We start from the raw sequence: 121,896 nt of genomic DNA on the forward strand, positions 1-121,896 counted from the left end.
CACAGGGCGGACTGGCAGCCTCCAGACAGCGGCACCCACCTCAGCAGGTGACTCCTCATACCTTGCTCTCCCTCATCAGGTCAGACAGGAATGGCGCCATTCCTCCGGTGGAGGGATCGCCTCCACCTGCCTCCCAGACCCTGGCACCCGGGACACACTCCTAGTAGGTGCCTTTCCTTTGCCCAAACCTCCGGGTTAGGTCTTTCCTGCTGCCCTCGCTCCCCATCCTTCCCTCGACCTGATGTCTCCTTAGCGCCATTCCTGCTGTCCCTGGCTCGGCCCAGGGCTTCCCCCACCCTTGAACTTGACCGACGTACACGGGTCTCACTTGCTTTGCTTCTAGTGATTGAGACCTCAGTAAGGGCCTTAGCAGCACTGATGGGGGACAAGGTGGGCAGAGCTTTAGATCAGCTGAGGAACTTGCTGTGGGAACGCCCCTCTTCCTGATCCTCGCCCCACTCTGACCCTTCAGATTCATTCGTGAACGATATCGAATAAGTTTTAAAAACTGCCACGCAGCCCTGGCCGGGTGGGTCAGTGGAGTGGAGCGTCATCCTGTGCACCAAAAAGTTGCGGGTTTAGTTCCTGGTCAGGGCACATACCTACTAGTAGGTTGCAGGTTCGATCCCAGGTCAGGTGAGTACAAGAGGAAACAGATCAATGTTTCTCTTCACATCGATGCTTCTCTCTCCCCACCCCCCTTCTCTAAAAACCAATACAAACATATTTTTTAAGAATATATTAAAAAACAACATGGGAGTCCTGAGCTACCGCAGTAAGGTCAGAAGATTTCATCAACTGAGAAGGAATATTGAAAAAGAGAGTTGGAGAATCAGACTTGAAAGTGTGTATGCCTGTCTGTACCTTCCTATTGCTGCCATAACACATTACCACAAACTAAGTGGCTTAGAACAATACAAAAATATAACCTTACAGTTCTGGAGGCCGGAAGTCTGAAACGGCTAAAATCAAGGTGCCAGCAGAGCTGTATTCCTCCGGGGGCTCCAGGAAAGCATCCATTCATTGCCTTTCCCAGCTTCTAAAGCCTGCGGCATTTCTTGGCTCATGGCCACCTCACGCTGACCTCTGCTTCCATCATCACAGCTCCCCCTGACTCTGAGCCCCCTGCCTCCCTCTCATAAGGACCCTTGTGATTACATTGGGCCCCTCTGGATAATCCGGGATAATCTCCCATCTCAGAATCCTTAATCCCATCTGCAAAGTTCTTTTTTGCTCCGTAAGGCAACAAATTCACAGCTCCCGGCGATGAGGATGCAAAGATCTTTAGACAGCTGTTATTCTGCCTACCGCCCTCAGAAATTATCTAGTGGATTTGAGTGTTCTGGGCCTTAACCAGGATCCCTTTCATCTGTACAGTTTTCAGAGTACTGACACAACTTTTTTTTTTTTTTCCTTCTTGCATTGATCCTGGGAAGTCAATGAAGGCGGAGGTGTTGAGGCCATTCTGTAAGGGAAGTAGATGAGATTGGGGGTGGAGGGAGCACCGTGCCTGGGTTACACAGGTAGATGGAGACTAGGGACCGGGGCTTTTAATTCAGCATCTTCCCACCTCATCCCTACCACCCCCAGTTCCAGGCCATGTGCCACTAGCACAATGTTCTCACTGGTGGAACGGGGCAATTCCTCAGGTCTCCCCACAATCCAGAGGAAGGAGCCTCCCAGGTGAGCCAGCTCCCTTGGCCTTGATTCTGCCCTCAGCAAGCAGCCTTCTCCTGACCAGGACAAGGAGGGAGGGAAGGAGGAAGGGACACAGGCAGAGAGCCTTCTTTTAATGGAGAGCCTGGGCACAGACCCCAGAACTCAGTATCCATCCATCTCGGCGTGACCTCAACAGCAGCCCAGGCAGATGGTCCCAGGGCCTGTCCTGAAACTCCTGTAACAGGAGGACACTCTGATTCTTTTTCTTTTTTAAATGTATTTTTATTGATTTCAGAAGGGAGAGGGAGAGAGAGATAGAAACATCAACGATGAGAACGAATCATTGATTGACTGCCTCCTGCACGCCCCATACTGGGGCTAGAGCCCGCAACCCAGGCATGTGCCCTGACCGGGAATCGAACTGTGACCTCCTGGTTCATAGTTCAATGCTCAACCACTGAGCCACGCTGGCTGGGCATGATTCTAAGGAAAGTCGTATAGCAAACCTCCCTCCCTGCCCCCCAGATATTGGAGGGCAGCTCCATGAGTCCACTGACCCTCCAGGCCTCTCTCCATCCCATCCGTTATTAATGATCCACGTGTACCAGCTACTATTCTAGGAACTGGGGTACAGCCGTGAGGCTGACAGGCAAGGCCCCTGCTCCCCCAGAACCTGTGCGTTCGTGGGGGGAAGACAGACCATACAGGAATATGGGCTAAAGACGCTAAGCATCACAAAGCAGGACAAGACAGACAGTAGAGGGTGATGGCCACTCTGTGAGATTTGCATTGTCCCAACTCTAAGGACAGGGAGATGGCCTAGGAAGCAGCAATGCTGAGATGCAAACCCACATTTTGCATCAAAGTCCCCTAGCTCCTAACCCCTACTCTATGTGACCCCCGGAAGGGAATGAGAGCAATTTCATCCTTGAGGCTGAAGTCCTGTCTTCCTGGAAACAGTGTCCAGCGGTGGCCTGACTCCAGGGCCAAGAAGAATGGAAGATTCCTGCTCCATGTTAGCTGAGCAAGTGTCTAGTAAAGAGGGTAATGGCGGGATGGGTTGTTTAACAGGGCCCAGCAGGTGTGGCTCAGTGGTTGAGCACCAACCTATGAACGAGGAGGTCCCGGTTTGATTCCCAGTCAGGGCACATGCTGGGGTTGTGGGCTCAATCTCCAGTGGTGGGGCATGCAGGAGGCAGCCCATCGATGATCCTCTCTCATCATTGATGTTTCTATCTCTCCCTCTCCCTTCCTCTCTGAAATCAATACAAATATCTATACGAATAAAAGGGTAATATGCTAATTAGACCAGATAGACCAAACGTCTTCTGGACGTCCTTCTGGACAAAGCCACGGTGGCAAGGGCTGAGGCAGAGTGGTTAGGGGCGATCAGGCAGGCAGGAAGATGAGTGGTTAGGAGCCAGTGGTCCTGGATTAGAGAGGGTGCAGGCCAGACTGAGGGCCCCCCCAACCCCCCCCCCATGCATGAATTTCATGCACCAGGCCTCTAGTATGTGTGTATATATATATATATATATATCTCCTCTTTTCCATGGCAGCCCCTGGGCTGGCAAGAGTCCCTCTACCCTTGCGCCCACTCCCTTATACGGACCCCTCAAGGCAGAGCTCCAGGCCTCGTGTTGGGCGCACCTGGACACCTACGAGCCTCCCGCACACTCCTCCCCTCCACCCCCCAACTCTGCGACCCCAAGCGTCTTTGTGCAGCAGCCCACCAACCTGCCCTCTGGCAGCAGGAGCACCACCTTACCGAAGGCTCAGCGGCCTCACAGAGGCAGCTCCCTCTTTACCCAGCCCGTGGTGGTGGTGGAGGGGGCGGGGGCTTCAGGACATTGAAGCAAGCCTGAAGGGCTCTCACGGGCGCAAACTGCGTCCAGGCCGGGTCCGGGTCCCGGGTCCACAGACTAATCTCCGCGGGAGGGAAATTCACAACATATTCTTCATTTTCATCTTTTAGGAGCAAGGTCAATGAGAAAGTAACACACACGTCTTTTTGCTGCCTTACCAGTGTTGTCTGAAATCGAGAGACGCTATTGAAATTAATGGCTGAAACAAGATAGTTTTTGTCTTCACTTCCTGGTATCATATCACACAGAATCTAAAATGGTCAGGACGACCAAATTCAAATCCAGAGTTGTGGTTTAAGCCCCCCTGCTTTGCATATTGTGTAAAATCAGAACGAGCTATCTAATGATCTGACACACAGCGTATCCACAGTGTGCTAAGTTCAAAGATTATTTTAATAAAAGGAATAAAAATAGGCCAAAAAAAAAGGGATGGTGGCTGAATTGAGGGGAATGAACTGGATGTGGAGAGTGAGCCAGGTGTGTGTGGGCGGCGTGGGGGGGGGTGGCCAGATGTAGGGCGTGGGATGCAGACGATAGGGGAGAGGGCCAGGTGTGCACGTGGAGGTGAGGCAGAAGTGACAGGATGAACTGGAGGAGGGAGACAGGTGTGAAGGGGATGAGCTAGCGGTGAGGGGTTTGAGAACAGGGGCTTCAGAGGGTGTCTGTCTCTGGAAAGGGAAGATGCAGCCAGTGCAGGAAACAGTCGGGGCTGGAGGAGGTTGCTCATTGCTGCCCAGCTGGGAGGAGACGGCTAAAGCTATGGGGGCTAAAGGATGCCTCCCCCTCCCCCGATCTTGAACTTGCGTCTTATCTCCTCTGGGCCTTGGCTCCTGCTGTGCCCTCCCCTGGAATGCCTGCCACCCTACCCGCCTGCTGAACTGTTTAGGGCCCACCTCAAATGCCCCTCCTCGAAGAAGGCTCCCCTAACGTCCACTCTGCCTTTTCCAGGTTGTGATTAACCACTAGGCCCTGAGCACACACATCAGAGTTATCTCTGGGCTAAACTTTGGGTTGGGGTGGCCACAAGGGACAGGCTTCCCTGCTGTATGGAGTTTACATTCTCAGAACAAGCCTGACAACAGCAATCACATAAACAAAATAATCCCAGAACGTGTTAAAGCTCGGGGATGGGGGAGGGGGAAGGGGAGGGGGCTGGGGGACGGGACGAATTGGGTGCAATTATAAAGTTGAGATAACAGAGGGGCTGTTTTAAATTGGGGGTCAAGAACTGAAAGCAGCAGTTATGTGAAGGCCCCTACGCTGGGGGGGGGGGGGGGGGAGGGGACATGGGCTGATTTGGGAAGCGGCGGAAGGCCAAAGTGGCTGCAGCGAGCGTGGGCGGAGGGAGGTCACCAGGTGCAACTGAATCCAAGGGGCGCCCTCCATGGGTTTGCGGCACGAGGGAAAGGAAGGATGCAGTCTTGGCTGAGCAAGGGCAGAGCGAAGCCGGAAGTCCGGGCAGTTGGGGAAGGGGCTGGCAGCCACAACACCCAGACGGGCTCCCCCAGCTCCCGGGGCCTCGCCCCACTCCGCCCCACCTCGCCCCACCTGGCTGGTGATGTCAGGACGCCACTTGTGACGTCACGGTCGGGCCCCGGGGGGTTCCACGCCGGGCCCGTGCAGAGGAGGAGCGGCCCGTGGCGGCACGTGAAGCTGATCCGATGAAACCGGTAGCTCCCAAGCCGTCTCCGCCCAAGTTGTTCGGTGCGTGCGCGCCCCCGCGCGGGGCGCTGGTTGCTATGGACGCGGCGGCGGCGGCGGCCGCTGGGCCGGCGCGCGCAGGGTCGAGGGGTCGAGGGGTCGCGGGGTCGCGGGGACTGCTGCTTGGTCACCATATCCAGGGTTCCCGCGGGGTAGGACCAAGCTCTCAGGCCGGCAGACACTATGAAGTCTCTAAAGAAGGAATCCCGCCACAGGATAACTCCAAACAAATTCTTGGAGGCTGCAGAGAGCTTGAAAGGTTGGCGCTGGCTGCCTTGGGCGCTCAGGAGCCCCGGCAGGGGCAGGGGTCCTTGGACGGGATTCACGACATGGGGCCTGGAGGATGGGGGTGGCAGCAGGATGGAGGTAAAGCTCTCTGGGGAATGGGGTACGAGGCCAGGCGTACTCCATACCTTAAGAGATGGTGAACAAGGCGGAGAACCCCTCCCGCCCCCAAGGGAGGGAGCACGGGGCCCTGGGGCTTTGAGGATGGGGAAATAGGAAGTGGGGGATCAATTGTTGGGGAGATGGCCTTGGGCAGGAAGGCATGGGAGACCCCTACCTGGAACCATATCTTAGGATGGGACGCAGAAGGGGAGATCTGGGTGGGGGGGAGGGGGAGAAGAAGAGCCAGGGAAGTTTAAGATGAGGAGAGACAGGACATGGGGTCCTTGGGGAAAGAAATTCAGGGAGGAATGCAAGAAACATGTGAAGTGGGCAAACAACCAACCTCAGTGGGATTCTCAGGGGGAAATGGCCGTGTCACCTAAAAGCCCTGCTGGAAAGCAACCAAGAAATGCTCACTTGGCTAGTTCTCTTTCCGACTACCTTTCCCCACTACCTGCGTGCTGGGTGACACCTGCCCGCTTGTTTAACCTGGAGACAGTCGCTAGACATGACAGCTTCCTGGCCTCTGCGGCTCCCCTCTGGGTGCCGGTGGGAGAGCCCCAGGGTGCCTGACAGCAGGCTGATCCCCAAGGACATGTTCCCATTTGCAACTCACCCTCCCTTCCATCTTTTTCTTTTTCTTCTTTTTTTTTTTTCGGTTTCCATTTATGGAGGGCCTGATGGGAGTGGGCACTGTGCTGGCCAACAAAGGTATAGGTATTAACTGTGTGGCCCCAGCCGTCAAGAAATGGATTCCAGTGGCCTCCCGGAGGAGTAACCAGGCACTAGAAATGCTGTAATACAGGCACCTGTAGGCATTACGGTGGCTTAGAGCACCTGACCCGGTCCTCGGGTGGTGGACATAGGAGGGAAGGTTTTTGGAAGAAGGTGACATTTCTGGCGAACCAAAAACAAAATAGAAAGGAGCACTTTACTTCTCCAGGTCTAGGGAGCAGCGTGAGCTGAGGCGCGGAACTGTGAACGTGCATGTACGGCCTTGGTGGCCGGGGCAGAGCCGGCCGGTGCGGAGGAGGGGAGGGAGCCAGAGGGGCCTGCGCAGGTGCGTCAGACCATGAAAGCCCACTGTGAGGAGAGGGGTCCGTCGGCTTGGAGTCAAACCAACAGGAGCTTAGCTGATTTTCAGTGGGACTTTCTTTAATGCTTCTTTATAGTACGAAAGCCCGATTTAGGCTGCATTTCGATGCTGTTTCACGATACGATCTTTTGTTGTTGCGTTAATCCTCACCCGAGGATATTTTTCCGTTGATTTTCAAAGAGAGTGGGGAGAGACAGAGAGAGAGACATTGATGTGAGGGAGACACATCAATTGGTTGCCTCCTGCAGGCGGCCTTGGCAGGAGCCCCGAGCAGGGCCAGGGAGGAGCCTGCAGCCAAGGCACTTGCCCTTGACAGGAATCGAACCCAAGACCCTTCAGTCCGAGGGCCAACACTCTATCCACTGAGCCAAGCTGGCTAAGGCGCGATGCACTTTTTTAGCAGTTAAGAGAGGAAGAGAGAAGACTAGCTGGTCTCCTTTCCCAAGGGCAGTCAAGGGCTTTTCTAGCTACCACTTACCTAGTCTCTGGAGATCTTATCAGATTTGAATAAATCAAGGAAAGATTTTTCACTGCATATTTTTAACGAGGGGAAGTTGAGTTTATTAGATAGCCTTTGGGTTAATAATATGCACCAGGATGAGGAGGGAGGGAATAAAGCCAAAGTGTTCAGTTCCTCTAAATATCTCAGGGGAAGCCTCTAACCACGGCCCCCTCCCCCCATTAGAATACAGCTAACCAAGTGTAACCTTGTAATCTTGTGGCTAGGTTACTCCAAGGTCTCTGAATTATAAGCAAAAAGCAGCAAATATTGTGACTGTAAACCTGTTTAGAGGTCCCAGCCCTTTCGACTTTCAGGTCTTGTTGCTAAGGCACAGGGGACTCTCCCAGGTCCCCCTCTCCCATCAAGTAAAGCTCTGCTCCGGTAGGGACGGCCTCTCCCTGGGTTCCCCAGCACAACCCTGAGGTCAGAATTCCCTGAAGACTGTCATCAATACAAAAAAATAACATCATTTAGATAAAACAAGGAGCAGAAAGATGGAGACCCGGTTTCTCCTCCCTCTGCAGCTAGCCTCTCTCCCTGCCCACGCCTTCCCTACCCCACCTGAGCACCCTGCTTCCGGCTGCCTGGTCTAGCCCCAGCAGAGGTATCACCTGACTGCCCCACTCCAGGGGGCTGACGTCAGGATCAGCTGTGTGACTCAGCAGGAGCCCCACTCAGCTTGGGTTTCCAGACCAGAGAAGAGGAAACAGCGAGACCTCTAGTCTACACCGTCAGTCGTGAGACGCACTTGGACCCTTCAGCATCTTCCTGCAGGCCCTAAAGTGACTGCAGTGGGGTTGTCCTTCCTCTCCGGTCTCCCCAACTTGCCTCTGCCCCGAGAGTCCCTCTGGCTTACCCTCACCGGATGAATCACTCTGAAATGCTGCTTTCATGTCATTCTCCCTGCTGCCGAGAGAGGATGAGCAGCTGCTTCTGCTTTGCTTTACAAAAGCCGCCATGGCCTGGTGTCCCCGGTCTCACTCCCACCTCCTCCACCAGCCTCGGTGTCACCACGCCTCACAAATGCCATACTCCGCCCCGCCTCCACCTTGGCTCCAACTGTGACCCCACCTGGAACACCTCCGTCTGCTGCTCCACCTGCAAAGCCTTCCTGTCCTTCAAGGCCGAACTTAGCCTGTGAAGCTCCCTCTGACCCCTGCGGCTGCTCTCCCGAACCTCTGGCTAGAGCCCTAAACTGCATGAGCCACATCCATCTGTTCCCGCTTTGACATGGAACCAAACCCATTATCATCTGTGCCACTAATTTTAGGCCCTTATGCTATGATTTGTGTGTGCGAGTGTCTGGTGTCTTTTTCAGTTTCTCAGCAGAAGGGACCATATTTTAACCTTTTTTTTAAACCATCTTCTCCATACTGCATAGCACCTCCTAGAAGGTACTTGGTAAATATTTTCCAGGGTGAGTGAAAGTTTAAAATGTACGTATGACTTGCAACATTTTGTATAACTAGAACACACCATTTCCTGACCGTATATTAAGAGAACCTTCTCAGATAAGCCTCTGACCAGAGTTCCACTATTCCAGAAATCTGTTTTTTTAAATTCTTTATTGTTTAAAGTATTACACAAGTCTCCTTTTCCCCCCCATTGACCTCTCCTCGGCTGCCCCCACCCCCCATATTTCAGAAATCTTCAACAATGGTGACGTTTTATACATTCAAACACAATCATTAGGCACCCCCCAGTAACAAGCACAGAGATGGAGATGTTTAATCCCCTGGGAAGGCATAGAACCAGCCAAGGTGATGGGCAGAGGAAGCAGATGTCCTGGAAAAGAGAAGTAACACCATAACATTTATAAAAGCAGACCCTCCGTTGGTACCAATTCTCTCTTGGGCTGCCACAAACTTTGGTGACTGTATAGGTTTTGTAAATCAAAACCCAAGGCGGCACCCCCACACGTGGCAGTGGGTGGGACCAGAGCCACGCGGTTTAGCTGCCGATGCTGCCGAGTTTCCGCCGACCCCATGGCCGAGGAGATGGACTCGGGCCCGTGGGCAGAGCTGAGAGTTATGTTTGGAATGATTCTGGCTTAGGTTTTCTTGTATGTGTGCTGCTTTGTCACCAATTATGCGGGCATTTCCTAAAAAAAGAGACTCTGACTTTGGTAACCAAAACGCTGACTTTGATGTTGTAGCGAGATTGTCTTTTAAAAAACGGCGAGTGCTGGGAGAAGCAGCGGACAAAACCCGGTTCTGTTTTCAGGTCCCTGAGGTCGGGACTCGGGTTTTCTTTTGATTATTTTCTGAAGGCCTTACCGCAAACCATTCTAGACCAGAGGGCAGCAGACAGGAGGACCCAGCCAGAGAAACGAGATGCATGTGACATGTTAGCCCACCTCTGTGGGAGGAAGGCAGGGAGCGCGTCCTCTTTGGAGAAGGACTGGCTTCTGGCATGAGTTCTCCATGCCGGGCTCCGGCCTGGCCCCTGAGAGAAAGAGGCTCAGATCTCTCCAGCTCCATGAGCCACTGTCATCATCAACCGCTTCGTGATTGCAGTAGACCCCTAAGTAACCTCGTCCTCGGTTTTGCACCCCCTAATCCAGCAATTCTCAAAAACCTGTGGGTCGCGACCCCTTTGGGGGTTGAACGACCCTTTCACAGGGGTCGCCTAAGACCATCGGAAAACACATATATAATTACATATTGTTTTTGTGATTCATCACTATGCTTTCATTATGTTCAATTTGTAACAATGAAAATACATCCTGCATATCAGATATTTACATGACGATTCTTAACAGTAGCAACATTACAGTGATGAAGTAGCAATGAAAACAATTTTATGGTTGGGGGTCACCACCACATGAGGAACTGTATTAAAGGGTCGCGGCCTTAGGGAGGTTGAGAACCACTGCCCTAATCCATTCCTTGCTACGTCATGACCCCCCGGGCGAGGTCCTTTACACGGCTCACTAAGCACTTGGTGATATGGCTCCTATGTCCCTCTCTGGGCATGCCTTCCTCCCTCCCACCTCGCTACCCTCCAGCGATTTTAAAAACATGCTTTGCGTTCCAGGGGTGCTCCATTCTCTCTTGCCTCTAGGCCTCTTCCTGCTAGTTCCTGTAGACTGCCTGGTCCCCAAACCCTTCCCCTGGTCTATGTTCTCATCATCCTCCATTTCTCCATTTAAACGTCACCTCATTAGGAAGCCCTCCTTGACTACCCCCAGAATTGGGTGGGGACCCCCGGCTGCTCCCATAGTTTCAGCCTGACAGCCTTGTCTTCATGGGTATGTACTCTTTGAAGCCTTATATTCCCAGAGCCTGGTACATAGAAAATACTTAAACAGTGTGTATTAAATGGTCAGCCATGGATGTTCTGTTCCCCCCAGAGCATCGGTGTTTGAACCAATGCCTTAAAGAAGGCTGATGCCGCCTTCACCGGTTTGGCCCAGTGGATAGAGCATCGGCCTGTGGACTGAAGGGTCCTGGGTTTGATTCCGGTCAAGGGCACATACCTCGGTTGCAGGCTCCTCCCCGGCCCAGGTCCTGGTCAGGGCTCGTGTAGGAGGCAACTAATCGATGTGTTTCTCTCACATCAGTATTTCTCTCTGTCTTTCCCTCTCTCTTCCACTCTCTCTCTCTCAAAATCAATAGAAAAATATCCTTGGGTGAGGATTAAAAAAAGAAAGCTAATGCCTTCACCCATGAGAATGGATCAGTGCTTGCAGTGGAGGAGGCTGAGACAGCATCTAGCCCAGGTGTCCCAAACCACTGTGCATCTGAGCCACCTACAGAATTTTATAAAACCAGCTCCCCAGGCCCTGGCTCCATGCAGGAGCCAGGAAGCTGTAGTTGTAAAATTCACCTGAAGATTCGGAGGAAGACATTGGACTAATATTTGGGAACCACTGATTTAGAGTCCAGCTTCCTCTTTTTACAGAAAGGAAGACTCGAGGTCAAGAGAGGTTAAGTGAGGTACCCAAGGTTGTCCAGCTTATAAGTAGCACAGCCTGGGGGGGGGGGGCGGGGGGGGGGGCGGGTGAGGACATCTTTTGATGTCAATTCCAGCTAAGAAGCCTCAGTCAGTGAGGCAGGCCAAGGGCCATGGGTAGGGGAGCCTTTGAGAAAGAACTCCCACTGCCCCAGGCAAGTGCAGCCCAGTGTCCCTGGCAGCCTCTGCTGCCTGTAGCCAGCTCTGCCTCCCCGCTTTGGGGCCTAATATAGTAGTACTAGAGGCCCAGTGCATGAAATTCGTGCACTTGGGTGGGGTGTCCCTCAGCTCGGCCTGTGCCCTCTCGCAGTCTAGGAGCCCTTGGGGGATGTCCGACTAATGGCTTAGTCCCGCTCCCTGTGAGTCCAGCTCAGGGCTTCTGGCTGAGTGGTGCTCCCGCTGTGGGAGCGCACTGACCACCAGGGGGCAGCTCCTGCATTGAGCATCAGCCCCCTGGTGGTCAGTGCGCATCATAGCGACCGGTCATTCCGCCATTCAGTCGATTTGCACATTAGCCTTTTATTAGAGGATATCTATCTAGAAGCATTTGTAACCTCCTGTTTCTCTTCAGAAAAGAAGCAGCGGGCAAAGATCCCTGAACAGTCCACACCCCCCATTCAGGAAGAACCTGAGCCTGTTAGCAATGTCCTACAAGGAGATGACATTCTGGCCTTGGCCATTAAGACGGAAAACTTGAAGAAGGTAAGGATGCAATCCAGGGAGCCCTTCCTGCAAGAGCTTTTCTCTCCCAGCCTGTGTGTTCTAGAACATTAACCATGTCCACCCTCTCCACCGCCTCCCTCCTCATAGGGCAGGTCTGATTCCATGGAAAAATCCACTGGACCCATGCTTTTTCCACTTCTGCAGCTAAAGGAATGTACTGTGTTTATCTGAGCATTCCTGAGAATATAGAACCGCAGGGGAACGAGAGAATGAGGTGTCTTGCTCCCCGCGGAGCCAAGAGCCATCATCCCCATTTCACAGACGGGAAAATGAGTTTAAGGAGCAAAGTCACAAATGCGGGTAAACCTGCTACTCCCTGACCCCAGGCTTTACCTGAAATAATCGGGCACTTCTCACCTGAACTGTCTGGAGCAGCGGTTCTCAACCTGTGGGTCGCGACCCCTTTGGGGGTCGAATGACCCTTTCACAGGGGTCGCCTAAGACCATCGGAAAACACATATATAATTACATATTGTTTTTGTGATTCATCACTGTGCTTTCATTATGTTCAATTTGTGAGGCGAACGTGATAACCACTACACTACGGAAACCGCTATTATGTTCAATTTGTAACAATGAAAATACATCCTGCATATCAGATATTTACATGACGATTCATAACAGTAGCAACATTATAGTGATGAAGTAGCAACGAAAATAATTTTATGGTTGGGGGTCACCACAACATGAGGAACTGTATTAAGGGTTGCGGCATTAGGAAGGTTGAGAACCACTGGTCTGGAGGCAGAAAATGTTTTTGGGGTTTTTTAAATCCTAACCAGAGGATATGTTTATGTATGTATGTATGTATGTATGTATATATGTATGTATTTTAGAGAGAGAAGAAGGGGGAGAGAGAGAGAGATACATCAATCGGTTGCTTCTCCTACATGCCCTAATGGGGATCAAACCTGAAACCTAGGTATGTGCCCTGACCTGGAATCGAACCCACAACCTTTAGGTGTACGGGCCAATGCTCAACCAACTGAGCCACCCAGCCAGGGCATAAAATGTTATTTCCCCCCCTTGAAGACATTATTAAGTCTCTTGTCTGTTGCAGAGGCGTTTTCCTCGACAGAGCATATGGACAGAGCGGGAGAAACAGATTTGTCCGCCTTCAGGAATTCCACAAAGGCTGCGGACAGAGGCGACGGGGTGTGTTTCCTCCTCCCGATCTCAAGTGGAATTCTCCTCTGTTTTGTTTCTTTATAGCAACACATTCCTCGCTTTATTGAAACAGCAGATAAATCTGACATTACCCAGAAATTTCTCATCCGTAAAGTCAAACCCAAGGATCCTGGGAGGAAGGTCTGCCACTTTGTAGCACACCCTGCCGCTCCAGATGCCACCACGAAGCCCCTGGACTACTCCGGTATGTCCGCCCCGGCCCCGTCGCCGCCGGTCTCTGAATTCGTGGGTCAGCCTTGAAAGAAAGCGGGGGCGGGAGGGGGGGTCTCCGTCAGAAAGTGGCCCCCGGGAATCATTTACATCCGCTCCCTGCAGCTTGTCTTTCCCCTCCTCTCCCCTCTCCCCAGGCCCCCGTGAGAGTTTCTATAGCGGCAACCAGATCCTGCCCCACCACATCCTGGGGAGTCTCCACGACTTCAGGAGAATTGCAGTTGCTCAAGGGAACATGGAGGTTCGTTTGTACAGAGCTGCCTGGACGGGACAAGTCACCGAATCCATTCCAGTCTCACACCTGGCAGAGCCAGGCAGGCCTGGGGTTAAAAAGACAGTCTAGTGCCTGGGCCCCGGAGTCTGAAGTGATAAGGGACCCCCCACCCCCACCCCCGAGCTTCAGCCCAAGTCAGAAAGTCACTCTAAGGACACAGAGGTGCCGTGGGGAACCCAGAGGCAATGGCGCGCCTGGCTTGGTTAGACTGAACCCAGAAAGGCATCAGGGTTCCGGGCCTGTGCTCCCTGACCGCCTTCTGCTCCCCTGTGCACCGGCTCCGTTTTCCCTTCTCCAAACACTGGCCTGTGCTCCTCCGTCCCCAGCTCCGGGGCCACACAAAGGGCCTGTGTGTGTCTGACTTTCCCAGCATGCGGTGCTGCTCGCTGTCTCGGCTCCTTCGCTTCCCTGGTTCCCAACTAAGAATCTCATTGGCCAGGGGCTAGCCTGGGGTCATCTAAAAAGGACTCAGTCACCCTGCAGGGGCGGGGGTCCATGAGCATCCGTGGGAAGACAGACACACGGAAAGCTTTGGGACACAGCCTCAGCACGAGGTCCCCATTCTGGGGGGGGAGGAGACTGGCAGCCATTTCCAAGGCCCCCCCCCCCCCCCCCCCGGTTCTGGGACCTGTTTTCTGTCACTCCCAACCTTTGGCTCCTGAAGAGGCGGGATCCTCAGCAGAGTGGGGCGGACAGCAGGGATGTAGGCCTAGAGAGGTCTCGGCTCAGCCCCAGCGCAGCGCCTCTCACCACCCTCCACGCGCACCCTGTGCTTTTCAGCTGGCTGAGCTGATCCACACCCCACCCTGCCTGATGACCCTCGACCCAGCTGCAGAAGAGCCGAAGCAGGAAGCCCCCAAAGAGGAGAAGCCACCTCCCTGGGCCCCACCTCCCCAGCACAACTTTATGAAAAACTGGCAGCGCAACCTGGCCCTGTGGAAGAGGCAGCAGGAGGCCCTCAGCAGTGAGCAGAGAGGATGGGCGCCCGCCGGGCCCACCCGGCACCCAGGCCCTGCTGCCCGGCGTCTTCTCTCCCTGCGCCCGTCCAGTGACGGCCTCGGGCTGAGCGTGTGGTGCCTGCCGTTCACTCACTCCCCAGTGTCTCTCCCTTGGCGGGTCCTGGGATCAGTCAGGGATGGGGCTGGCCGGTGCTGAGTGCTGGGCCCCTGTTTGCTGCGATTCGGTGGAGGGGCTGCATTCTCGGCTCTTCTCTCTAGGACTCCTGAAGAAACCTGTCGGCGAGCTGCTGATGCACATCGGGGAGACCTACAGACAGATCCAGGAGGAGCGGGCGGTCATTGACCGAATCTTGCCCACGCAGCATGATGGGAAGGTAAGGACGGTGCTCCCGCGTGCCCCGTGAGGAGGGGGTCTGGACGCGGATGGCTGCCTTGGCGTGCACAGCGGGGAAACGTAACAAATCTATCCACTGCAAAGCAGCGTTAAGCCCTCAGGGCCTTTAGTAAAATGACATTATTGGTCCTATTATTGGGCGTTCAGGGACCAGTCAGTTACCTAATCCAGCCTGTGGTGGTGAATGTGAGGAGCAAGACAGCACAGGCCCTGAGTTCTTAAAACTGTCTTAGTGTTCCCTCTCGAAGGCCGAGACCCCAGCTTCTGGACCATCCAGGGTCCCCTGTTGTGTCTGGTGTGCGAGTGCAGTGGCCGCGCCACCCACGCTGTCTGGGGCCAGGAAAAGGCTATCGAAGGGCGTCCTGAGAACAAGAAAGCACTTGCTTCTCCTGCTCTCCCGGCTGCAGCGAGCCCCCAGAGCGAGCGTCTGTCGTCCGCGGTGCCCCGTCTCCCGGGCCCCCCAGCAGCCCCTCGCCAAGGTGTCCAGGTGACCTGACTTTGTCTGCCCATCCTTGCCAGTGCTCTGAGGAGTCCAGTGGGTTCTGGAGTCGACTGGAATACTTGGGGGATGAAATGAGGGGTCTGGTCATAACGAAGACAAAAAGTCAGCGCGGCCTCCTGGAGCCCATCACTCGCATCAGGAAGCCGTACTCCATCCAGAAGGAGATGGGTGAGGAGCGGGGCACCTGGGGGGGCAGGGAGGGAGGCAGACAGTGTGGCCCTGGTATGGCACCGACCAGGGATCAAGTCCCCTAACCCTCCGGAGGTCCAGTCCCCACTTCATTTAGACAGTGATAGATGGAAGAGGGGGCGGAAGGGAGTGAGATGGAGGCTCTAGGGCTGTGCGGCAGCCTGGCAGGCGTGAACCACGGTGGCCGCTGAGCACATGGAATGAGATGTAAGTGTAAACTATGTACTGATTCATACGAGAAATGCCTGTATATATAAAAGCCTAAGCAACCGAATGACAGAACAACTGGTCAACAGGTCGCTATGATGCACACTGACCACCAGGGGCAGACACTCAACACAGGAGCTTCCCCCCCCCCCCCCCCCCCCCCGTGGTCAGTGCTCTCCCACAGCCAACCTTTCACGGCCCCTCCCCCTCCCCTGGCCGGCCGGCCCCATGGCCCTGATCGGGTCAGCTGGCCAACCTCCTGCAGCCCCTCCCCCAAGCCAGACAACCTCCCGTGGCCCCGATTGGCCCTGATCACTGGCCAGGCCAAGGAACCCCACCCATGCACGAATTCATGCACTGGGCTAGTCTTATTAATAATTTTAATACGGATTACATGTTGAAATGATAATATTTTTGATGCATTGGGTTAAATGGAAATGAATTCCCCCTGTTTCTGTCTATCTTTTCCAACCATCTAGGCCAGTGGTCGGCAGACTGCGGCTCGTGAGCCACATGCGGCTCTTTGGCCCCTTGAGTATGGCTCTTCCACAAAATACCACGTGCGGGCGCACACGTACAGTGCGATTGAAACTTCGTGGCCCATGAGCAGAAGTCGGTATTTTGTGGAAGAGCCACACTCAAGGGGCCAAAGAGCCGCATGTGGCTCGCAAGCTGCAGTTTGCTGACCACCGATCTAGGCAATTTTAAATTACGTGCCTCTCATTTGTGGCTTGCGTGCTGTGTCTATTGGGTAGCGCTGCATTAAGGGCTGCCAGGGTTCAGAGCAAGCTGTTTGGCCTCTCTGGCCCCCCCGTGTCCACATCTGTGAAACACTGGCGAGGTTGTGAGAGGGTGAAATGAAGCATGGTGTTTATTAAGAGTTTCTGGCCCGCTGCTAAGCACTCAGTAAAAGTAGCTGCTGCTGTTTTTATGCGTTATCATCCGAAGATGTGCTGGTTTGGGAGCTCATTTTGCAGGAGTCCTGTGTAGGGTGGCCAAGGTGTAGGAATGGGGCAGGAGGACTGGAGCCCCGCTGCGCAGGGAAGCCATATCTCCCCGCGCCCCCCCCCCCCCCCCCGCCCAAACCCGCCTCACCCCCATCTCCTAGAAATGGTGCTGGGAAGGGTGTGTTCAGAGTTCTTGAGACTGAGGGGAAGGGGCCACGGCAGCGGCCTGCACTGAGGGTCCTCGGACCCTGCGGCAGGATTGCTGGCCCGGAAGGACGCGCGGTACCGCTACACCTGGGACCGGAGTCTGTTCCTCATCTACCGCCGCAAGGAGCTGCAGCGCATCATGGCGAAGCTAGGCTTCAGCCAGCAGGTTGGTCCTGTCTCCGGGCCCTGTCCGAGGCCCCTGAGCGGGGCACCTGTCTTCAGTCAGCTCATCTTTCCTTTCTTGGTCTCTCTGAGGATATTGATGGCCTGGAGGTGGTGGGCAGAGGGCAGCCTTTCTCAACGGTTACAGTGAAAGACTTTTTAGTGTTTGAAAAGAGCCAGAGAAGTTCCTCTGGAGACCTAAGGAATGCGTGAGTCGGCCTGGGCCCTGGGGAGAGAGTTTGGGGAGCGGGGCTCCTCTCCGATGCTGCCGCTCCCCGCTCTAGCCCATTCCAGCACCTGTGCTCGCTTCCCCGTGGCCATCTGCTCCCTCCTAGCAACCAGCTCCTAAGGGGGATTTCCCAGACATTCCTTCGCTGGTAAGGGGGCGCACCTGCGGTTCCGTGCCTCAGTGACAAGCAGCGCTGTGTGTCCCAGAACCTCCCGCCTGCAGGAAGGGAGCCGGGCAAGGCCAGGCTCCGGGGAAGCTGATGACGCCCCGGGGGAGGGCCGAGCTGGCAGCCACTGCTGGGGGCTCCATGCGGCAAGACGATGGCAGCCTCCTTGCCTCGGGGAAAACACACGATTGGTTTTCCTTACAGAGATTTATTGACCCGTTACCAGGAGACGGCCCCCATGCCTATTCTCGGCCCTTCTCTGCTGTTCTGCGGGAAGCCGGCCTGCTGGATCCGAGGCAGTAACCCGCAGGACAAGGTAAGCCTGCCTTCGCCCTCACCCATCTGCCGTCCGGATGGGCCTCCCTTGGGGCCAGTCTCAAGGTGACCGGCCGTCACAAGGAGCCTGCCGCCTCCTACGTGCATTTGTACCTGGCCTTGCACTCAGCATGTCTGAAAATGGTAACAGCAGTGCTGGCTCGACCCAGAAAAAATCACAAGGCCGAAAGGAGAGTCACAAGCCATCCCCGTTGGCGCCTAGTCCCCAAGAATGTATGTAAGCAAACTTTTCCCCTTGGGCATGGCTCTGAGAAGCTTCTACAGTATTCTGTGGGTGCTGAGGAGCAGACATGTCCATCAGGTAGAACATCTGTTTTGTTCTCTCATCCCACCGTCGATGGCACCTCGGGGACAGCCGCTCTCGGGGTAGGACACGCCTCTGTCTGAGAGCAGCCAGGCCCCGGAGGCCGGGGACAAGGGGGCACTCAGCGCCAGACCCAGAAAAGTCCCTGGCAAACCGGGATGAGTTGAACCCCCCGGGCCAGGGCCTCCCTCAGAGACGTGTCTCAGGCCTCCTCCTCCTGCAGAAGCAGATCGGCATCGCTGTCCGCCTGACCTTTGAAACTGTGGAAAGGGAGAAAACGTCTTCGGAACTGACCGTGGTCAATAATGGCACCGTGGCCATTTGGTATGACTGGCGGCGGCAGGTCCAGCCGGACGCTTTCCAAGACCTGAAGAGAGACAGGACACAGCAGTTTTACTTTAATAACCGGGAAGGTACCTAGGAGACGCGGCCCCACCCACCTTGATGTCCAGAAGCTGACGTCTAGCGAGTTCAAACCCCTCTTCCCTGCCTCCTCCCTTCTGTTTCCTCCGTGACGCGTGTTATCTCCCAACTTTTCATGTCTGTTGGGGGCAGGGAGGTGAGCCCCGGGGGAGGGGGGGCATTCTAGGGGTTCAGGTACATTGCACAGACCTGAGGCTGGGAGGACCAGCTGCGCCTGCTTCCGGGGGCTTTCCCGTTTCAGCACTGAAAGTCCCCCCAACCCAGGAAAGCCCTCCTCCCAGGGCAAAGCTGGACGGTGGGTCACCCTGCCTGGGGCTCAGTTACACGTATCCCCAGAGGCTTAGGGCCCAGCCACCTGCGGACACGCAGGCGTGGGGCTCAGAGAGCCCCTTCTCGGTGCACACCTCTGTCTCTGCCCCCTCAGGTGTGATTCTGCCTAGAGAAACGAAGACCTTCACCTTCTTCTTCAAGTCTGTGAATGCCGGGATCTTCCGGGAATTTTGGGAGTTTGGAACTCACCCCACCCTGTTAGGGGGTGCCGTCCTGCAGGTCAATCTCCACGCCGTCTCCCTGGCCCAGGACATTTATAGGGATGAGAGGACGTTACTGGAGGTAAGGGAGCCCGGGCCTCGGCCCCGCGTGGACATCAGCTAGGTCCCTCTGGCGTCCTTCCTAGCACTGCCTGCAGGGGTCTTGTTTCTCTCGGCCAGTCTTGCTCAACAGACCACCTCCCAGGACTTGGTGAGGTAAAAGATGGGTGGGCAGGCAAGAGTGGGGCGGTTTCGAGCCCCACCATCCCTGGCTCCCACCGCCAGGAAGAGATGAGACTGGGCCTTCAGGTGCAGACTGCGTGGAAGTACTTGAGCACAGACCCAAGGAACGACCCTCCCCCGGGTACTGTTTTTGTCCCCTGCTGTTTGGTACCCTCCAGTGGAGTTGCCTTTAACTGGCAAGACTTCAAAACCACAGAGAGCAATTTGCCCAGGAGGCAGGGGGGCCGGCACCCAGGAGTGAGTGTGAGGTGGGAACTGGGCATCTGCTGGGCCCCCACCGCGTCCATCGCCTGGCCGCCCAGTGTTGCTCTTTGTGGGGTTCCCTGGAAAGCTGTGCTTTTCTGTTCACTGTGGTCCCCAAACACGACCCGGCTGCTTCGGCCAGGGCTCAGCCTGCGGCGATCAGAGATAATCTTGACACATGCAGTGTCTGTTTTGTTCGCTGGTCTAGGACTGGCCTCTCTCGAGATGAGCCTGTTTCTGTGATACTGGCTGTGTGGCCAACTCACATGCTCAGCAGGGCCCGAACCGTGCTGCCCCTGGCCCTGCCTGGCCTTCCTAATCTATGGGAAATGCCGCCGGACCTCCTGGCCCCTCGAGGGAGCAACTTCTCTGGGACCGGTTCCTCCTCGGGGTCTTTTCAGCCTCTTTTAGGGAGCAAGGATGTTTGGGGAGACCCAGGGAGTTTTGAGTCTGGGAATAGTTGTGTGCGCGTGCGTGTGTGTGTGTGTGTGTGTGTGTGTGTGACAATGGCAGGAACTCAACCCCTAGGAAGGCACAGAGCCCCGAGGGACCTGGCTCCCCTCGGGCTGCAGCATGGGTTTCGAAGGCCTGAGCTGTCGTCTCGTGCCACCTTTCCTCCCCCAGAAGGAGCTGGCCTCCCACGAGGCGGTCACCATCGCGCAGAGCATACTGCAGGAGCTGCTGGGCGGCATCCTGACCCCCGAGCGCGTGCCGTCGCCCGTGGACGCCTACCTCACGGAGGAGGACTTGTTCTACCACAGGAACCCCCAGGTACAGCCCCGCACTGGCCCCCGCCCCTGTGAGTGCCCTGGGTGGGAGGAATAGCAACCCCTCCCCCCGCCCCCCATGCGCCAGGACCTGTGCTGAGCATCTTCCATGAGAAACTCACTTCACTTCCCAGCAGACCTGTGAGATGGGCACTACTTTTTTCTAAAAAAAAAACTTTATTGTTGAGAGTATTACAGGTGTCCCCCTCCCCCCCTCACCACTGCCCCTGTCCACCCAGTTCCTGCCCTGCCCCCGGCCTTCACCACCCTATTGTGTGTGCCCATCGGTAATGCATATGTGCACATAAGATCTTTAATCTCTTCACCCCCTCCCCTCTGAGACTCGTCAGTCCGTTCCATGTCCCCATGGAGATGGGCACTATTTCTATCCGATGTTACCTGGGGGAAATGGTGGCCGAGGGAGGTTAAGTAATTTGCCCAAGATCACGTAGCTCCTAAGTGGATGCTTGGTGAGAACAGCTTCACCAACTCCTTCGTTCAAACCCAACGTTACTTGGAAGCTCACATGCAAAAAAACGCTTGAAGTTGGAGATGCTCAGGTTGCGGGGGAAGAGGGGACATCCTCTGGCTAGAGCCACTCCTGCTGGTCCCTTCCCTGCCTCCTCCATCCGTGCTCTTCAGGGAATGGGGAAACCGGCCCCGGTCCACGGGCTCTGGGTGCCCCCATCCCCCCCCCAGCCCAGCCTCCCCGTCACGTGTCTTCCCTTGCCTCTGCTGCAGCTGCATTACCAGCACCAAGTAGTGCAAAACCTGCATATACTGTGGCACCAGTACATGGTCCTGCCCTACAAGGCCGAGGAAGGCAGGCCAAACGACGACGAGCACGCGGGCCTCCGGGCCTGGGCAGCCAGGACCCAGCCAGGCTATCTGAACAAGTCCCCGGTGCAGGTGGACTCTTTGACCTACCCTAAGGGCTCCGCCTTGGAGCCCCAGCAGGAGAATGCGTACTTCAAGGAATCCCAAGATGGTTTCAGGCCCCAGAGGGTCCGAGTAGGGGCCAAGACTTCTCCGTGGAAGAGCATCATGGAGGAGATCCTGGTGGAGGGCAGCCGGGACGGGGACAGCACCAAGAGCCCCTGGGAGCAGGCGGGCCTCCCGCCGCCCGAGTGGAACTTCTGCCTGGAGGACTTCAGGGAGGTGGGTCCCTGACGCTGAAGGCGTGGGCGGGGAAAACAGCTCTGGCGCAGCGGGGTGAGGGAGGGCCCCAGCAGTGCCTCTTGCCCCCACGAGCCCAGAAAGAAAACCTCCTGAGGGCCCGGAGAGAGCCGTCTCGGGGGTCATCTCTTTCTGTCTCAGGGGGCTAGGCCCCTGTGGTGCCAGAGGGGGGGCTCCCTCTCTGATCCTGGCAAACCTTGCAAAAGGGATTCGTGGGAACAGATTTCTGAAGGAGGCCCCAGGCTCCCACAGAAGGCAACCCCAGACAGGTTCCCCATGGCTACATCGCCTCCCGCACCCCTGTCCTCACAGCACCACCCCTGTCACTAGAGGACACGGGACCCTTGGTGTCCCGGGCACAAGGGTTGCTCATGGTACCCGTGACCCTGCCAGGAAGTGATGATGCTTCCCGAGGAGAACCAGAGAGAAGATGCCCTCATCAGGCTCAACAAAGCAGCCCTGGAGCTGTGCCAGGGACAGAGGCCACTGCAGTCTGACTTCCTGTACCAGATGTGGTAGGTGCCCCACCGGGCGAGCCAGCCTCATCTCCTCCCCTTCGTGGCATCGGGCCAGGGTGCTACACAGGCAGTCCCAGCATGCAAGGGTGCGGAGCTCCCCTGAGCTCAGGCCGCCGAAAGATGCTCCCACAGTCCGTGCTCGGCACCTGCCGCAGCCGCCCCTGCAGCCACCTGCTGCTCCCTGCGGAGCCGTTACAGCGGAGCAAGCACCTGGACCTTCATTTTTTTCTCATCCTTTGTTCCTTCTCAACGTGCAGAGGAATGAACGGAGGAGAAGCCAGAGGGCGGTGAGAAGAGGGGCGTATTCCACAGAAAGCCTCACTTCTCGGTTATCGGCCTTCCTGTCGCCGATTTGGAACTTGTGTGGAAAGGCTTGGGGTGGGGGTGGGGAATAAGTTTTCGCAAGGCCCTCAGAACACATCACTGGGAGCCTGGAGCTGGGAATCTCGATCAAGGTCCAGCCACAGTTTCAAACGCCCAGGTGCTGGTGAGGATGCTGGCTGGACAGGGGCATGGCATGTCCCTGGCAGCTCCTGGCACCAGTGTCTTGGAAGAGAAGGATCGAAACCTCTGCAGGTTCCAGGGCAAATGAAGGGCGATGGCTTTTCTCCAGTGTCTTGTCCTCTAGTTTTCAGCTGTGGCGGGACGTGATTGACGGCCTGGTGATCTGCTCCCTGTGGCTGAGGGCTCTGCTGGGCCTGCCTGAGAAGGAGACCATCTATCTGGACATTCCGGAAGAGCTCGGTCAGACTCCTCGCCGCCTGCCTGCACGCAGTCTTCCCCGTCCCGCTGCCTCCGCCCTGCACACCCTCTGGGGGTACCTCTGTTGATCCATGGAGTAGGCCCCTGCTCGCCTTTTATCTGTTGCCAAGGTTTGGAACCCAGAAGTGACCTTAGTATCACCAGGGTTCACGTCCCTCGTTTTACAGATGGAATCTCAGAAGGATTAAAGGGTTTGCCCGTCCCGTCCATGCGGGAGCGGCGGAGCCGGGACGAGAAGCAGGCCCCTTGCCCCTGCCCCACAGTCCCGTTCCACAGGGCCATCCACCCACCCCTGAACCCGGGGCTCTGCTCCTCGTCTGTGGGAATTCTCTCCAGGCTGCCGAGAGCACTGGGCTTTTCCTGACTCCCGCCTATGGGCGCAGCCAGGCCACAGTCCATACTGTCTTCCACTCCCCTCCCTCAGATCAGAAAACGCCTTCCACCATAGAGACAAAGGTGACTTCCGGGAGAGCTGGGAAGGAGGACCGGAAAGGGGTGGCCCAGGAAAGGAAGCAGTTGGGAATCAAAGATAAAGAAGATAAGAAAGCAGCCAAGACGCCAGGGAAAGAGGCAGGTTCCGGGACACGGTCTGGCCCGGGGCCACACGGGGCTCTCGCAGTGGCTGTTCTGGAGCAGGCCCCGGACCTCCCTCCGGAGCTCACGAAGGCGACGCGTGTCTCCTCTCTCCGAGCAGGACCGTCTGAACAGCAAGAAGCTGAAGGCAAAGGACGACAAGAAACCTGCGAAATCTTCCAGTCGGGACAGGCTCTACGTGGAGGACCCTGCCCCCGACATCATCGTCGCATCTCAGGAGCCCATCGATCCCCTGGTCCTGGAGAAATACTCCCAGAGGATGTACACGGAGGTGAGGGCACGGCCCAGGGCTCCGCCCTCCTCTCCCTCACACCCGTTCCTTCTGCAAATGATAAGCGCCTACTGCATCCACAGTGGAAGCGGCGCTGCCCTTGAGAGGGGCAGCCTATTGTGTGAGACAGACTTCGTGAATGGCGATGAGCACTGAGGAAGAGAGAAACAGACCAGAGCCAGGGGGACGACAAAAGGCCCAGCGGGGCGGGGGGGGGGGGGGGGGCTCATCGAAAAGGTGACATCAAACAGACTTGAAGGAAGATGGGGGAGGTCCTGTGGACCCCTGAGGAGCAGTGCCCTAGGGAGAGGGAGCAACGGAATGCCAGGGGAGGGAGGAACCAGGAGGACAGGGGGCAGAGGGGCCACCACACCAAGAGGGGGCAGGTCATGTGGGGCTTTGTAGGCTATGTGAGGACTCGGGGTTTTTCTGAGTGAAACGAGAAACCATACAGGGATTTGAATGGAAGAGGGACATGGTCTGACGGGGAAACAGACTCAGTGTGTCAGAGGGCATCTTGGCCGGCGTGTTCCTTGGGGGGAACACCACGCTGAGTGGATTTCTAGCAAGCATACGGGTTTTGAAACCCCAGAGAGACTTCATGGCAATGCCCTCTTAAGCAGGAGGCCCTGAGAAACTCACCATGTGCTGCGTTGGGTTTGCAGTTACAGTTGCTGTTCGTTTCGGGGGGGGGGGGGGAGGGGGGCGGTCTACAAAGCCACATTCAGTCTGTCCGTCTCACGGCAAGGCTTTGTCCTCCTCTGGCGTGGACAGCTGGGTGGCTGGGATTATGTCCGCACTGTGGGGACACCCTGGATCTCATTTGATCAGAAGCCCCATATGCTGCTGGTGACATCCCTGAGATGTCTGAAGGCTGATGGAGGCAAGTTACCGTAGGTCTCTGAGGACCCGTGCGGTGGCCTTTCTCAGCTTTCTGAAATTAAGAATCAACTTGCTGAGGCGTGTGTGGTCCAGCCCCACTTAGGGAACAGTTTTGGAAACGTTTCAGTATGTGGGTCTGTGATCTTACAGGAAGGAAAGTTGGCGCCTGTGAGGCCAGAGTAGGATTGGGCCACCCCAAGGGAGTAAATGGACACTGCTCCCCGGACCCCAAGAATTGCCCCTTTGACCATCCTGGGCCCCAGTGTCCCCATACGTCCCAGGGCCCCGACTGGTTTGAAAAATGCAACTCCTTACAAAAACCAAAGTTCTACAGAAATTCTCACCACACGGGTCTTGTCCCCCCTCGAGCTGTTCTCAGTGTGGAGTGAGCATGCCCACCCTCGTAGCACAGTGGGTGCTGCCTCACGGAGGTGTTTTCCACAGAGCAAGCCGTAGCCTGTGACGTTTGTCCTGTTCTTCCAGGTCTATGGGCTGCTGGACACCATGGTGACAGACCTAATGGTTCTGGCTGATGAGCTCAACCCCCAAAGGGACGTTGAGCAGCCTTTGCGTCCTTGCACTTGACTCAGGTGCCCAAGCAGCCTTCTGGGCAACTGGTTAACAAACAAATCAATAAAGAACCTTTAAGTTCCTACCACTTCCCTCAGGCTTCATGTCGTGAATGCCGCCTCCTTGATGAAAGCAGCTCATGGCCCAGGTCCTCCCAGGTGGTCCCACCTGCCGTCAGGCCTACCCCACCCCACCCTGTCTCAGTTCCTGGGGTCACCCAACAGGCAGAGAGAGGCACGCACCTGGGGAGGTGATGTGTGGGGTGATGAACCTCAGAGCACGTGGGTAGCAGGAGAAGGAATGGAGCAGATGGTAGGACAGATAGCATCACCCCTCCTCGTTCCTGCTCCTGGCCTTCCTTGCCCCACACGTTTGGGGTAGCGCTTTCCAGAGCCGGGTCTTCCCCAAGTGTCACCACCAAGTGTGACAATGTATGAGACTCGGAAACTAGACGCCCTGGGACCTGGCTCCCCGAGACCCTCCCACTGCAGCTGGGGCCAAGGGCCCTGTCCCAGTGTCTGAGGGCGTGCTCGCCGTCCTCTTCACCCCTAGAGGCTGGATCCGTTTGTCCTCAGCCAGAGGTTACTGTTCCGGATTTCAGCGTGTGATCCTACCGCAGTGGTTCTCAACCTTCCTAATGCCGCGACCCTTTAATACAGTTCCTCATGTTGTGGTGACCCCCAATTTCATTGTTACAAATTGAACATAATTAAGGCATAGCGATTAATCACAAAAACAATATGTAATTATATATGTGTTTTCCGATGGTCTCAGGCGACCCCTGTGAAAGGGTCGTTCTACTCCCAAAGCGGTTGCGACCCACAGGTTGAGAACCGCTGTCCTACAGGAAGGAAAGCTGGCACCTGCTAGACTCAGCGGTTCTCAACCTGTGGGTCGCGACCCCTGAAAATACATCCTGCAGATCAGATATTTACATTAGGGTTCATAACAGTAGCAGAATTACCGTGATGAAGTAGCAACGAAAATAATGTTATGGTTGGGGGTCACCACAACAGGAGGAACTGTACTAAAGGGCCACGGCCTTAGGAAGGTTGAGAACCACTGAGAGCCTCTGGCCTCCTTGCGCCACTTTTCTGCCTTCAAACCGGCCTCTGGGCTTTACCCTCCGCCCCTCGCTGGGAGAAATGTGAAGTGGGCAAGAGAGGGCTCTTGGGAAGAAAGGTGCTGTTAGCGCAGACTCAGTACCATCCTTGTTCTCTGGCCAGGCTCCCTGTGTGGAGTGGGCCCCAGGCTCCCCGAGTCTGACAAACAGCGCTGCTAATGGTGGGCTTGTTGCCCGAAGTGCCGATGGAGCAGAGGTGGGAGTGGGAGGCTGAGGGGGTGGCCACAGTCTCCCACCCGCGTGGTTTTGCATTCGGTGCTTCTGCTAAGGAAGGACCTCGCGGGCCTTGAGCCTCCTTCCGTTGAGGCAGAGGGGGAGGTTTAGAGAGAGCAGAGCACTTCTCTGTTGGAGTCCTGATGCCCCTGCCAGGATGGCCAAGAGGGCCAGCTGGGAGCCCACAGCTGGCATTAACTACAAAAAACGCCAGCCCCGCGGGAAGGTCCTTCTGGGGGGGGGGGGGTTGGAGCCCCCTGGCCGTCTCCCGTTGAGGAGGCAGGGGAAGGGTTAACTCGCTGCAGGGTGGGAGCGGGCCACCAGCACAGGCTCTCGCTCTCAAGCAGCACCTCCCCTCCGGGCACTGGCAGCAGGCAAGCCTCCCACCCACCTCGGAAGGTGCCGCTGCCCGGCCAGCAGGAAGGGGTTAACACGCCTGTGCTGCCTCCTGTGTCCTGTTACTGCTGAGGCAGACCTGCCCGGCCAGCTGAGCAACTTTCCTTCGGAGTGCTGCCGGCAGGCTGGGCATCCAGGAGACCAGCGACAAGAGGCAGAGCTGCAGCCCATTCTGGGGACCCTGCCTCGCCCTTCCGAGGGGTCTGCGCCTCCTGGGAGAGGGTGGGTCTCCGGGACAAGGGTCGGTGGTGGATGGCTCTGGGGTCGCTCCTGAAGCTGTGCCGTCCCCCTGCCGTTCAGGTTGGAGGGTCATTGCAGAGGCTGCTTGTGGTCCCGGGGCAGGGACCAAGGGAGCCTGCACCAGAGGTAAGCTGGCCCCTCCCTGGCAGCGGCGGTGCCCTAATGGAAGGTTTGGGGCTTAGTCTCCCTCCCAGGTTGTGGGGAAAGGGGTGATGAGGGCAGGGCGGTAGGGTGGGCCTCCAGTGGCTCTCCTGCCTGCAGCCCCTCCCTCCCTGCTGCCCCCAGGAAGAAGGACTGGGGGCTTGCTCCCCATCCTGGGACTAGCATCTTTGGTGGCATTCCCTATAGATTCCTGCTCCTCTCTACCAACCCCTTCTCCTCAGCCCCGATGCACCTTTAGGCTTAGGGCATCCCCTACCCAACTCCAGTGCCCCCAGTACCTAAGCTTAGAGCCAGAGGGCACCACCCTGTCCCTCCAGCAGCAAGCGTTAGGGCACTGCCACTCCCCGCACTGTGCTTGCTGGACCTGATGGGGGCAGGGGCCAGAGTCTGCCTTAGCAGACAGAGGATGGGAGGGGGTGTGCACTGGTGGGGCACCCACAGACATTGGAAAAACTCTAGACATCTGGGTTCCTTCCAGCTCCCGGAACCCTCACTCTGGGGATGCCACCTGCTCCTCAGTCCTGTTAGGTCCCCCAGTCCTCTTGGCCCTGGGAAGAGCAGCCCCCTCCCCGCTATAACATTCCCCTTGGGACCCTAATATAGGTGAGAGCTGACACCTGCCCCCTTCCCCAAGCTGGTCCCACCCCCTGCTGGCCCTTGGTGCCCCCTGACCCTCCCCCCAGTGGATCCCCCCCTCCTCCCCTGCCCTCCTGCCCCTCCTGCCCTCTCCCCCAGCTCTGAGTTGGCCTCTCAGGCCCTGCCTTCTCAGTGTCCTTCCCTCCACCTGACAGGGTCTGGCTCAAGGTCACTGCAGTAATTCCATACCGGGCTGCCCGGCCGCCACTGCCGCCGCCACTGCCGCCTTATCGGCTGCTGGGTTTCTGTTTCACTCCCTTTTATTTCTGGGCATATTGTGTTCGATAAAACCCTTTGCTTGTAACACCGCTGGCAGCGCTCCCAGCCGCTCCCTCCCACGTTCCTTCCTCTCCTCCACCCTCCCCTCCACGCTCCCTGGGCCTCACCCTGCCCCCTTCTTCCTCCCTACCTGCTTCCCTTCGGACTTCAGGTGTTTCGGACCCCTCCCTTCCCCCAGCTTGAGCAGAGGTGTGCAGAGAAGGCTCCTCTGTGCCCACCTCCCCGGAGAAAAGTCCAGGCAGGGCTGCAGGGCCCCCACCGAGGGCCCCTCCCACTACCCCTGGCAGCTGGAGGGCCAGGCAGCGCTCCTACGGGAGTCACGATGCCTGACTGGTTCTGCTGGTTTTGGCGGCCAGCTCCGGGAGGGGCATGCACTCAGGGCGGGCTTTGGGGCACAATTATTTCTCATCTTGACTCTTGCCACCTGCCAGCCCACCGGTTAGAGAGGTAAAGGCAGGTCTGAGTCACTGTGAGGGGGAGGGCAGGAGTTAAACAAGTGCTGGCCAGTGGCATCCCCTCAGAAGGCCGGCCGGACAGAAAGCGGGCAGACAGAAGGTAGGCAGTGCTTGCATGAAGCTCTCTCCATCCCTCCGGGTGCCCCGTGGGACCCCGCATTTGGGCGAAGCTCTCCCAGGCCCCCGGGCCCTGAAGAAAACTACGGAGGGAGGCCCCCGGGCCCCTTTGAAATGAGCCCAGTGTTGGCAGGACTGGGTGGAGGGTGAACTGAATGTAGGGGTGAAGGGGGTAAAACAAACTCCTTCTGACTCCCACTGAGCCCCAAGGCAGAGCTGAGAGGTGCAGCCTCTGTGGGTGCTGTGGGTGCTGGTATTGGTGGGGGTTCATTGGTGAAGTGGAGGCTCTGCAGGTCCAGGCAGCGTGTGTGTGTGTGTGTGTGTGTGTGTGTGTGTGTGTCCATGCCCGTGTGTACCCGTACCAGAGTAATGGTGATGGCAGGACTCTGGTCTGGGTTTCTGGTAGGGCCGGGGGAGAACATTTGTCTGACTTGGGCCTGGGCTTGCTCTCAGCAGATGGCCTGGTCCCGTGACTGTTGGGAGGGCATAGGGCTGGCCCTGACCCCCTGCGGCTGGGGTATCAGAGTTCTGCCCTGGGTCCTGGGCCTTGGGGCTTTGGGGAGCCCAGACTGGCGTTGACCTGAGGGAGCTTACTTTCTGGCTGAGACAGTAAAGCAATCCTATGAATTAATTACAGAAGTGGTGACACTGACAATCAACATTGGAATAGTCTTCTGGAGACCTCGGTGTGAGTGCAGCTCTGCCTCCTCCGTGCTGTGTGGCTGTGGGCAGGCCGTGTCCCCGCTCTGGCCTCAGTGCTCTTGTGTGTACAGCATGGGTGGCGGCGGCTAAATCTCTTTGAGAGGCAGCCTCTCCCAATACTCCTTCCTCCCTCCCGAGGCCCAGCTCACAGCATTCCCTCTGAGCCGTCCCTCCCACACCTTGCTGGCTCACTCCTCCCCTCCCCTGGCTTCAGATCTCTGGGCTCACCTCAACCGTCACCTCCTCTGGGGAGTCTCCCCTGATTTTCCTGCGCTCCTCTGCACTCTCGCGCTGGGCTGTGATTGTCTGTAGCCTCTCCATGGGGCTTCGGTGCACCAGGACATGAGCCCTGTGTCTGGCTCAGAAGGCCCCAGGAAATAGTATTACATGAATCAAGCTACAAAATGAACAATATGAGGACAGAAAAGTGAGGTCTGAGAAGTTGGGATAGGTCTAAAGCTAGATCCTGGCAGAAAGGGGAGAGGGAACCAAGCAGAAGCTAGGCCAGTAGGCATACCCGGGGGGGGGGGGGGGGGGGTGTCATTGTCATATCCCCCAATAAGGGTAAGGACTGGGGTGTGTCTGCCGGGGTTTATCCTAACTCCCCACTTACGAGCTCTGTGATCTTGGACAAGTCAATTAATCCGCTCGAAGCCTCATTTCTCCCCTCTGTGAACGGAGAGAATAATAATAATAGCATCTTATAGTGTGACGGTGGAGATAAATGAGCATGCAAGGCTAGAAGTGCCTGCTAAATCATAACTAAAATAAGAAACATAACAAATGCCTGCTGAAGGCTGTTCCTGGCAGCAGGGACACCCTGCACAGGCCTTCAGGGGGTGACTGAGTGGCCAGCGGGGGGGGCCACGGCCCCCGAGTTTGCAACCCCCTCTCTTCCTCAGACCCATGTGGGACCCAAGGACACAGCCGCCCTGCTGAGAGCGCGGCGGCCCCTCCCTGGAAACCGTGACCTCGCGGCGACGACGGTGGCCCTCGGCCCTCCGCCTCCGGCTGGGGCGGGGGGCGCCCATCTCCAAGTCCCCAGCCATGACGACCTCCGCGCTGCGGCGCCAGGTGAAGAACATCGTGCACAACTACTCGGAGGCGGAGATCAAGGTGCGCGAGGCCACCAGCAATGACCCCTGGGGCCCGCCCAGCTCGCTCATGTCCGAGATTGCGGACCTGACCTTCAACACGGTGGCCTTCGCCGAGGTCATGGGCATGCTGTGGCGGCGGCTCAACGACAGCGGCAAGAACTGGAGGCACGTGTACAAGGCGCTGACGCTGCTGGACTACCTGCTCAAGACGGGCTCGGAGCGGGTGGCCCACCAGTGCCGAGAGAACCTCTTCACCATCCAGACGCTGAAGGACTTCCAGTACGTCGACCGCGACGGCAAAGACCAGGGCGTCAACGTGCGCGAGAAGGTCAAGCAGGTGATGGCCCTGCTCAAGGACGAGGAGCGCCTCCGGCAGGAGCGGACCCACGCCCTCAAGACCAAGGAGCGCATGGCGCTGGAGGGCATGGCCATGGGCAGCGGGCAGCTGGGCTTCAGCCGCCGCCAGGGTGAGGACTACGGCCGCTCAAGGGGCTCTCCGTCCTCCTACAATTGTGAGTGGGCGCTGGGTGCACGGCCGGGGACAGTAGAGGTGTCTGAGTTCCAGTCGTGGCCCTCGGACCTCAGAGGGATGCCAGGAGGATGCCGTGAGATAAGGATGGTAAAGTGTGAGGCAAAATGCCCTGCACATAGTGGGTGCTCAGCAAGCTAGGGTGAACAATGACGTTGGTATGCATTTGGTGGTGGTGGCCGGTTACTGTCTGGTGGGACGGTGTGGGGGAGAAGTACAGGTTCTGGAGTCCAGGAACATCCCTTCCCCCGCCCCTTCCAGGCTGTGTGGCCTGGACAACCAGCTCTCTGAACCTCAGCGTCCTCACCCATTACGTAGGGGTCATCTTGTCTACCTCAGTTGTTTGATGTGAGAATGAATGAGACCGGGCCCAGGAAGTCCTCAGCCCTTCGCCCAGACACACCGCACACCATGCTCCATCGGTGGCATTCCCCATCACACACACACACACCTCAAGGGCCCTGTCCTTGAGAATGGGGGTGGCCGATGAGCACCTCCCGACCCTCCTCTCCATCCTGGTGGGGGCTTCCCTGGTCCGAGATTTACTCAGAAGGGCTCTCCTTTCATAAAGCCCCCGACAGTGCGCTGTGGGCTCTGAGAGCCGTGACCTTGGTTGGAGCATCTCACCCTCCCACCCCACTTGACCTCAGGCTGCATGGGGCCCAGCTGGAAGAGTCGGGGGACCTGGGTTCAAGTCTTGCTGCAGGACTCTGAGCAGGCACCCCTTATTGCTGTTGGGGTCTGCAAAGGAGGGACTGGGATCTTTATGGGGTGGGAGAGGAAACCTTACACGGCCTGGCCCCCTGGGGCCCTTGGCTGCCTGCTGTTCTCTTCCCCCCATTTCCCTCTCTGAGCCTTCGCCTCTGGAGGGGAAGGGGTGTGGGAGCCCACGGGCACCTGTGTGGTCACAGAAGCCATGACGGTCATTGCAGCCTCCTCATCTCCCCGCTACGCCTCAGACCTGGAGCAGGCCCGGCCCCAGACGTCGGGAGAAGAGGAGCTGCAGCTGCAGTTGGCCCTGGCCATGAGCCGCGAGGAGGCTGAGAAGGTGAGGCCCCTCCTGGGCAGCCCAGCGGGCCCCCCAGCTGGGCTGGGCTGAGGGTGGCACGGGGAGGGAACTGGAGGGGGAAGGAGAGGTGCCTGCATCCCCACACCCTGACTCTCAGGCTACCCTACTCTGGGCCCCAAAGCCCTAGTCCTGCTCCCAAGGACAGCACAGGGCCTGTCTGTCCCTGGGATTGTCCCTGCAGGGCCCACTTCCCGCTTCCAGTCCCCTCTGGCTGGGCCTGGAAAGGATAGTGAGTGTGTCATGGGTTGGAGTAGATGAGTGTGGTACGGGCCTGCGGCCGCCTCATAGAGGAGAAGGGAGTGCGTATGCTGACACACACATTCCCAGGAGACACAGAGGCATGCCACCACCACTACCACCCCCCCTGCCATCAGCTATCCTTTGGGGGGGGCGGGGAGGGGGCAGGGACAACCACTATGCTACCTTCCTCTGTGGATCTGGGTAGACCAGACAGGAGCAGGGCCGGCGGAGACTCAGGGGGCCCAGAAGAAAAGGACTGAGCTTTCTCAGCGTGGGGAAGGCCACACCACATTGCTGCCTGGGTGGGCATTGCTCTCCATCCCCTGCCCTGTGCAGAGCTATGTTGCCTTGGGGCCCAGGAGTGAGAGGGCTGGGCCAAGTTCACCTGTTTCTTCCTCCCTGGCAGCCAGTCCCCCCAACCTCCCTCAGGGACGAGGACCTGCAGCTGCAGCTGGCTCTTCGCCTGAGCCGGCAGGAGCACCAGAAGGTAGTGGGCTGAGCCTCCTGTGCTGGTGCCGGTGCTGGTGGAGGTGCTCACGGTGCTCACGGGGCACTAACCAGGCTCCTCCCGCTTCACCTGGTGGTCCCGCGGTGCCTAACCTCTCAGCTGCCTCCCTCCCGCCCTGCACTTTTCTCCACTCAGCTCGGGTCCCCTCAAGTCCGCCCTGGGCTGCCCGCGCTCTCCTCACTCCTTCTGTGCCTTCTGCAGGAGGTGAGGTCCTGGCGGGGAGATGACTCCCCCATGGCCAATGGTGCTGGGGCTGCAGCCCCCCGTCAGAGGGAAAGAGAGCCCGAGAGAGAAGAGAGGAAGGAGGAGGAGAAGCTGAAAACCAGCCAGGTAGGGAGGGTGCTGGGGTGCGTGGGCTGGCAAGAGCCTGGGAGATAAACTGAGTTCATGTTTGTAAAGATTACGGAACAGTGCTGGGTATACAGTAAGCACTACCTAAGTGTTTATTCAATGAAATGGGGGTGGAGGGGGTGCAGCAGTCCCAGGTCGGGTCTCACACTGCATAGGCTGGTGACCAAGCTGTTGGCAAAGGGATGCAGAGAACCCTGATCAGAGACCCCTCGAGTTGGGTTCTGGATTAGTTGCGACTTTGTGGCTGGGGCATGTCGTTGTCTTGGCCTCAGTCTCCTCCTCTGTATAGTGGGCTTGTTGGATAGTTCCAGCTCTGACATACTAGGGTGATGTGATGGGTGGATCACCACTGGGGGTGGACTCAGGCATATGAGCTCATGTGCATATTCTTTAAGAGGAGGGAGTAGGTAGCTGCTGGAAACAAGGCCACCCTCCGAAGCTGTCCATGCTACCCCTGGGGCGTGTCTGCCCCTTTCCTGCTGGCTCTGCATGTTCACTGTGGCCAGTTTTCTCATGGACACTTGGGGAGGTAAGCTAGTCCTATGGCCAGTCTTACCACTGGTGGGCTGAGGAGCGGAGCAGTGAGGAAGGGTCAGACAGGCCTGGGTTCTAGCCCAGCCCTGTCTCTCCCTGGCTGTGTGATGTCAGGCAAATTGTTCCCCCTCTCTGGGGCTCAGCCGGCACATCTGTAAAATGGGCACAGCACCACCTTCCGTACCTGTTGCACAAGGTTGTTAGGAAAACCAGACACTCAATGGGCGAGGAAACAAACTGAGAAGCACTGTGTAGAGGCAAGGGGTCATTACGAGGTGTTTATGGAATGGATGGAGCGGGTGAGCTGGAGTCAGAATGACAGGTCAGGGCCTGCCTTCCTCTGGGCCCGCCCTCCTCTGAGCCATGGCTGCCTCTCCTCTCCACAGTCCTCCATCCTGGACTTGGCGGACATCTTCGCACCCACCCCTGCCCCGCCCTCCACACACTGCTCCGCCGACCCATGGGACATCCCAGGTGGGCATGCAGGGCTGCAAGAGCCTCCCAGGCTGGCCCCAGAGAGCCCCTTCCTTCCTGGCCACTTGCTGGCACCCCCTTTCCCACAGCTGAGGGTCGCTGAGCCTCAGCTTCCCCTGTGGCACAGTGTCATCGTGAGGAAGGGGGAGCACGTCTGGAGAACCCAGCTCCTGGGAAATGATCTCAGAAATGTGCTCCTGTGTCCTGTCACCCTGGCTTTCCTGTCCTAGCCAGTCCCTGCCTGGGACGTGGCCTGAGCTGCCCGTGCCCTGGAGTCCAGGCACCTGGGACAGCTTACTAGATTTGGGCTCCAGCTTGCTGGGTGGTTGTGAGTCAGCACCCTGAATCTCTGAAATGGATCCCTTAGCCTCGAAACTTGGCCCGGGTAAATGGGAAGGCCCAGGGTGAGCCTGGGATCATGTCTATGCTGTTCCCATTTCAGGTCTCAGGTCCAACACAGAGCCCAGCGGCTCCTCCTGGGGGCCTTCCGCAGACCCCTGGTCTCCAGTCCCTTCGGGAAGCATCCTGTCCCGAAGCCAGCCGTGGGACCTGCCCCCTACGCTTTCCTCCTCTGAACCCTGGGGCCGGACCCCAGTGCTGCCTGCTGGAGCCCCCGCTACAGACCCCTGGGCACAGAATTCCTCCCCCAGCAAACTCCCCAACACTGGGGCTGACCCCTGGGGGGCCTTGGTGGAAACGTCCAACACCCCTGGTAAGTGAAGGGCCAGAGGGTGTGGGTGAGGGGCTGGAGGCCCTCTGGGTCCCCTTCTCTCCAGGGCCAAGGGGCAGCAGGTCCTGTCTTTTAGGAGGGGTGATGGCCTGGGAAGAGGTCAGTCTAGTCTAGTGCCTGCTCTTTCTGCCAGCCCATCTCACCTCCCTTTTCTTTCTGGGCTAGCTCTAGGTGGCACCTCGACCTTTGACCCATTTGCCAAACCTCCAGGATCCACAGAGACCAAGGCGGGGCTGGAGGGTGCCCAGGCCCTGCCCTCAGGGAAGCCCAGCAGCCCTGTGGGTAAGCAGGAGGCAGGGGATGGCACCGCCCTGGGGAACGAGGGTCCTGCCCCGAGCTGGCCTCTGCCCTCTTCCTCCTGCCAGGTGACCAGCCCCTCTCCCGACCACTTGTATTCCAGAGCTGGACCTGTTCGGAGACCCCATCCCCAGCTCCAAGCAAAATGGTACCAAGGAGCCAGATGCCTTTGACCTGGGGAGAGTGGGGGAAGCCCTAACGCAGCCCAGCAAGGAGGCCCGCGCTCGCACACCCGAGTCCTTCCTGGGCCCCTCGGCCTCCTCCTTGGTCAACCTTGACTCCTTAGTCAAGACGCCCCAGGCTGCAAAGACCCGGAACCCCTTCCTGACAGGTAGAACACCCCTGTCCCTTGCAAGGTTTCCCCTGCCCCCTCCCTCCGCCCCTCCTTTCAGAGCCCAGCCCTTGCCCTAGAATCCCACTCTTCTTATTTCTAAAGCCCCAGATCTTGTCCCCCTCCTATTTCAGGGCTATGTCCCCGGCCCACTCCAAACCCTCCCTCTCTCCCCACCCCCCACCCCCCTTCTCGTTCTGCAGATCTCAGCGCTCCATCCCCCACCAACCCGTTTGGCGCAGGCGAGCCGGGCAGGCCGACCCTGAACCAGATGCGCACCGGGTCGCCCGGGCTGGGCCTTGCGGCCGGCAGGCCCTTGGGGGCGTCCTTGAGCTCCATGACCTACAGCACCTCCCTGCCCCTCCCCCTGAGCAGCGTGCCCGCCGCCGGGACCCTCCCCGCCTCCGTCAGCGTCTTCCCGCGGGCCGGGGCCTTCACGCCGCCCCCCGCGAGCCTGCCGCCGCCGCTGCTCCCCTCCTTGGACTCAGCCGGGCCGCTGCACCCCGCCCCGCAGGCCGGCACCAACCCCTTCCTCTGAGCACCTGCGGCCGGCCGAGGCCCCGGACCGCGCCCACCTGCTCCCCAGACTTTGGGGCGAGGCTAGGATCCGCTGGGGAAGCCCCGACGGCGACCCAGTTGCTTGGGAGGCCCTGGAGCTAGAGACGACCACTGGACTGCTCGGGGGGAGGCCACGTCCCCGCAATAAAGACTGGAACCCAGGGTCTCCTCTCACCAAGCGGACTCTCTGCGGGACGTGGCGGCCAGGTCTGGACCACACCGCGAAGCGCCGGCTGCGGTGGCGATCGCCCCCCTTCCCGCACAGCCCCCCGCAGCCTGGCACTGTCGCTCCCGGATGCTCCCTCAGCCCTCGCTCACTTGATCATTTCCATTCATTTGTCGCACATGGGCGTCGGGTTGATGGAATAGCGAGGAACCCATTTACTACGCACTCACGTGCTAAGCACTTTAGGCAGATTACTTGCTTTAATTCTTGCAACCGCCCTCTGAAGTAGGTAACATGGCTCCCATTCAGGACTAGCTACGTTATTTGCGGGGCCCAGCCCCAAATGAAAATGCGGGGCCCCTTGCTCCGAAATTGGGTTACGAAGGTCAAAATGAGGACAGCAGAGCATTCAACCAAGTGCAAAACCCATTTTATAGAGGAGGAGACTGAGGCTCAAAGTCACCAAGCTAGCCCAGAGTGGGGCCGGCACTCATCGTCAGACCGTTTGGCTCCACTGGCTTGGAGGCCCCAGGCTGCACAGCAGGCTTAATCGGCAAATATTGACAGACTGTCGTGAACCAAGTGCTGGGCTTGACTGTGGAGAAATGACTAAGCATCCCTAAGCCCACAGCCTCCGGAGCTCAGAACTCAGGGGCAGGCGAGCCAGGTACAGGAGCCCCCAGGCTCCTTTGTTTTACTGAGTCCCCTTCAACCTGCGTGGCCCTCCTCTCCTTCCCAGGGCTGGCAGTAAACCCCATCTCAGTCACGCAGAGGGGGCCTGAAGGCTTATGCGGGATCTGGGAAACTAAGCGGGGGTGGGGGTGGGGGTGGGGGACAGTTACCTCATCCTGGGAGCACCCTGGTCACCATCCCTCCTTTCCTACTCAATGCTCTGCAACCACTGGGCCACCAGACACTGATGCGACCTTGGTGCTCAGGGTCTGGCCCCGCAGGCTGCCAGCCCCAGCCCCTCTGGGGTGCAGGGAGACAGTAGCCTTCCATAGGCCAGAAACACCGAAGTTGGGGTTTCGGGAGACACACGGTGCTGCTCTCCTTCCTGAGGCTGGGGTGGGGAAAGGAGCGCTTTTTGTTTTGCAAGGAGTCCCACCGTGGCTGGGAAAGGCAGGACGGACAAGAGCACCTACTTAGGAGTCAGACTGACAAGAGTTCAAACTCTGCTCCAAGATTTGCACACAGTAATTAATAATAATACTATAATCACTTAGTAATAAGTGGTTATGCTCCCTGGCCTTGAGTAAATTACTTAACCTCTCTCTGACTCTGCCTCCATTTCCTTGTCAAATGGGAACAAGAGTTCCTTCTGAGGTGGCTCTGCGGCTCCTCCCAGGCCACTGTCCATTTGGCCCGGGGTGCACCCTCCGCAGAGGCTAACCGGGAGGATTAACCTGCCATCCCCCTCATTCCTGGTTTGCAGGCAGTGCGAATCCAGCCCGCATCTGTCTTCTGCCCCCACACACAGGTGGTCTCCATTCTTGGTCACTGACCGCCCTTCACCTCTCCCCTACTCAGGCTCTTTTAAACTGGCTGTCGCGGGAACACCGCTTCCCGGACCCTCTCCCCCAAGGGGTGCTGCTTTGATTCCCACGAAGAAGAGGTTGGTATCCTCGCTCCCCACAGCTGCTTCTAGACCATCTTCCTCCTGTAAGACCCCTCCTTCCTTGAAGGCTGGGAACCACTGGGCTGTCCCTGCCTCCTCCCGCCACCCCCCAAGGGCTGCGTTCCACCTCATTCTTGCCATGCTTCCGTCTTGGCTCACAGTCTTCTACTCAGCCAGGTCTTGCTAAATCCCAGGTGACTCTATTGTCCGAGAGGATGACCTTGCATTTCCATGACACCTCAGCAACCCTCACCAATGGTCACACTCTGGAGGTGGTTGTCACCCCGGATTCCTCCACATTCACGCAGGCTTCCTGGTCTCTGACCCTGCCCTCATGTCTCCCAGGGAGCACCCACCAGACTCCGGCTTGCCAACCCTGGTGTCATTTCAGCGTCTCTGAGACTCCTCCATATCAACTGCCTTCTCTAAACCGAATCCTTCCCCTTGGTGTTGGTCACAGTTAGCCTCACCCATCTCGAAAGTGTCTTTCTTCTCACATCATGTCCATTACTCTCTGCGTCCCCTGCCTTTCCCTGCCCTCACCCCATTCTACCAGCCTCTGCTGTCTGCCTCACCTCACTGGTACAGCATCTGCCAGGCCCGCCAATGGCCATGTTGCTAAAGCCAGCGGACCTTTTTGTGTCCCATCCCAGTTGGCTTCTCTGGAGTCTGACCACATGGACCCCTCCCCTTGCAACTCTCTGTCCCACTGCCTCTGGGGTGCCACCCTGTCCTGGTTTTCCCTTGATATTGTGGCCATTTCCCCTCTTGTCTTTCATGGATGTACTCCTGAGTCCTCCAGCCAGGCCCGAGCCTGCTTCCCTCCTCTCACTACAGTCTGCCTGATCTCTCCTGTGCCCGCACTGTCTCCACGCTGAGCACCCAGATTCCTCTCGCCCACCCACCTCTCCTCTGCATCCAAGCCTTGTCATGTCTACATGTATGTCTCAAGGGCTCCTCAAGCCAGCATGTTCAGAATTGACCTCATGAACCCCACCGAAGCCTCTCCCTGTACTGACATCCCCTTCTGTCTCCACCTCCACCTGGTGCAGACCTCCACAGCCTCCTCTGGTCCGGCTCTGGCCTCCTCACCACTCCTGCTGCTGTTCTTGCCCCTTTCCAGGCCATTCTTCATTGGGGAGACAGAGGGAGCTTTCCAAAACGCAGGGTCACTCCCCTGACCAAGCCCTTCAACAGCTTCCCTCTGCTCTCATCAACAACAAAATTCCCTCTCCCGGCTCAGGAGTCCCTCAAAGACTTGGGCCTGAACCTCAGTCTCATGTACCGCCTCTCTTCCCTGTGCTCTGAACTGTTGCCAGGCTGGCCTCCTGCAGATCCTCAGCCTTGACTCACACTGCTCTGCCCCAGGGCCTTTGCATATCTCTCCCTCCTGCTTCCCCAGTACTCCCCACCTGTCCTTTCCAGATTCCATCCTCTTGTTCTTTGATGACGGCTACACAAACATGATTTCCTCAGGGAAGCCTTCCCCCCTTGCCTCTCCCACCAGACCAGGTTCCTTGTTATACTTAGTCATGGTCCTTCTCCCCGTGGGTGGTTGTACATTCATTTGCATGGCTTTCAAATGAGCTTCTACCTCCTTCATCAGACTGTGCCGCAACACAAGGGCAGGTGCCTGGTCTTTCTGCCACCGTTGTAACTAGCAGAGTGTCTGGTAGGCAGTGGGGGGCACTTAATAAATATTGGTAGAATGTAGCAAATGAGACACGTGTGTAAAGTATCTGATGGGACAGAAAGTGGGTTCGTCATTGTTGGTCAGGGAAGGCTTCCTGGAGTGGGTGCGATTTGAGCCGGACCCTGATATGGAGAAGCGGCACCGAGGCAAAGCTCACTGGCTGGATGGGCCCGACAAACCATATCTTCTGCTCCGGCCTCATTTCTCATTTCTAAAATGGGCAAGGGTTGACAAAATAAGCCAGGGCTCTGGCATTCCACGGCCTTGGCATCCGCCAATCCCTCATTTCTCCTCAGGAGGGCGATCCTCCCTCAAACAGCTGATTTAGGTCTAGCCCAGTCCACCCAATTTCGTGCGCACACCCAGGTGCTCCCAATCCCGGGTTGTCCTGTATGGAATCCCGCGCTCGGCCACCAGGAGGCGCTCTGAGACCAGTCACTGGCCCGGAATGGTGGCCAAGACCAGCCGGCGGTTAGGTCGCTGCCCGGGCCCGCCCCTTGCGGCCTCCAGACCTCCCTCCTTCCCTCCCTCCCTCCCTCCGGGTCCGCAGCGCACGGGCCCAAGACCGGGAGCAGCCATGCTGGGCACGCGAACTTGGCTGTGCCGCGGCCTCCTGCAGCTGCGCGCCAGCCCCTGCCTCGCCTCCAGCCGCAGGTACAGGCGGGCGAGTGGGTCGCTACTGCGTGTCCTGTGCCTGCTGGGCCCCAGGTCCAGGCATCCCGGGCGGGTGGGCGGGCGGGCGGGCTGCATGCTTGGCCAGCCCCTCACGCCTGACTCCTCCCCCCTCTGCACTCCCTAGTTGGCGCCCTGGCCCTGGCAGTAGCGTCCTCCTGCCCTCCAAGCCCCTGCCCTCCAGCTGCAGGGCTAGTTCCCCTGGGATTCTGTTGGGACCCCTCCTCCAGGAAGCCTTCCTTGAACCCCAATGCTAGGCCAGGGTTTTTGTCTGACAGCACCCTGGGCTGGCCTGTCACAGCCCTGATTGGTGCAGGGACCTGTCATGAATTAGGCTACCCTGCAGCACCGCCCTCCAGACTGAGCCCCCTGAAATCAGGGTCAGTTTCTGATTTACCAGGGGTCCTGGCAGACTGGTAAGGGACCTGGCCCCACAGAAGTGCCATGTGAGTCGATGTGGAGTAGGGAGTGTTCTCTCGATTTTCCTCTCATTGCCCCTAACCTGGTCCAGTCCCAGACTCAACTCTTCTCGCCCTGTCCAGCCACCGGCACCGGGCGGCCTTTCTGCCCGATCCCACGCCAGGCATGCCAGAGAGACGCCTCCAGAACCATCATCCTGGGGAGGGGCCCGGCTAGGGGGAGAGAATGGAGCCTGAACAACCATTCTGCCCATTGTGACTTGCCCTGACCTCACAGTCATCATCCTTCCCACCGCCAGGCCGAGAAGTTGGGGGAGGCTAACCTGGCAGGGAGCCCCCAATGAGCCACCTTTCTTCATCCCCCCCAAAACATAAGGGGGAGCACAAAGGCCACAGTCTCCCCCGTGGTTCAGAAAGGTGGGTTGGGCTGGGAGCAGGGGGTTCCGGGAGGGGTGCCAGAGGGCAGGGGTGGGGGGGAGTGGGCCTCTGGAGTGGTGGAGGGAGACCCCTGGCCTGACCCACCTGCTGGTGCAGGGGTGGCTCCTCCCGGGACAAGGACCGCAGTGTGTCGGTCAGCAGTTCAGTGTCCATGCCGGCCGGAGGGAAGGGCAGCCGCACCAACTGCGTCCAGTCCACGCCCCAGAAGGTCCCGAACCGCCTCATCAGTGAGAAGTCACCGTACCTCCTGCAACATGCCTACAACCCTGTGGACTGGTGAGTGCCTCCCCCTATGCCCTTCCTGGGGCGGCCGGGCTCTCAGCTCCTCCTACACCCCGGGCTCCTGAGTGACGCCTTACCCCGCCGGCCTAGGTACCCTTGGGGTCAGGAAGCCTTCGACAAGGCCAGGAAAGAAAACAAGCCCATTTTCCTTTCAGGTAATGCACCGGCCTCCCCTGGGATGGGGGGTGGGGGGGCAGAGTGGTGGCGGATAGGGGCAGGGGACCTCCCAGAAAACCAGGGGTCAGGGTTTCCACAGTCCCGTCGGGCCCCCTTGGCTGGCACCCCTCCGACCAGTCACTGGTCCCCATGGCGGCCCACGGCCCCATTCCAGTGGGGTACTCCACCTGCCACTGGTGCCACATGATGGAGGAGGAGTCCTTCCGGAACGAGGAGATTGGCCGCCTGCTCAATGAGGACTTTGTCAGTGTGAAGGTGGACCGGGAGGAGCGGCCAGACGTGGACAAAGTGTATATGACCTTCGTGCAGGTGCGTGGTCTTCCCATGGGAGGGTGGGGGGGTGCGCAGGCACGGGGGGTGGGGGTGGGGCGTTCCCCTCACCCTTGCCCTCTCTCCACCAGGCCACCAGCAGTGGTGGGGGCTGGCCCATGAGTGTGTGGTTGACTCCCAACCTCCAGCCCTTTGTGGGAGGCACCTATTTCCCCCCTGAGGATGGCTTGACCCGCGTTGGCTTCCGGACAGTGTTGCTGAGAATACGGGATCAGGTGGGTGTGAATGGGGGTGGTGGTGGCAGGGGTCAAGGGCGAGGGAAACCAGGGACCCCCACCCAAGCTGACCTCCGGGTCTGCTCCTGCCTTGCACAGTGGAAACAGAACAAGAACGCGCTGCTAGAAAACAGCCAGCGTGTCACCACAGCCCTGCTGGCCCGGTCGGAGATCAGCACGGGTGACCGCCAGCTGCCACCCTCTGCCGCCACCATGAACAGCCGCTGCTTCCAACAGCTGGATGAGGGCTATGATGAGGAGTACGGCGGCTTCGCCGAGGCCCCCAAGTTCCCCACACCAGGTCAGTGCCCCCCCCCCCCATGCCCGCCTCACCCCAGCCTGGCTTTCTGATGCCTGTCCTGGCCAATGGCTTGGTCATTCTCCTCCCGTTCTCCGTACTCCCATCCTGTCAGTAGCTATCTACTCAAGACCTGACTTATGACCTTAGCGGTGACCCTGACACTGACCTGAATATAGCCCTTCTCTGCTCTGGGGTGACCACTGACCCCCTGACCCCGAGCCTGTCAGAGAGACTGCCTAGTTGTGTGAAATCCTAACCCCAGCCTGGCCAGAGGCCTGCTGACCACCCAGATCTGCACCCTCTGTTCCCCCCATTCTCTCGCCCGCAGTGATCCTGAGCTTCCTGTTCTCCTACTGGCTCAGCCACCGACTCACCCAGGACGGCTCCCGGGCCCAGCAGATGGCCTTGCACACCCTGAAAATGATGGCCAATGGGGGCATCCGAGACCACATAGGGCAGGTGAGGGGGCTAGATGCTCCCCGGAGGGGGCAGCAGGAGGCAGTGGGATGGGGGCAGAGGCTGGGGTCGGCCTCCAGACCCATGTCCTGTCTGTACAGGGCTTTCACCGCTACTCCACGGACCGCCAGTGGCACGTCCCCCACTTTGAGAAGATGCTGTATGATCAGGGGCAGCTTGCAGTGGCCTATTCACAGGCCTTCCAGGTGACCCCTGACCCCAGCCCATCTACCTACTCCTGGCTGCTCTTCCCAGGGTCTTTCTGGTAACTTGTGGCTCCCCCTTGACCCCTCTCCCAATCCCCTTCCAGAAGGCCAGTACCCAGGTCCCCTCCTCACTCTCCTGGGAGGATGTTGCCCGCCCCCCTATACTTAGGCTGCCCAGGGACCTCTGTTGACAGCCTCCTTCCTCCCCTCAGATCTCTGGTGATGAGTTCTATTCCGACGTTGCCAAAGGCATCCTGCTGTATGTGGCTCGGAACCTGAGTCACCGGGTGTGTGTCCACTGAGGCAGGCGGGCCTGGCTGCGGGAGGGCTCGGGGCCTCCGCCGTGCGGAAGGCTGGGGCCAGCAACTCTCCCCTCCCCACAGTCTGGAGGCTTCTACAGCGCAGAGGATGCAGATTCGCCTCCTGAGCGGGGCATGCCGCCCAAAGAGGGCGCCTTCTATGTGTGGACGATCAAAGAGGTCCAGCAGCTGCTCCCAGAGCCCGTGCTGGGTGCCACAGAGCCGCTGACCTCCGGCCAGCTCCTCATGAAGCACTACGGGCTCACGGAGGCCGGCAACATCAGCCCCAGTCAGGTGAGGACTCCTGGGAGCCTGGGAGGGGCAGGGCGCTGGGCCGGAGGACAGGCTCATGGACTCTCTCGGACAAGAGCTATTCTCCGCAGGACCCCAAGGGGGAGCTGCAGGGGCAGAACGTGCTGACCATCCGGTATTCTCTGGAGCTGACTGCTGCCCGCTTTGGCCTGGAGGTGGAGGTTGTCCGGACCTTGCTCAATACAGGGCTGGAGAAGCTCTTCCAGGCCCGGAAACGTCGGCCGAAGCCGCACCTGGACAGCAAGATGCTGGCCGCCTGGAACGGTGGGGCAGCCGTGTCTGAAGCCTGACCCGTTCATAGAATTACCCTTCACAAGGCCCCTTCCGTGTGTCCGACACCTGCTGTATATTCATTTTCCCCTAATCAGGTTGATTGTCTCTGGCCTGAGGCTCAGAGAGTTAAGTAACTCAGCCAGGGTCACAAACAGGGGCTAGGAGCCCAGCCCTGCCTGGTGCTGGAGCCTAAGTCCTACCCCCTCATGGAATGGCTCCAGCGAGGCGTCAGGGCTTGGGGGGGATTAGGGGAGGGGACACACCTGGAGGGCCCCGGCCTGCTTCTCACGACCACTTGGTGTCACCTCCCTCTAGGACTGATGGTATCTGGCTACGCTGTGACCGGAGCTGTCCTGGGCATGGAGAGGCTGGTCAGCTACGCCACCAATGGTGCCAAGTTCCTGAAGCGACACATGTTTGACGTGGCCAGCAGCCGTCTGATGCGGACCTGCTACGCAGGATCTGGGGGGACCGTGGAGCACAGGTGGGGGTGGGCAAACAGCTGAGGAAGGCTTATCTCCCCGGGCACCCAGGCCTATCTCTGCTCCTATCCTCCCCTTTGGGTACGCTCCAATCCTGGCTCTGCCATCTGCCGGCTGTGAGCTTTTGACCATCTTGGGCCTACTTGCTCATCCGGGAGATGGGCTAATGATACCCACCGGAGAGGTAGATTTTTTGTGTTAAATGAAAGAATGCACACAAAGGGCCGCTTCTGTGAAAGTCTCTCTCCCCTCCCCCTGCCCGTCTTCTCAGCAACCCGCCCTGCTGGGGCTTCTTGGAGGACTACGCTTTCGTGGTGCGAGGTCTGCTGGACCTGTACGAGGCCTCGCTGGAGAGCGCGTGGCTCGAGTGGGCCCTGAGGCTGCAGGATACGCAAGACAGGCTCTTCTGGGACTCCCGTGGCGGCGGCTACTTCTGCAGCGAGGCTGAGCTGGGGCCTGGCTTGCCCCTGCGCCTGAAGGATGGTCAGTGAGGGGTTGCAGAGCTGGCCTGGTTTCCTGGACCCAACGGGTTCTTGGTTTACCCTGCAGGCGGCGTAAGCTGGGTGGGTGGGGAAGAGCCATCGGGGGCAGGCGCCAGGCCCTCCTGGGTGCACATCTCCGTCACTTACTCACCAAGTGACTTGGGGCTGGTCTCAGCCTCATTTTCTTAATATGCAAAGTGGAGTGAACACTGGTGCTAGCTTACAGGGTTGACGTAAAGATGAACTCTTCTGTGAATGTGCTTAGCACAGTAACTGGCATGCCTGGATTCATATATCGGACAAGGCTGACTTGTTTCCTCCTCTCATGAAGCTTATAGTGTAGCAGGGGAGACAACCAATACATAGTGATACGTAAGGCAAAAATGCACGCACAGACGCATAGTTAAAATTGTGAGCGCCATGAGGAAGTATGGGGCCTTCATTCTGCATCCTGTCCCCTAACTTTTCTCGGTAGCGCTTACCATCACCTGACGTGTCTGGTCCGTTAATGGTCCCCCCTGCCCCTCACCTGGTCTTGAAAGCAGGACTTTGCCACTGCTGCATCCCCAGGGTCTAGCACAGGCTTGGCACATAGTGGGTGCTCAACAAACATTAGTTTGATGAATAAAAGGCACTGAGAGAGAACAACAGTAGAGCAGAACTCAGCTGGAGGGAGGTCAGACTAAACCAGTGACAAGTTCATGTAAGCAAGGGTCAGAGGACAAGATGGGGCCCTGTGGTCATGGAGGAGTTGGGGGGTAGGGGGGCAGGTTATGGGAGGGGATTTCAGGCAGAGGGAACAGCCTCTGAGAGGCCTGGAAAGGGCAGCCTGCGCCATGGAGGATGGAGGCAGAGATGAGCTTGTGAGAGTGCCCAGGGGAGGAGCGGGGCTGGCCCCCTGCACGTCTCGTAGGCGTGGCAAGGAGTCCAAGGCTCTGAAGGGTTTAAGTGGACTGTGACCTGCTCTGATTAGATCTAAGAATGTCACTCTGACTGGAGGTGGGGAAGGGATGGGGCGGGGAAGCAGGGAGATAGGTTAGGAGGCTGTTTGTTGATGGCATTCAGTTCAGGCAAGTGCTGGCAAAGGCCTGGACCGGGGAGAAGAGTGAGAGGGGAGAAGTAGAGGATTTGGGTCTCTTCTGGCTGCAGAGCCAGCCGTCTCATGGAGAAATTAGAAGTGGGAGGTGAGAGAAAGGGAGGGACCAGGAGAATGCCACCCTGGCTGGCAGCTGCGTGGTTGAATGGAGGTGTCATCAGTGGGATGGGGGAACCAACAGTGCGTCTAGGGAAGGGGAGTTGACCGTGCCTGTGGGAGAGCAAAATCTCCATCACTGCTGTGCTGGCATTCCACTCAGACCTGGGCCAGGGGTGGACAGGGACTCCTCTCCTTCCCCTCCCTCTAGCCGGCCTGGCCACAGTCCTGGGGCAGGGTCCCGGAGCCCAGGGACCCTCCCTTAGGGCTCTGCCCCCATGCACCCTGCAGACCAGGATGGTGCCGAGCCCAGCGCCAACTCCGTGTCGGCCCACAACCTGCTTCGGCTGCACGGCTTCACGGGACACAAGGACTGGATAGACAAATGTGTGTGCCTGCTGACCGCCTTCTCTGAGCGCATGCGCCGTGTCCCCGTGGCATTGCCCGAGATGGTCCGAGCCCTTTCGGCCCACCAGCAGACCCTCAAGCAGGTGGGGTGCCGAGGACACTTGGGCTGGGAGCCTGGGTGGGAGGGAAGCTAGTGCCACAGTGGGAGATGGGGACATGGGGCCGTCCCCCAGAGCTCAGGCCCATGAGTGTGTGGCCATCTAGGAGTGTCTGTGCGCAGGGGTCTCGGCGGGAACAGCTGTAAGGGCCGCTCTGTGCAGGTGGAGGGGTCTGTGAGTGTGCATCTGAGACAGGCCTCTGGCACAAGCAGCTGCTCTGTGAGTGCCTGTGACTGGGGCGCTCAGAGCCGGGGACAGGAGGCAGGGGCCCTGTGGGTGGTGGTCCCCAGGGCAGATGAAATGTTTCTCTGTATGTCTCCGTGTACCATGTAGTTGGGTCTGCTGGTGTGTGTGCAGGTATATGCTGTACATTCGCATGTTTGCCTGTATATCTCTCCCTGTGTGTGTGTGTGTGTGTGTGTGTGTGTGTGTGTCTGTTGCTTGTATATGTGGTACCTGCCTCTATGTGGGCATATGTGACGACTCTGTCTCTCCGTGTATGGGTCTCTGTGTGTTTGTACCGTGTGTGTGTGTGCATGTGTCTCTGCCCATGTGTGCATCTTCCCATGTTCGTATCACTATCACTATGTATGACACCTTACGGATTTGCATGCACATGTATGTGTGTGTGTATGTGTGTCTGTTGCTTGTATATGTGGTACCTGCCTCTATGTGGGCATATGTGACGACTCTGTCTCTCCGTGTATGGGTCTCTGTGTGTTTGTACCGTGTGTGTGTGTGCATGTGTCTCTGCCCATGTGTGTGTCTCCCCATGTTCGTATCACTACCACTATGTATGACACCTTACGTATTTGCATGCACATGTATGTGTGTGTGTGTGGGGGGGGGTGAGTTTGTGTCCTTACTTGCCCATCAGTGAATCTGAGGCAGCCTCCTGGTGGCTGGTCTGGGGAATGCTGAGCAGAGTCCCATTCTTCTTAAGGATATAAGGGTGTGAAGGGACAATGGGGAAGCCCTGGTAGGTCTGGGTCCAGCCCCCCTGCACCTGACACTGGAGGGTGCCCAGGTGAGGGGGCTGGGGCCCTATGGTTGATGGGTCCCTGAGTTCCCTTCCTATTGTGCCCAGATCGTCATCTGTGGAGACCCCCAGGCCAAGGACACCAAGGCTCTGGTGCAGTGTGTCCACTCCATCTACATCCCTAACAAGGTGAGCGGCTGTGAGCCTGGCCCCGCCCTCTCCTCCTCGGCTCCCCAGCATCTCCTCTCTGCCAGTGTCCCAGCAGCCCCAGGTGACCCCTCTCTCCTGCCGCCACCCAGGTGCTGATTCTGGCCGATGGGGACCCCTCGAGCTTCCTGTCCCGCCAGCTGCCCTTTCTGAGTACCCTGCGGCGGCTAGAAGACCGAGCCACCGCCTACGTATGTGAGAATCAAGCCTGCTCCATGCCTATCACCGAGCCCAGTGAACTGCGAAAATTGCTGCATCACTGACTGCCGGGCCCCCCTGGGCTGGGACTGGAGCAGGAGGCGGAGCTCCCCAACCCACCAGAGAATGGGCCCTGCAGGGCCCTGCAGAGCCTGCGGCCAACCCTGGGCACCCTGTCACCAGGTGACCTGGCCATCCACACTGACCCCATGGGCACCCACTCACCTTGAAATAAACCTAACAGTGTCCCGCGGTGACCTCGGGGCCTTGTCCTTGCTTGTGAGAGAGGGGCCTCAGACTCCAGCCCAGGCCTAGCAGCCCAGGCCCCCTCCTTCTGGGAGCCCCTAACGGACCCCTCTGCCTTCTCAAATTCCTCCTTCACCTTCAGAGGTCACCCTGCCCCTGGCCACGGCCACTGTGGTCACTGTGGTCTGGGTAAAATTGAGGTCAGGGGACCAGTAATGACCAGTGACCACTGAGAGTGGGAGTGGGGTGGAGTGTGGACTTGCCCAGGAGGGGAAAAGCCAATTCTTGCCCTCAGGTGGTGTTGAGCAAGGAGCCTGCCCCCCGCTTCCCATCACCCCCTCTTGTTTTAAGCTGGGGAAGGGGCAGGAAGATGCTTTCTACTAACTTTTATTTTCCATGAAATGACAACATTTCCATACGCTCCGGCACATTGTGGGAGCTGCTGTTAGCAGGACCAAGGATGTTTCTTTTGGGGTGTCCATCCAGCCCCCGGCCTCAGCAGGATGGAGCCAAGCCTTCCTGCAGGACATCCAGGTCAGGGGCAGAGTTCCTCTCACTTGGAATGCCTATTGAGTTGGAAGCCCTCTGAATCAGAGCCCTTCCTGCTGCAGGGAAAGCTGTGCCTTCCCAGGACCTCCTGTCCCCTCAATGTTGGAAGATCCTCACAAGTCTCCTTCTTGGCACCCACCCCTTCACAGGCCCCAGGAACCCCATCGAGCTTCCACCATGTGGAGGGCACTAGGAATTGTGCTTTGGGAAGGGCAGGTGTCGGGTGAAGGGGCTGACAGGTGGGGAGGAGGGGACGGAGCTGTCCCCCGACCCTGACCTTCAGGAGCCTGCTGAGCCTTGCCGCCTCAGAGCCAACAGCACAGATAGCCGGGAGGAGCTGCTGGACACCAGACCCGAGTGTGGCCACTGCTGTGGGGATGCCAGCAGCGGGAGGAGCGGGGCATGGAGGAGCTGGAGACTGGACTGAGTCACTCCAAGGTCTGCTGAGGACCCTGGCCACCCCCTGGGCACGGTCACACACAGTCACACATGGTCACTGGGAAACAGGGTTTATCCGGGCAGCTGGGCCCTCTGTGCAAGCCACCGGCCCATCTGGAGGGGATTAGGGCTCCGGCCAACAAGGTCAGCTGTCCCCTTTCCGGCCGGAGCCTGCCCAGCCTTGCCAGGAAATCCGAGGGCTGGGCAAAGAGAGCCTGGTCTGGGGGCAGCGAGGAAGGAGGTGGAGCCCTGAGAAGCACAGGTGGCCTTTTTGGCACCCCCAGCCTCAGCTTTGGAAAGGTCTAGGCCAGCGGTTCTCAACCTGTGGGTTGTGCGACCCCTTTGGTTGTCGAACGACCCTTTCACAGGGGTCGCCTAAGACCATCCTGCATATTAGATATTTACATGACGATTCATAACAGTAGCAACATTACAGTTATGAAGTAGCAACGAAAATAATTTTATGGTTGGGTCACAACATGAGGAACTGTATTTAAAGGGCCAGAAGGTTGAGAACCATTGGTCTAGGCAGTTTGCAAAGTCCTCTTGTCTCTGTCATCCCATTGGCCCTCATGAATGAGGTGGCAAGGTGAGTATACTTTCGGCCTCTGGATAAAGATATTCAAGGCCCAGAGAGGCTAAGAGATTGGCCTGAGGTGGCTCAGCACGTCTGATTCTTGCTGGGGCCTTCAGGATCCAATAAAGACCACTTGAGCCAGCTGTGAGGGAGGGGGCATTTGGTGTCTCCTGTCCCTCCTTCCAGTCTCCCTTCTGCTCCTGTATGTCTGCTTTCCCGTCCTCTGGTACCAGGCAGGCACCTGGATTCTGTAAGTGGGTTCAGAGGAAGGCGTTGGGGCCTTCAAGGGCTAGTTCTCTGGGAGTGCTTGCATTTTTTAAAGAGGGCAAGTCTTGCTCGGCTCTGGGACTTTAAGTCTGCACCCCCTCTCCCTCACGCTGGTCCCTCTTGCTCTGCTCCTTGCTCTGTGGGCGGGACTGTCCGGGAAGAGCTGTGGGCCAGGGCCATTGGAGACAGGGCCTCCTGATTTGGGCAGTTGCTTAAGTTAATTTCATCTCTCCGAGCCTCAAGCCTCGGCTTCTTTACGTAAAAAATGGGACAACCACCACCCAACTCCCAAGGCTGCGGGGTGACTGAATGGGACAATGTATTATTGCTGAGCAGAGAGCATCACAGATGGGGAGATTATTTCGGTTCCTGAGGAAGCCCGCCAGGCCAGGCGTGAGGGAGGCGGAAAGGGGTGAGGGCTGGAGGGGCCGCTGGCGGAGCAGTGCACATATGGGGGTGCTCCCTCAAACGCAGAAGAAAGCTTAGGTAACACTTAGGCCTAACTTCTTTGTTGGGAAACTGAAGCCCCCCCCCCCCAAAAGGAATTTCTTGTCCCCCTCATTCCCTCTCCTTGCCTGAGATCCACTCATTCATCTAACATAATAGATACTAAGTACCTCTTTATCTGCCAAACATTAGATTAGGCCCTGGTGAGTCAAATGGACATAGCGCCTGCCCTCAGGGAACGTAGAGCCTAGAGGGAGAGAGAATCATTTCATTACTACAGACATAACCGTGTTACTCCCGCCTGGACAAAGTGCCGCGGGGTTCCAGACTCCTGTCCAGCTCCGCTGTGTCCTCTGCACCTTGGCACTCAGGCACTGCACAACTGCTGAGAGAAGGCCGCCCTCAGGAGACGATGTCAGAGATGGGGCGTGGACCGTGGGAGTGAAAGATGGTTACGAGGTTTCCTTTGCCTCTTCTATGGGTTCTGTCTCTCCTCTCCCCTCCCTCCCTCAGGCTAACAGTGAGCACCCCTGAGGGGGATGTCAGAGCACCCTGGTGCCATGAACAGAGACCAGGATGCCTTAGGTGGCAGGTCACCCCAGGCCCCTAGCCCAGGGAAGTAAATGTGGGTCTCCGTTTGTTCAGACGGTGCCTGTGTCTACCCCTCTGCATATGTCCTAGAACAGAGTTCAGCCCAGAGACAGGGGGTGGCCTGGGTGGTGGATGAAGGTGTTGACCTTGCTGACCACCAGGAAACACGACCAAGCCGCTCTGGCCTCATTTTCCCCTTGGCAGAGAGGGGATGGTTAGAGTCACTACCTTCCCTAGGCCTCTTGACCCAGTCGGCCGGCGCAAAGGGCAGGCAGACCTGGCAGACTGCGGACCGGCGGGAGGGAAGAAGGTGTCAGACACGTGGAGCCAACCATAAATAGGCCCCTCTCCCAGAAGACCGCTGCGAGTTCAAGACTCCGGCTCCGCTCGGCACACGCAGAATGAGAGCAGAGACTCCCGCCAGGAGAGAGGCACCAAAGGGATCTGCTCATTAGCATGAAATGCAAATGAGCCCGGCCTCATTTGCACAACTCGGTGCGGGGACTCGGAGAAAGGGCAAACCGGGAGGCGACGGCGCAGCAGCCGCTTGGCCTTCCCCACCGCACTCAGCGCAACCCGTCCGGGACGGAGCCGAGACACCCGCCCCACGCGGCGGGAGGCGCGCGGGGGCTGCGCGAGTGGCGCAGCCTTGAGGGAGCACGGAAGTGGGGGCGGGGGAGGCGGGAGCGGGAGGTCATCTGGCCCATTCCTCTGCCTCTCCGCCGTGGTGTACGCATCCCGAAGGCTTGGGAGACTGACCGGCTCTGTTCCTCCGGGTCTACCTTTAGCACAAATGGGGAAGCGCTTCCCGACCGCCAATCCTCGGTGCTCTCCCCGCCCCACCTCGCCCTGCACCCAGCACCCAGCACCCAGCACTCCCGCGGCGCTCTGCTCACAGTACCCACAGACTTTTGAGTTGGCGGCCAGCAGGCTAGGGCTGCCTGAGCTCGGGCAGGTGAATCGGGAAGGTGAGGCCAGGTGGGGGCTGGGGGCTGCACGTGAGTGGTCCCGCTCCTGGTGGCTTGGAGATGTGCCAGGAGAGCAGCCCCACGAAGCTCCTGTCCTGCGTGCTGTCTCCCCATAAACCATATTGGAACTTGAGAGGGAGAAACTGAGGCACGGAATGGCGGGTTGGTGAAACTTTGCAGGTTAAGAGTCAGCAAAGCCCAGCTCTGGGCTTCCACACTTGAGCCTCCCCCCACCCCAGGTCCCTTCGCAGGAGCCTATCTCTGCTTCGCAGCTGCTTTGGGGGATAGGCTCTGGGTCCGGCGTGACCTGCCGGGGGGCCACGTGTTCCAGTGCAAAGCTCCCGCGTGGAATGCACACCCTCCGCAGGATCCCTGGGGGCAGAGGCAATGAAGCTCAGGAGTGTCAATGCGAGGTCAGGGTCAAAGCAGCAGGAGTGGACTGGGACTAGATCAAGTCCAAGAGGGTGGGAGAGGCCACGTCCAGACTTTGCCCACCCCAGCCTTTCCTTGGATCCGCCGGTTTTCCCCAGACGGGCTCCCTCCAGCCTCAAGCCCTGTGCCCGGGGCAACCTGTTCCGCTCTTCTCCTCCCGCAGTCCCGCTCGGGCTCTCCTCCAGGGTGGGCGATTAATCTGGGGGATCCCTAGGTTTCTCCCTTGGGATCCAGGTCGCGCCCCACACCCGGGTCGCCTGCCTCGCTCTTTCTCCAGGCCCGCCCAGAGCTGAGCCCCGCCCTCCGGCTACCGTCCAATTAAAGGGTCTTGGACAAAGAAGGCGGTGGGGGCGGGCGGCGCGATCCCAGGACCCCGCGCCGAATACTCTGATTTCCCGGGGCTTCCTCCAGGGGAGTCCCCGAGACCCCAGCGGCCAATAGGAAAGTGGGTTCGGTCTAGGTAGCCGTCTAATTGGCTCCGGCCTTCGGGAACGGACCCGGGGCGGAGAGGAGGAGAGAGGGGCGGTCCTGGGCTTTGGGGTGGGAACCGGATTCCAGCTGTGGTTCTCTCCCGGGGCGCCCCGCCCGCACTGCCACGGCGGCCGGCCAATGGGCACGCGGCTCGGGGTCCACGGCGCGCGGCGATTGGCTGCGAGGCTGGCTGGGGGGAGGCGGGGCCGAGGCTTGAAGTTGGAGTGAGGGATCCAGCTGCGGTGTGCGCCGCGCTCCTCGCCGCCGCTTTCGCTCGCTCGCTCCGCGTCTCGGCCGGAGGAGGCGGCTGTGGCGCCGGCGAAAGCTACGGCAGCGGCAGCCACCGCGGCGGTGGCGGCGGCGGCGGCATCTCCGCCTCCACCCCCGCCCGGGACTGCCCCCCACGGTCTCCCCGCCTCTCGCAGACCGTGAGCCCGCCGCGGGGTGGAGGAAGAAGCCGGCCCCCACCCCTCCAAACCCACCCCCAAAGAGATCCCTCCTCCCCTCCCCCCGCCGTCTCTGGCGCGGAGCCGGGACGATGCTGACCCCTTAGATCCTGCTCCAGCCGCGGCGCGGGAAGAGGGGGCGCCCCTCTCCGGACCCCCCCGCCCGCCGCCCCCCTTCTCGCTTCCTCTATCGGGGCCGCTTCGCCGAAGGTAGAGCCAAATCGGGCGACTGGAGCCTAGGCGCGAAGCGAAGAAGCCGGAACAAAGTGAGGGGGAGCCGGCCGGCTGGCCCGGGGGGGCCCTCGGGGCCCTGGGGTAGCGGAACTCGCTCCGGGCGGGGCTTCCCAGCGACCCGGCGCCCCGCGGGCAGCATGCCCCTGCGGGCAGGGGGAGCTGGGCTGAACTGGCCCTCCCGGGGGCTCAGCCTGCGCCCTAGAGCCCCCCAGATGCGCCCCCTCCGGGGCCCCCCGGTTGCGTGAGGACACCTCCTCTGAGGGGCGCCGCTCGTCCCTCTCGAGACCGCCCGGGGCCCCGGTTGGCCAGAGGATGGACGAGGAGGAGGATGGAGCGGGCGCCGAGGAGTCAGGACAGCCCCGAAGCTTCCTGCGGCTCAACGACCTGTCGGGGGCCGGGGGCCGGCCGGGGCCGGGGTCGGCGGAGAAGGACCCGGGCAGCGCGGACTCCGAGGCGGAGGGACTGCCGTACCCCGCGCTGGCCCCGGTGGTCTTCTTCTACTTGAGCCAGGACAGCCGTCCGCGGAGCTGGTGCCTCCGCACGGTCTGTAACCCATATCCTCCGGCCGCGACGGCCAGGCTGGGGGGTCCGCAGGGGGGCGGGCCGCGCCGCCGGAGGGGACCCCGAGCCAGGTGAGTGGGAAGAGCGAGCCTGGACGGCGGTCAGGTGGAAGGGAGGCTGCTGAGCAGGGGAGGGGGCGTCAGAGGGGAGCAGAGGCGCGAGCAGGCTGGGCAGATGCCCTGGCGAGCCCCACCTCGGCACACACACCTCAGACCTCCCTGGGGGCTGGGATTCAGGCCAGGGAAAGAGAGGAGACGTGCCCCGTGGGCTTGCAGCTGGATGCTCTCCAGATGTGGGCTTGGGAGGGTCGTCACCCTCCAGATGTGGGAATCTTCGGGAGCCTGGGAGCTGCACTCGGCCCGCCGCCGCCGCCGCCGGTTAGCGAGCTGGGTTCGGTTTCCGAGTTTGGGGGGTGGGGAGGGGAGGAAGCTGCGGGGACGGGGGAGGGGGGACCGCAATCTCCTGGGTTTCCCCTCTGACCCCCGCTCCAAAGTTTGCCGTGCATTCTAGGGTCTGACCCCCCCACCCCCACCCCCACCCGCAACCTGGTCGTTGAGGCTGAGGTTTTTACTGACCCAGAGGGAAATGGGGGGGGGGGGCGGGGACCAGATCCTAACCCCCCCACCCCCACCCCGCGGGTTGGAGGCACAACAAGGAGATTCCGGCGGCGGCTGATGTCAGGGGCGCAGAATGAGAACAAGATGTGGTGGAGGGGAAGCTGTCTGCCCCCGGAGCCAGAGCCGAAACCCTTCCCTGGAGCCCTGGCCCCGGGGCCGCCCCGCTCCACAGTCCTCATTCAGTGCGGGGCGCTTCGGGCTGCTCGGGTTGGGAGTTTTGTGCTAGATTTTTTCTTGTGGAGGGAAAGACCGTGGCAAGAGCTTGGGCAAGGGGGGGATGGGATGAAGCGGTTTAAGTTATCCATTCGCTTTCGCCAATAGAGTGCTCCCGCTGGATCGCAGAGCCGGGAGGGGAGACCACAGCCCTCCAAGAAAGTGCTGGGGTGCGGGTGGAGGACTGAGACCCGAGGCCCGCTCACTGGGAGACGGGGGGGCCACCACCCCAGCGTCTGCTCCTTGGATGGGTTTGTGGAATGCAAGCCCCGCATTCCAGGGGGACAGATTGGGCACTGCCCCCTGCTGTCCTCTGTCCAGTCTGGGTGGTACGGGAGACCCCGGCCTCTCTTCCTGAGCCCCTGGCACAAAGTGCCGCTGGACTAATGCCGGTCTCCGGGCTCCCGGCTCCCGGGTGGGTCCCACCACTGCCGGAAGGAGAGGGGACAGTGAGCTGCCAGCCCAGATCTTGACAGCTTCCCCCTGCTCCTTCCTCCCAGCCCAGGGGCTCTTGGGGAGCCAGGGCGGGAGACTGCGGGTCTCCCCGGAACCTCTGAGAGCCCAGCCAGGACTCTGCTTTGGGGAAGTCAGGGGTGGGAGGTGGAGGGGAGGCTTGGTGCCGCCCTCACTCTGCAGCTCTGCTGCCTCTAGTGCGCAAAGCAGGGATGTGAGCTCGGGTCTCCCCCAACCCCCATCCTGTACACCCCGGGGGGTTTTAGGAAGCGCCCCTTATCACACCCTCTTCCTGGTCCCGGCCTCTTCTACCTTTCTCTCTGAGCCGCAGGAAGAGAGAGGTGGGAGCCGCAGGGGGCCGTGAACCTGCTGAGTAGGTGCGTCTTGGGCTCTTGACTCTCCCCCGCCCCCACCCCCTGGCCCCAGGCCCCTTTTTCTGCGCAGAGATGGAGATGTCCCTGAGAAGGATGGGCTCTGGGCGTCCGTCCTCTCCACCCTTAGCTACCCACACTCCTCATGAACAGAGAGGAAGCACCAGCCCAGCCCCTCCTCCTCAAGGGCCCAGGGGAGGCAGACCTTCCCCCTTTCCCTCCCCCTCCACAAAAACCAAACCTCTGGGCCAGCATCTCCCCACCTGCCCTATCTCCAGGTGCTAGTGGATGGGGGGGGGGGTGCAGATTCCTTCCTTGAGGGGTTCTGGGAGGGGGCAAGTGGGGAGGACTGGGATGAGGAGAGCGGTAGGAGCCAGTGCTTGTCTTGGGGGTGGGGGAGCAAGCTTTCCTCTGGGGCGGTGGGAGCCCAGGGCGTGCGGCACGGCATCACTAGGTCTGGACAAGCCTCTTGGGCTAGATTGGCTGAGGGTGGGTCGAGGACAATTTCTTGGCCAGTGGGCTGCCTAAGTGCGCCCCCACCCCTCCCACTCGCCCAGGTGCCAAGAGAAACCTGTGCTGTTACTACCAGAGGCGCTTGGACCGACTGGGCCTCAGCGGCTCCCTTTCTGTCTCTTTACTTTCTGTGGAGCTTCCCGTGGCTCCACACGGTCTCTCTGCACCTCTGAACCCGAGGCCCGAGGACACCTTCCCCCAAGTCACCGGAGCTAGTGAGACTCTTGGGGGCATTCTTCTCGGTCCCCTGCTCTCTTGGCCTCTTTAAGCGACCAGGTTTCCTAGAGAGGAGATCTAGACCCAGGTAGAGGGTGTGTGTGTGTGTGTGTGTGTGTGTGTGTGTGTGTGTGTGTGTGTTGGGGAGGTAGGGGTGGCAGCAGAAGGAAGAGAGGCTGGGAAGTTCGTGTTTTGGTATTGGGGAGGCCAGGGGTGCTCCCAGACAGTCGATGCAGAGTCAGAAAGGCCCCCTCCTCCCAGGTTACAGGGAGTGTGGTGGACTTCCCAGTGTGTGTTTCTTCAAGTGTGAGGGAGTGCGCCTCCCCTCCCGGGAAGGAGATGCTGAGCATTCCCTCTCCGGCTGCTGTGTCACATCTGGAAGTTTGTGTAGGAGTTTCTCCAAGCTCAGAGCCCAGCACAGCTTTTTCTCATTTGGAAATCACAGGCTGGCATTTGGGATGCTGAGAAGGGGGAGGGGGGCCCGAGGGGGAGAGGGGAGCCTGCCAGGAGTGGGGGGAGGAGGAGGGGGAGGCCTGGACGGGCAGGAACCCTAATGGCTTCCAGAAGTGAGTGTGAGTGTGTGACTGCGTCACTGTGTGTGTCTGCGTGTGTGCGTCTGGAGGGGAGGGGGCACCCGGAATTTCTGGAGCTTTCCTTGCCCCTGTCCCAGTGCCCCACGTCTGCCTGCTTCTCCTACCTGGGGAGAAGTCTCCATTTTGGTCCTGAGAGGAAATGGGAGAGGGGGTTCTTTCTGTCTCTTCACTGATGCCGTCCTCCCATGTGCAAACCCAAGGTTCTCCAGGGGGGTTCTGGGGAGAAGGGCTGGGGTTAAAGAATTGAATAGGACGGGGTGGGGGGTAGCAGGGGGGTGGGACAGAGCCTCTTTTTGTCCTGGGCACGCCTTCCTTCTGGGTCACACACCCACTCGGCTCCACAGAACTGTTGGGGGACTCCCCATCACCCATAGTGCCAGTTGGAGCCATTCCTGGGATTACCCCCAACACACTGCCCCCCTTACCCATCGCCTGCTCTCACCCCACCCTGCCTGCCTCAGCCAGGATGGCGACAGACACAACTGCTCACACACACACTCACACACACACACACACTCACACACACTCACAGACATTTGAATCGGATTTCTGGCCTATTTCCTCTCCAAAGATTCCAGCAGGCCGGCTCTCTTGTGTCTCTGCCTCACGTCTCTGTCTCTGGGTGGGGCCGGCTGCCTTTCTTCAGGCTTCAGTTTTCAGTTCAGCTGGAAGCCTCTCTCCCCACACACCCACATGCTGGAGCTGGTGGCGGGGAGACCACTGGGAAGCAGGCGTGTGGGAGAGGGGGGGCTCGGCGGGGGAATCCCCCTGTCTGCCTTCCTAGCAGGAGCCTTGCTGCTGAGCCCCTTTATCCCACCACAACCTGGGGAATGCTGAATCCCATGGAGTGGCTGAGAACAGCACCCCACCTTCCGACCAACTACTAGGAGGCCAGGATTCCTGGGTCCAGGCCGGCTCCTCAGTGCTCCTCCGTTTCAGATTTCCAGGTTCCTAGTGGGGAATGGGCAGGTGGAGGGCCTGCTCCCCTTCTCAGTCATGCCCTGTTCATACCACCCCCTGCCCCATTTAGACCCCCCCCCCCCTCTGGAGGTGTCCCAGCCCTCCTCCCGCCTCTCCCACCTCCCTCTCCCTTACAGCTGCCAGGTTAGGCAAGGGCTCTAGATAAAGCCCCACAGAGAGGACTGAGTTATGCAGATAACATGCTCTAGTTCTCGCTCCTGGAGGGAGAAGAGGAGGAGCCATGGAAGTGGGGTCCCTCGCCCTGCCATTTCCTTTTTCTCTGCTTTTGATGGTGGGTTGTGAGGAAAAGAAAGATCCTCCCCTCTCCTACCCACTTTTCCCTTTGGGATCCACTCCAGCCCGGACAGTCACCATAGCAACAGTAGACATGTGACCGCACAGGTCTCTCATAGTCACTATAGCAACCAGTGTCCCCCGTTCTCTTGGTTGCTATGGAGCTTTGTCACATGGTTTCCCCCCAAGTTGATAACCTGTGGGTCTCCCTGCTTCTCCTTCCCTGCTTGAGGACTAGACAGCAGCCTAGGTAAGGGGAGTTCATGTGTGAGGGGTCCTTTTAATTACCATGGCAACAAATCCACACCACCTGGTGACACATCCTCCTGTAGTTATGGCAACAGAGGAACATCACACAGTGACATACGGCTATATTCCCAAGGAAACAAGCTCTTCTTTGAGAAAGGTGCAAGACCCCCCCCCCCAGCCCTATTAATTATTCCTTAATTCAGATTGCCCCACATTTTTCTGTGCCTGGTGTCTTCCCTGTCCATTTATGTTCGTCTGTAGGGAGAGGAGAGAAGGAGAGAGAGAGCAGGATGTACATGGGAATAAGTTGAATTGCTAAGGGGGCCCTTGAGACGGGGCTTCTGTGGTTAAGAGCTGGAGATGGGATTGTTTGGAGGCAGACTCTGGCTACCAGAGGCCCCAGTGTGAGCATGGATGAAGCAGGGATAGGAGGGATGGCTCCCCTATGGTGTCACTTCTGTACCTCTGCCCTCTCCACCCCACCTACCACCTTGGTTATCAGGGCAAATAAGGCAGGAAAACATGAATGGGGAAAAACATCTAGCTTCTAGGCAGGGAGATGGATTGACCAGTTGACTGACTCGTTCATTCATTGATTCATTCATTTCCTCTTCCCATGTATTGATCATCTGCTGTATGTCAGGCACTACTCTAAGCTTTGTGGGGTATATAAAGATGTATCAGAGCGCCCTGCCTTGGCAAGGGAGATGAGATAGGTGACTAGAATGACAGGGTGGAGCCACTGCCATTAGAGGGGTTCAAACAGGTGTCCCAGGAGCCACTCTTCCCAGAACTGCCGACCCTCCCCCATGCAGAGGTGTATGCTCACATGGGTCTCTTCCCTGCAGAGGAGAGGAGAGGGGCTAGCTTGGAGAAAGCAGATCAAGAGTAATTGTGTCTTTCCTTTTCTGGATGATAGCCCCACGGGAGCTCCCTCCCTGTCTCCCCTTTTCCAGGGTGACCCCTGGCTGACCCCTATTCTGGAGAGAGACACATTGGGCTCCAGTTCCACTCAGGAAAACAGCTCCATGGAAACAGAACACTTTATTTCCCACTTCCATCTACTTACCCCAGAAACCTAGAACTTCTTTTCTTCTCTAACTTTTACTCTTGGAAGGAGGTAGAGGGTAGGGAACTTGGAGCGTCTGGGGACAGTTGGGTATCTGATGGAGGGAACTGATGTCTGAGAGAAGAGGGCCTGGCTGGCAGAGGAGGGGAGGAGGGCTATGGAGGGATGGAGGGAGTCAGGGGCTCCTGGCCAGGGGGCATGGCCAGGTTCAGGACAGAGATGGGGTGTGGCTAGGATCAGCCGGGAAGAAAGTCATTGGGTCTTGGTCAGAGGCTTCTCACTCTAGAAGTGGAGTTAAAACAGGAAGGTCTTGTCTCTCCTGGGCCCTCTACCCACTGCTTCTGGCTTGGTGGGTCATGCTGTGATCAGACCCTCCCTCCATCCCTTGAACCCCAACCTCTGCTTGTTTCCAACCTCTTTGCTCTTCCCCACTCCTCTCATATTTTCCTTGAGAAAAATAGGCTGCTTGTCACTGAGCTGTGTGTCTGGTGTCCAGAACCTTCTAAGGTCCAGAGACCATTTTATACATCCCTTGCTGATGGGCTGGAAGTGAGCCCCTTGATGAAATACACTATGTGGAAAGAATCAGGTTTTAGAAAGACTCCTCTCTCCCCATTCCTGCAAAACAGCGTCTGTTTTAGTTGGTCTGGGCTCGGGCTTTGCTGGAAGCCACAAGAAGGTGTGATGGCAGCCTGGTCTGTGTGTGCAGGGTACTGTACTGTCCACTCCGCACAGGCTGGGGGCTTGTGTCCGGCACAGGGCATGGTGTGTCGTGGGTGCGCATTCTTTAACGCGTGACTGTGTCTAGAGGCCATCTGAGGTCTTTGAGAGGCCAGGGGGGCTGGTGGTGGAAGAGGCAGCCGCGGGCTCTGATGCTGTGGAGAAGCCGTGGGCCCTCTTGGCTGCCTCTGCCTGTCTGTCTGGTGCCGGTGTGGCCATGACAGCCCTTGCCCTGCATGCTTGAACCTGTCTCCTGCTGGCTTTTCTTGTGACCTTGAGCACAGGACTTTGGCTCTCTGAGCCTCAGTTTCCTTGGGTTCTGGGGGAGAAAACCATCTCCCCCAGACACCTCGAGGGCTGTTGTGAGCACCGCACGTGGCATGGTGTGAGAGTGCTTGGTAAACTGTAAGGCAGACAGGATCCGACTTTAGGTTTGTGTCACACATTCACATACATTATCTCATTTGCTTCTCACATCTTCCCTGGGAGGTAGGAGAATAGGATTCAGATTCAGCAGCAAACTCTTGGTGTCTGGCATTTCCATAAGTGCGATCGATTTTATTCCCCAAATGGCTTGTGTAAATAGTCAGGGTATTTATGGCTTTTCTGACTTTACAGAGGAGGAAGCTGGGTCCAGAGGGGCGAGAGGACCAAGGTGCGACGGGGCCAGGGCCTTCCCATTGCACCTGTCAGATGGGGTTGGGAGGTCAAGAAGCAGGAGGCACGGGGGTGGGGGGTGGGGGCATGGGCTCAGTTCCAGCCCTGGCCTGCTGTTTCCTTGACCACCTGTTTACCTGGTTTGAGCGTATCAGCATGTTGGTCATCCTTCTCAACTGTGTGACTCTGGGCATGTTCCGGCCGTGTGAGGACATTGCCTGTGACTCCCAGCGCTGCCGGATCCTGCAGGTGAATGTGTGTGCAGTAGGGTCTTAATAATCCTGACCCCTTCTCTGCAAGAGGCCCTGACCCCGCTGATGGGGTGGGGGTGGGCATATTCCCCCACCCCCTTCTCAGTTTCAGCAGCCTCTCATCCCCACACCAGGCCTTTGATGACTTCATCTTTGCCTTCTTCGCCGTGGAGATGGTGGTGAAGATGGTGGCCTTGGGAATCTTTGGGAAAAAGTGTTACCTGGGAGACACTTGGAACCGGCTGGACTTTTTCATCGTTATTGCAGGGTGAGATCCTGGGCTGGGTGTGGGCAAGAAATGGATTAGATCAGTCCCATCCCTAAGGCCAGAGTCCTCGGCCTGGCCCTCACCCCAGCTCACCTACAGTGCTGCTCCCTGTTCACTAAGGGCCCGAGGCTGTCCAGCCTGTACTTCTCTGAATCCATGGCCTCCCCGTCCACTCCCAATGCAGGGTCCCTGGGTGGAGGCGGGGAGGGGTCGGAGTTTGTGCTGCACCTCTGCCGCAGGCTTCCTCACTCACCTCTTTTGACCCCCATGGCGGCCTCAGACTCAAAGGGCCTCCCTTTGGGCCCCTCCCTGCAGGATGCTGGAGTATTCGCTGGACCTGCAGAACGTCAGCTTCTCAGCTGTCAGGACAGTCCGTGTGCTGCGACCGCTCAGGGCCATTAACCGGGTGCCCAGTGAGTGACCCCTCGGCCCTCAGCCCCTGGACGGAGAGCCCCAAGAGGAAATATGGACATCTCAGACCCCACCCCTACCCCCTGACCACTCACAGGCCTTATCAAGGAAGGGCTTAGTGGGGAGCTAGGGTCACTGAAGCCAAAAGGAGCCCCTCCCCCTGGCTGTGGCTCTGTAAGAATTACCCGGAAAGACCCTCCCCCCTCATTTTAGCCTGATTTTGGGTCCGAGTCTCAGAAGTGTCTCAGATGACTCCTTTCCTGGGAGAGGGGTGATGAGAACGAGGTAGAGAGGATGGCGGGCCAGGAGTGGGTGCAAGGCGCCTCGGCCTTTTCTAGCCAGAAGCCTCTCCTGCAGTGGGGGTCTCATTGGTGAGACCACAATGGTCTCAAGCTCAAGACAAGGCCACTCCGTGCCTCACCCTCCCACCTGTATCCCCTTCTCCATGCTCACCCCCTTCCAACTCATCATAGCAACTGACTGCCGGGACCATTATCTAAATTAAACCGCATTGGTTCCCCGAGCCAACGACGCTTTGGCAGTTCTAGCTCCGCACACATCCTGCCCCCCACCCTTGCTCAGGCCCCCTTTGCAACTCCCTAACCTACACAAGCTGCAGATGGTCTTTGCTGAAATCCCAGGAGTGGGGTGGGTTGGGGGAGCCCGTTTCTGGGAGTCGTGTGGCGGCAGCCCCCTTTGCTGTGTGCGTGCGTGTGCATGCGTGCGCATGACGCATCTTGTGTGTGTGATGAGCTGCCTCTGGGTGGGCAGAGCTGCTCAGTGTGTCCTCCAGGTGCTGTGCTGTGCTGGTGTTCACAGGAGCTCCGGGCGAGGCCTGCCTTCGCCTCCTCTCCCCTCTCCCGCCCAGGTGATGGCTGGCAGATTTATAGGCTTCTGTCTACCCACCGGTGTAATTCCCTTAATGCAAACCCTGAGGGATTGATCTCAGCTGGAGCACCGAGGAGCTGAAGGGGGATGGGGCTGGAGGAGAGGGAGAGGCACGAAGTGAGAACACTGGGCTGCTAGGGGCAGGGACAGGGCAGCTGCAGTCACCAAGCCTGTTAATTAGCTGCCACTTAGAAGCTTTTCCCCTGGAGGGAGCAGGGGACTGGAAGCAGCACTTTGGGAGTCAAAACCAGCCATGAAATGTCTGTGAGTTTGACAGGGGCCTGGAGGCTGGAGGCTGGTTCAGACCTTGTAGGTAGATTGGTCCTGGACCTGACGCGGTAAGGGAGAGTGGGGTCGTGGTGGCTTTTCCCTGGGAAGATGTTGCTACTTGATGGCCACCTGGGAAGATAGCCTTGCGTGTGTGTGCCCGTCGGGTCCTGGGGTGGGATCTGGACCACACAGAGGGTAGGCTGGGGGCAGGGGTCTGAGAACTGCGGTGGAGCGCAGGGCAACTCAGCCCCGACTGAGGGCCTGGATCTCCGAGTGAGAGCCCTGCCTGCTAACTTCCCTCCTGGAGTTCTCTGCCTCAGTTTCCCCAGTGACTGTGGTGGCAGTAACTTAGGAAAAGGTCAGCTGACTGTGGCGAGAGCAAGACTAGGAGGGGAGTGTGTGTGAGTGTGTGTGTGTGAGTGTGTGTGTGAGTGTGTGTGAGTGTGTGTGTGTGTGTGTGTGTGTGTGTGTGTGTAATGGGATTCGGACGCAGGGCCTGGTTCAAGTCCTGGCACCTACAATGACCGGCCCTGGACCAGTCATGTCAGTTTTCTGGAACTCGACCCTCCTCTGTAAACTGAGGCTGACATTTACGCCGGGATGATGTTAGGTGGGATGGGGTGCAGGAGGGTGCTTCGGGAAGGGCGGTTACCCTGGCTCACCCTTGGTGGTCCCGCACACCGATTAATATGGGGGGCCCGGAGAGGTCGCTGGTAGAGTTAGCAGCTGCAAAGGGCTGCCTGCGGAGCTAGAGGTGTCTGTGGGTGGGTCTCAGCCTCAGAGGCCCTGGTGGGCCCCCTCTGGGAGTGCTGCCAGGCCCGTGGCAGCCAGCCAAGGCCGGCCAGCCTGGCGCCCCCAGCGTGGCTTCTGCCCCCCACAGGCATGCGCATCCTTGTCACGCTGCTGCTGGACACGCTGCCCATGCTGGGCAACGTCCTGCTGCTCTGCTTCTTCGTCTTCTTCATCTTCGGCATCGTGGGCGTCCAGCTGTGGGCAGGGCTGCTCCGGAACCGATGCTTCCTGCCCGAGAACTTCAGCCTGTGAGTGTCCCAGGGTCTGGGGGTGGAGGGGTGGAGGGTAGGGGCTGCGAGTGGCTGTGGGGGGCTGGGACCGCCCTCAGTCCCTGTTGCTATCGACATATCTGTCCTCATCTCCGTGACACGTCTGGTTCTCAAACTCCCACATTAGAGTCACTTGGGGAGCTTAAGAAATTTTTGAGGCCTGGGTCGCACCCCCACAGATTCCGATTCCACTGGTCTGGGGGTCAGCCCTAGGCCTGGGGAGTGTTAAAAGCTCCTCAGTGAGCCTGATAGGCAGCCTCATGGGACAAACCTCCCAAGATCCCGACCCAGTCCTCACGCTCCCTATCCACACTCACCAATCCCCACCTGCCCGGTGCTTGCCCGGACTCTGGTGCTTTCCCTGCTCACCCCACGTGCCTCGGCGCACACGTGCAGTTCTCCCTTCTGGGGCCTGCCCCCCGGGGAACGCCCCCCCCCCAGCCTCATCCCTTTCACCCCCACAGCCCCCTGAGCGTGGATCTGGAGCCCTATTACCAGACGGAGAACGAGGACGAGAACCCCTTCATCTGCTCCCAGCCCCGGGAGAACGGCATGCGCTCCTGCAGGAGCGTGCCCACCCTGCGTGGGGAGGGCGGGGGCGGCTCCCCCTGCGGCCTGGACTACGAGGCCTACAACAGCTCCAGCAACACCACCTGTGTCAACTGGAACCAGTACTACACCAACTGCTCTGCCGGGGAGCACAACCCCTTCAAGGGCGCCATCAACTTCGACAACATCGGCTACGCCTGGATCGCCATCTTCCAGGTGGGGCAGCCTGGGGGTCGGGAGCTTGCGCAGTCCAGGCTGGAGCGGTCATTGTCCGTGTGGGGGTGGGGTCAGGGCCTCTGAAGGAGGTTGCAGGAGGCTTTAGGGGGCCTGGAGTCAGCCTGCCCCTCTGCCACCTCCCCAGGTCATCACGCTGGAGGGCTGGGTCGACATCATGTACTTTGTGATGGATGCTCATTCCTTCTACAACTTCATCTACTTCATCCTCCTCATCATCGTGAGTGATTCCGCAGGCCCCCGAGGGGATGGGGGAGCCTAGGGAAGCGGGCCGGGGAAGTCCAGAGAGGGGAAAGCTTGCTCGGTCTGAAGTTCTAGCTCTCAGGACAAGTCCCACTGAGGCGCAGACAGAGAGGGCACCTGTCAGGAGAGCTCGGGAGGAAATGCAAGGTCAAGGCCTGACTCTCGCACTTACCACCACTCACAACTTAGGGCGGGCGAGTCATTCCTACCGGGCTCCCAGCCCCACCCTGGACCTCTGCCCAGGGTGATACCACCTCCGCAAGTGGCAAAGGGTGGTCCCGGTTTTTCGCCAGGACTGGGAGAGCACTATTGGCCCTTTCTTGGGGAGCAGGCAGGAGGTGGTAAACATTCTGCAAAATGATTTCTTCCACCCCAAATTCCCATCATTTGCTATTAAGAAACACTGCATGATCTCCTGCTCCTTCCAGCTCAGAAGTTCCAAGACTGAATGAGGGCAGAAGACAGAGGCAAAAGTAGCAGTGTTTAAAATTCAAGTCGCTACTGTTCATCGTTTAACAATTTGATTGCTTACTCCTTATAGCTAATATTTGTTGAGCGCTTACAAGGTGTACCGGTTAACAATGCGGATTTTGCATCGTTGACCGGTATGTACCAAATCCGCGTTGTTAACGGGTACACCTGGTACTGTGCTCCAGGCCCTGCTCTAAGCACTTTTTATTGCTGGTGTATTTAATTCTCACCAGAATCCTGTTATCATTTCCACTTAGCAGATGAGGAGACCAATGTGTCCTCCTTGGTCTGACCTCAGCGTGAGCTTGGCATGTGCTGTGGATTAATCTTGCTGGGTGGGGCGTTGATGCTGTTGTGCACTGTAGCAGCTGCTGCCGGCTGCGTCCTCATAGTCCCTGGGGAAGGGGGTTCAGCGAATGGGGCCTCAGCTCCTAAATGAGAACTCTGGGCTTCAGAGGGCTTGGTCACCAGGCTAAGTGGCTGGAGCCGAGAAATCAACCCCAGGCTATTGACTCCACGTCCAGCCCTTTTCCCCTGCCACCAAGAGGCCAATGACAGAGCCGACAGAGGGACAGATATTGAGAGAAAGAGATTAAAATCTACACAGGATTTAGGGCAAGCTTCAGAGAGAGGTGGAGACAGAATAAGGCCGTGAGAGACAGCGGATAGGCCCTGAGAAGGAACAAGTCCTCCAGGCCACCCCCTCCTGCCCCTGCAACATTCCCTAGTGGGAAAGAGTAGCCAGGCTGGGGGCCTGTTCCCATCCCCCATCAGGACCTGGAGGGGGGGCCGGGCGTCCCCCATCAGTGCCTTGTGGAAGCCTGTTCTTTTCCCTCTGCTGTTCTCTCTGGGCTTGGGTGAGGGGGAAGGAAGTAGACAGGGAGGTAAGGGGCCCAGTTTCCACCCTCCCACACACCCCCTGAGAAATCTTTCCCAACAGCTCTCTGGACTCACACTAGTGAAGCTAATTATCATAATTACTAGGACACAATTCAGAAAAACAAAACTGCTTTGTCACCATAAATATTCATTTCCTTCCTTCTGGATTATTGTCCAAGCAACAGCCATCCCAGAACTCTAGGGAAACTGAGGCATGGAGATGGGGACAGGAGAGTGTGGACAAGTCAGAGTGACAGCTTGGCTAGTCTGCAGGGTTCAGGGTCCAGCCCATCCCCTGGCTGGGCGAGGGGGTGAGCCTGGGGAAAAGGGATACAGGCAAAGCCAATGGCCGTGAGCACACTGCGGACCCAAGGTTAAGAATCTCTCCCTCAAGGTCACACAGCTAGAACTGGGACTGGAAGCAGGAGTCTTGTGGACAAGCTTTGTGCCAACATCTCAAAAGCTCAATCCAGTGTGGAAACCCCATGTCCCCAAGACTGGGTTCATTTCCCCAGCCTTCTCTGCTCCTGGTGGGAACTGGGGAGGGGTGTCCAGAATCTGCGCACAGGCACATTTAGGGGCAGGGAGTGCGGGAGACATCCTTGCAGGGCGGCACCGGGATCCCTAGCAATGCCTTGGGATCCCGGAGAGCTTGGTGCAGGCCTTAGCTGTGCCGTACATTAGCTGAAGGGTCTTGGGCAGATTCTCAAACCCTCTGAGCCTCAGTTTCCTCGCCGCCAAAGGAAGATAATAGAAGTATCACCTCTTGAGAGTGTTAAAAGAATGCAATGAGATAGCGCTTGGACAGTTGCTGAGCCCAGGGCTCCGTGCTCGGTGGCTGGCATTGTGATTCCCTCTTCTTCAGGACTGTCTCCTCTTGCTGTCCCCACCCCAACAGGTGGGCTCCTTCTTCATGATCAACCTGTGCCTGGTGGTGATTGCCACGCAGTTCTCGGAGACCAAGCAGCGGGAGAGCCAGCTGATGCGGGAGCAGCGCGTGCGGTTCCTATCCAACGCCAGTACCCTGGCCAGCTTCTCGGAGCCGGGCAGCTGCTACGAAGAGCTGCTCAAATACCTGGTGTACATCCTCCGTAAAGCAGCCCGCAGGCTGGCCCAGGTTTCTCGGGCAGTGGGCGTGCGGGCCGGGCTGCTCAGCCCGGCGCCCCTGGGGGTCCAGGAGCCCCAGCCCAGTGGCAGCTGCTCACGCTCCCATCGCCGCCCGTCCGTCCATCACCTGGTGCACCACCACCACCACCACCACCATCACTACCACCTGGGCAACGGGACGCTACGGGGCCCCCGGGCCAGCCCAGAGATCCAGGATCGGGATGCCAATGGGTCCCGCCGGCTCATGCTGCCACCACCCTCGACACCGGCCCTCTCTGGGGGCCCTCCTCGGGGCGCAGAGGCTGTGCACAGCTTCTACCATGCCGACTGCCACTTGGAGCCGGTCCGCTGCCAGGCACCCCCGCCCAGGTCGCCATCCGAGGCATCAGGCAGGACTGTGAGCAGCGGGAAGGTGTACCCCACGGTGCACACCAGCCCTCCACCAGAGATGCTGAAGGAGAAGGCACTTGAGGTGGCCCCCACTTCCGGACCCCCCACCCTCACCAGCCTCAACATCCCACCTGAGCGCTACAGCTCCATGCACAAGCTGCTAGAGACGCAGAGTACAGGTGAGAGCTCTGCGGGGCCGGGGGGGAGGGGAGGGACATGTTGCTGCCTCTTATCCCGGGGCCGGGTGGTGTCCCAGAGGGGCCTGGGGGTCTGGAGTCAGAAGGACTGGGCTTGGATCCCCATTCTGCCACTCACAGCCTTGGGACCTTCCATCAGTCACATGACTTCTTGGAGCCCTACTTTTCTCTCCTGTTAAATGGGAATTATGGTTCCCACATTGTAATAATAACAATAACCATCATGTAATAGGCACCTGCTTGCTACACGCTCTGCGCTGTTTGCTATAACACCTAGGGTTGTTGGCCCATTGCTCTGTGCCTGTCACATGCCTTGCAGGCAAAATCCTGTTGGCTCCTCCAGTTTAAATGATCAGCTTTCTTTTTGACCCGATTTCACTGATGAGAGAAAGGGAGGCTCGGAGAGGTTGCAGGTCGAGGTCCAAGGTTGTGGCATTAGTGAGGGGTGGATGTAGGACCACCTGACTCTGAGGCCCCGGCTCTATGCCGAGACCCCCTGTTGCAAGGCTTGGAGGAGAAATGGTGTCTGACTGTGGGCCAGCACCACGCTCTCCTGAGCATGAGTTTTAACCCCTCCCCACAGGGAGACGGGGGCCTGGAGCAGCAAGCCCGCAGGGGGCTGTTATTCTGATGAGAGGAGCACCCACTGTCAGGAGTGAGGTGCTCGCTGCCTGGGGTGTCCCCCAGTCAGGCAGGGGCGGCGGGCCCCCTTCCACAGACAGACTCACTGTCAGCACAGCCCGGGGCCTGTATTTCAGGAAGGATTTGGCACGTGGGAGAAGTGGTGTATTTGTGGGATGTTATGTGGGAATGCGGGCTGGGATAGGAAGGTGTTATCACAGAACGCAGTGCGAAGGGATCTGGTGCCAACTCTTCCACTACCCGCCACGTGACGCGAGCCAGTTGCACGTTTCAGCTCCCTGCTCTAGAGAAGGCAGGGCTGGGACCAGCATGGGCGGTGGATGCTTAGGGGCACCTTGCTGTGTGCAGTCGGAAGGGGAAACAGTGTTGGATGTCTACTAGGGGCTGGGCTCTTAGCCGGGTGCCTGCTCGTACCTGCTTTCCCTGGGTGGTTCCTCAGGTTCCTTTCAGCTCTCATATGTTATGGTCAAAGCTGCGTTTAAATGGGCATTTATGTCTGAGGACAGGTCACTGTGTGTGTGTGTGTGTGTGTACACATGAAGGTGTCCTGTATGTGTGTCTGTACATGTGCATGTGTCTGGTGTTCGTGTGTATATGTGTGCATAGGTATCTGATGGTGTAGGTGCATGTGTGCGCACACAGGAGTAATGCTCCTGTCTGGTGTGTATGCATGCCCATGTGTACATGTGCAGTGTGTGATTTTCATGTGTCTGTGTGCACATGTGTTTGGCTGTGCATGTGTGGCATGCAAATAGTATGTGTGTACACAGTACATATGCTTATGCACATGGAGTGTCTATCGCGCACATGTGCATGTGTCTGGTGTGTACATGAGCACACGTGTGAGGGCGTGTGACTTAAGAGTCCTTTGGGAAACACTGCTCAGAGCAGTGTTGGTGTCGGGCCTGCGTCCTGGGATGTAGAGATGACCTAAGCTCCGTGCTGAAGGCTCCTCGGACCTCACATAAGAGCTTCCCAGGACCTCAGAGGACATCAAGGCCCCCTGCCCGACCCTAGGACACCCTGCAGCGACTGTCAGAAGGATGCTGTTGGCATTCGGGAGCATTCTGTCGCTCAGAACTGCTTGCACTGTAGGGCATTCGGCACCCCTGGCCCACTGAGTGCCCAGTACCCCATCATCGTAACAACCCCATGCTCCCCACTCATTTCATCCACCCTCTGAGGGAAGGCCGCCCCAACTAAGAAACCCTGGAGCCTCTAACCTCTACCCTCCTGTCTCAGGCACCTGCCAAAGCTCCTGCAAGATCTCCAGCCCTTGCTTGAAGGCAGACCGTGGAGCCTGTGGCCCCGACAGCTGCCCCTACTGTGCCCGGGCTGGGGCAGGGGAGGTGGAGCTCGCCGGCCCCGAGATGCCTGACTCAGACAGCGAGGCGGTTTATGAGTTCACGCAGGACGCCCCGCACGGCGAACTCCGGGACCCCCAGGGTCGACGGCGACGCAGCCTGGGGCTGGATGTGGAGCCCAGCTCCGTGCTGGCCTTCTGGAGGCTGATCTGTGACACCTTCCGCAAGATTGTGGACAGCAAGTACTTTGGTCGGGGCATCATGATTGCCATCCTGGTCAACACGCTCAGCATGGGCATCGAGTACCACGAGCAGGTAGGGCAAGGGCACGATGGTCCCTGGGGCTGGGGACCCTCTGCCTTCCTCCCCTCCCACCTGCTGTGCTCAGCTGCCTCTCCATGCTGCTAGTCTGCGTGGCAGGGAGGACAGCGGGGGGGCGCAGCAGCGCGTGGGGACGCGTTGGAGGGTGGAAACCAGTGAATGTCACGCAGTGTCTGAGTCTGGGCGCTGCCGGGCAGAGGCAGGGGCAGGGGCAGGGGCAGGGTCTGAGCTGGGTGTGATCTTCCTGGGACGGCTTCCCAGAGGAGCCAGGCTTTGAAGGATGTGAGTGAGTGAGGAGCATCAGCTGTGGGCAAGGCCTCTTTGGAGGGACAAGTCACTGGGAGAGATTTGGATCTTCGGAGAAGATATGGGGGGAGGGGAGGGGTTGGGGGATCCCCTAGCGTTCACCTGACTCATAATTAGGATCGTGATTGACTAGAAGGGCACTGAGTAGGTAGGGGTGAGGGGTGGAGGGTTGGTGGCTGCGCCTGGATGCAGTCAGGCTGCCTGGGCCTGGCCTCTGATCTGGGAGCCTCGCTGTGAGCGGGGTGCTGTGTGGATGAGAGCACCTAGCGTGGTGAGGGGACTTGAAACCGTCGCGTTTGAGGATTCATTCTAAGAACCTGGGTGTTTAAGTCGGGAGAAAAGGAGACTCAGCAGGGGCAGGCAAGCTGTCGTCAGATGTTGAAGGGCCATCATGTGGAAGAGGGAGCAGGCTTGTTTTGTGGGGCGATGGCTGCAAGCAGAGGAATCTGGGCTGAGGGGAGGAGGCGGCCCTCGCTCTCAGAGCTCTCAGTGCAAGGACAGAATTGTGGCCTGGGGGACCCAGGGACCCCCACCTCTCCCTCCCTGGGCATGGGAGTAGGCACCAGGGGGCCTCACAAGCAGGCTTGGCTGCCTCCCCCACAAGGTTCCTTCCAGAAAGCAGTCCTTCCCCCCCGAGGTGGCCTTCCAGGTCACCCCCTTGGCGGATTCTTATAAAAGGAGGAGGCAGCCGGCAGGTGCTGCCGTCCACAGGCCCTCTGCGCTCTTCTCTCCTGGGTGTGTCTTGCCTTCCTGTGGCTCAGGGAGGGAACTGGGTCACCAGGACCTGACTGTCCCTGGTGTGGCACCAAGGCCATGTGCTTGCCCAGCCCCCCTCGTTGTGGGTAGGTAGGGGCATGTAGGGGCCGGAGGTGTGGGAAGGGGTAGGGCAGCTCTGAGTCAGGGTCTGGGTCTGGCTTGCCAGCGTCCCCAGGGGAGGGAGGAAGTAGGGGTCTCGGGTGAGGCTGGGGAGCGTAGGCCCAAGCTGGGGCTGGGAAAACATGAGGTGTTCATTTTCCAGGAGATTGGAAGCCACCTCCCTCACCCCACTGACCTCTGAGTGTTGTGAGCACTCAGCTCTTACCCCAGTCACCCTGTCCAGCCAGGTGTGCCCCACCCCCAACCTCTCCCCCATCGCCATCACACACCTTGGCATCCCTTCTGCTTGCCTCAGGCCCCCCACCCCAGCCGGCTCTGCTGGATCCCTTCCCTGCGGAGGAGAGAGGCAGAGGGGGCAGGAAGGATACCGGCTGCAGTGCCAGCAGGAGGGGAGTGTGGCACCGTGGTGGGCGTGTTGCGTCTGGGAGCATGGGGCATGCGGTGTGGGCACTTGCCTGCTCCGCCAGCCTCCTGAGGAGAGCTGCTCTGCTATTCCAGGCTGGTGGGGGCAGCATCTTCTGCTGCCGGGCCCCAGGGGGTGGCAGCTCCTGACCTCCCTTTACCCCAGCTCCCCGAGCCTGAACCTCAGCCTCCTCTCCCTCACCCCAGATCTGGCTGTGGCCAGTGCCTGCCCCCAGGGGTCACCTCTTCCGAGCTTTCCTTGGGGGGGGGGGGGCAGTGTGCCCAGCAGTCTCTGCCCAGCCGGATGCGGCTGGCAGAGGCTTTGCACTCGGAAGAAGCTGAGTCACAGAGACCGAGGGCAGATGAAGGCGCAGCAAGAGGGCTTTCAGTTAGACAGCAAGAAGGACACCCGCTTGGAGAGAAAGTAGCAGCGATCGGTCAGGGGTGTCTCGGCACCGCCTTGCCCAGGTTCCTGAGGGAAGCAGGGGATGGCCCCCCAGGCCCTCGCTGGCAGGGATCCCCCCATCGGTGGTGGCGCGGTGCCTGCGCCAGGGAGGAGTTTGTTCCAGTACCTGGCTGCTGAGAGCCCCGCAGGGGTGAGTGGGAGTCCCCAGCAGGCTGGCCAGATGACTGACTGCCGGGCAGGCCTAGGGACCGGGGGTGGCGAGGTGTCCCAGGAGCAGCCATGGCCCCGTGCTTGCAGGCACTGCGGCGTGAACATCCCGCCATCTGGGCCCCGGAGCCTGAGCGGGCTGGTGGGGGGGAGGTGGGCAGGGAGGGAAGTGAGGAGACGTGGGGGCCGAGAGACAGAGACCCAGAGGGGGAGATGGAGACACAGCAGAAGAGACACTGAGAGAGAAAGGGGGAGACTGAGATGGAGAGACGGCGGCACAGAGGACAAGAGGAAGCCCCGGGGAGAGAGGCAAATATAAAGATAGAAAGACAGAGACGAGAGGGACAGAGTTGTAAGGGGGGGGACAGAGACTCAGGGGGAGGAGACAGAAGCAGATGGAGTCACAGAGACATGTGCGGAGACAGAGAGATATGGAGAGGGAGCCGGACCCAGAAACAGATGACAGACCAGGGCAGGCCGGGCAGGGCTGGGAGACGGGCTCGGATGGAGCCTTGCAGACGGAAGGAGAGAGGCTGAGAGCGACAGCAGGGAGAGCGGCAGCAGACGCTGACACAGGCTCATGGTTCCCCTGCAGAGCACGTAATGAGCTGATCATGTCCATCAGTCCTGGTATTGATCAGGCTGGGGGGCACTGCAGAGGGTGTGCTGTGCTTCCTGGGGGAGCAGCCAGCCCTCTTCCCTGCCAGGTGCCGCTGCCCTCCCAGGCCTGTCCTCTCCACTGTCACCTACCTTGCCCATCATTCAGTGTTCCTGCTGGGGATGGCGAGGCCTCTTCTGCCTCTCTCTACCAACATCTTGGCTGAGGAAGAACCCATGTTGTCATACCCCACCCTACCCAAGGGAGGCCCCATGCTGTCCACACTGCCCTCCTTCCCCAACCCCGTAACCCACCGGCTGGTGGAGGACTGACAGGACTGGTTTGTCCAGAGGGGACTAAGGACGGGACCCTGAGGACATGGGGAGTGAGCACATGTGTGCCCCATCCACTAGGGGGCAGTACGTGGAGCAAGGAACTTCCTATGAATTTCCCAGGCGTCCATCCATTGCACTCACATTTTGTGTGTGTCAAAGTTGGGCCTGAGCAGTGGCCTACTGACAAATGTTTAACCATCAGCCCTTAAAAAGAGAAAGAAAAAGAAGTTCTGATTTGTAGTGTTGTAGCATTTGCCAATTACCGTGGTGTAAATGCTCCCACCGAGGCCAATTTTAAGCTGCCGTCATGATGTCACTGAGTGCGGAGCTGGGAAGGGATGCGCACAGCTGGTTCTCCTGAGCCGGTGGGAGATGGCTCCAGCACACCACTGGGCCTGCGGCACTTCATCCTTCCTCTCCAAGAGGTCACCAACAAGTAAACAGTCACATTTCCTTGATTAGTACAAGCTCGGAGAGGGAGGCACAGAGGCACAATCCATGACCCAGACTGGGAAAAGGATTCAAGGAGGGCTCCATGTAGGACATGACCTTGGAGCTGAGTTTGGAGAGAGAGTGGGGCATAGTGGTGAAGGGGGAGGGGAGGGCACCGTGTGGGCAAGGGCCAGAGATACCAGGCACCAAAATGGAGTGGTTTACTAGTATAAGGAGTTCAAGGTACTGCGTAGGGGCTGAGATCGGCAAATGATAAGAGATGAGTTTGGAAAAAATTGGAGGCCGGGTCCTGAGAGGCATAGATGGAGTTTGGATTTTATTCTGAAGGTGATAGGTTTCCAACAAAGGTTTGAGGCAGGTCAGTAAGAGGAGCAGGTCTGTGTTCCTGGAAGCCTTGTGGGGAATTGAAGGCAGGGAGGGGAGACAGGAGGCAGGGAGGCTGACAAGAGGGCTGCTGCCGTGGTCCGGGCGGTTCACACATCTGTCCCTGGAGATGGGAGGAGAGGGCTAGGAGAGCTGGCGGGTGGCTGAATCTGCAGGACTCAACACTGAGCGGATATTTGGGAGAGGAGGCAGCATGGACAGCATCCGGATTCCTGCTGGGGGTGGTGCACTGGGGCTTGAGCAGATTTGGGCTGGAGGACGAAGCATTGAGATGCCCCTAGGACATCCGGTGTCTGCCCAGCAGGCGGCTGGAGCTCAGAAGAGAGGCTGTCTCCCAGGACCTGTCTCCCTGGGTCTGCACTGGGGCAAGGCCGCTCGAGGAGGCGGGCGCGGGGGGAGGTGCCAGGAGGAGGTCTCGGGGCACAGGAGCTTCCTCATCATCCCCCTCTGGGCAGGGGCTCACCTCATATTCCAGAAAAGAGGCAACAGTGTGTGGGAGAAGGGGAAGGGCAGGCGGCCCAGCGGTCTCCTGGGCAACAGAGGGGAGAGAGGGAGGGTCCGGAGATGGTGGCCTTTCCGGCCAGGAGAGGGCAGGGCAGGTGATGACTCTGCGTGTTGCTCCGACTGTCATGGGCCCATGCTGTCACTCTAGATACATGTCCAGAGAGGGTTTCTATTTATAAGTGCGTGAGACCGGCTGTTCAAGGTGAAGGAAGCCGGGGGGTGGGGGCGGGGGGTGGCGGAGAGTCCAGATGTGGACTTTTGAGAAGATTCACGGACTCTTTGGATTCTGCTGAAAGCCGGGGACCCTCTCCCCAGAAAACACATGCATGCATAGGCACCCCAATCGGGGCCTTAGAGAACAAGGGTTTTCATGGACACTTTCCATTCCAAGCCTGCTCCTTGGAGCTCCCAGGCAAGGAGCCCTGGATGAGGAGCTGGGGCTGGGGTGCAAGCAGGACTTGGCTGCCCAGGCCCCAGACTTTCAAAGGATCTCCCTCTGTGGGGGGAGGGGGGAGAAGAGTGCTGTAAGGAGCTGGCCAACTAAAGCGGCGCCCACGTTTTTTCCGCATCCTTGGCTCTGGGCTCCCCCGATTCAGCAAATGCGGGAGCACGGCCTGCGCACAGCACACGAGACTAGAATAATAGGGTGGCAGGGGCAGGGCAGAGCCAGAAGCACCCCGGAAACTTAAGTTCTAGCGGAAACGTCATCCTGCTTCATGGACGATTATGCCAAACGCTGTAAGGGAGGCTTCTGGGGCGCAGAGAGCGATGCTTATACCCGGGTCGGGGACTTGGAAGGGCTTCATGAAGGAGGTGGCTTTTGAGATGGGCCTTAACTTTCTAAGTGGGATAGGAGCTGAGAAGTCCAGGTGGAAGGATGAGGGTGAATTCTGGCAGCCTGGCCTGGAAATGCGCAGGGTGGCCCGGGACACTCTGAAGGACAGTCATGTTGCCTCCTGCCCCCACCCCCACCCCCCTCCCTCACCCCTGAGGTGTCTGAGCAGCATTGATATGAGCCCAGCAGAGTGGAAGGAAGCCTGAGATTCCAGTAGGTGTGGGCTGGGCTGGGGGAGCGGCCAGAGACTATTTCTGTTGTTTAGATCAGAGACAATGAGAGCCCCAAGTCCGGTGGTGGCAGGGAGAGCGAGGGTTCGAGGGGGCGAGGGTTCGAGGGGTCGAGGGGTCCGGAACAGCCACCCCACAGGCAGCATCTGCAGCGGGCACCTGTGGCTGGAGGGATGGAGGGCAGGCCTGAATCCTAGATAACTCCCAGGTTCCAAGACAGAATCCTGGACAGTGAGGGAGCCGGGAACTCGGGGAAGGACAGGTTTAGGAGAGGAGGTGAGAGGGTTTGTTTTGGACGTGCTGCCTTTGAGCTGGCCGAGGGCCACCCCGGGAAGGCTCTCAGACAGACTGGCTCTCGGGGTGAGGAGCCAAGCTCTTGGGGGAGATTGTTTAGTGTCCTCTACACCCAGTGACAGCTGGAGAGGTGGGAGTGGGGGAGATGGGGGGGGGGGGAGGCAAGGGGAGGGAGTGGGCTTAGACTCGACTCAAGAATGTTGGCCTGAGAGGAGACAGGCAGCCCTGGAGGGCAGGAGGTGGCCAGCAGCACGGGGTCAGGGAAGCCCGGGCCGGCTGGGCATCAGGCAGGAGGGGTGGCCACTGGCCCAGATGCTGCTCAGGCAGGGCATCTGCTAAGAGGAGGGCTGGGAAGAGGGGCGTTGGAGAGCTGGCGAGGTAGGCCCCTGCTCTAGGCGTGAATGGGCCTGGATTCACAGGAAGGCTCTGCTTTTAGGCAGGGAAAGGCGATTGGAGGCGTGCAGGAACCAGGGATAAATGATGGAACGGAATGGGACCCAGGGGAGCCTGAGGGATGGGAGTGAGGTGGAGGTGCAGGTGGAGGAGCGGCTGGCGCCCTGCCAGGAGGGGAGGGAGAGGAGTAGGCTGCGGACCAGCGCTGTGTGGGGGAGGGAAGGAAGCGGAGCCAGGTCGGGAGTGGAGGTGGGGGCTGAGGGGAGGGGGAGGTTTGGGGCAGCTTCTGGGAGTAGAGAGATGGGCAGTCAGCGATAGAAGACGGAATAAAGTGCACAGCAGCCTGGGGGCCCCCAGCAGGGCATCGCCCGTCCAGTCAGCAGAGGTTGGTGACTCTAGCAACACTCAGCAGCCGCAGCAGAGAGGCCGCGGGAGCAGGGCCTGGGCTGGGCTGGGCAGGACAGCCACCCTTTAAGGCCTGCAGCATAAGAGCAGCTTTGAATGGTCCACTGAGCCCTGGCTGGTTTGGCTCTGTGGCTAGAGCGTCGGCCTGCGGACTGAAGGGTCCCAGGTTCGATTCCGGCCAAGGGCACATGCCTGGGTTGTGGGCTCAATCCCCAGTAGGGGATGTGCAGGAGGCAGCTGATCAATGATTCTCTCTCATCATTGATGTCTATCTCTCTCTCTCTCCCTCTCCCTTCCTCCCTCTAATCAATAAAAATAAAAAAATAAAATAAATGGCCCACTGGGCTCTGGGCTGCGAGGTTGTGCTGGCAGGTGAGGGGCGGGGCCACAGCTCCAGAGTTTTGAGTCGAAGGGGCTTTGGGTTAGCTGGTTCCAAACTGAGTGAGCAATGGAGGAGCCCTGCGCCCGCTGAGCTTGTGTGTTTGCTTGGGGTGGCTTCGGGGCCCTGGTGGGCGATGTGGGGAAGGTCTGAAGCCTCCCACCCCTTCGGAGGAGGCACTGGGGCACAGTGACATTCCAGCTGGCACAGCTGCAGGCTGGAGAGCTTCCAGGGGGAGGGCGAACAGCAAGGCCACCTCCCCACGCCGAAGCCTGTGGGGTTTCCTGGAAACCTCCTGCCACACAGGTGTCTCCCGACTTCCCACACCTCCTGGAAGGAGGAGGACCAGGAAGGAGGAGGTCACACCGACCCAGTGGCCCCTACCCCCTCACTGTGGGCCCCTGCAGCACCTCTCCTGGGTGTGTGGGAGCAGCAGGCCGGCTGTCAAAAGCAGAGGTGAGGTGAGCTGGGGAGTCAGAACTGGGGAGCAGAGATTTCAGGGTCAGTGGAGCAGGGAGCCGGGGAGCTGGGGAGGGAGTGGCACTTGGGCAGTGCTGGGGTGACTCATGCAGGCCCCCTCTCCGCTCTCACCTGGCTGGTCCACCCTCTGGAACCTTCTCTGCAGCAGGCATGTCACTGTCTGCCGAGCCTGCTCTCAGGCCTCCTGCCTGGACCTCTGCAGTCTCCCCTAATTGGTCTGTCTCTCCAGCTCTCTGAGCCATCCGCACGCTGCCACCACTGCAGCCAGATTAATCTTCTTAATACACCGCTTTGCACATCGCCTCCCTCCCCCAACCCTCCCCCCCATCCCCCGCAGCCTCAATGGCAGCATGTGCCCAGAGGCAAGTCCAACCTGTGGCGTGGAGTCATTGGGCCTGGCCCTGCTGACCCTGCAGCCTTGTCCCCCACCGGCCCCTCCCCGCTCCGACCCAGGCAGACCACTTAACTCTTGGTCCCCGGTATGCCTGGCCCTTCCCTCCTCTGCACCTTGGCTCACACTGCGCCCAGCTGGGCATGTCCTCATTGGGCGCTCCCCTCCCGCCTGCTCCTTCCCACTGGCCCACTGACCTCGTGGGGTTGGAGCTCCTGGTGCTCCTGGTGCTCCTGATGCTGAGTGACAGCCCTGCAGGCACTCTGTCCTGCCCCATGTGAGGCCGCTTCCACTGGCAGTGCCCACGGGGCCGCTTGAGCGTGGCTCTCGGCTGGATGTGCTCACAGGCTTGATCTGTGTTCTGCAAGGCAGCCTCCCCGCGAGGTGGTGTTACCCTCTTTCACAGAAGAGGCCACTAGGGATCAGAGAGGTTAAGGGACTCGCCCCAGGTCACACAGCTGGAAAGTCCCAGAGTCGGCAGGCCTCCTGTGTTCAGGTTCGATCCCACCTCGCATCACCAGTGTCGTGCACGCTGTGGGCACGGTCAGGGTTCGTTGATGGAGCTGCTGTGGGTGTCAGGGGAGACCTGGTGCTGGGAAGTATGTACAGCTTACCTGGGGCCGCAGTTGCTCTCAGGTGACAGGCTGAGGGAGGGAAGGTGTTGGGACCTGGGAGGTGGGGGATGTACAGTTAGCATCAGCCCTGAGAAGACCTGGGACCTCTGGGCGGGAGGAGCTCGGGCTGCCTGGCCTCAGCTCACCAAAGCGCTTCCTGGGCCTTGACCTCTGTGCACCAGAGGGAGGATGCAGTCTAGACCCGAGAAAGGATGTCCTGGCCCTGGGGGAGGGCCTGACGGGCTTGCGCGCATCTGCCCCAGGGATGACATTAGGACATGGGCTCTAGGGGGGCTGGGGGCCGCGTGGACAGATGCAGAGAAACGCTCGGCCGGACCTAGCCCTGCACCCAAGCCACCTCCTTTCAATGACCACACCTTGGGAGCAGGCTGTGGAGGAGGCAGGGAGGAAGTGACCTTCCGGGAGGAAGGCACCAGCCCTGCGGGCCTGGCGAGGGTGCTAGCAGAAGTTGGCTCCCTCCCCACCCCTTCGCTGCTGCGGAGGCCCGGGATCACGGCTCTGGTCCCTGGGGCAACTCTGTTGCTAAGATTGTGTCTCTGCGCCCTCGTCCTGCATTTGCAGAATGTTCCCAGCCTCCGATTTAGTAACTTGGACAGACCTGGATGTCTGGGGGAGGAGGGCTTTTTCCCATGGATCACGGGGGGTCCCAGGGTCCTGGGAGAGGATAGGCCTTGCCCCTATGTGCGCCCAGTGAGTGTGTGGAGGGGAGAGAGGACGGGCTGAGGGAGAGGGCCCGGCCCTCCCACCTGCTTCTCCAGTCCCTGAGCTGCCTGGAGGGATGAGGCGGAGGCTTCAGGCTTTTCTGCCTCCCCGCCTCCCCACTTCGCACCCCGATAAGGATCCATCACGTAGGCCTTGGGGGAGCCCTGCACCATCCTTCTGATGAGGCTCTCAGTTGGTTTGTGAGCGTGTGTGAGCATGTGTGTGCCAATGAACACCGGGTACAGACTGTCTCTACCCCAGGGATAACGTTAGGACATGATGAAAACATCCTCCCTCCACACGCCTGGTAGTAGTTGTACTTTTAGGGCTCACTGACGGAGTAAATTCACGATAACAAAGACTACAGGGCGTCCAGCTACTTAAAAAAGTTGTATTCATTTTTATTGTTGAGGTATAATGTATTTGCTCTATGTACATAGTGTATTTCAGTTACGTTTTCAAGTCAACTTGTTCTTTTTTTAAGACATATTTCTATTGATTTCAGAGAGGAAGGGAGAGAGAGAGAGAAACATCAGTGATGAGAGAGAATCATTGATCGGCTGCCTCCTGCACGCCCCACACTGGGACCCAGCCCGCATGTGCCCTGATGGGGAATCCAACTGTGACCTCCTGGTTCATAGGTTGACGTTCAACCACTGAGCCACCCTGCCTGGGCTCAACTTGTTCTTCATTCATACATCTATGTTCATGTGAAATGTAATTTTATGTTCATTAGAAGGTACATAGTATATTCAGTCCATCCGGGTATCTGATTCACAGGCCTGTTGCTGTCACCATGTTGGGTTTGGTCCTGCTTGGTATTTATTGGAGTCAGAGTGAGGTGGGTTGGGCGCCCTCCCTCGTTCTCCCCGCCCTGTGACTTTGAACCTGTCATTCACCATCTTCTTGACTTCTTTTGTTCATCTATAAACCCCCGGTGTGACCGCTGTTGTGTGGATGGCATGAGGTAAGAGGCACGAGCCGGGGGACCCGCAAAATATCGCACCTGTGTGGTCTATGTGCCCCTTCTTTATCCGATCCCAGAGCGAACAACTGGGCAGGTGGCAGAGTGACAGGGAGGCAGGCTCGCCGATCACAGCTTCTGGGGAGACTGGACTTGGGAGCACAGAGTGGGGGATCCACTCTCTCAGGAGGGCTCTGCGCCCTGGGCTTTCTCTGTCCTGACATAAGCCCCTCCCCACCACCTGCTCCACGCTCACAGGCAGTGGACAAAGGTCCTGTCTCTCTGTGACCCTGTTCACTAGGTCAGGTGGCGGTGCCCTCTCCTGCCCCCACTCGCCGTCTGGGGAGAAAAGACTCTATTCAGATCTACCGGAGCCACGGGCTCCGTGCCACACCGGCCCCTGTGACAGCCACTCACTCTCTGGGCAGCTGGCTCTCGGCCCTGCCTGCTGACCCTGGCTCTGCCCCCCAGGCCAGCCTTTGGAGAGGACGCATGCCCAGTTGAGAGCTTCTCTCTTCCTGAGCAGCCACGGACCTCCAGACGCGCCTCACCTGGCAGTCAGAGGCCTTTCCTCCCAATTCTCCCCACTTCCACCCAGGTTGGTCACACGGATTGGGGCCGGTAGGATCCATTTGGTGGCGTCCAGGGCTTGGCTCCAGGCTTGGGTGACCTACCTGGACAGCCGGCCAGATGAGGCAGCCAGGTTAACAGGGTGAGGTGTCTGAAGGACTAGGAGCTTCACCTGCTTATTTATTTATTATCCTTGAGTGGCTGCCATGGAGCTTGGGCTTTTGAATGGTCAAACACTGCACCCGATGGGCAGTGGGCTCTGCTGAACCAATCATCTCCACCCGGACCTCCAGCTCAGCCACACCCCTCCCTTTCTCTCTCTCTTTTTTTTTTTTTAAAATTTTTTTAATTGATTTCAGAGAGGAAGGGAGAAAGAGAGAAAGACAGAAACATCAATGATGAGAGAAAATCATTGATTGGCTGCCTCCTGCACGCCTCCCATGGGGGATCGAGCCCACAACCTAGGCATGCGCCCTGACTGGGAATTGAACCGTGACCTCCTGGTTCATAGGTTGATGCTCAACCACTGAGCCACACCGGCCAGGCACAGGGCTCGTTTCTTGTGCTGGACCTGTGGTGCCTTCCCTCCCCTCTGCTTGGAGAGACCCCACTCACCGTTCAGAGTTCATGTCAAATGCTGGCTGCTGACGAAGGCTTTCCTGGCGTGTCCTTCTCTCACCTTCTGTCCCCGAGCTCCCGGATTTACTGTCTGGGTCATGTAGTTTGTCACGGAAGCATCCCAGGCCTCTGGCGGTCATTCAGCTGTGCTGTGTGCGTACACCTTGCTTCCAGCCAGCTGCTGAGCTCCCGGGAGCAGAGGGCATGGCTGGCATGTTTGTGCAGCCCCTTTCGTACCCGGTGCAGTTCTAGGCATGCCGTCAGCACTTAATATTGAAAAGAGGAGGAAGGGAGGGCGGTGACTAGTGAGCTGGAGAAGCAGATGAGATGGTTTGTCCTTAGTTCTGATCACCTCTTTGAGGTGTGTCCTTGGTCCTCATTCCTGAAGGTCACACAGTGAGTGGACAGAAGGAACCGAGGTGTCCTAGTCTCCGGTAGCAGCTTCCGGAGCCTCCTTCTCTGTGACAGCCCTTCTTGGGGGTTCCCTTCTGTGTATCAGCACGTTGGTGTGCGTATGCGTGTTTGTGCGTGACGTTTGTTGGTGCGTTGTCTGGAAGGAAGCAGGGTAGCCAGTAGTTGTCCGAGAGGAGGCTGCCAAGTCCACAGAGTAACTGTGGAGCACGTGTGCCTTTGCCGGTGGCTGTGTGACTGGTATGCGTGTGAGGCCTTGGCAGTCATCTCGTGGCACGGGCCAGCATCATTGCGCCACTGGCCTGGGCTCGCTGGGCTGACCTGGCAGCACAGGACCGATGGGTCTCAGAGCTGCCAGCAGGAGGTGGGCAGAGCCCACAGGGCAGGCCCCAGGATCTGAGACCCAGAGCTGGGAATGGTGGGGGGACCCTTTGGGGGAGGGTGTTCCCCATAAGCCTGAGCATCCAGAACCCCTGGCTTTCTGTTCCTGCTCCTCCTCTCCCTGTGGTCCCATGTTTGGGGAGACTGGGGTGAGGGGCTCAGGGACAAGCCACGGCTGCTTCACGCCCGCCCTGCCCTGCAGCCCGAGGAGCTCACCAACGCCCTGGAAATCAGCAACATCGTCTTCACCAGCCTCTTCGCCCTGGAGATGCTCCTGAAGCTGCTCGTGTACGGTCCCTTTGGCTACATCAAGAACCCCTACAACATCTTCGACGGCGTCATTGTTGTCATCAGGTACGACCGCCCCTGCACTGCCTCTCGCCTGAAGAGCGTCCGTGGGGCGGCTTGGGGCGAGGAGCCACGCAGCCTCTTCCAGGGGTCCCACTGACCCACAGGCCCTGCCGCGCCCCCGGGTGGGGACTCGCTGTGCCCCCCCCTGCTCCACTCCACCCTGTCCCTCGGTCCTACCCTGCTCAGGAGGGTCTTGGCCTCACATCTCCTTTGGCCAAGCCCCTCTGCGGTCTCCTCTCCCCACTTCTACTTCTTGTCCTCACCCCCACGCAGGCCCGGGGGGGTGAGGACTGGGGAGTTGGCCTTGGCAAGGAGTTGGAGGGAGTCTGAGGCCCGGCCAGCCATCCCTGCTTGCAAAGTGCTTGGAAACCATCTCAGACGCCGACCACTTGCTTTAGGGTTTCCAACACCTTGGGAAAGTGCTCCATCCCCTCCAGCCAGGAGCCAGGAGAACTGCTTTATGGCTTTTTGGAATTGGCTTTAGATTTCATTTGAAGAGAACAAAGCGAACATTCCATAACTGGATGCTGTTGCATTGGCCGATTGAGGGAGAGGGCTGTCCACTGCCAGGCTGTGCGATCTTTGGCCTGGCCGGGAGGGTGGAGAGGGCAGGAGCTGTCCCCCAGATCCTTGACATCTCGGAGGCCCGAGGGCTGTGCTAGCCAATCCAGGCCCCCGGGTGCTGCTGGCCCTTCGTAAAGGGAGGGGCAGGCGGGGGGTGGGCATGCCCACCAGGCTCAGGCTCCCCGCCCCCACCCCCTTGCAGTGTGTGGGAGATCGTGGGCCAGCAGGGGGGCGGCCTGTCGGTGCTGCGGACCTTCCGCCTGATGCGGGTGCTGAAGCTGGTGCGCTTCCTGCCGGCGCTGCAGCGGCAGCTCGTGGTGCTCATGAAGACCATGGACAACGTGGCCACCTTCTGCATGCTGCTCATGCTCTTCATCTTCATCTTCAGGTGAGGGCGGGTGCCCGTGGGGAGGGGCCTCGGGGGCGGGGCTGCTGGGGCTGAGCCCATCCCGTGGCTCCTGTGTCTGCAGCATCCTGGGCATGCACCTCTTCGGCTGCAAATTTGCATCCGAGCGGGACGGGGACACGCTGCCGGACCGGAAGAATTTTGACTCCCTGCTCTGGGCCATAGTCACCGTCTTTCAGGTGCGAGGGCAGCAGGACAGGGTGGGCAGTGGTGGTGAAGTGACCCTGGCCAATGCCCTGACTCCCGCCCTCTGCCCACAGATCCTGACCCAGGAGGACTGGAACAAGGTGCTCTACAACGGAATGGCCTCCACGTCGTCCTGGGCTGCCCTTTACTTCATTGCCCTCATGACCTTTGGCAACTACGTGCTCTTTAACCTGCTTGTCGCCATTCTGGTGGAGGGCTTCCAGGCGGAGGTAACCCCCTGCCCGCAACGGTCCATTTCCAGGAGGAATCAGCTGCCCAGCCTGACCTTTGGGGGCCTGGCAGGTTCTGCAGGAAGCACCCTTCAGATTAGGTGGGGGCGACTAAGGGTGGGAGGCGCCAGGTCTCAGGAAGCCTCTTGGCACTCAGGAAATAGGGTGCATGTGAGGGGGTGTCTTTGGGACCCCAGGTTAGCTGCCCAGTGGGCTTCCCCTTCAAAGTCGGCTAAACCCTTCCTCAGAAAGCTAGACAAGTGTCAGCACACAGGGCGTCTGGATCCCTGAGTATAGGTGTTCTCGGGGACATCTGGGAGGACCCATCTGAGCTGAGGGGTGGGGGGAAGCTTGTGTGCAAGTCATCTGAGCTCTGGCTGAGATGATGAAGATGCCACCAGGGCCCGGGCAGGGCCGAGCTGCCCAGGGTGAGAAATGAGCCCAATTAGCTGCGGGGATGGCAGAGATGAGCGTCCTATTTCCAGCCCCGGCTCCATCACCTCCATCACAGGCAGCGTCATCAATTAATATTGACTTACATTGATCCCGCCCGTGCCGGGCCGGGGCACAGCCTCTGCCCGAAAGGCTGCACCCTCCTCCTCTCCCTCCGCCCTGCCCCTCTGCCCGCCCCAGGCCCAGCCCGGTGCCGTGCACCCGGGGAGGTTGACCCAACCTAGAAACGCTCCAGGTTAGGTGTGGAGGAGCGCTCGGTCCAGTTCTCTGTGGGTGACCCGGATGGAAACTCCCGCTGCGGCCTGGTCTATAAATACCCGGCACACGGTGGAAAAACAAAAATCTATTTTCCGCCTTTTTCCCAGCTTTGCGAGGGAGGGCTGCTCCCCGAGGGCCAGGCTGGTGGGGTGCAGGGGCATCTGTCCCTCACTGGCCTTCTCCGGCGCCCCCTGTAACTCTGTAGCTCCCCATTATCGCCTCTCCTCCTGCTGGGTGGTGAGGGCCGCTGGTGGAGCCCTGCCTTGGTGACGGCGGGCCTCTTGCAGGAGGGAGAGACATTGGTGCTCTCCCTGCAGCAGACACTGACTGGGTAGTTCCCTGGGGTGTGAAGGGTGAAGGGGTGCCACCATGCTCCCACAAAAGCCAGGGTCTCTATGGAGACCCACCATTCTCAGCCACGGCTCTTAGCCTGTGGGAGGAGGAGCAGAGTGGGGACACGGTCCTTCAGCCCCTCCCAGGCCACAGCTCCTGACAGCCAAGATTCCCCTAGAATAATTGCTGTGGAACTATGTGGGGGGAACTGGAAAGCACCCCAAGCCTGTTCTGCTTCCCTCAACTGGCCAATAGCCACCTGGGCAGTCCTGGCGGTGCCCAGCACAGACAGCCCCCTCCCACCGCGGCCTTTTTCAGCGAACACCTTGTTAAATCGAGTGCCGCTGAGCCGGCCCGGTTGCTAGGCAGCAGCTACGTCTGTGTGTGGGAAGAGAGCAGCCTGGCCCTCGGGCCTGGCCTGGTCACTCTGGCCCTGTTCGTGGCCTGTGGGCCTGCCTCAGCCTAAGGGGCCAGCCAGGACCTGGGGCCACAGCCTCCTCCACCTTCAGAGGACAAGTGACTCCTGGGAGGGTCTCCAGCAGGGCCTGCTGCTTCGGGGCTGGACGGAATGGAGACAGGATTGCAGCGCCAACACCCGCCCCATGGGGTGGGCAGTGGCATGGCCGTGGAGGGCCTGCAGAGGGGCTGGGCCAGCTGCTCGCTGTCCTGCACGTGAGCCAGCACCTGGGTGCAGGGGGGGCGCTCGATGCCGGTGGCCTGCATATCTCCAGAGACGCCTGCCTCCTCCTGTACCGAGTTTCAGGGGGCTGCCCCGGTGGCTCTGGGAGCCCCACAATCTGGCAGGGGAGTCTGGTTCTTGCCGCTGTGGTGGCATGTGAGGCAGCCCACCTCGTGGAGGAAGTGGCTGCCTTCATTTCTTTGGATGTCATTAGCAGGAGCCTCGAGAGTGGTCCCCTGCTGGCCTTGCCGCGCCGCCAGGGGCCGGAGCCGGCTGGCTGTAGATTTCCTGACTTGCAGGGGGCAGTGCCCTGAACCCCTGTATATTTATCATCCACACACTTAATTAAATGAACAGGCAGCAGGCCCTGTGTGAGGCCATTAATTGATATTAAACAACATCATAGCTGTCATCCCAGTGTTCCTTGTCACATCCCATCCCCGTTGGAGCAGCAGGAGCCGTTCTGATGGGGAGGGACGAAGGCAGAAGGGATGGGAGTTAGGAGGCCTGTTCTCAATCCTGACCTGGTCTCCTCCCCAGCCTCTGACTTCCACCCACTCCTCCTCCCCCCACCCCCACCCCGCTCCTGCCCATTCCCCCAGCCTGCTGCCTCCCAGCCAGGAAGGGGGAGCTAGAGTCTTAGGTGCGAGGCCCCGAGGCACCTCTGACTCTCTGTATGACGGGCACAGTCTTTCCAGACCTGGGGTGCCTCCTCTAAGATTGCTCTGGCAGCACCTGCTCCCCGCCTGGCGAGGAAGCAAGCTAGTGTTCGTGAAGCCGGCCGTGATGCCTGGCACACCCGGCAAATGGTGGCTGCTGTTAGAACTACCCGGGGGCTTGATCGCCTTTCCTGCCCTTGTCCCCATCTTCGTGGCCTCCTTCCTCACCCTTCAGATTCGTCTGGCCCTGGAGCCTGTGGCTGAATTCTGGAAGGCCGCTCTCTCCCCTTTCTCCTCCCACCCCCGTGTCTCCCGTCCCCTGCTGTCGGGTTTGCATCGCTCCTTCTCTCCCTCCTCTTTGGACACTGCTGATGTTTGAAAGTCTGAACGCCTGTGACCAGCGCCCGTCCCCTGCCTCCCCCTCTCCCTGTAGGAAATCAGCAAACGGGAAGATGCGAGTGGACAGTTAAGCTGTATTCAGCTGCCTGTCGACTCCCAGGGGGTAGGTACGCGATCCTGAGTCGGCATGCCCCGCCCCGTGCCCCGTGCCCCCTCCACTCCGCCTCCATGTCTCTGTGCTCGTGTTCACGCTCAGCTCCTGTGCAACCTGTGGTCGCCGTGGTGGTCATTGGTGTCGTGAGGCTGGCTTCGATTTTAAGTCCCTTCCCCCTTGAGGACATGGAGGAGAGGAGCCTCCTTGCCTCTGCCCCCATCCACCCGCAAAGGGCATGTTCCGCCCACGACAGACCGGAGGATGGAGGGAGAAGGAAGGGACTTAGAATCCTCTGTGTGCACGTGTGTGGTGCACCGCGTGTGCGTGCCGACGCAGAGGGCCCCCGGGGGTCCCAGTCGCCGGGCCTCAGTGGAGTCCCATCCGGGGCCCAGACCGTGCTCCCCCGTCTCTCTCGCCCCCCCCCCCTTGCCCTGAGCCCCTGTTGGAGACCCCACTAGCTGCCTCAGCTCAGGACATGTCTTTGGAGGATGAGGGGATAGGGATGGCTCTTGCCAGAATGTGCCAGAGTTTTCAATCCACTTCCCAGTCTCTGGCCCCCCGCCCTCCCAGGAGGTCCAGCAGGTGTTGGGGGGGACATATTCCTCCTCTGGCCCCAGCGCTGAGCCTGTGCCCTGCTGTTCCCTGCACCGGCACCCGGATTCAGGGCAAAGTCAGGGTTCCCGCAGGACCCACAGAGCTGCACATCCCGAGCAGCCCCCTGGAGATCCCACTTGATAATTAAAAGCTCTGTTAGGGACGCAAACGGAGTTAATGAAAATGGTCCCCTGAGATGCCAATTACGCAATATTTATGTCCTTATCAAAAGTAGCAATCAAGTATTTTTTAATAACTTCTTAAGGAGAAGTGTGTAATTACTGGGGAACCTACTGACCTGCTAAGAAGGAAGAAAAAACTGTCCCAGAGACAGAGAGAGAGGTAAAAAATGGGGCCAGGGGAGGGGTGGGAGCTTGGGTAGGGTGTAGGGAGAAGCAGGGGGACCGAAGTGGCGTCCTTGGGCTGAGCCACTCTGTCTGGGGCCTTTCAATTTCCTTCTGGGGTCCTCGGGGCTGAGGCTCGGGGAGGGCAGCCACGGAGGGAAGGCAGGGGGTGCAGGTGGCCTTTGGAACTGAGACTCTAGTGACCACTCAGATCCCCGACTTCCCCTGGCCCATGCTACCACCCACCCAGCTATCCTCTCTCCCCTCGGCCATTCTTGGAGCCAGTCCCAGCCAGGCTGGTTGTGCTGCGGGCTCTGGGCTAACAGTGGCCTTCTCTGAGGTGTGGCTGGTGGGAGGCACAGGTGTTAGGGACCCTGGGGAGCCCCGGGCCCCAAGCCTGGGTGGTCTGGTTGATGCCAGTGCATGTCTCGTGCCGTGGTTGCTGGTCCCCGTGGCCTCTATGTAGTGTGTGCGTGTGAAGACAGGGAGACCTCCGTCCAGCCCACTGACCCCTGCTGGGCCAGCTCCCTAACGGCCCGCTGCTCCCCTCCCCTAGGGAGATGCCACCAAGTCCGAGTCAGAGCCTGATTTCTTCTCCCCCAGCCTGGATGGCGACGGGGACAGGAAGAAGCGCTTGGCCTGTGAGTATCTGTCCCGGGGGGCGGGGGTGGGGGCAGCCCCTGGCCCTGGCCCAGCTTTGAGTGGACTCAGGGTCTCCCCATCTCTCCCCCGCAGTGGTGTCCCTGGGAGAGCACCCAGAGCTTCAGAGGAGCCTGTTGCCCCCTCTCATCATCCACACGGCCGCCACGCCCATGTCGCTGCCCAAGAGCTCCAGCACCGGCCTGGCTGAGGCGCTGGGCCCTGCCTCCCGCCGCACCAGCAGCAGCGGGTCGGCGGAGCCCGGGGCAGCCCACGAGATGAAGTCACCGGTAGGGGTGCCTGTGGATGCCCGACGGTGGGAGATGTGAGGACATCAGGAAGGGAGAGAGGATGGAGGTGGGCAGGCCTGAGCAGATACCCCCGAGCCATGGGTGGACGAGCCCCGGGAGGTCGATCAGGGCTGGTAATGCAGGCATGTGGTGGAGCCATGGCCTTGGGTTCAAATCCTGCTGCTTCTGTTCCTGAACTGAGTGAGGCTCAACCTCTGAGCCTCCTTGTAAACTGTGTGTGTGTGTGTGTGTGTGTGTGTGTGTGTGTGTGTGTGTGGTGGTACCTCCTTAATACCTTATCGTAATAGCAGCCCCCAGCTGGTCACTGATTCCAGATGCTGCTCATAGTGTCCTAGACACGTTGAACCCTCATAGCAACCTTATAAAGTAGGTGCTGTTACTCTCCCTATTTGGGGACCTGCATCTCAGGTTGCCCAAGTGATTTGTGGGAAGCTCCGAAGCCAGTAGGTGATGGAACCAGCATGTTAGTCCAGGAGGCCGGTGTCAGGGCCGACGCTCTGACCAGTGCTTTGTACTGCCACCAGCTGGTATCAGGCTTCTCTCACCAACTGAATGTGGAATAGGTGCCCGTGTCCCATCTAGTTTACAGGTGAGGAGCTGAGGTACAGAGAGGGTCAGTAACTTGGCCACGGTCACACAGCCGGTTGGAATAAGCCTGGACCTGGATCCAGGCATCCGACACCAGGCTCCTGCCCATCCTGCCTCCGCACCTGGTGTGATGCCAGGAGGCTCACAGGAGATGGGGTGTCTGGGGGGGATGCAGGGCCACGTGACTCTGGCTGAGGCCACCCTCTCCTCTGCTCATCCCCAGCCGAGTGCCCGGAGCTCTCCGCACAGCCCCTGGAGCGCAGCAAGCAGCTGGGCCAGCAGGCGCTCCAGCCGCAACAGCCTGGGCCGGGCCCCCAGCCTGAAGCGGAGGAGCCCGAGTGGGGAGCGGAGGTCCCTGTTGTCGGGCGAGGGCCAGGAGAGCCAGGACGAAGAGGAGAGCTCAGAGGAGGAGCGGGCCAGCCCAGCAGGCAGCGACCGTCGCCACAGGGGCTCCCTGGAGCGGGAGGCGAAGAGCTCCTTTGACCTGCCAGACACGCTGCAGGTGCCCGGGCTGCACCGCACAGCCAGCGGCCGCAGCTCCGCCTCTGAGCACCAGGGCTGCAATGGCAAGTCGGCCTCGGGGCGCCTGGCCCGGGCCCTGCACCCCGACGACCCCCCACTGGATGGAGATGATGGCGATGACGAGGGCAACCTGGTGAGGCCCCTGTGGGCACAGTGACTGCACCCACTCATCCCCGACCTTGAGTGAGAGGAGCTATGCCTGGCCTGGGGCAGGGGTGGACAGCCCCTCCCAGCTCTATGGCATTCAGGAAGTTTACCATCACACCCAAGGGATATCAGGGTGCCGGCCCCGGAGGCTGAGCTTCAAACACCCCCTTTATTCCCTCTCCTGGCCTCGCTGAGCCCCAGATCCTCATCACCCCCGGGGCTGTGTGTCTGCGGTCCTTGGTGGATATGAATGGTTTTGGACAGATGTGTATGAATCTTTCATGGTCCTCCCCCTGTGACTCAGAAAGACCCATCACTCATCTCGCCAAACTGATGCCCTCTCCTGTCCCCCTGTTTCATCTGGACCTCATCACAGCCTCGACTTCACACCCATCCTTACCCATTACCCCCCTCCCCCAGTCCCCAGCCACCACCTTTAGCCCTGGGATGGGGCACAGGACCTCCCAGTTATCACGTGAGGAGAAGAGGCCAGGGTCCCCTCATCCCAGGTGTGTCTTTGAACAGACAGCTGTGATGGGTACAGCGTTTGATAATTGATGCACTTCCAAGCCCAGCAGGGAGGGAAGGAGGAATGGCAGGCGAGGGCTGAGCTGGAGGCAGAGATGGGAAAAGGTGGAGAGCTTGGGCAAGGGAGGAGGGGGGAGATGAAGGATGAGGGATGCTCAGGGGACAAAAGGGCCTTAGAGGGAGGTGGGAAGGTGGTTTCAGGAATGCAGGAAGAAACACGGCTGGGGGACGGTAGGCAAGGAGTGGGGGCCGTGGAGCTGCTACAAAAGAACGAGGGGTCGGGGACTCGGAAGCCTGGCCCTGCTCTCACCCCTGTGATCCTCCCCAGAGCAAAGGGGAGCGGATGAGAGCGTGGATCCGAGCCCGGCTCCCTGCCTGCTGCCGAGAGCGAGACTCTTGGTCTGCCTACATCTTCCCTCCTCAGTCAAGGTAAGCAGGGGGTCCCCTGACCTGTACCCCAGCCTCTCCTCACGGGAGAGTATCCTGTGCCGTCATCCCAGAGATGTGAGCAGTGTCCCCAGACGTGGGAGTGTGTGAGAGAGGGGCCTCGGGCTGGGAGGGCCCAGGAGGGGGAGGGGCCTCGGACGATGCCTCTCACTGCTGCCCTGCCCTGCCTCCCGCTCAGCCTTGGCCTCTGTCCTGGAGCAGGTTCCGCCTCCTGTGTCACCGGATCATCACGCACAAGATGTTCGACCACGTGGTCCTCGTCATCATCTTCCTCAACTGCATCACCATTGCCATGGAGCGCCCCAAGATCGACCCGCACAGCGCTGTGAGTCCCCAGGACGACACATGGTGGCTGTTGAGTGCCTGCTCGGTGCCAGGCCCCTCCCGGGGTAGCCAGCAGGGTGGGCAAGGAGACCCAGGACCACACAGAGGGAGGGAGCCAGGACTCTCCCTTAGGCCCCCCTGACTCCCACCCTGGCGACGGGCACCTTGCCCCTCTCCTCCTGCCTCTGTCTCCCTCTGCGATGCACCAGCCCAGCTAGGGGAGTGGGCTCTGCTCCTTACCTGGGTGGAAAGCGAGCTCCGTCGCACCCCGGCTATTTGCAGACGGCGTGTTCTCGTGAGCCAGAGCCTTGTGAGGCCCCTGTGTGAGTCGGTGAGTGTTGGGATGATGCAAACAGCGAGACTGGTCCTGGCTGGGCAGAGCTGTCTTGCTTTCCCTGCTCCTGGCGAAGGGTCTCGGTTTCACCTATGACCCCATGGCCCATGACCCATGCATTGATGGGGGATGCAGAACAGGAGAGGGAAGCTGCCTTGGCTCTCATGGTCCTGCCAGGTCACAAAAAATAGGTTTTCAGGGGCCCTAAGGGGGTCGGGGGGACACTGGTCACTTCTGCTTGGCCATGAACCTGTCAGTCCTTCTCAGAAGGACAGTCCAGAGGCTTGAGTATCCGGACGTACTCCCAGGGGCCAGCCTCTTCGGGGTGGGCCCAGCTGTTCTGGGAGCTCTCTCCCCAGCCTGGCATCAGAGCCCCTCCCCCGACATGATGTGGTCCAAGAGGGGTGGGTGGGGGCGGCTCTGTTGCCTCTCATGGCATCTTGCCCACTTGCTTGGAGGTGGCGCCCCGTCCCCCCTCACTGCCTCCCACCATTGTTCAGATGTCAGTGCTGTGGTGGCTTCTGGCTTCCATTAGGGTGGGCTCCAGCCAGGCGGGGGGGGGAGGGGCGGGTAGAGCCCTGAGGGATGGAGGGGCCAGCCCAGGAAGAGGTGGATGAGTGAGCACAGCACTGGGGACTCCCACCCCTGGGCCTGTGTGGGGTGGGGCAAGGGCCGCTGGTTACACTGGTCCCGATCTCTCCCCCGACCGCTCCATTCGGCTCCTCCATCTCTAGCTGCCGCATGCATGTTCTCTTTCCCCTTTCTCCGTTGCTCTCGCTGACACTCAGCTCTGCCTGCTGCCTCTGCGGTCCTCTTCGCTCCTCTCTTGGCCTCCCAGCAATGGAATCCGCCCACAGCGATCAGGGGCTGGGCCGCCTTCTCCCCCTCCTGCCCCAGCCTGTGCCCAGCACAAACCTGCACCTGGGCATGCACAGCCGCCCTCAGGCCCCCAGCTCGCCCTGTGGCTCCATTTCTGGGGCACACAGCAGGAAAGGGAGTCCGTGGAGCAGGAGGAGAGTAGAATGGGGGTGGGGGGCTGGAGATCAAGTTAAATCCTGCCCCAGTTTTAAGACAGAAATCGGGATAGGGCCTGAGAGATGGGGCTCAGATGACAGCACTATGGGGGGATCATCCCCAGCTCCAGGCCACTCTGGGGAGGGGAGCAGTTCTGTTCAGGGCAGGGGAGCAAGTGAGTCAGGAGCCTAGCACTGCGTGTGTGTGTGTGTGTGTGTGTGAGGGGGTAGGCAGAGGAGCTTATCTGCCTTGTTGGGGAAAGGAGGGGTCGTTTTTCTGAGTTGAATGTTGGAACAATCCTGGTTTCTGTATGCCGCGCAGACTCAGCCCGAGGAGAGGCCCCGATAGGCAACACCCGCCTGCTCTCTCTTGCAGGAGCGCATCTTCCTGACCCTCTCCAATTACGTCTTCACCGTGGTCTTCCTGGCGGAGATGACCGTGAAGGTGAGGGGCTTGCGTGGGTCCCTGGGGGGCGGAGGGCCGGGCTGCGGCCCCCGGGGGGCGGTGGTGACGGTGGTGTGGCGGGCATCCCCAGGTGGTGGCGCTGGGCTGGTGCTTCGGGGAGCAGGCGTACCTGCGCAGCAGCTGGAACGTGCTGGACGGGCTGCTGGTGCTCATCTCCATCATCGACATCCTGGTGTCCATGGTCTCGGACAGCGGCACCAAGATCCTGGGCATGTTGCGGGTGCTGCGGCTGCTGCGGACCCTGCGCCCGCTCAGGTGAGCCCCCGCCAGATGCTGCCTCGTGGCCACCTAGAGCGAGAACCTCGCCTGCCCCGGCTTCCTGCTTGTGACCCCCACAGAGAACCCCCCCATCATTCGGCTGACACTACGGGCTGAGGAGCTCCTGTCCTTGGGCACCTCCCTCAGGGACACTCCCTAGAGGACATACTGCTCAGAGCGGCTGTGCCCCTGGCCCTGTGCAGGGCACAGTACAAAGGGCCCTGGGTGGTACCTTCAAGGGGGACACTCTGCCCTCCCTGGTGAAGCCTTTCCTTGCTTTCTCTACCTTCATGCCCCTCTCAGGGGCCACCCTCCAGATGTAGCAGGTGCCCACCCTCTCAGGAACCCTCCCCAGGGAGGCAGTCACCTCCCATCCCCAGGCCAGAGTCGATTGTCCATGACTGGGGACACGGATGGGGACTATACTGACTGACTAGTGATGCTTCCCAAGCAGTGACAAGCCACACCCCATTCCCTCCCTGGCCGCCCCCTGCATGCTCCTTACAAGTGTATGTCCCTGTCCTTGCAACACACGGCATCCCCGGTGAACACCCTTCTTGAGTTGAGTCCCCACCTAGCTCCCCCAGGTCGTCATTGACATCCCGAGAGGGGAAATGAGAGCGGGAGCATCGGCTTCCTGTTTTGAGAGATGGCGGGTGGGCATCCTGGCGGCAGGAGTCCCAGGAAAAGAGGACCGCTCTGCCCAGCCAGCCCAGAAAGCCAACCTCTTCCCTCAACCTGAGCCCAGGGGACCAAGGAACCAAGATCGGGAGGCGGGGCAGCAGGGCAAGGGACAGGGGAGTGTCTGAGCTGGGGGAACCCCTCTCATCCCTTCCCTCCCCAGGGTGATCAGCCGGGCACAGGGCCTGAAGCTGGTGGTGGAGACGCTGATGTCCTCGCTGAAGCCCATCGGCAACATCGTGGTCATCTGCTGTGCCTTCTTCATCATTTTTGGCATCCTGGGGGTGCAGGTGTGTGGGGGTCGGGGCGGAGGGCAGCTGTCAGCCGAAGCCTAAGGAGTGGCTCTCCTCTGGGTCCTTGGATGGCGAGACCCAAGCTGGCGCCACCTTTATTCCAGAAAGGAAGAAGCAGGGATGCTTTCCTCCAGACCTCGGGCCTTGGGCCTCTTGGCTGCCTGGGCACTTTGCAGAGAACTGGGAGCCTGGAAGAGGGCCCGAAGGGGACGAGGGCCTCAGAGAGGCTTCTGACCTGTGACAGCTGCAGGCTGCTGTTCCACCCCCTTCGTGCACTGCACTCGGAGTGCAGACGCTGGCACAGGCCCACGGTCTGCTCCGGGATCCCCTCCCTGCCTTCCCTGCTGGAGTGGGGTGGGCTGCAGGCCAGGCCTGGGGATCCAGGGCCCAGACAGCTGGGCCAGGTTAGCGGCGTGCTGGCAGGCAGGCGGGTGCAGACCCCAGACGAGGCAGGAAGTGGGGGCTGCAGGGGAAACTTGGCCTCTGGCCCAGGGAGGGAACTTGGCTTTGGAGGAAACAGAGCGGGAGCTGCCTATAGGATTCCGCAGGCGCCTCTGGGAGCCCCTCCACCCTGTCTTCCCGAGCCCCTGGCTCCAGCTGTTTCAGCTGCAGGGTAGACAGCTGGCGGTTGGGGCAGCAGGGGAGCTCCTGAGTGGCTACCCCTGTCCCCCTCCTTTCCTTTGACTTTCTGGATGTCTTCTCTGCCCTGGGGAGGGGAGGGGGCTGTTCCCAGTTTCCTGGAATTCTCTAGCCCTGGGGACCCGGCTCAGGTACAGTTGCCAAGGCCGTGTGGTGCTTCCCCGCACGAGCAGTGCCCCTTCCCTTCCCTCTCTCCCCAGCCTGCTTGGAGGAGGAGAGGAAGCCATTGTTGAGCCCTGTCTGGGGCTCTTCCAGGGGATTTAGGTCTGTCCTGAGCTGCTGCCCAGGCCCCCTGGTCCTCGTTCCTCAAATCCCTTCCTCACCCACAGCCATAGCCTGGTCTGTTCTGGAGTGAGGGTGAGCTGTCCAGCCACACAGACCTGAGCTTGAGCCCCCTTTCTGGTCGTATAAGGTTATACAACCTTAATGAGTGAATTTACTTTTCTGAGCCTCAGTTTTCCTCATCTGTAAAGTGGGGTCAATGACACCTAGCCCACCCCCACCATTAAACCAGATCACTTGGCCCCTCTCCCAGACTGTCTGATTCAGTGGGTCTGGGTGGACCTGAGAATTGGTAATTATAGCACATTCCCAGATGATGCTGATGCTGGTCCAGGGACCCCACTTGGAGAACCAGCCCCCCAGCCCTTTGTAGGAGTGGCTCTTCCCATCCTTTCACCCTTTTTTCAGTAGCCACCCTTCCCTCCCCTCTCTCGGGCTCTGCTCCGAGGAGCCCAGAGGAAGGGGTGCCTTCAGGGGAGGTTCCCTGACTCCGCTGATCCCAGGGCTGAGCCCCCTACGCTCACCCAGGATGCGCGCAGAGCTGTTAGGCCCCAGGGCTGCTGGGAGAGGCGGGCTGGGAGTTCTAGGCGTCCGGTGGTCACAGCTCACTTCTCCCTGTCTCCGGGCACATGTGTGTCCAGCTCTTCAAAGGGAAGTTCTTCGTGTGCCAGGGTGAGGACACCAGGAACATCACCAACAAGTCTGACTGTGCCGAAGCCAGTTACCGGTGGGTCCGGCACAAGTACAACTTTGACAACCTCGGCCAGGTGAGCCCCAGGCTGTGAGGTGCAGGTGGGAGTGGTGGCAGGAATCCCCAGAGGACACAAGTCCGCCTTAATGATGCCTGCAGGGCAATGGCCTTGCCAGAGCCTGTCTCCTCGGCTGGTGAACAGGTCCTAGCGGTGTCTCCCTTGGAGGCCACAGGAAGGATGCAGTGAGACGAGCTGTATGTTTCCGTCTCAGGGTGCAGGCACAGTGTCAAGACGATTCCTTTTCTCACTCCGCATTCCCAGAAACAGGGAGACGTACAAAAAGAAGTACTTCCCTTGGTTTTGCGGGTGTGTTTCCCCGGCCCACCCCGGTTTTGGTTTCTGAAGTTCAGAGGGTCTGATCACGTCCCACGGCCCTTCTGGTTTCATTCCAGCTTTGGAGCCCTCCAGAGGCCTGGAGTGTGACCCCAGCCTGACCTCGGAGGGGCTGGGGTCCCCCAAGCTGCTGCCAGGAGGTGCTTTGAGGACAGGTAGTGGGTGGTTTGGCCACACATCCTAAATTTCCGATGGTCTCTCCTTCTCCCCCTCCCCCTAGGCCCTGATGTCCCTGTTCGTGCTGGCCTCCAAGGACGGCTGGGTGGACATCATGTACGATGGGCTGGATGCCGTGGGTGTGGACCAGCAGGTAGGTTCGAGGCGGGCAGGACCCATGTTGGGGCTGAGGGCACTCAGCATGGGCCGGCTCCAGGCATGACAAGTGCCAGCACTAGAGAGAAAGAGGGCAAGGCAGGCTGGGAAAATGCCATCGAAGAGACATTGCCTCTCACGGCAGAGGCTGTGACTGGCAGCCTGAGGGCCAAACCCAGGCATGTCTTATTGGCTTTGCAACACGTTTAAATACTTTGAATTGGTGGTGAGCATTTAAAAATTGGCGAATTGCACATGAAAATCCAGACGTGGGCCTGTTCAGGAGAAATGCAAAGATCTGGGAACCCTGGACTTGCATTCCCCCAGCCGGAATCAGCAGGAACAAAGACGCAGCTTCCCCTTTAGATAGAGCCACTCTCCACTTTGCCACAGTCCCCACCCCTCCCTACTGCCGAACACTGAACCCACACGGTTTGTTTCCAGCCCCTGCTGGGTCCCTGTAGCTCACAGAGTTTGTGGGCCCCGTCTTAAAGGACTCAGGTGATGGGGCAGCACCTGAGACAGTCCCCCAGGGCTGATGGCTCCTCCTGTCCTTCCTGCTCCCTGCCAGCCCATCATGAACCACAACCCCTGGATGCTCCTGTACTTCATCTCGTTCCTGCTCATCGTGGCCTTCTTTGTCCTGAACATGTTTGTGGGCGTGGTGGTGGAGAACTTCCACAAGTGTCGGCAGCACCAGGAGGAGGAGGAGGCCCGGCGGCGGGAGGAGAAGCGGCTGCGGAGACTGGAGAAAAAGAGAAGGAGTAAGGAGAAGCAGATGGCTGGTCGGTAGTCTTTCCACCTCTCTCTGAGTCGTGCCTGACCTTGGCCTTGCGACTGTAGGGGGCCAGGGGCTGGGGCTGGGGGCCGGGAGAAGCTGCTCCCACCCCCGTCCTCACCTCCTCCCCCACAAGAGCATGTCAGCCTTTAGAGCCAGCATGAAGCACACCAGTTCAGCCCCGTGGGGGGCGGGGGAGCCACCCCCACCCTGCGAGGCTCCCCAGGGCTCAGCATCATACTCCGGCGATGATTCCAGGGGAGTCATGCACAGCCTCTCCCAGCTCGACTCTCAGAGGAGCCTCATGGGATGAGACTCATGCTCCGTTGTCCGGGGCCACTGTCCAGAGACCCAGGGGTTGGCCCAGGTGCCAGCCTTGCCCGGCCCAGGGCTGGCATGCAGGCGTCTTGAACCTGTGCCTGCCTAGTGTCTAGCTGCTGAGCACGGTCTCGACAGAGGTTGCCAATGGACAGCAGCGAGAGGGGACCCCTGCCTTCCCCACTGTCAGTTTTCAAACAAGCTGTAAAAAAAAAAAAAAAAATCTCCTCCTGGTCCAGAGAAGGTCTGGGGTCACAGGAACTCTAAGCACATGACTCTCTGGCCTTAGAGCCTTCAGCCCCCTCACCTGTGATCTCCAGCCTTTCTTGGCACTGTCTGGGTGAGGCCCCTCTCCGCCCCTCCCCACGCTCTTCTGCCATGAGACCAAGCAATGGCTCTCAACCTTCTGGCCCTTTAAACACAGCTCCTCATGTTGTGACCCAACCATAAAATTATCTTCGTTGCTACTTCATAACTGTAATGTTGCTACTGTTATGAATCGTCATGTAAATATCTGATATGCAGGATGGTCTTAGGCGACCCCTGTGAAAGGGTCATTCGACCACCAAAGGGGTCGCAACCCACAGGTTGAGAACCGCTGGACTAAGGGAAAAGACACACAGATTGCAGGGAGGATGGACTGACGAGACGTGACAGGGGGAGGAGCCCCTTTGCTTCCCGGAGTCTCCAGGTGCGCCTGCACCTGTCTTCAGGGCTCCTGCCTGCCTGTCTGGTACCCAGTCATCCCCACGAGTTTCTCTTCCTGTCACTGCCCACGTTTCTCTGAGTGTCTCTGTGTGTGGGTTTCTCTAAGCCTTTGTGTGTCTGTCTCTGTCTGGTCTGCGGGTTTCCCTTTCTCTCTCCTCCTTTTCACACCGTCTTCCTTCCGCCGATAAGATGTGTGCAGTGAGTTTGCTCTTTGGTGTGTTGACATGTGAGTACCACCAGATGGGTGCGGGTGGGGCAGAGCCCGTGTGCCCTGGGAGAGGCGGGGCCCTCAGGCAGGCGTGGAGGGGAGACGGGCCTCTGGGCAGCACAGGTGGTGCAGTTGTCCCCGTCCCACAGCCTCCACACCTGTGTCCCGGGCGAACCGCTCAGCCCTGGGGTAGGGGCCCCATCTTGGCTCGCTCTGTGTCTGAGGCTGAGCAGGCGCCTCGCCCCCAGCAGCCATGCTCCCACCCCTGCTCCATCCCCGCTCCCCTCCTTGCCGTCTGCCTTCTTGGCAGGGCATCTGCAGACGGAATTCTTTTTGGCAGGAGGCACTTGTGGCCCTGCCTGACCAGCTGGCTCCCCTTCTGGGGTCTGGAGCCGCCTCAGGTGCAGCTGAGGCCGGGGCACAGGTAGGCATGGACATCTGTTCTGATGACAGGCTGCCTGCCCCGCCCTGTGCCTGATTGCCTGTCCCCGTGACCCTGTCGAGTTGGCTGAATAGCTCCCTTTTCCTCAAGTGCTCTGCGCCCCGAGCTTGGGGCTGACACTGAGGACCAGCCCACCCACGCTAGGCACACCCCATTCGTAGGCGGACTGAGGGTCGGAGCCGAGGGGGAGCGAGCTGCTGAGGGGGCCCTGCCCAGCCCGCCAGGTCCGGCCAGTGACCCATGTCGTGTTTCGTTCTTTTAGATCTAATGCTGGACGATGTAATTGCTTCCGGCAGCTCAGCCAGCGCGGCGCCAGGTACTGCGTCTGGGATTGCGGGTTCCAGGGTGTGGCCCGGGGGTGGTCAGGCCCTGCCTGCCCCCAGGCCCGCCTCATGGGTTTGGGGACCTCCTCTTTGCTGCCTCTCCACGGCTCACTGGTTCTCTCCTCTCGGGGCGAAGGGGTGAGGGTCCCTGGGGTGCTGCGCTCGCTGGATGGGAGGCGAGGGTCTCAGCACCCCCTCCCTCAGACACCTCTTGAAGGACCCACCTTCTCTTGCAAGGCTTCCCACGCCCGAGCTCCCCAGCCCCCCGCTGCCTCTCCCCACTCCTGCTCCTTCTCCCAGGTCATACAGTTCGATGGTTAGAGCTGCACATCTCTCCGTCTCCTTTTGTCTGAAGGGGAGACTTTGATCAAGTGCGCAGGATGAGAGGAGCAGCGAGGGGACGGATTTGTTTCAAAAATGTAACGATGAATAATTGAACAGACTCATTAATAGTCAAGTAATCGCGGTGGCCACGTCATCGCTACAAACAGCAGGACTTGGGAATGCAAGGCCTGCGTTAGCCATAAGCTTCTCCCCGAAACCCAGGATTTGGGAGCGAGTTGGGTCCTTCTCTTTGAGAGCCGGTCTCTGGGAAGCCTTCCTGGTCCTGACCACCCCCCACCCCCCCTCCCCCCGCGCGCCTGCTCGGCCGACACATCCCCCGGACTGGGGGTTCTGAGGTCATTGGATTCTGGGTCAGGGCAGTGGGACCTCAGTTACACCCTCTGATGTCTCCGCGCAGTGGTTCCCAACCTGCTGATCCCCAAGGGCCCCCCTTATCATCGCCAACAAACCCCACATTATAAAAGGCCGTCTTTGAAGTTAAGAGCACTTCAATAATGACTTTGTTTCAGTTTTTGCTAATCAAAGGCACATGTAATTGCTAATCAGAGCTTCTAAGCCGCAGAAGGTTTCACACTGAATGATGGCAAAAAAAAACAACACACAAGCAAAACAAAACAAAAAACATGTTGCCTCTCAGTTCATCTGTGGGCTCTTAACACAGGCTTGTGCGTGACGTTTTTAAGCTTTTAGAAATACTGAAAAGAACCTAAGAACCCCCATGTGGCTGCCTTTTCAGGCTGCTGAGGGCGTGGGCTTCAGACTGGGGACCACTGGGCTGAGCCTTTCTTCCTTATCCCGCACTCCCCCCCAAAACACGACTCCGCAGACGCTGCCCTGTGGATGTGGGGCTGTCTGAGCTACGGGGGCTCGGGGACCCACCCAAGGGGGACCCACTGAGCCACCGTGTGGGAGGTCATCCTGAGGCCCTAGATGGGTGGCTGTCTGCTGGCCCCATGGTGCGAGCTCTGGTGTTTGGCATCGAGAGACCATCTCTCTCGGGGGCGCAGGCGTCTCCAGCTGGTCAGTCTGGATTGCCTGGGTCCGCTCTCTGCGACAACCTGCGCTGCACGCTCCAGACGTGTTAAGGGGTGAGGAGAAGGTGGGAGGCCTTGTGGGTCTGTAGGCTGAAGTGTCCACACGTACACGCTCACCCCAAAACACCCCAGGAGCTCCTCCACCACGAACCAGCACGTGCAGACTCTCACAGCCTCTGAGAACTCCTGACACGCCTACTCGAAGCTAAACGCTCTCGTTACTCTCACGCCGCATCCCCACTCTGGGGACATTGTGCCGTGCTCCTGTTGGCACATGAGAGTATGTACACGGATTGCAATAGTGTGTGTTACCTTTCCAGCGGGTGACGGGTGCTCAGAGACCCCCGGAGAGGGCCTCAGGTCGTCCCATATCCTCTTTCCCAGATCTGGGGTCCCGGGTGGTCCATACCAGAGCTTTTCAAATCTCTGTGTGCAAAAGAACTGCCCCGAGAACATATTAGAACACAGATGCCTGGGCCTCACCTAGAAGTGCTCACAGTGTGGACTGGGGCAGAAGGTGAGCGCCTGCATTTCCAGTCGTTCTCAGGGGCTGGTGATGTTGCTGGGTAACCTATCCCATAGTGTCCCCCGAATGACGTCACACACACCCTAGCCTGGGGCTGCAGGAATCAAACACCTCCCTGCTAATGCCAGTGCTGTGCCCAGCGGGAGGGCTTCAGCCAGACCCCAGGGAGAGGCCCACGGGAAAAGGCTTTGGTTACCAGGGCAATGGGCCTGACTGGCCACCTGGGACCAGCCTGAGCAGTCAGGTTAGCCCCAAGGGACCACTTGGCCTTCGGCACCAGCTCCACGCCCACCGCACCTGTGTGGGACACCTGCCTGCACCGCCCTCTCCTTTTCCACTGAACCCAGCGAGCAGGCTTGGCTGTGGCAGCTGATGGTGTGGCCTCTGCCGTGGGGGCCTGTGTCTCCACCTTCCGCCTACTCCCTGCCACTCTCCTTTGCAAATCCTCAGGCTCCCAGTGACCCCTACTAACTCACTCTGCCTGCTGCCCTCACTCACAGCCTCACACCCTCCCTGCACCTCTCCTGCGTTCCTGCCCCTGACTAGGGGCAGGGCATTCCTGGGGTGCCCTTCTCCCCACTGTCTGACTCTGGTATTTTCTCTGCCTAAAAGAGCTCATACTACTGGGAGGCAGGGAGATGGGGCCAGGGCTGCCAACATGCCAGTGACCACTGGTTTGGGCCATTCCTGGGCAATGACCAGAACTCTCTGAGCAGCAGATCCGCATGAGGCTCCTCCCTCCTCCAGAGGGAGGGGGGCGGGGCGTCCCTGGTTCTGCTGGGAGCCCAGGTGCTGCCTATAAAACCACGGGCTGGGGAGCAGAAAGGGGGCAGCATCATTCAGAGTCCAACAGCCAGGGCCTTTGGCAAACTCTCCGAGGGCATCCTCTGGGCCAGATCCCCGAGCTCTGGGTCTGAAACCCCCTGGCCGCTGCTGGGGGCCTAGAGCTGGGAGTTCAGGCCCGGCGCTGTCACTGCCTCCCAGTGTGTGGAGGACTCGCTTTCTGCTGGCCTTGTTCTCTTCCTCGGTGAAACAAGGGGTTGGCCCTGGTGCACTTTGACCTGTGCTCTCACAGGGGTTTTCCAGCAGCCTTTGCACCGGCTGGTCTAGGTTGGGGGTAGGGGTGGAGGTGGAAGGGCATTGGCACAGACCTCAGGGGCCTGGGACCTGGGATGGGACCGGTCGGTCACTATGAGCAGATGCCCTGCCTCAGTCGTCCTGCCCCCACTTTCTCTCTGGGCCACTTGGAGGAGGGGTCCCTGGCCAGTTGGCAGCGGTGAAGGCGGAGGTTTAATTGGCCCTGGGGTCGCCTAAACAGTCAGACTGGGCAAGAGGGGAGAGGAGGCACTCTCCCAACCTCTCTGCATTGTCTCAGCTAATAATGGGCTAATAAGGAGCCACTATTTCTAACCTAATTGTATTCAAACATTTTAGTTAATTCTCCATTCATATTTTAGCATAATGGACTCGGTGCTCTCTCGGCACTTATGGAGATTAATGCAGAAAAAGAGTTCCAGCTGCTAAAGCAACACGGGCGACTAGCGCCCTCTGGTTCTGTGGGTACTGAAGGAAGGAAGGAAGAGGCCCCCTCGCCTGGTCCACCCTCCACGATCGCCCTGTGGATGACCCGTGGCCTCCTGCTGTCCCCTGTCCCAGGCCTCTCCACCGCCACCCTCCTGGGGGTCAGGAGGGCCGCCTGAGCAAACAAAGCCACCGTTGGCTGGCCCGTGTCTGCAGGCAGAGCGATGGCCTAGCACACCCTGTGATGCGCCCCAATATTCTAGACCTGCTGCCTCTTGGTTATCCACACCTCAGGGCTGATGCTGGACCGTGGCATCGGGCGAGGCTGAACGTGCAGCTCTTGGGCACTCTTCTTCCTTCGGCCTTTGGTGGAGGCCCACCCAGGCCACTCCCTGCCTCGGTTTACCTCTCTGTTCAACAGTCCTCTGCATGGGAAAGGACAATTATAGACGAACTGGCCTGGGCCCAAAGCTTCCTGCCGCCCCTGAGCCAGCCACCCCTGGCATAGGCCTCAGAGGCTGCAGCCTGCGCTAGCTGGCTTTCGCCCTAGACTTCCTGAGGGGGAAGGGCTGTCTGGGACCTGAGGCTGCCCCAGCCTCCCGTGGGAGGCCTCTTTTTCCTTGTGGCTGCCTGGGAGACCATTCTGTCAACCACCCCCGGATGGCATGCATCCCCAACTCGGCCTGGCCTTTCCCCAGCACCTGGAGGAGGCCCCCCGACCCCCTGCAATCTCTTGCCTTCAGATGCATTCTGCCTGCTTAACAGGCCAGCTCTCTGGCACCATGATTTTTATAACGAAGTGGTTCCCTAATTACAAGAGAAAGAGTGTGCCTCTGACAGATCTCAGACAGCGCTTTCAGCCCGGCCTGCATCCAACGCTGCCCTGGCCCCCGGAGCAGGCTGGGCTGCCTCATTAGAAACTGGGTGAGTCCTGCAAGTGGGGTCCTCCCAGATGAGCCTGGGACCGAGCAGGGCCCCATGGCCTCCGCTCTGCCCTCCTGCACACAAGGGTGCAGGAGGTCCAGGCCCTGCCTCCCCGGAGGCCCTGGGGGGCGTGGAGCAGTGCAGCCTGCCAAGAAGATGTCCAATTTCCAATCTCCGGTTTTATCTCCAAATCCCAGCTCTGTGTAAGCTCCTCCGCTGCCCTCAAGGGCTGCTTGGTGAAGGAGCAAGAGCCTTCGCCTCTCTGTTGATGGAGTTTCCTCCGAGCCTGATAAGACCGGTTGTTTTTTATCTTATTGATCTGGCCTGGTTGCGGAACACCGAGTCGAGGGAGTTACGAGGGGCTGGTGGATGTCGGAGGCTGCCTCCGGGCGGGGGCTCACCTAGTGTCTAATGTGGGTGGGGAGCTCTGCATGTCCTGACCCCTTCTGCACCCAACGGTAGCCGGTAGCCAGTAGCACAGACGCTTGGAGGGGCGATGCCGAGAGAGCTCCCCCCACCCCCCGAAAAGGAAGTAACTGGAGGGCAAGGGTGCTGATGATCCTGGAATGTTTCAGCTCGGGCATTAGAAGCTGGTGGCTATGAGGGACTGCGGGTGGAGGGGGCGCAGGGATCAGGGCCCCACGACTGCTCTGCTCTCCTCCTGGCCCCCCCCCAGAAGCCCAGTGCAAACCCTACTACTCGGACTACTCCCGCTTCCGGCTCCTCGTCCACAACTTCTGCACCAGCCACTACCTGGATCTCTTCATCACGGGGGTCATTGGGCTGAACGTGGTCACCATGGCCATGGAGCACTACCAGCAGCCCCAGGTAGGAGTGGCTGGCCAGCCATGAGGGCCCTGCCTTGGCTGTGGGGCCCCGGGGGTGAGACCAGCCAAGCCTGCGCTGGGCACTCTGCATGGGTTCCTCCTGTGCCCCTCTCACTACCCTGGGAGCCGGGTCTCATCCTGGGTTAACAGAGGAGGACACTGAGCCTGGGAGAGGTTAGTTGACTTGACTAAGGTCACAAAGCTTGGAAGTAGAGGACCTGATTTCTTCACCCAGCACGTATGGATTGATTGAGTGCCTACCCTGTGCTGAGCTCTGCACCTGTGAGGGTAACGAGGCAGACTGGCCCTAGCCAGGGTTGCTATGTGGTTAAAGCATTGGCCCAGGCACGGAAGGGTCTCGGGTTCAATCCCCAGTGCCGGTTGGGGCACGTGTGGGAAGCAACCAATTGATGTTTCTCTGTTTCTCAAACTCTCTCTTCCACGCCCTTCCTCCCTCCCTTCCACTCTCTCTAAAAAAAATCAATAGAAAAAATATCCTTGGGCCGAAACCGGTTTGGCTCAGGGGATAGAGCGTCGGCCTGCGGACTGAAAGGTCCCAGGTTCGATTCCGGTCAAGGGCATGTACCTGGGTTGCGGGCATATCCCCAGTAGGAGATGTGCAGGAGGCAGCTGATCGATGTTTCTCTCTCATCGATGTTTCTAACTCTCTATCTCTCTCCCTTCCTCTCTGTAAAAAATCAATAAAATATATTTTTAAAAAAAAATCCTTGGATGAGGATTTAAAAAATAAAATAAATATAAAAAGAAGGCAGACTAGTGCCAGCCCTTCTGGAGTATAGGTTCTAGTGAATGTCCAGCCCCCAAGCTCACCAGCAATCTTGCCACTCCTCCAGTCAGCTTTCATCGGCTGCCCTCCAGGCCTCAGTTTTCCCATCTGTAAAATAGGAACATTGAACTGGTAATGCACAGGGCCCCGGCCAGTTCTTGCATTCCCCGTGAATGAGGACCCTACTCTGTCCTACAGTAGTAAGCAGTGGCCAGCCAACATGGCGGGAACAGAGAAGAACGGTCCTCTCAGACTCACCCTGTCTCCCAGATCTGGGAGGTATGATTAGCTGGGGGCAGCAGGTATCATCCCTGGCCTTATCCATCATACCCCATCCCTGCCAGATCCTGGACGAGGCTCTGAAGATCTGCAACTACATCTTCACCATTATCTTTGTCTTGGAGTCAGTTTTCAAACTCGTGGCCTTTGGCTTCCGTCGGTTCTTCCAGGACAGGTAACAGAGGGGAAGGGGACAGGTGACAGAGGGGAAGGGGACAGGTGATAGAGAAGGGTTTGGGAGTGGGGAAGGACCTAGAGCAGCGGTTCTCAACCTGTGGGTCGAGACCCCTTTGGGGGTCGAACGACCCTTTCAGAGGGGTGGCCTAAGACCATCGGAAAACACATATATAATTCCATATTGTTTTTGTGATTAATCACTATGCTTTAATTATGTTCAATTTGTAACAATGAAAATACATCCTGCATATCAGATATTTACATTACGATTCATCACAGTAGCAAAATTACAGTTATGAAGTAGCAACGAAAATAATTTTATGGTTGGGGGTCACCACAACAGGAGGAACTGTATTCAAGGGTCGCGGCATTAGGAAGGTTGAGAACCACTGACCTAGAGCCTGAAGACCTTTCTTGACTTCTGAGGTTCAGCCCAGGACCTACCAAGGGCTGGTGGTAGGGTGGGTTGTGTGATATCCAGGGCCTGGGAGATGGGAGAGAAGGAAGGGAACTTGACAAGACAGGGCCTGGGGGACAGTGGCAGCTGGAAATCACTGTGGCCTGGACTGGGGCTTAAGAGCGGAGAGCGTGGAGCCAGACTGCCTGGACCAGATTTGAACCCTGGCTCCACCACTTAGAAACTGATGACCTTGGGTAAGTTACTTAAAATCTCGGTGCCTCCATTTCCTGGTCTGTAAAATGGGAGCTAATTTATCCAAATCACAGAGCTGTAAAGAGTTCCTATTTATAAAGCCCTTAAAACAGCACTTGGCACATAGCAAACAGCATAGAAGTGCCAAATAAAACAGCAAATGAATAACAATGAAAAGCAGAGGCCCTCAAGCTAAAGTCATAGCCCTGCCTATGCCACCGGCTGGACTGGCTAAGTGACCATAGACAAGTGACCTCCACTCCTTTCTGTAGCCCAAACTGCCTCCTCCTCCTCAGGGACCCCCTACCCCCTCACACACACACACACACACACACACACACACACACTCAGGGATCTGTGTCTCGTGTTTCCAGGTGGAACCAGCTGGACCTGGCCATTGTGCTGCTGTCCATCATGGGCATCACGCTGGAGGAGATCGAGGTCAACGCCTCACTGCCCATCAACCCCACCATAATCCGCATCATGAGGGTGCTGCGCATCGCCCGAGGTCAGTGGCCAGCTGCCTGCCCACCACCCTCACCCTGCCTGGGCGACTGGCCCCAGGGGTGGGGGATTGCAGGGATCCGCTCGGGCGCTGGCCAGGGACTGAGTAGGTGTGGGTTCCTGTGGGTATTTCTCCCAGCCTCTGCCAAAGGGGATGGATGGTCGAGGCTGGGCTGAGGGTGGCACTGGAGCCATGGCAGCCTGGCTTGCTGGGGCCAGGCACCCTACCCGCCCCGGCCCTGGCCATGGCCCCACCAGCTACATGACCTGGGACTCAGAGGGGCCATCTCACGACTTTGTCCTTTCTGCAGTGCTAAAGCTGCTGAAGATGGCTGTGGGCATGCGGGCGCTGCTGGACACAGTGATGCAGGCCCTGCCCCAGGTAGCTGGGCGGTGGGGGCAGGTGGGCGGGGTCCTCTCAGGGAGGGGGTGCTCTCCAAAGGGGGGGGCGGCTCAGGGAAGCTGGCTGGGAGATCCGGCGGCACCTTTTCCATTTCTTTTCCTCTTTTCCAGGTGGGGAACCTGGGACTTCTCTTCATGTTGTTGTTTTTCATCTTTGCAGCTCTGGGCGTGGAGCTCTTTGGAGACCTGGGTGAGTTGGGGTGGGGAGGATGGAGGAGGCAGGCCTGGGGCCCCGGGGTCTCCTGGACTAACTCGGCCTCTCTCCCCGTCCCGCCTCCAGAATGTGACGAGACGCACCCCTGTGAGGGCCTGGGCCGGCATGCCACCTTCCGCAACTTTGGCATGGCCTTTCTGACCCTCTTCCGGGTCTCCACAGGTGACAACTGGAATGGCATTATGAAGGTGAGAGCCGCCTGCAGTGGGGTACCCCCAGGGCTGGCTCGGGCCCCAAGAAGACAGCCCTACTTCTTGGGCCAAGATTCCTTGGCGAGATGTGACTAAAAGCACGTGCCCTTCTATCCCCCGTGCGGAACACCGCACCTCCCTCTCCCCGGGTCCCCGGGTCACGCTCTGACTCACGCTTCCCAGGCCAGTGTCTGACGCTCTCCTACCCACCCACCCCCCATGACCCCGGCACTGTGGGCCCCTCCTCCTGCCCTTCCGCCTCCTCCTTCATGCTCTGTGACACCGATGACCCCATTTCCCATGACAGCTCCGTCCGCTGTCCGCCCCGCCTCACCCCTCTACCCGCCTCCCCCAGGACACCCTCCGGGACTGCGACCAGGAGTCCACCTGCTACAACACGGTCATCTCCCCCATCTACTTCGTGTCCTTCGTGCTGACGGCCCAGTTTGTGCTGGTCAACGTGGTGATCGCCGTGCTGATGAAACACCTGGAGGAGAGCAACAAGGAGGCCAAGGAGGAGGCCGAGCTGGAGGCCGAGCTGGAGCTGGAGATGAAGCCGCTCAGCCCGCAGCCCCACTCGCCGCTGGGGAGCCCCTTCCTCTGGCCCGGGGCCGAGGGCCCCGACAGCCCCAAGCCTGGGGCCCCCCACGCCGTGACCCACGCCGGAGCGGCCTCCTCTCGCTACGCCCTGGAGCCCCGCACGGTGAGCACACATCCCCCCCTGCTCGAGGGGGTGTGGGGGACGGGGACAGGTGGGTGGGTGGCCAGTGGCTCGGTGGGTGGTACACAGGGAGTGGGCAGCACAGCTGACCCCAGGGCTCCCCCTGGCCTCCTGCTGCTCCTGCCCGGAAGTGGAGGGACCAGCAGTCCCCTGCCCAGCCCCGCGATGGCAGCCCACACTCACTGCCCAGGGCCACACATGTGCTGGCTCACTCATCCCCGGGCCTCCGCCGGCCTGGCCTCCCCTTCCTGGCTCTCAGGTTCAAGGCTAAGTTTTCTGTTTCCTTCCTGTTTCTTTCTTACCCTTGCCCGATTACCAAACCTCTTTCCTTCCCACCCTCGACCTGCCTGATTCCATCTCTCCATCCTTTTCCCCAATCCTCTCTTTCCTTCCCCCTCTCCCCGTGGGCTCTTATCTTCCATCTCCCATCTCTCCTTCCTCTTCCCACCCCTCTCTCTTCCCCACCACCCCCTTCCCTCCTCTTCCTCCGGCTCTTTGTCGCTGTGTGTGCACACACGTGTGTGCGTGTGTGTGTGCGTGTGTGTGTGTGTGTGTGTGTGTCCTTCTCTTTCTCCCTCTGTGTCTCTGGTCAATCCCCTGTCCTCTCACTGCCCCTCTGACCCCTGTTCCCTGACTCTCCGGCTCCCCCTATGGGCTGGTCCTTCCCAGGACAGACAGATGTTTGACACCATATCCCTGCTGATCCAGAACTCCCTGGAGGGGGAGCTGAAGCTGATGGACGAGCTGGCAGGCCCAGAGGGCCAGCCCTCTGCCTTCCCTCCAGCCAGCAGCCCGGGTGGCTCCGACCCACAGGTTACTGTGCCCGTGCTGTGCCTCCTTCCCTGGCCCTGCGAGCTGTGCCGTGCTGTGCCTGCTTCTGGGAGGTGGGGCGTGTCCTGCGCGCTGGGGACCTGGAGAAAGAGCAGCCTGAGGGCCTCAGTTGGGCTTCGGGCTTGGCAGGAGGCACCAAGGTGTCCCTCCGCCTGAGACGAGGCTCTGGATCACACAGTTGGAAGGGAGGGTGCTGAGATGGGACTCTGAGTGAGAGGATGGATGGAGATGGGGTTTGGAGAGAGCACTGGTGAGAAAGACCCTGAACGAGGAGAGGGGGCTGGGACAGGGTGTGGAGGAGGTGAGGCGCCAGGCCCAGAGAGAAGGGCCTCTGGGAGCAGAGCCGGTGGCGAGGGGACCCACTGAGGGACACGCTCAGGCCACGGTCTCCCTTCTCCGAACCCACCAGCCACCCCCCGTCCTCTGTTTTGGAGGCGTTTGAAGCCATGGGACCCCCTGGGCATGAGGGGTGCAGTCAGGAGCCCGTGGATGCCGACCTGGTCCCGAGAAAGAATGAAGGCTCCAGCTGGGAGTGGATTCTGGGACTCGGGTGTGACATACGGTTCGGCTTCCTCCTCAAGCCCAGCCCCTCCCACGGTGCCACGGGTTTTTCTCCCCCAGTCCCATCTAGACGTGGATCTCCTGCTTTCTGGGGTCCTCCTCTTCTCCCCCCGTGGCCTCTCTGGCTGCCCTTGACCCCCTCCATATGGCAGAGTACCCCCCACCCCTCTCCTAGGCTAGGGGCTGCAGCAGACCTGGAAACAGGTGTCAGCTGGAGACAGAAAAGCCTCGAGTCCCACAGGCCCTGTGGGGTGAAGGGGTGGACAGGCAGGTTCCCAGAGTCTGGGATACCTGTATCCTGACCCAGAGAAATGTACGGAGACCCTCCCAGGGGAAGGGGCCTGGCCTCCAGGGTCTCAGAGGGGCTGTAGGGACCTGAACCTGGCCAAGCCCTAGTGTGATCAGAGGGAGAGGGAGTCCTTCCTGAGCCGCCCCTCCTGAAGGAGGCCCGTGGGGAACGGTGCTGAGAGAGAGGAGGAGGCGATGGGAAGGGGTCAGGGCAGCCAGCTCATCGGGCCGGACGGCCCCGCTGCCCCCCAGGGTCCTGTAGGCACTGAGGTTGCCCCCAGTGGGTTCCAGGTGAGACAGCCCGCTGGTGTGGCGGCCCACCAGGTGTGTCCAGTGCAGGCTGGCAAGAGGAGAGCATCTCCCAGAGTCCAAGCCATGCCAGCAGGCGGAGGAGGCCCCGGGAGGGGAGAAGCCGGAATCCGGGGGCAGGCCAAGTCCTGCTAGGCTTTTGGAAGCCGAGAGAATAGGCAGAAAGCAGTCATCAGATCGGCGGCTTTGTCCCCAGCACCACCCCCACACACACACCGACACCCCGCACGCCACTGCTGTCTGTGCTGAGGGCAGAGAGGGCGTTGCTGGCCTTTCTGCATTTTTTCCCCCTGGAATCTTCATGAGAGTCTAAAGCCCTCCCCATCCTGCTCCCTCCCTGGTTGGGGGGGCGGGGGTGCTGTTAGGTTCCTGGGGTATCTCTAGAATACGTTTCTGTGTCTCCTGCTTTGTCAGTGTTTGCTCTGGCCCTTTGGTGCCTGCTGCAGCCTCTCTGATCAGAGTGGGGGTTTGAGGTGTGTGTGTGGGGGGTGCGGTTTAACTTGACTCGGGAAGCCGGTGGGGAGAGAGAAGGGAGGCCCCTTTTCCCTGTGCTTCGTGGAAAGGGGGCAGAGGGGCTCTGTGTACGTGCGTGTGCGTTGCATGTGTGTGCGTGAGCGCTCTCCGTCCTGGTTTCTCATGCCTGCTCATCTCTCTCCCTGTCTAGATCCCTCTAGCTGAGATGGAGGCTCTGTCTCTGACGTCAGAGATTGTGTCTGAACCGTCCTGCTCTCTAGCTCTGACGGATGACTCTTTGCCTGATGACACTCACACACTCTTACTTAGTGCCCCGGAGAGCAATGTACATGCACAGCCCCTCACTGCTCCCCCGGCCTCCCCGGGGGCTGGGCTGGCTGCCGGGCTCCAGATCCCTGCCCCCTCCCCTGTCACGGCCCCACGCAGAGGCACAGGCACAGGCACAACCATAGGCACTTGGTGCCCCAGGCTTTGTTAGGGCTCTCGGGTCCCCCACTGTGGACAAAGAAATGAGATCATATGCAATCAGGGCCTCCCCGAGAAGGGCCCAGGAGCTGCCGTTGTGAAAGGGTTAATCCGGACCCACAGGAGTGACACAGCCCAAAGCAGAGGTGGCCTCAGGCAGCTGACCAAAGGGCCTGCCTCGATGCAGAACCAGCCTCCAAGTTTGGAGCCCTGTGCCAGCCAGCCCTCCCCCTCCCTGCCCCCCTCTTTCCCACCTGCCCTCCCTCCCCACCCCCACCCCCCGCCATCTGCCACCACATAGTGGGTAAGAGCCACATTTCTGCTGCCACCATCTTGCCCTTTTCCAATGGGGCTGGGGGGGGGGCGGGGGGGCGTCCTGTCCTCTCTGTCCCTGTCCCTGTGTGTCCCTGTGTCCGGGGGCTTCTTTGTGTTTTGACAGCTTCTCCACCCTTGCCCGACCCCTGGTCCCTTCTGACTATGAGCAGCCCCCTCCTCCCACCCTTCTCCTTTCTCTTAGGACTTAAGAGGGGACTGGGACCCCCTTCCTCACAGCAGGGCTCTGTCCCTAGGGGTCTTGGGGTGGGTGCAGAAGTGGAACCTGAGCTGAGCGGGGGAAGCAAAGGAACCACACTGTCTTCAACACAGCCATTCCCGGCCTGGTGGCTGCTCAACCGGCTGGGCCCGTGTGGGACCCTGCAGCCGCCCTGAGAACTGGGAACAGACCGGGGGATGGAGAAGTCTCTTGGGAGCAAACCTCGTCTCCCTCTGGCTGGGGTCAAAGGCCTTTCTTTGAAATAGATTCCAGGCACCCACCTTCACCCCCCGTCTCTCCGCTGAGGAGGACCTGAGTGCCCAGCCCACCCCCATGGTGTGATTAAAAGGGGAGAGGGGGACAGGCGGGTAAGCCAGCTGTGACACCCCCTAAAGTTCATGTCGTTCAACCTGTTCACTCGGCCCACGCCCAGTACTGGGTGCTGAGGCCGCCTTCAAAATTGGATGGAGACCTAGAAGGCAGTCCCAGCTGCCAAGTCTCCCCCATTCCCAGTCCCCCCACAGCCCCAGCAAGGAGGACTGCGGGATGCTGGTAGCTTTTCATCCTCCCTTGTGGTCCTTCGGCCCCTCTCAGTGGGGCCTTGAGGATGAGCTCTTAAACCAGGCTGGGGGCTGGGGGCTGCTCTCCTTCCTTTAGACACCTCCTCACCCTCCACCCGCCCCGCCCCCCCTGCCCGGGAGGCTCCAAGGGTTACAGTGTGGATGGTTTTGTGGGGCCAGGGCCTCCTCCCGCCTCCTTCCTCCCTGTGTGTGGAGGGCTCCTCCATGTGTCTGCCCTTCTGCCTGACACATCCCATCACCACCTTGTCCGAGAAGGGGGTGGGGGCCGGGGCCTTGGGCGGTGGCGGGGGTGGGGGGTGGGGAGCTTTTAGCCTGTGCTGTCCATCTCTGCCTCAGTTACCCAATCTGGATGCCCCTCTTCCGCCCACTTCCCTCCCCTGTTTCTTTTGCAGAGGAGGCCCCACCCGGGGGAGGTGCCAGACCTGCTGAGCGTGCGGAAGTCCGGGGTCAGCCGCACGCACTCTCTGCCCAATGACAGCTACATGTGCCGCGATGGAAGCACGGCCGAGGGGTCCCTGGGACACAGGAGCTGGGGGCTCCCCAAAGCTCAGTCAGGTACCAGGGCCCGGGGCAAGCCAGCGTGGCTCACACTGGGGACCTCGTCCTTGACGAGGCTCCGTCCTAACCTGGGGGGAAACTGAGGCAGCCAAAGAGGGCTCTCCTACTCCTGAGGAGCCCCCAGTCCCTGCCTGAGGGAGGTGGCTTTCGAACAAGGTGAGGGTTCTGTGGTAAGGGGGGAGGCCCTGATGGGCACAGAGAGAGGAAGGGAGGGGACTCAGGTGGGAGCCAGACTGGCCGGCCCTTCACCTCTTCTCTTTCCTCCTTCCCCTGTCCCCCTCACCCCGCAGGCTCTGTCTTGTCCGTTCACTCCCAGCCAGCAGACACCAGCTACATCCTGCAGCTTCCCAAAGATGCTCCCCATCTGCTCCAGCCCCACGGCGCCCCCACGTGGGGCACCATCCCCAAACTGCCCCCGCCAGGCCGCTCCCCTTTGGCTCAGAGGCCTCTTAGGCGCCAGGTAAGCTGATGTGGAGGTGGGCCTGGGCCTGAGGGCTAGCCTCTCTGCCGGGAGTCCCGGGTTGTTGGTGATGACCAGGGTTGCCGCTTCCATTCTCCCAGCAAACACTGACTCTGAGGCAGTGACAGGCCAGGCCAGGCGCCAGGACACAAAGCCAGACCAAGCAGAGGTGGTCTGTGACTGCTCGGACTTTGCCCTCCTCCCCTGTTTCACCGAGGAAGCCTGGAGCCCAGAGGAGGCCAAGGTTGCCCAGGGACGCAGGACAAGTTGGAGATGAGCCAGGCTCTGACTCCCTTTTCCCGACCCACAGCTGCCTCCCTGTTCTCTGTATTTCTAGACCTAGCTAAGGGGCACAAGGCACATTTTTTTAAAAAAATATGTTTTTATTGATTTCAGAGAGGAAGGGAGAAGGAGAGAGAGATAGAAACATCCATGATGAGAGAGAATCATTGATCGGCTGCCTCCTGCACGCCCCCGACTGGGGATGGAGCCCACAACCCAGGGCATGTGCCCTGACCGGGAATCGAACTGTGACCTCCTGGTTCATAGGTCGACGCTCAACCACTGAGCGGCACTGGCCGGGCACGAGGCACATTTTAGGTGTCTCCATCTTTGGCCAAGCCTGGGGCCCACCTTCTGGAGCCCACACTCCAGGGGCCCAGAGCAGAGGCTCATGTAGCTTGTGTGTTCACCAGCGAGGCTTGTGTGTTCACCAGCAACAAGCCCACAGCCCACGCGGTGTGTGTCCTTATGCCTGAGCACGGCCACGTGAGAATCTGCTCAATCCCACCCACTGGGGGAACAGGTACAGTCCCCATCCATCCTGTAAATATTCACTGAGCAGTCCCTGTGTGCCAGGCCCCGGGGAGACGGACAAATGAGACAGCCCCTGCCCCCCAGAGCTCAGGGTGTGATCGTAGACATACACCCCACCAGATCTCTGCGGTGACAGGTCATGGGCCGAGATGCTCATGGGCCCAGTGCAGCAGGGAGCAAAGACGAGGAAGGGGTCCGTCTTATTGGAGGGTCGAGACTGTCGGGCTGTACATCACAGAGGACCGGAGCCCATAGAGTTGAGGGCTTAAGGCCAAAGAGGCAGGGAGGCATGAGGGAGCCGGCTGGAGAGCCGAGCTGGCCCAGTGCCTCCTTGTGTCCTGGGGGCTGGGAATTGCAGGCTTGGGGGAGACACCGAGGAAGGCAGCGGCCAGAGGGCCCGATGCACATGGCCCGTATCTCTGCACAAGAGCCAATACTGGACCCTCCGTTAGGGTGGTCCTGCAGCTCCCTGGACGGGGAGGAGGGGGCTCGCTGGCTTGTCTGGAGGAACAGCTAATGGGGGAGAGGAAGCCCCCAGGCTGAGCCCTCCCCCCACCCCATACAGGCAGCAATAAGGACCGATTCCCTGGACGTTCAGGGCCTGGGCAGCAGGGAGGACCTGCTGTCAGAGGTGAGTGGGCCCTCCCCGCCTCTGGCCCGGACCTCCTCCTTCTGGGGCCAGCCGAGCACCCCGGTGCAGCACTCCCGCAGCCAGAGCAAGATCTTGAAGCACACGCACTCGCCAGCCCCCTGCCCGGGACCAGAACCAACCTGGGACAAAAGCCCGCTGGAGGCCAGAAGCAGCTTAGAGCTGGACACGGAGCTGAGCTGGGTTTCAGAAGACCTCCTGCAGGCGGGCAGCCAGGAGGCGCCCCCTTCCCCGCGGGACCTGAAGAAGTGCTACAGCGTGGAGGCGCAGAGCTGCGGGCGCCGGCCGGCGTCCTGGCTGGAGGAGCAGCGGAGGCACTCCATTGCTGTCAGCTGCCTGGACAGTGGCTCCCAACCCCACCTGGACCCCGGCCCCTCGGGCCTCGGGGGGCAACCTCTTGGGGGGCCTGGGAGCCGGCCCAAGAAAAAACTCAGTCCACCCAGTATCTCTATAGACCCCCCCCAGGGCCAGGGCGCTCGGCCCCCGCCCAGCCCTGGCATCTGCCTCCGGAGGAGGGCTCCGTCCAGCGACTCCAAGGATCTCTCGGCCTCCGGCCCCCCTGACAGCATGGCTGCCTCGCCCTCCCCAAAGAAAGACATGCTGGGTGTCTCCGGTTTATCCTCTGACCCAGCAGACCTGGACCCCTGAGTCCTGCCCCCCCTCTCCCACTCACCTTTCTCCACTGGGTGCCAAATCCTCGCTCCTCCTCTTGGGCTATATTCCTGACAAAAGTTCCACGTGGACACCCAAGAGGCGCCCCTCCCTGCCTCAGTGGCACTGGGCACTGGCCACTGCAGGATTCCCAGCGAGTGGGGAGCAGCAGCCCTGCCCACCCTGGCTCCAGGCAGGAAGAGAAGCCCAGTGTCGCTGAGGTTCCCGACACCAGGAGCTGTTGGGAGAAAGCAATACGTTTGTGCAGAATCTATGTATATTCTATTTTATTAAATTAATTGAATCTAGTATATGCGGGATGTACGGCATTTTGTGACTGAGGAGACTTGTTTCCTTCCACTTTTATGTGTCTCAGAATATTTTTGAGGCGAAGGCGCCTGCCTCGGCTATTTTAACCTAAAACCATCAGTCTAGTTACACTCCCTCTTCTTGCAAAGCACAAGCTGGGACGGCGAGTGCATCACAGCCCTGACGGCGACCCATCTTCCGCGGAGAGCGAGGACCGTTTTGGAAACTGTAATGTAACTTATTTTCTCCTTAAACCTCGTCATCATTTTCTGTAGGAAAAAAAAAAGAGAGAGAGAAAAAGAAAAAAAATATAAGATTTTACAAATGAAATGAAACCTTTTTATATATACATACATACATATCTATATCTATATATCTATATCTATATAATAAAGTAATTTTCCAAAATAAAGCTAATCACGGTCCAGAGTAAAAGCACAAGGCACAGTTAGGCATTTCCGGCCGGCACTGGGGAGAGGTTCCTGGAGGTGGGGCGTGGGCGGTGGGGAGGGAAGGGGCCAAAGCTGCCTCTGCCTGTGTGTGCACGCGTGTGCGTGCATGAGTGTGTATATGATTGTGTATGAGTGTGTATGTGAGGGTGTGTGTATAAGTGGTGTGAGTGTGCTGTGTGTGTGTATGAGTGTGTATGAGTGTGTGTGTATGTGTGAGTGTATATGAGTGTGTATGTGTGAGTGTATATGAGTGTGTATATATGATTGTGTATGAGTGTGTAAGTGTATGAGTGTGTATGTGAGGGTGTGTGTGTATAAGTGGTATGAGTGTATTGTGAGTGTGTGTGTATATGAGTGAGTGGATGTGTGTGAGTGTGTGTCTGTATGAGTGTGTATCCATGAGTGATGTGTGTGAGTGCATATATATGAGTGAATGGATATGAGTGGATGTGTGTGTATATGTGAGTATATGTGTATGTGTTCGTGTCTGAGGCAAAGAGAACCCAAACGCCTCTCCCTGGAGCGCTGCAGCCTCCGGCCTGACCTCCCTCCCGGGCAGGGGAGGAGGGGAGAAGCCCACCCCTCTGCAAGGCGGAAGGCTGGGCCGGCAGGATCCACTCGGGCTTCTATCAAAACGTTATCGCTGCTTCCTCTGAGCCAGGCAGCTCTGAATGTAATTCCAGATTAACTCTTATTTCTGCTGACAGCTATCAGCCTCGCACTGAAAGCTGGAAATTGGCATAATGAAGCCGTTTTGGTTAATGGGGCCGAGTGAGGCTGGGAGAGGCAGCTTCAGCTGCTGAGATCCCACCCTGGGCTGGTGGGGGAGGGGCCGGTGCTGCTGGGTTGGCCTCTCCCAGGCTTCCGCAGGGCAACCTCAGCAGTCTGGCTTCAGCCTCCCAAGTTGCGGGAGTCACTGACCCGCGCTGCGGGGACCAGCCCATCGGGACAGGCGATGGATTAAGCTATGTAAACAGAGGGCTGCTGTCTCCCAAGTCGAGGGGACCAGGGCCAGGTGTCCAGTGGAACTGGTAGGTGGAGAAGCCAGGCTGCTGAGGGGGGAACTGGCCCCTGGGGCTGATGAGTGAATACCCACAAGGTGTTCGTGCTGCCTGCTGCTGCCGGCCCAGTGGGAGCAAGCAGAGGAGGGAGGGAGGGGAAGGAGGGGCAGGAAGAAGGGAAGAGGAGGCGGGGCTGTTGACATGGCCCAGAACCTCCTTTCTGGTGCTACCGCGGGCAATAGTTTCTGGTCTGAAACCCTGGTGCCAAAAGGCGGCGCTCAACCAGCCTGTTCCCCGCTGGCCACCCAGCCCCACTCCCGTCAACATGCCCAGCACCTTCAGACTCCAGGATTCTTGAAACTTCGACAGCAGCTGGCAGCTCTCACTCACAGCTCCTCCCCGTCTGAACCTGGGACCAGGGGGGCAGCGGGTGGGTGCCAGACTGCTGGGCGATGAACCTGGATGCTTTTTCCAACCTGGTGTTTCCTAACCTGGACAGAAATAATACCACTCCTTAAAGCAAACACCTGGTTTGATTCTCTTGGAGTTTAATCCAAAAACCTGCAATAATGTCAAAACCTATTTTCTCTGTCCTCCTTGGGTGGGGAAGGGGCGCGGGGGGGGGGGGGTGCTCATAGAAGCTGCCTTCTTTTTTTTTTTTTTTTGGCCAAACTGTACAAAATTCCTAGAGTTTTGTGACCTAGGCTTGCAGATTAAGCTTTTCTATTTTTGTAGAATCCTGTAGCTGTCTATTCCTTAGTAAGGCTGGGGGGTGGGGGGTGGGGAGGGGGTTCTGAGGCCTTCTTTCCTCTAATAGTTGGAGGATTCTGGGTCAAGATGAAGCCAGAGAGCTAAGCTGACACCCTGTCCCCTCCATCCCGGCCCGGGGCCCCTCAGCCTCAAAGTGGATATCTGGGGGAGGGAATTGTGGCATCTCCCCTAACAATGTAACGTCTTTATCAATGATGGAAACTGTTGTGAGTTTGAAATGGAAATAATGGCACTACTGACCCTTATGAGCAGTAGTAATAATAACAATGATGCTCACCTCCTGCTGCTTGTGTGGATGGTTTTTTATTCGGCTCCAGGATACCGGGGCAGGGAGCAGAGGGGTGTGAGGAGGCTGGGGGTGGGGAGGGGCTGGTGGGGAGGCAGCAGGTCTTGAATTAGTGCCTCCAGGGGCAGAGGTGGAACTGACTAGGAACTTCAGGGATGTGGGGGCTTTGGGAGGTAAGACCTTCTATCCTGGCACATCTGCTCTGCGCCCTCTCCCTGGGGGTTCAGAAGAAATCGTGTCAACAGCTGCGAGGCCCCCACCTCAGGCTTGGCGGCTTCTGCTTCCTCTACCCCCAGGCCCCAGGAAAAGGTCTGTCTGGGGGTAGGGAACTGGGAAGAGGGGTGAGCTGAGCTGGTGCCCAAAACAAACCTGAGACTCACCGGCAGTCTCGCACTTACTCCTCACAACACGCTGGCGAGGGATGTACCATTGCTCTCATTTCCCCATGAGGCTATGGCTTCAGAGAGGTTCCGTGCTTTGCCTGAGGTCACGCAGCCAGGAAGTGGCAGACTTCATGCGAGGTCTGGCCAACCTGCAGCCCATTGGCTTCACACTACCCCGGCCTCTTCTCCTTGTGGAGGGCATGGGGAATGGTGCAACGTGCCTTGCCAGGGTGGCCTTTTCCAAAGCGATACCACTTGTGTACATAGAAATGTACATGTGACCTCCAAGCCTGGCACACCTGGAGGCTTGGAGCAGCCACAGCCCTCCACCTTGCATGCGGAGAGAGGTTCGACCATAGCAAAAGGTGTCCCTAAGCTCTGGGTGCTTGTGCAAGGGCTGGCCAAGGCTGGCTCTGCGATCACCCAGTTTCCCAGAAACCACCTTTCCCTGACGTAATGCTGCCCTCCCACCCCGGATCACCCCCTTCCTCCCAGCCCCTTGTCTCTTTTGTCCTCTCCCCCTACCCCATTCAGACCTCCATCATCACCTGTAGTCCCCACCCACCACAGCCTGGTGCCCCATGGCCTCCTGTCTGCTCTCCTGGGCTAGCTGAGCGGCCTGACCTGTAGGGCTGGCGACAGCAGTATAGTGAGGGCATCAGACACCAGATGCAGCACCAGCCACCTACACCTGGTGCCACCCCACCCAGTGCCCCCTCTGCAGAGGTATGAAGCCAGGGAGAGGACACCAACACATGGACACCCTCTATGGACAGGTGCTCTGCATACTCCATCCCCAAAGGAGGAAACAGGCTCACGGGGCCCAATGAAGGGCTTGTCTGTGGTTGGAGAAGCCGGGCCATCAGAGTGCTAAGCCTCCAGGGATCCCTGCCTAAGGCCAGTGACCAGGGCTAAGCGAATCCAAACAGTGGTTTCTAGGAGGGGAATTAACTCTCCAAAGTGAGTTTAGTTGTGGGCTGGTGTCCTGCTCTGAGGGCACAGCAAAGTAGATGAAGGAGGTGGCAGCTCCAGCGAATGCCCAGGTGGGAATTCTGCCAGGGAACACTGAAACTGTCTTAGCCCTGGTCCAGGTGTGGGAAATGCTGACTGTGGCCCACAGAGCTAATTAATTCTTCTTGTCTTGGAAATTCCTGAATCGGGCACAGCAGCCGGTGCTTACATGCATGCCAAATCAGATCAAGTGCAGGCTGGGGGCAGAGAGCCAACCTCGCTGAGGCCAGGAGTGGGATCAGTGTGGCCTCCACCAGGCTGGGGTCTGGAGGAAGCAGCAGAGAAGGGGGAGGTTGGAGTTTGGGAACTGGAGGCTGGTGGGGTGCTCGGGACCTTCAAGGAGACACGAGGGGCTGAAATGAATCAGGCAGTGATGGGAGGGGAGAGCTAGAAGCCTGCCTTTGCCATTCCACACCCGCCCCCTTGTCTTGTCAGTTCCCATCTGACTCTCCTTTGCAGCATTTCCTGTCCTTGGGCCTCCCTGTCCCCACCTTGCTCTGCTTTCTTCTGTTCTCTGTTGTCATTCCTGCTCAGAGCTGTACCTTGAAATCATCTTTTCATCTCCCTGCCAGGAAATCCCCTTGCTGGCTTCCCCTGGGATGCTCCCTGGCAGGGGAGGCGCAGCACATGCTCTGTCCATCCCGCCTGGAGCTGCAGTCAGCTGGGGAGGGAGGCTGGGGCTGGGGCACTCAAGCTGAAGGAGGTTCGGTCCCTCCCTTTGCTGCAGCCCAACCCACAGGTCATTATTGCTCCTCTTAGGAGCCTCCAGCTGGAAAATCTTGGTCTGAAAGCTCAAAGCGGAGTGGACAGTGCCCATAGTGTGTGTGCGAATGCCACGGTGGCCTTGCCACCTATGACCTCCTTTTAGGACATGAGCTACTGCGTTAAAGGCGAATGGCACCAAATATTAGACCTCGGTCCTTGAGTGTGGCTAAGGAAGCATTCAGAACCAAGATGCAAATACAAGCAAAGGTTTATTTTTAGAAAGTCACCGAGGTAGAAGAAGTGAGTGAGCCAGCTGGGTTGTATGAGCTCAGGAAACAAGTTACAGAGGCCAAAGAAGGGCCCCTGGAGCTTAGGGAACAGAAAGACAAAACGCACCAGGGGGAGGGAGAGGGGGACAGGTATGGGTGTGCTCCAGAGAGCAAGAGAGAGCTGGCTCCTTGTCTTAAGGCAGCGGTTCTCAACCTGTGGGTCGCGACCCCTTTGGGGGTCGAACGACCCTTTCACAGGGGTCGCCTAAGACCATCGGAAAACACACATATAATTACATATTGTTTTTGTGATTGATCACGATGCTTTAATTATGTTCAATTTGTAACAATGA

General features: G+C 59.1%; 4 protein-coding genes across 27 annotated transcripts; all 4 read left to right on the top strand.

Annotated features, from left to right (window-relative positions):
- The first annotated feature begins 4,971 nt into the window (after window positions 1–4,971).
- LOC118671683 (MYCBP associated protein) lies at window positions 4,972–25,373 on the top strand. Of its 4 annotated transcripts, XM_036340316.1 has the most exons (19): window positions 4,976–5,228; window positions 11,736–11,866; window positions 13,100–13,259; window positions 13,423–13,526; window positions 14,340–14,523; window positions 14,777–14,892; window positions 15,432–15,582; window positions 17,015–17,130; window positions 17,220–17,335; window positions 17,726–17,837; window positions 18,385–18,574; window positions 19,009–19,196; window positions 20,225–20,371; window positions 21,109–21,525; window positions 21,937–22,058; window positions 22,690–22,805; window positions 23,248–23,393; window positions 23,518–23,688; window positions 25,054–25,373. In XM_036340316.1, the coding sequence occupies exons 1-19, from the start codon at window positions 5,186–5,188 to the stop codon at window positions 25,153–25,155; spliced, it is 2,832 nt and encodes a 943-aa protein (XP_036196209.1). In that variant the 5' UTR covers window positions 4,976–5,185; the 3' UTR covers window positions 25,156–25,373. The 4 variants fall into 4 exon arrangements, with proteins under 4 accessions (XP_036196206.1, XP_036196207.1, XP_036196208.1 ...); XM_036340314.1 differs by having other exon boundaries at window positions 4,973–5,228; window positions 23,248–23,688; window positions 25,054–25,161; XM_036340315.1 differs by lacking the exon at window positions 25,054–25,373 and having other exon boundaries at window positions 4,974–5,228; window positions 23,518–23,882.
- A 1,587-nt stretch (window positions 25,374–26,960) lies between these two features.
- Window positions 26,961–37,620, top strand: EPN3 (epsin 3). 9 transcript variants are annotated; one of them, XM_036340319.1, is made up of 12 exons: window positions 26,963–27,238; window positions 28,621–28,744; window positions 29,399–29,447; window positions 30,366–31,072; window positions 32,022–32,137; window positions 32,805–32,885; window positions 33,108–33,236; window positions 34,178–34,265; window positions 34,708–34,977; window positions 35,161–35,277; window positions 35,396–35,623; window positions 35,827–37,620. In XM_036340319.1, the coding sequence occupies exons 4-12, from the start codon at window positions 30,511–30,513 to the stop codon at window positions 36,159–36,161; spliced, it is 1,926 nt and encodes a 641-aa protein (XP_036196212.1). In that variant the 5' UTR covers window positions 26,963–27,238; window positions 28,621–28,744; window positions 29,399–29,447; window positions 30,366–30,510; the 3' UTR covers window positions 36,162–37,620. The 9 variants fall into 9 exon arrangements, with proteins under 9 accessions (XP_036196217.1, XP_036196218.1, XP_036196219.1 ...); XM_036340318.1 differs by lacking the exon at window positions 29,399–29,447; XM_036340320.1 differs by lacking the exons at window positions 28,621–28,744; window positions 29,399–29,447 and having other exon boundaries at window positions 26,962–27,238; window positions 32,049–32,137.
- A 2,584-nt stretch (window positions 37,621–40,204) lies between these two features.
- On the top strand, window positions 40,205–48,355 carry SPATA20 (spermatogenesis associated 20). Of its 2 annotated transcripts, XM_036342019.1 has the most exons (17): window positions 40,205–40,312; window positions 41,049–41,166; window positions 41,284–41,463; window positions 41,560–41,624; window positions 41,801–41,955; window positions 42,048–42,191; window positions 42,291–42,492; window positions 42,821–42,951; window positions 43,050–43,154; window positions 43,367–43,441; window positions 43,538–43,747; window positions 43,837–44,029; window positions 44,354–44,522; window positions 44,792–45,003; window positions 46,486–46,685; window positions 47,788–47,868; window positions 47,979–48,355. In XM_036342019.1, the coding sequence occupies exons 2-17, from the start codon at window positions 41,090–41,092 to the stop codon at window positions 48,147–48,149; spliced, it is 2,370 nt and encodes a 789-aa protein (XP_036197912.1). In that variant the 5' UTR covers window positions 40,205–40,312; window positions 41,049–41,089; the 3' UTR covers window positions 48,150–48,355. The 2 variants fall into 2 exon arrangements, with proteins under 2 accessions (XP_036197912.1, XP_036197911.1); XM_036342018.1 differs by lacking the exon at window positions 41,049–41,166 and having other exon boundaries at window positions 40,236–40,312.
- A 5,240-nt stretch (window positions 48,356–53,595) lies between these two features.
- CACNA1G (calcium voltage-gated channel subunit alpha1 G) lies at window positions 53,596–116,665 on the top strand. Of its 12 annotated transcripts, XM_036340495.1 has the most exons (39): window positions 53,596–54,304; window positions 61,374–61,485; window positions 61,622–61,755; window positions 62,071–62,168; window positions 64,205–64,364; window positions 64,850–65,150; window positions 65,296–65,388; window positions 67,660–68,437; window positions 70,340–70,716; window positions 83,084–83,235; window positions 83,999–84,184; window positions 84,267–84,381; window positions 84,463–84,618; window positions 87,434–87,502; window positions 88,988–89,072; window positions 89,167–89,360; window positions 90,193–90,624; window positions 91,495–91,595; window positions 91,815–91,938; window positions 93,661–93,729; window positions 93,821–94,005; window positions 94,853–94,979; window positions 95,087–95,293; window positions 96,545–96,670; window positions 97,209–97,298; window positions 97,872–98,064; window positions 100,017–100,070; window positions 105,104–105,255; window positions 106,386–106,495; window positions 107,524–107,657; window positions 107,965–108,035; window positions 108,167–108,245; window positions 108,336–108,457; window positions 108,816–109,163; window positions 109,851–109,994; window positions 111,835–111,969; window positions 113,615–113,777; window positions 114,071–114,240; window positions 115,622–116,665. In XM_036340495.1, the coding sequence occupies exons 1-39, from the start codon at window positions 54,063–54,065 to the stop codon at window positions 116,351–116,353; spliced, it is 7,320 nt and encodes a 2,439-aa protein (XP_036196388.1). In that variant the 5' UTR covers window positions 53,596–54,062; the 3' UTR covers window positions 116,354–116,665. The 12 variants fall into 12 exon arrangements, with proteins under 12 accessions (XP_036196388.1, XP_036196390.1, XP_036196391.1 ...); XM_036340497.1 differs by lacking the exon at window positions 95,087–95,293 and having other exon boundaries at window positions 53,597–54,304; XM_036340498.1 differs by lacking the exons at window positions 95,087–95,293; window positions 100,017–100,070 and having other exon boundaries at window positions 53,597–54,304; window positions 97,872–98,085.
- Window positions 116,666–121,896: the final 5,231 nt, after the last annotated feature.

This window comes from Myotis myotis, unplaced genomic scaffold, assembly GCF_014108235.1.
Source record: "Myotis myotis isolate mMyoMyo1 unplaced genomic scaffold, mMyoMyo1.p scaffold_m19_p_17, whole genome shotgun sequence".
NCBI classification, from domain to species: Eukaryota; Metazoa; Chordata; class Mammalia; order Chiroptera; family Vespertilionidae; genus Myotis; species Myotis myotis.

Coding starts and splice junctions, on each gene's coding strand:
- LOC118671683 (XM_036340313.1), top strand. CDS start 5,186: ATGAAACCGGTAGCTCCCAAGCCGTCTCCGCCCAAGTTGTTCG. Junction 13,527..14,339: donor TTGCTCAAGGGAACATGGAG/GTTCGTTTGTAC, acceptor TGTGCTTTTCAG/CTGGCTGAGCTGATCCACAC. Junction 19,197..20,224: donor ATGAGAGGACGTTACTGGAG/GTAAGGGAGCCC, acceptor TTCCTCCCCCAG/AAGGAGCTGGCCTCCCACGA.
- EPN3 (XM_036340319.1), top strand. CDS start 30,511: ATGACGACCTCCGCGCTGCGGCGCCAGGTGAAGAACATCGTGCACAAC. Junction 35,278..35,395: donor GAAGCCCAGCAGCCCTGTGG/GTAAGCAGGAGG, acceptor CTTGTATTCCAG/AGCTGGACCTGTTCGGAGAC. Junction 35,624..35,826: donor CCGGAACCCCTTCCTGACAG/GTAGAACACCCC, acceptor CTCGTTCTGCAG/ATCTCAGCGCTCCATCCCCC.
- SPATA20 (XM_036342019.1), top strand. CDS start 41,090: ATGAGCCACCTTTCTTCATCCCCCCCAAAACATAAGGGGGAGCACAAA. Junction 42,952..43,049: donor TCCGAGACCACATAGGGCAG/GTGAGGGGGCTA, acceptor CTGTCTGTACAG/GGCTTTCACCGCTACTCCAC. Junction 44,523..44,791: donor GGGGGGACCGTGGAGCACAG/GTGGGGGTGGGC, acceptor CCGTCTTCTCAG/CAACCCGCCCTGCTGGGGCT.
- CACNA1G (XM_036340495.1), top strand. CDS start 54,063: ATGGACGAGGAGGAGGATGGAGCGGGCGCCGAGGAGTCAGGACAGCCC. Junction 61,756..62,070: donor TTTTTCATCGTTATTGCAGG/GTGAGATCCTGG, acceptor CCCTCCCTGCAG/GATGCTGGAGTATTCGCTGG. Junction 83,236..83,998: donor GGCGTCATTGTTGTCATCAG/GTACGACCGCCC, acceptor ACCCCCTTGCAG/TGTGTGGGAGATCGTGGGCC.